The 140,260-nt window shown below is 54.3% G+C and overlaps 2 protein-coding genes and 1 non-coding gene across 17 annotated transcripts; 2 read left to right on the top strand and 1 right to left on the bottom strand.

Annotated features, from left to right (window-relative positions):
• The first annotated feature begins 71,864 nt into the window (after nt 1-71,864).
• On the top strand, nt 71,865-108,488 carry LOC138923428 (leucine carboxyl methyltransferase 1-like). Of its 4 annotated transcripts, none has more exons than XR_011437004.1 (7): nt 71,865-72,212; nt 88,691-88,782; nt 90,690-90,811; nt 91,453-95,570; nt 97,317-97,378; nt 99,082-99,210; nt 100,037-100,206. XR_011437004.1 is itself a non-coding variant. In XM_070262186.1 (7 exons), exons 1-6 carry the CDS (start codon nt 72,103-72,105, stop codon nt 99,087-99,089), a joined length of 471 nt encoding a protein of 156 aa, XP_070118287.1. In that variant the 5' UTR covers nt 71,869-72,102; the 3' UTR covers nt 99,090-99,210; nt 108,354-108,488. The 4 variants fall into 4 exon arrangements, 3 of the variants coding, with proteins under 3 accessions (XP_070118287.1, XP_070118285.1, XP_070118286.1); XM_070262186.1 differs by lacking the exon at nt 100,037-100,206 and adding an exon at nt 108,354-108,488 and having other exon boundaries at nt 71,869-72,212; nt 95,494-95,570; XM_070262185.1 differs by having other exon boundaries at nt 71,870-72,212; nt 95,494-95,570.
• Nucleotides 87,899-129,792, bottom strand: LOC100147053 (heparan sulfate glucosamine 3-O-sulfotransferase 4-like). 12 transcript variants are annotated; one of them, XR_011437006.1, is made up of 8 exons: nt 129,498-129,792; nt 128,362-128,621; nt 119,018-119,173; nt 117,646-117,766; nt 112,416-112,465; nt 110,017-110,140; nt 89,193-89,607; nt 87,899-88,092 (listed from the first exon to the last, which is right to left on the bottom strand). XR_011437006.1 is itself a non-coding variant. In XM_070262187.1 (8 exons), exon 5 carries the CDS (start codon nt 109,612-109,614, stop codon nt 109,144-109,146), a length of 471 nt encoding a protein of 156 aa, XP_070118288.1. In that variant the 5' UTR covers nt 109,615-110,140; nt 112,416-112,465; nt 117,646-117,766; nt 119,018-119,173; nt 125,608-126,799; the 3' UTR covers nt 87,899-88,092; nt 89,193-89,607; nt 102,534-102,586; nt 109,096-109,143. The 12 variants fall into 12 exon arrangements, 4 of the variants coding, with proteins under 4 accessions (XP_070118288.1, XP_070118289.1, XP_070118291.1 ...); XR_011437007.1 differs by lacking the exon at nt 129,498-129,792 and adding an exon at nt 128,730-128,970 and having other exon boundaries at nt 128,362-128,624; XR_011437009.1 differs by lacking the exon at nt 129,498-129,792 and adding an exon at nt 128,730-128,970 and having other exon boundaries at nt 87,899-88,097.
• Nucleotides 119,772-126,801, top strand: LOC102149687 (uncharacterized). The gene is made up of 4 exons (XR_011437013.1): nt 119,772-120,642; nt 121,392-121,437; nt 122,034-122,094; nt 122,385-126,801. It is a non-coding gene; the product is annotated as an uncharacterized protein (transcript).
• Nucleotides 129,793-140,260: the final 10,468 nt, after the last annotated feature.

Raw genomic sequence — 140,260 nt, 5'->3', positions numbered from 1 at the left:
CCGAGGCGCCGGGCGAGTCTGCGAAAGGGCCGCCAGCAGAGGTGGAAGCCTTAAGGCGAGCCACGGAGGAAAAAGACGCAGCCATCAGAAGCCTCCAAGAGGAGACTCAGAGACTGTCCGAGGCGATGGCCGCCACCTCGGAACGGGAGAGAGAACGGCACGCACAGACGGATTCCGAAATTCAGCGGCTCAAGGAGAAACAGGAGGCTTTACAGAACACGCTGGAGGACAGAGAGCTCTTAATCGAGGCGCAGAGGGAGGAATTCCTTTCTCTGAGGGAAACCCTCACGACCCAAGCGAGCGAAAACGAACTGTTGAGGCAGGCGGTGACAAACCTGAAGGAGAGGATAGTCCATCTGGAAGCGGATGCGTGCCAAGTCAAACGGGAGAATGCAAAACTGCTGGAAAGGTCCAGGGAGAAGGACACCGAAAACCAAGCCTTACAAGAGACGAACAGGCGCCTCTCTACGATGCTGAGGGAGAAGGAATTCGAATGCGTCTCCGTGAAGAAGAAGGCTCTGGCTTTTGAGTGCCTCCTGAGAGATAAAGAAGAGGGCCGGGCTGGGGAAGTCAGCCAGCTTCTCAATGCAGTGACCTCCATGCAGGAAAAGAGCATTGTCTTTCAGCACGAGGGAGATGAGGCGGCGCTGGCGCTGAGACAGGAACGAGTGGAAAAGTGCGCCCTGCGGGAGGAGGTTCGCCTTTTGCGGGACAAGGGAGCGCGCTTAGGCCAGGAGCTGGGGAGGTCTCGGACGCAGGCTTCAGAATGCGAAGACTGGCATCTCCGGGCAGCGCGGCTGGCAGAAGACAGAGCGGCTCAACTCAGGAGGAAAGTCACGGCGCTAGAGGAGAGGCTCCTGTCCTCTTCCCACGCCATGCAGAAGGCGAGCCAGCGGGCCGCTGCCCGGGTCGGGTCCCTGCAGGAACAACTGACTGCGGTCACCCAGCAGAAAGAGGAGACTGCCCTCCAGCTGTCCGCCTCCCGGGAAGCAGAGAAGCAGCAGGCCGGAGCCCTGGCCAACCTGAAGGTGGTCCTGGCCGAATGGATGCAAAAGGCAGACGGCCTGGAAGGGAAGCTGAGGTCGCTGCAGGGACGGCTGGAGAGAGCGCAAGCCGCCTCGCGCCTGCAGGAGGAGCAGATCGGAGGACTGCAGCGACAAGACGAGGCCCGACGGGAAGTGCTGGAGGACGTCCAAAAGAAGTGGACCGACTTAGTGAGCACCCTGGAAGGAAAAGCAGACAAGGCCCTCCTGAGAAAGCTCTTCACGGACGCCTTGCAAAGCGCCAGACACGAACGCCGGGAAGCGTTCCGACGGATGGGAAGCGCCCTGGGTGTGGAAAGGGAGGACATGGAGCAGTTGCTGCAGGAAGAGCAGGGCGGCCTTACCGGATGGGTGACCGGGCGGCTCGGATCCCGCAGTGCCCCCGACACGCCTCCTCCTCGGAGACCCAACCAGCAATCCGAGCTCAAGAGTTCCTTCTCGGAGCTTTTCGTGAGCTTTCTAGAAGCTGAGTCTCAGGGAGCTTCTCCACCACGACAGCTCCCCGCTCAGCCCAGGAAGCGTCCCGGAGCACCCGCCAGGAAGACACTGGCTAAGAAGGTGCCAGCTCTTCTGAGAACCGCCCTCGCAGCCACCCCCAGAAGATCGGACGGGAATCCCTGCTCCCCAGCCGTGTCTCTCATCGACCCACCCGGCCCCGGAACCGGAGGGTCTGGGCACCTTCTCTTAGACGCCGTGACCGACGTCGTGCCCACCGGCACACCTTGGCTGCTGCCACCCGCCAAGAGTGCTGCCGGGCTGCTCCAAGGCCTGTCCAAGCCCTAGAGGCTCCCCAAGCCGCAGAGGAGACGACGACGGCGCTTTCAGGAAAGCCGGTCCCTCGCTGCGGGTTCCTTAGCACAAAGTGGCCTTGTGCTAAAGGTCACAGGTTTCTCTGCGGCTTCACTGGAGCTTTCAAAGAAATAGCTATGGTTCGCGCTTTCAACAGGGTGTCGCTGCAGGTAGCCACCCACCTTAAAGCGGACGGACGTCACTTCTCTGGAGAGCAGGCGCGGCACGGGTGGGATCGCAGGCTGTGGGCCAAGGACGCTTCCGATTCTGTTTGTCACGCTGTCACCGTCTGGGAGGAGCTGGGGGGCGTGGGGTGGGGGGTGGGGGCTGGGGCTGGGAGGTGGGGGGGTTGCGGGCGGGTGGGGGGTGGGGGTGTGGGAAGAGTGGGGGGGTGGGAAGGGTGGGGGTGGGGGGAGGGGGGCGTTTATGGAGCTTTCCCTCGGGGAGCGGGAACCTCACTTGCCTTAGTGCTGCAGCATCAGAAAGCGCGCGAGGGCGCCCACTCCCGGGACAGTAGGAAGAAAGGGGAAGGGCACCAACGTGCAGCGGGCATCCAAACTTCACGAGGAAAGCTTGCTTTCCCCCGGCTCGGTCCTCCTCCTCTTTCCACTGCCTGGGAAACCGCCCTCGGGTGCTCTGCGGCCTCTGGGACAGACAGGAAAACGCCTAAGCACGGGAGGATCTTATTCCCTGACTCGCTTTGGGTTGCAAAGCCAGTCACCAGACCTCAGAGATCTTTGCAAGGGTTTACGAACTGCATCTTGTTGTTTTCCAAAGCAGGGGTCTGTGGTCTGTGGTCCGGATGGACACCGACTGACTGAACCGGCGCCTCGCGATGGGCATGGAAGCCGCTTCCACCCCCAAGCCCATCAGAGGGCCGTGGGCAACCCCCGCCCCCACCCCGCCCCGTTTCCTCAACAGCCCCTCCAAATCATCTCCATCGCCTGCCTCAAGCGGGATCGTCCTCATACCGTTCGGTACCCGAAGAGATCAGAGGCCAGCTAGTCAAGAACTCTCCGTTTCCCGCACCACCCCCCACCCCCGTTTGAACGTCCCTCTATTTCTCTCCACCCACCCCTCCCCTTTCCCTTTGGTTTTCCAGGAAGAGGGATTCAGCTTGGCAGTTCCAGGGCCCTGGCTCCACGTGGGGTGCCCTGGGAACCGTCTGCTCAGCCTCCCCCAAAGATCTCGTTCCCTCAGTTTGCCAGCTGCTTTCTCTTCGGCCCGTCTCTTTCCTTAAGCCGCTGAGCACACACACCCAAGTCTCTCCCAGCATCCACACCTCTCCTTTCCGCTCCTCCACCACCGCCTTCTCTCTCTACCTTTCACGGCTAAGCTGCTGCCAAAAGACCTCGACTCCTCGTCAGCCATCCAGTCATCGCCTCGTCTCTCACCGGCTCCTCGAAAGACTCCCCAAATCTCGTCGCCGTCCCGTCCTAGCAAGAGGCCAGGGCACGCCCTTCGGTTCCTTCGCCTTCCTAAACTCTCTGTGGTGTCTGAGGAAGGCTGCCCACGCCTTCAGTCTCTGCAAGTTCTCTCCACCCTCTTTCTCTGGGGGATGGCCCCCTCCCCAGGTGCCCTTCCTAACCTCAGACCCCTCTGTCTCCCTTTCCTCTGCGGCTTCTCCTCCCGACCACTTCTCCAAGGGTTCTGTTCTCGAAGGCACGGTCTTCAGGGAACAGGAACCCCTCGGGTCTCAGAGCAAGCTCATGCGCTCTCCTACGATTCGACTCGCCCCCCGGACGCCCAGGGCTTCTGAGTGCGTACGACTGACGTCACCCTGCCCCTGACTCCACGCTGCTTTCTCTAACTGTCTGCTGGACGCACCTCTCGGGATGTCCAAAGGCTTCTCAAAACCGACACGTCCAAAAGGGAGCCCGGTATCCTCCAAAAAAACCCTCCCCCTCCTCTTACCTTCCTTTCATCACCTCAGAAAACCTCTGCCCATCTCATCCCCCCCCCCCCCGCCCCCGAGAGCGAGAGGCCTCAGGGCCACGCTTGAGCTCTCTGTCTCACCCAAAGGGAGCCGAGCGCCTTCCCGTCTTTGCCGTCCCCGCTGCTCTGCCGCATGCCTTCCTGTCTCTTGCACGCAACCAGCCCAGTAGACTCCTTACTGATCTTGCCGGCTGGCCTCCTGGCACACCGCACCCCCCCCCTCCCCGCTTGAACCCATCCTCCACACTGTTGGGAGGGTGACCCAAGAGGAAAACCCTGCCGTTACTGACACCACGGTGCCCGGCCCCCACAGGGGTGGACGTGGGCGAGAAAGTAACCAAAGTTTCTGAGGTTGTTTTGCAGAACAACAGGAAGACGGCAGATCAGAGAGCAGCTTGATGGCAGCCCCCCCGGACCCCGCCCGAGCGGACATCGTGCAGAGGCTTGGACCAGCTGAAATGACGGATCGCCCACTTTCCGCGTCACGGACAGAGATCCTCGGCGTGCAACGCGTCGAACCCCACTGACTTCGCCCTTGTGACCCACGAAGAAATACGAGTGACAGTCGCACCTGAGCAGAGGACTCTTCAAGCTTCACCCCCAGCGCTCTCCTGGTCCCACCCCTACCCCAACCCCAGATAAACGCCCCAACGTTTTGTTTTCCCTTTGAGGAGGCGGGTTTGAGTTTTACTCCCACCTCCTTGTCTGGCCGCCTCTTGATCATAAACCTCTTTCCTTGCTGCAACCCTGACTTCTCACTGATTGGCTTGGCTGCGAAATCGGGTACCCGGACCCGAGTTTGTGTGTGGTCCCATCGCTTCCCTGCTTGGAGGGAATCCAGGGTTCTCCACTGCCTGCAGGCCAAACTGGAGCAGAATCTCCAAGGCCTCGCCCCTGCAGCCTTCCTCCCTGCTCCTCACCCACACGCGGGCCACCCTCCCGCCACGTGCGACTCTCTGCAGACCCCAAACAGGTTCTGACTCAAAGGACTTCAAGCTCATCGAGCGAGCCTAATCCTAGCAGGGTAATCCCTTCGATCCAGTGCACACCGCAAGTGTTCGACCTGCCTCTTCTTGGCAGGACTCAGAGGAGAGAGCGGTTGGACGGGAGGACGGGAGGACGGGCGGAGGCGGAAGGGGTGGAAGTCCAAGGCTCAGGGAAAGGCAGCAAGCGGAGAGCAAGGAAAGGTGGATCACCTTTCCTGCACCGCCTGCTCCCCCCACCCATGCCGGCTCGCCGTCTTCCATCCTCAACCTCTTCCCCGCCCCGCTGCCTGGGGCATTTCACACTCAGCGCCCGCCGGAAGAGCACGGCAGCAGGACCAAAGCAACACGGAGAAGCAGCTGCTGCCAAAGCCAAAGGGAGGAAGAGGATCCGGAGAACCCTTTTTCCTTTCACTGGCGCCCGGCGCCTGCATCCTGCTCCCGATTCCAAATTTCACGCGGTCAACAACTGGCACCGCTCCTTCCTCCTCGCCCTGGGCTGGAGGCAGCACCGCCTCCCGCTTCCCTGAAGGCCCAAGGGAAACGCACGCACCGAGGGGATCCCACCGGCTGGAAGCCCCTTTACAGATTTCCGCTGTCTGCACTTGGACCTCAAGGGTCTGCGCGGCGCGCCCTGCCCCCACGACCACCCCACGTCACTCCTTGATCGCCCCCCCCCCCCGCCCCGCTGGAGCCCAAGGCTGAGAATCCGGTCCCAGCACCCGCCACCCCGCCGCGCCCCGCCCCGCGCCCCCCACCCCAGCGCCGCCGTCATCGCCTGTGCAAAGGCACGCGCCCCAGGGATGGGAGTGGTGGCCCCAGGCAGCCAGCACGGGCGCCAGGGTCGCCGGCAGGACAGGAGAAGGCGCAGGTCCCTGCTCCCGGGGGCGGGGCCCGGGCGGTGGAGACCCCGACGGGTGCACGGAGGGAGGCGGCCGACCGGGGCCCTCACCTGCCCATGCTCTGGTGGGCCCGCGGCCTCCCGCAGTGCGACGGCCACTACCTGGCGGCGGCGGCGGCGGCGGCGGCGGCTCCCCAGCCTGCGGGGCTCCTGGCGCGCGCATCGGGACGGCCTGGCGGCTGCTCCCGCGCGACACTGCCGAGCCGGCGGCGGCGGCGGCGGCGGCGGCGGCGGCGGCGCCGGGCTCCCAGGCCCGCGGAGCTCGGGGCAGGCTGACCGGGACTTTCTGGTCGCTGCGGCGGCGGGTCCCCAGGCCCGCGGGGCCAGCCGCGCCGCCCCCGCGCCCCGCGCCGGGGCAGGAGCGCACGGCAGGCCCAGGGGGCGGCGCGCAGCCGGGCCTCGGCCGCCGGCCCCGAGTCGGGCCCCGAGGACGACGTTCCGCCGGGCTCAGCGGGGCTGGGGGCCGCGCGCTCCACGAGCACCTCTGGGTCCTTTCCCCGCTCCACCGCCCGCTCGACGCATGGGGAAGACTCCCTTCCCCGACCACAGCCCGCCCCGCGCTGACAGAAGCGGGCGCACAGCATGCACGCGGTGTGCCACACCCCGCCTGTGGCGCCCGAGAGCCCCCAGGCTCCTCCCGGGGACCGCTTCTCCAGGCAGGGCCGCAGGAAGAGGGCGGCGAGGCGGCGGGGCCAGGACCCCGGCGACTGTGTGGGGGATGGCCACGGTCAGGGTGCTCAGGAGGGTCGTGCTTCCGCGCAGGGGGCCGACGTGTGTCCAAACACACTCGTCGGAACTCTGCCGGTGGAGGCGGGTCCCCACCTACCTTGGCCCTCCGAGTGTTCTCCAAGCCGGCTGGGAAGATCCCCGGCCGCGGGACAGGAGGGAGCGTGGGAGGCGCTTGGCGGCAGTCAGAGCCCTGGGGTCCTTTCTGCCCACACGCGCTGCCACGCGCACAGGTGGCGGTGGTGTGGGGATGGCGGCCTTCAGCGCGGCGTTCCTGGCGGGCGGCCCCAGGGGGCAGGAGGGCCGCCTGGCCCCCGGGGGCGGCACTGAAGCAGAGGGAGAGGGGGGCCCACCGCCGTGGTGGGAAGCCCTGGGGATGAGCGGAGGCCCACGGGGCTGGCGGTGGGGGGTGGAGGGGGGCGGAGCGGGGCACGCGTGTCAGGAGGTGGCCATGGGTGAGGGCCAGGCGGCAGGCCTCGCGGTTGCGGGCAGCCCCTCCCCTCCCCTCCGGGAGCCCCGAGCCCAACGGTTGGAGCCCGCGCCCTGCCCAGGCCCCGCCCAGGCCCCGCCCCAGCCCCGCCCAGGCCCCGCCCCCAGGCCGCCAGCCCGCCGTTGCCTAGCAGCGCCTGGCTGTGATTTGACTCTTAGCCTCGCGCAGCCGCCGGGGCCCTGACACTTGGCGGGGCTGTCCGACTGGGCTGGACGCTCTTCGCGGAGCGCACCAGGTCAGTGCTGTGACCCGCAGCCATGGCCTCCTGGTTTGGCCGCCTCGGCCTCGGCTCCGGCTTAGGCCATTCCCTGGGGCGAGTGGGCGGCAGCGTGGCTTCCCTCCCCGCACACCTCTCTGACTTCACCAGAGGTGTGCTGAGGAAGGGGACGCAAAAGCTGCCAGACTTACCCGACTCGGGGAGAACGGAGACGGAAGCCATTCGGGCGACCGGACCACCCGAGAAGGAGAGACCGGCAACTCCAGCTCGGAGAGACACCGCAACTCTGCGGGAAACCCTCGAGGAAGGAGACACGAGGCTCGCCTCCCTGCAAGAAGAAGGCAGTCACCTGAGGGAAGCACTGGAGCCACAGAGACAACGGGCTCGAGCCGCTCCAGTGGTTGACCCGAACACCCTCGACGCCGGGACACAACTAGAATCTGAGGGGTCTCAACTGAAAGGGATCGAAGGTCACCCGGAGGAGGAAACCCAGCATCCTCCAAGGACCACTGAAGAGCAAAAGCAGAGGAAGGCGCTGAAACTTGGGACCGAAAAGACGATCCCTCTGACCGAGCGGCTTGCTGAGCCGGACGAAGATGAGAGCGGGCCACGAACTCAGACGATCCAGCCGCAAGACTGGGAGAGCCAGGGCCTTCCCGCTCGCCTAGCTTCGGCTGCCTCCGTCCAGGATGCGGGGGGCCTCCAGCAGCAACTGCAAGCCTCTGCTTTGGAAAGGGAACGAGTGTTGGCCGTTTTCGACGAGAAGCTGAGGGAAAACAGCCACCTGAAAAGGGCGTATCACACAATGATGGACCTGCTGGTGGCCAAAGAAGCAGAGCTCGCGAAGCTGCGAGGCGAAAGTCAGACACGGCGCCCTCGATCTGACAGCGGCGGTGAGGACATGTTTCGAGAAGCGATCCGGCACTTATCACGCCTCGTCCGAGCCAAAGACATTGAAATCGGTGCCTTGAGCCAGAAATGTCAGACTTTACTGACCATCTGGCAAACGTCCGACGCCGGCCATGAGGCTCGGGGCGTGGACGCGAATCAGTTGGAGGAGCTTCTCCGGGAACGGGACACGTTGAAGCAGCGGGTCAACGTGCTGGAGGAGTGGCAGCGGCTGGTGCTCACCGAGGTGCACCATCTGCAGCGGGAGTCATCCCAACTTCAGAAAGAACTCCCACCACTCGAGGCACGGGCCTTAGTGGACAGCGAGGAGAAGTGTCGGCGACAGATGCACTCTGCCGCCCCGTTCCCGCGTCCTCGAGGGGATGCGACCCAACTCCGGCTCTTGGGGAAGAGACTGGCACAGATGCAGCTCGGCCTAGAGCAGCTCTGCAATGCCAAGGAGGTTCTCTTGGGTCCACCCGCCCTCACGTCACCACAGCCGCCCGCCGCATCGTCGCGGACTTGCGGGGCGGCCGGCTCTCAGGAGGCAATTAAGTCCGAGGCGCCGGGCGAGTCTGCGAAAGGGCCGCCAGCAGAGGTGGAAGCCTTAAGGCGAGCCACGGAGGAAAAAGACGCAGCCATCAGAAGCCTCCAAGAGGAGACTCAGAGACTGTCCGAGGCGATGGCCGCCACCTCGGAACGGGAGAGAGAACGGCACGCACAGACGGATTCCGAAATTCAGCGGCTCAAGGAGAAACAGGAGGCTTTACAGAACACGCTGGAGGACAGAGAGCTCTTAATCGAGGCGCAGAGGGAGGAATTCCTTTCTCTGAGGGAAACCCTCACGACCCAAGCGAGCGAAAACGAACTGTTGAGGCAGGCGGTGACAAACCTGAAGGAGAGGATAGTCCATCTGGAAGCGGATGCGTGCCAAGTCAAACGGGAGAATGCAAAACTGCTGGAAAGGTCCAGGGAGAAGGACACCGAAAACCAAGCCTTACAAGAGACGAACAGGCGCCTCTCTACGATGCTGAGGGAGAAGGAATTCGAATGCGTCTCCGTGAAGAAGAAGGCTCTGGCTTTTGAGTGCCTCCTGAGAGATAAAGAAGAGGGCCGGGCTGGGGAAGTCAGCCAGCTTCTCAATGCAGTGACCTCCATGCAGGAAAAGAGCATTGTCTTTCAGCACGAGGGAGATGAGGCGGCGCTGGCGCTGAGACAGGAACGAGTGGAAAAGTGCGCCCTGCGGGAGGAGGTTCGCCTTTTGCGGGACAAGGGAGCGCGCTTAGGCCAGGAGCTGGGGAGGTCTCGGACGCAGGCTTCAGAATGCGAAGACTGGCATCTCCGGGCAGCGCGGCTGGCAGAAGACAGAGCGGCTCAACTCAGGAGGAAAGTCACGGCGCTAGAGGAGAGGCTCCTGTCCTCTTCCCACGCCATGCAGAAGGCGAGCCAGCGGGCCGCTGCCCGGGTCGGGTCCCTGCAGGAACAACTGACTGCGGTCACCCAGCAGAAAGAGGAGACTGCCCTCCAGCTGTCCGCCTCCCGGGAAGCAGAGAAGCAGCAGGCCGGAGCCCTGGCCAACCTGAAGGTGGTCCTGGCCGAATGGATGCAAAAGGCAGACGGCCTGGAAGGGAAGCTGAGGTCGCTGCAGGGACGGCTGGAGAGAGCGCAAGCCGCCTCGCGCCTGCAGGAGGAGCAGATCGGAGGACTGCAGCGACAAGACGAGGCCCGACGGGAAGTGCTGGAGGACGTCCAAAAGAAGTGGACCGACTTAGTGAGCACCCTGGAAGGAAAAGCAGACAAGGCCCTCCTGAGAAAGCTCTTCACGGACGCCTTGCAAAGCGCCAGACACGAACGCCGGGAAGCGTTCCGACGGATGGGAAGCGCCCTGGGTGTGGAAAGGGAGGACATGGAGCAGTTGCTGCAGGAAGAGCAGGGCGGCCTTACCGGATGGGTGACCGGGCGGCTCGGATCCCGCAGTGCCCCCGACACGCCTCCTCCTCGGAGACCCAACCAGCAATCCGAGCTCAAGAGTTCCTTCTCGGAGCTTTTCGTGAGCTTTCTAGAAGCTGAGTCTCAGGGAGCTTCTCCACCACGACAGCTCCCCGCTCAGCCCAGGAAGCGTCCCGGAGCACCCGCCAGGAAGACACTGGCTAAGAAGGTGCCAGCTCTTCTGAGAACCGCCCTCGCAGCCACCCCCAGAAGATCGGACGGGAATCCCTGCTCCCCAGCCGTGTCTCTCATCGACCCACCCGGCCCCGGAACCGGAGGGTCTGGGCACCTTCTCTTAGACGCCGTGACCGACGTCGTGCCCACCGGCACACCTTGGCTGCTGCCACCCGCCAAGAGTGCTGCCGGGCTGCTCCAAGGCCTGTCCAAGCCCTAGAGGCTCCCCAAGCCGCAGAGGAGACGACGACGGCGCTTTCAGGAAAGCCGGTCCCTCGCTGCGGGTTCCTTAGCACAAAGTGGCCTTGTGCTAAAGGTCACAGGTTTCTCTGCGGCTTCACTGGAGCTTTCAAAGAAATAGCTATGGTTCGCGCTTTCAACAGGGTGTCGCTGCAGGTAGCCACCCACCTTAAAGCGGACGGACGTCACTTCTCTGGAGAGCAGGCGCGGCACGGGTGGGATCGCAGGCTGTGGGCCAAGGACGCTTCCGATTCTGTTTGTCACGCTGTCACCGTCTGGGAGGAGCTGGGGGGCGTGGGGTGGGGGGTGGGGGCTGGGGCTGGGAGGTGGGGGGGTTGCGGGCGGGTGGGGGGTGGGGGTGTGGGAAGAGTGGGGGGGTGGGAAGGGTGGGGGTGGGGGGAGGGGGGCGTTTATGGAGCTTTCCCTCGGGGAGCGGGAACCTCACTTGCCTTAGTGCTGCAGCATCAGAAAGCGCGCGAGGGCGCCCACTCCCGGGACAGTAGGAAGAAAGGGGAAGGGCACCAACGTGCAGCGGGCATCCAAACTTCACGAGGAAAGCTTGCTTTCCCCCGGCTCGGTCCTCCTCCTCTTTCCACTGCCTGGGAAACCGCCCTCGGGTGCTCTGCGGCCTCTGGGACAGACAGGAAAACGCCTAAGCACGGGAGGATCTTATTCCCTGACTCGCTTTGGGTTGCAAAGCCAGTCACCAGACCTCAGAGATCTTTGCAAGGGTTTACGAACTGCATCTTGTTGTTTTCCAAAGCAGGGGTCTGTGGTCTGTGGTCCGGATGGACACCGACTGACTGAACCGGCGCCTCGCGATGGGCATGGAAGCCGCTTCCACCCCCAAGCCCATCAGAGGGCCGTGGGCAACCCCCGCCCCCACCCCGCCCCGTTTCCTCAACAGCCCCTCCAAATCATCTCCATCGCCTGCCTCAAGCGGGATCGTCCTCATACCGTTCGGTACCCGAAGAGATCAGAGGCCAGCTAGTCAAGAACTCTCCGTTTCCCGCACCACCCCCCACCCCCGTTTGAACGTCCCTCTATTTCTCTCCACCCACCCCTCCCCTTTCCCTTTGGTTTTCCAGGAAGAGGGATTCAGCTTGGCAGTTCCAGGGCCCTGGCTCCACGTGGGGTGCCCTGGGAACCGTCTGCTCAGCCTCCCCCAAAGATCTCGTTCCCTCAGTTTGCCAGCTGCTTTCTCTTCGGCCCGTCTCTTTCCTTAAGCCGCTGAGCACACACACCCAAGTCTCTCCCAGCATCCACACCTCTCCTTTCCGCTCCTCCACCACCGCCTTCTCTCTCTACCTTTCACGGCTAAGCTGCTGCCAAAAGACCTCGACTCCTCGTCAGCCATCCAGTCATCGCCTCGTCTCTCACCGGCTCCTCGAAAGACTCCCCAAATCTCGTCGCCGTCCCGTCCTAGCAAGAGGCCAGGGCACGCCCTTCGGTTCCTTCGCCTTCCTAAACTCTCTGTGGTGTCTGAGGAAGGCTGCCCACGCCTTCAGTCTCTGCAAGTTCTCTCCACCCTCTTTCTCTGGGGGATGGCCCCCTCCCCAGGTGCCCTTCCTAACCTCAGACCCCTCTGTCTCCCTTTCCTCTGCGGCTTCTCCTCCCGACCACTTCTCCAAGGGTTCTGTTCTCGAAGGCACGGTCTTCAGGGAACAGGAACCCCTCGGGTCTCAGAGCAAGCTCATGCGCTCTCCTACGATTCGACTCGCCCCCCGGACGCCCAGGGCTTCTGAGTGCGTACGACTGACGTCACCCTGCCCCTGACTCCACGCTGCTTTCTCTAACTGTCTGCTGGACGCACCTCTCGGGATGTCCAAAGGCTTCTCAAAACCGACACGTCCAAAAGGGAGCCCGGTATCCTCCAAAAAAACCCTCCCCCTCCTCTTACCTTCCTTTCATCACCTCAGAAAACCTCTGCCCATCTCATCCCCCCCCCCCCGCCCCCGAGAGCGAGAGGCCTCAGGGCCACGCTTGAGCTCTCTGTCTCACCCAAAGGGAGCCGAGCGCCTTCCCGTCTTTGCCGTCCCCGCTGCTCTGCCGCATGCCTTCCTGTCTCTTGCACGCAACCAGCCCAGTAGACTCCTTACTGATCTTGCCGGCTGGCCTCCTGGCACACCGCACCCCCCCCCTCCCCGCTTGAACCCATCCTCCACACTGTTGGGAGGGTGACCCAAGAGGAAAACCCTGCCGTTACTGACACCACGGTGCCCGGCCCCCACAGGGGTGGACGTGGGCGAGAAAGTAACCAAAGTTTCTGAGGTTGTTTTGCAGAACAACAGGAAGACGGCAGATCAGAGAGCAGCTTGATGGCAGCCCCCCCGGACCCCGCCCGAGCGGACATCGTGCAGAGGCTTGGACCAGCTGAAATGACGGATCGCCCACTTTCCGCGTCACGGACAGAGATCCTCGGCGTGCAACGCGTCGAACCCCACTGACTTCGCCCTTGTGACCCACGAAGAAATACGAGTGACAGTCGCACCTGAGCAGAGGACTCTTCAAGCTTCACCCCCAGCGCTCTCCTGGTCCCACCCCTACCCCAACCCCAGATAAACGCCCCAACGTTTTGTTTTCCCTTTGAGGAGGCGGGTTTGAGTTTTACTCCCACCTCCTTGTCTGGCCGCCTCTTGATCATAAACCTCTTTCCTTGCTGCAACCCTGACTTCTCACTGATTGGCTTGGCTGCGAAATCGGGTACCCGGACCCGAGTTTGTGTGTGGTCCCATCGCTTCCCTGCTTGGAGGGAATCCAGGGTTCTCCACTGCCTGCAGGCCAAACTGGAGCAGAATCTCCAAGGCCTCGCCCCTGCAGCCTTCCTCCCTGCTCCTCACCCACACGCGGGCCACCCTCCCGCCACGTGCGACTCTCTGCAGACCCCAAACAGGTTCTGACTCAAAGGACTTCAAGCTCATCGAGCGAGCCTAATCCTAGCAGGGTAATCCCTTCGATCCAGTGCACACCGCAAGTGTTCGACCTGCCTCTTCTTGGCAGGACTCAGAGGAGAGAGCGGTTGGACGGGAGGACGGGAGGACGGGCGGAGGCGGAAGGGGTGGAAGTCCAAGGCTCAGGGAAAGGCAGCAAGCGGAGAGCAAGGAAAGGTGGATCACCTTTCCTGCACCGCCTGCTCCCCCCACCCATGCCGGCTCGCCGTCTTCCATCCTCAACCTCTTCCCCGCCCCGCTGCCTGGGGCATTTCACACTCAGCGCCCGCCGGAAGAGCACGGCAGCAGGACCAAAGCAACACGGAGAAGCAGCTGCTGCCAAAGCCAAAGGGAGGAAGAGGATCCGGAGAACCCTTTTTCCTTTCACTGGCGCCCGGCGCCTGCATCCTGCTCCCGATTCCAAATTTCACGCGGTCAACAACTGGCACCGCTCCTTCCTCCTCGCCCTGGGCTGGAGGCAGCACCGCCTCCCGCTTCCCTGAAGGCCCAAGGGAAACGCACGCACCGAGGGGATCCCACCGGCTGGAAGCCCCTTTACAGATTTCCGCTGTCTGCACTTGGACCTCAAGGGTCTGCGCGGCGCGCCCTGCCCCCACGACCACCCCACGTCACTCCTTGATCGCCCCCCCCCCCGCCCCGCTGGAGCCCAAGGCTGAGAATCCGGTCCCAGCACCCGCCACCCCGCCGCGCCCCGCCCCGCGCCCCCCACCCCAGCGCCGCCGTCATCGCCTGTGCAAAGGCACGCGCCCCAGGGATGGGAGTGGTGGCCCCAGGCAGCCAGCACGGGCGCCAGGGTCGCCGGCAGGACAGGAGAAGGCGCAGGTCCCTGCTCCCGGGGGCGGGGCCCGGGCGGTGGAGACCCCGACGGGTGCACGGAGGGAGGCGGCCGACCGGGGCCCTCACCTGCCCATGCTCTGGTGGGCCCGCGGCCTCCCGCAGTGCGACGGCCACTACCTGGCGGCGGCGGCGGCGGCGGCGGCGGCGGCTCCCCAGCCTGCGGGGCTCCTGGCGCGCGCATCGGGACGGCCTGGCGGCTGCTCCCGCGCGACACTGCCGAGCCGGCGGCGGCGGCGGCGGCGGCGGCGGCGGCGGCGGCGCCGGGCTCCCAGGCCCGCGGAGCTCGGGGCAGGCTGACCGGGACTTTCTGGTCGCTGCGGCGGCGGGTCCCCAGGCCCGCGGGGCCAGCCGCGCCGCCCCCGCGCCCCGCGCCGGGGCAGGAGCGCACGGCAGGCCCAGGGGGCGGCGCGCAGCCGGGCCTCGGCCGCCGGCCCCGAGTCGGGCCCCGAGGACGACGTTCCGCCGGGCTCAGCGGGGCTGGGGGCCGCGCGCTCCACGAGCACCTCTGGGTCCTTTCCCCGCTCCACCGCCCGCTCGACGCATGGGGAAGACTCCCTTCCCCGACCACAGCCCGCCCCGCGCTGACAGAAGCGGGCGCACAGCATGCACGCGGTGTGCCACACCCCGCCTGTGGCGCCCGAGAGCCCCCAGGCTCCTCCCGGGGACCGCTTCTCCAGGCAGGGCCGCAGGAAGAGGGCGGCGAGGCGGCGGGGCCAGGACCCCGGCGACTGTGTGGGGGATGGCCACGGTCAGGGTGCTCAGGAGGGTCGTGCTTCCGCGCAGGGGGCCGACGTGTGTCCAAACACACTCGTCGGAACTCTGCCGGTGGAGGCGGGTCCCCACCTACCTTGGCCCTCCGAGTGTTCTCCAAGCCGGCTGGGAAGATCCCCGGCCGCGGGACAGGAGGGAGCGTGGGAGGCGCTTGGCGGCAGTCAGAGCCCTGGGGTCCTTTCTGCCCACACGCGCTGCCACGCGCACAGGTGGCGGTGGTGTGGGGATGGCGGCCTTCAGCGCGGCGTTCCTGGCGGGCGGCCCCAGGGGGCAGGAGGGCCGCCTGGCCCCCGGGGGCGGCACTGAAGCAGAGGGAGAGGGGGGCCCACCGCCGTGGTGGGAAGCCCTGGGGATGAGCGGAGGCCCACGGGGCTGGCGGTGGGGGGTGGAGGGGGGCGGAGCGGGGCACGCGTGTCAGGAGGTGGCCATGGGTGAGGGCCAGGCGGCAGGCCTCGCGGTTGCGGGCAGCCCCTCCCCTCCCCTCCGGGAGCCCCGAGCCCAACGGTTGGAGCCCGCGCCCTGCCCAGGCCCCGCCCAGGCCCCGCCCCAGCCCCGCCCAGGCCCCGCCCCCAGGCCGCCAGCCCGCCGTTGCCTAGCAGCGCCTGGCTGTGATTTGACTCTTAGCCTCGCGCAGCCGCCGGGGCCCTGACACTTGGCGGGGCTGTCCGACTGGGCTGGACGCTCTTCGCGGAGCGCACCAGGTCAGTGCTGTGACCCGCAGCCATGGCCTCCTGGTTTGGCCGCCTCGGCCTCGGCTCCGGCTTAGGCCATTCCCTGGGGCGAGTGGGCGGCAGCGTGGCTTCCCTCCCCGCACACCTCTCTGACTTCACCAGAGGTGTGCTGAGGAAGGGGACGCAAAAGCTGCCAGACTTACCCGACTCGGGGAGAACGGAGACGGAAGCCATTCGGGCGACCGGACCACCCGAGAAGGAGAGACCGGCAACTCCAGCTCGGAGAGACACCGCAACTCTGCGGGAAACCCTCGAGGAAGGAGACACGAGGCTCGCCTCCCTGCAAGAAGAAGGCAGTCACCTGAGGGAAGCACTGGAGCCACAGAGACAACGGGCTCGAGCCGCTCCAGTGGTTGACCCGAACACCCTCGACGCCGGGACACAACTAGAATCTGAGGGGTCTCAACTGAAAGGGATCGAAGGTCACCCGGAGGAGGAAACCCAGCATCCTCCAAGGACCACTGAAGAGCAAAAGCAGAGGAAGGCGCTGAAACTTGGGACCGAAAAGACGATCCCTCTGACCGAGCGGCTTGCTGAGCCGGACGAAGATGAGAGCGGGCCACGAACTCAGACGATCCAGCCGCAAGACTGGGAGAGCCAGGGCCTTCCCGCTCGCCTAGCTTCGGCTGCCTCCGTCCAGGATGCGGGGGGCCTCCAGCAGCAACTGCAAGCCTCTGCTTTGGAAAGGGAACGAGTGTTGGCCGTTTTCGACGAGAAGCTGAGGGAAAACAGCCACCTGAAAAGGGCGTATCACACAATGATGGACCTGCTGGTGGCCAAAGAAGCAGAGCTCGCGAAGCTGCGAGGCGAAAGTCAGACACGGCGCCCTCGATCTGACAGCGGCGGTGAGGACATGTTTCGAGAAGCGATCCGGCACTTATCACGCCTCGTCCGAGCCAAAGACATTGAAATCGGTGCCTTGAGCCAGAAATGTCAGACTTTACTGACCATCTGGCAAACGTCCGACGCCGGCCATGAGGCTCGGGGCGTGGACGCGAATCAGTTGGAGGAGCTTCTCCGGGAACGGGACACGTTGAAGCAGCGGGTCAACGTGCTGGAGGAGTGGCAGCGGCTGGTGCTCACCGAGGTGCACCATCTGCAGCGGGAGTCATCCCAACTTCAGAAAGAACTCCCACCACTCGAGGCACGGGCCTTAGTGGACAGCGAGGAGAAGTGTCGGCGACAGATGCACTCTGCCGCCCCGTTCCCGCGTCCTCGAGGGGATGCGACCCAACTCCGGCTCTTGGGGAAGAGACTGGCACAGATGCAGCTCGGCCTAGAGCAGCTCTGCAATGCCAAGGAGGTTCTCTTGGGTCCACCCGCCCTCACGTCACCACAGCCGCCCGCCGCATCGTCGCGGACTTGCGGGGCGGCCGGCTCTCAGGAGGCAATTAAGTCCGAGGCGCCGGGCGAGTCTGCGAAAGGGCCGCCAGCAGAGGTGGAAGCCTTAAGGCGAGCCACGGAGGAAAAAGACGCAGCCATCAGAAGCCTCCAAGAGGAGACTCAGAGACTGTCCGAGGCGATGGCCGCCACCTCGGAACGGGAGAGAGAACGGCACGCACAGACGGATTCCGAAATTCAGCGGCTCAAGGAGAAACAGGAGGCTTTACAGAACACGCTGGAGGACAGAGAGCTCTTAATCGAGGCGCAGAGGGAGGAATTCCTTTCTCTGAGGGAAACCCTCACGACCCAAGCGAGCGAAAACGAACTGTTGAGGCAGGCGGTGACAAACCTGAAGGAGAGGATAGTCCATCTGGAAGCGGATGCGTGCCAAGTCAAACGGGAGAATGCAAAACTGCTGGAAAGGTCCAGGGAGAAGGACACCGAAAACCAAGCCTTACAAGAGACGAACAGGCGCCTCTCTACGATGCTGAGGGAGAAGGAATTCGAATGCGTCTCCGTGAAGAAGAAGGCTCTGGCTTTTGAGTGCCTCCTGAGAGATAAAGAAGAGGGCCGGGCTGGGGAAGTCAGCCAGCTTCTCAATGCAGTGACCTCCATGCAGGAAAAGAGCATTGTCTTTCAGCACGAGGGAGATGAGGCGGCGCTGGCGCTGAGACAGGAACGAGTGGAAAAGTGCGCCCTGCGGGAGGAGGTTCGCCTTTTGCGGGACAAGGGAGCGCGCTTAGGCCAGGAGCTGGGGAGGTCTCGGACGCAGGCTTCAGAATGCGAAGACTGGCATCTCCGGGCAGCGCGGCTGGCAGAAGACAGAGCGGCTCAACTCAGGAGGAAAGTCACGGCGCTAGAGGAGAGGCTCCTGTCCTCTTCCCACGCCATGCAGAAGGCGAGCCAGCGGGCCGCTGCCCGGGTCGGGTCCCTGCAGGAACAACTGACTGCGGTCACCCAGCAGAAAGAGGAGACTGCCCTCCAGCTGTCCGCCTCCCGGGAAGCAGAGAAGCAGCAGGCCGGAGCCCTGGCCAACCTGAAGGTGGTCCTGGCCGAATGGATGCAAAAGGCAGACGGCCTGGAAGGGAAGCTGAGGTCGCTGCAGGGACGGCTGGAGAGAGCGCAAGCCGCCTCGCGCCTGCAGGAGGAGCAGATCGGAGGACTGCAGCGACAAGACGAGGCCCGACGGGAAGTGCTGGAGGACGTCCAAAAGAAGTGGACCGACTTAGTGAGCACCCTGGAAGGAAAAGCAGACAAGGCCCTCCTGAGAAAGCTCTTCACGGACGCCTTGCAAAGCGCCAGACACGAACGCCGGGAAGCGTTCCGACGGATGGGAAGCGCCCTGGGTGTGGAAAGGGAGGACATGGAGCAGTTGCTGCAGGAAGAGCAGGGCGGCCTTACCGGATGGGTGACCGGGCGGCTCGGATCCCGCAGTGCCCCCGACACGCCTCCTCCTCGGAGACCCAACCAGCAATCCGAGCTCAAGAGTTCCTTCTCGGAGCTTTTCGTGAGCTTTCTAGAAGCTGAGTCTCAGGGAGCTTCTCCACCACGACAGCTCCCCGCTCAGCCCAGGAAGCGTCCCGGAGCACCCGCCAGGAAGACACTGGCTAAGAAGGTGCCAGCTCTTCTGAGAACCGCCCTCGCAGCCACCCCCAGAAGATCGGACGGGAATCCCTGCTCCCCAGCCGTGTCTCTCATCGACCCACCCGGCCCCGGAACCGGAGGGTCTGGGCACCTTCTCTTAGACGCCGTGACCGACGTCGTGCCCACCGGCACACCTTGGCTGCTGCCACCCGCCAAGAGTGCTGCCGGGCTGCTCCAAGGCCTGTCCAAGCCCTAGAGGCTCCCCAAGCCGCAGAGGAGACGACGACGGCGCTTTCAGGAAAGCCGGTCCCTCGCTGCGGGTTCCTTAGCATAAAGTGGCCTTGTGCTAAAGGTCACAGGTTTCTCTGCGGCTTCACTGGAGCTTTCAAAGAAATAGCTATGGTTCGCGCTTTCAACAGGGTGTCGCTGCAGGTAGCCACCCACCTTAAAGCGGACGGACGTCACTTCTCTGGAGAGCAGGCGCGGCACGGGTGAGATCGCAGGCTGTGGGCCAAGGACGCTTCCGATTCTGTTTGTCACGCTGTCACCGTCTGGGAGGAGCTGGGGGGCGTGGGGTGGGGGGTGGGGGCTGGGGCTGGGAGGTGGGGGGGTTGCGGGCGGGTGGGGGGTGGGGGTGTGGGAAGAGTGGGGGGGTGGGAAGGGTGGGGGTGGGGGGAGGGGGGCGTTTATGGAGCTTTCCCTCGGGGAGCGGGAACCTCACTTGCCTTAGTGCTGCAGCATCAGAAAGCGCGCGAGGGCGCCCACTCCCGGGACAGTAGGAAGAAAGGGGAAGGGCACCAACGTGCAGCGGGCATCCAAACTTCACGAGGAAAGCTTGCTTTCCCCCGGCTCGGTCCTCCTCCTCTTTCCACTGCCTGGGAAACCGCCCTCGGGTGCTCTGCGGCCTCTGGGACAGACAGGAAAACGCCTAAGCACGGGAGGATCTTATTCCCTGACTCGCTTTGGGTTGCAAAGCCAGTCACCAGACCTCAGAGATCTTTGCAAGGGTTTACGAACTGCATCTTGTTGTTTTCCAAAGCAGGGGTCTGTGGTCTGTGGTCCGGATGGACACCGACTGACTGAACCGGCGCCTCGCGATGGGCATGGAAGCCGCTTCCACCCCCAAGCCCATCAGAGGGCCGTGGGCAACCCCCGCCCCCACCCCGCCCCGTTTCCTCAACAGCCCCTCCAAATCATCTCCATCGCCTGCCTCAAGCGGGATCGTCCTCATACCGTTCGGTACCCGAAGAGATCAGAGGCCAGCTAGTCAAGAACTCTCCGTTTCCCGCACCACCCCCCACCCCCGTTTGAACGTCCCTCTATTTCTCTCCACCCACCCCTCCCCTTTCCCTTTGGTTTTCCAGGAAGAGGGATTCAGCTTGGCAGTTCCAGGGCCCTGGCTCCACGTGGGGTGCCCTGGGAACCGTCTGCTCAGCCTCCCCCAAAGATCTCGTTCCCTCAGTTTGCCAGCTGCTTTCTCTTCGGCCCGTCTCTTTCCTTAAGCCGCTGAGCACACACACCCAAGTCTCTCCCAGCATCCACACCTCTCCTTTCCGCTCCTCCACCACCGCCTTCTCTCTCTACCTTTCACGGCTAAGCTGCTGCCAAAAGACCTCGACTCCTCGTCAGCCATCCAGTCATCGCCTCGTCTCTCACCGGCTCCTCGAAAGACTCCCCAAATCTCGTCGCCGTCCCGTCCTAGCAAGAGGCCAGGGCACGCCCTTCGGTTCCTTCGCCTTCCTAAACTCTCTGTGGTGTCTGAGGAAGGCTGCCCACGCCTTCAGTCTCTGCAAGTTCTCTCCACCCTCTTTCTCTGGGGGATGGCCCCCTCCCCAGGTGCCCTTCCTAACCTCAGACCCCTCTGTCTCCCTTTCCTCTGCGGCTTCTCCTCCCGACCACTTCTCCAAGGGTTCTGTTCTCGAAGGCACGGTCTTCAGGGAACAGGAACCCCTCGGGTCTCAGAGCAAGCTCATGCGCTCTCCTACGATTCGACTCGCCCCCCGGACGCCCAGGGCTTCTGAGTGCGTACGACTGACGTCACCCTGCCCCTGACTCCACGCTGCTTTCTCTAACTGTCTGCTGGACGCACCTCTCGGGATGTCCAAAGGCTTCTCAAAACCGACACGTCCAAAAGGGAGCCCGGTATCCTCCAAAAAAACCCTCCCCCTCCTCTTACCTTCCTTTCATCACCTCAGAAAACCTCTGCCCATCTCATCCCCCCCCCCCGCCCCCGAGAGCGAGAGGCCTCAGGGCCACGCTTGAGCTCTCTGTCTCACCCAAAGGGAGCCGAGCGCCTTCCCGTCTTTGCCGTCCCCGCTGCTCTGCCGCATGCCTTCCTGTCTCTTGCACGCAACCAGCCCAGTAGACTCCTTACTGATCTTGCCGGCTGGCCTCCTGGCACACCGCACCCCCCCCCTCCCCGCTTGAACCCATCCTCCACACTGTTGGGAGGGTGACCCAAGAGGAAAACCCTGCCGTTACTGACACCACGGTGCCCGGCCCCCACAGGGGTGGACGTGGGCGAGAAAGTAACCAAAGTTTCTGAGGTTGTTTTGCAGAACAACAGGAAGACGGCAGATCAGAGAGCAGCTTGATGGCAGCCCCCCCGGACCCCGCCCGAGCGGACATCGTGCAGAGGCTTGGACCAGCTGAAATGACGGATCGCCCACTTTCCGCGTCACGGACAGAGATCCTCGGCGTGCAACGCGTCGAACCCCACTGACTTCGCCCTTGTGACCCACGAAGAAATACGAGTGACAGTCGCACCTGAGCAGAGGACTCTTCAAGCTTCACCCCCAGCGCTCTCCTGGTCCCACCCCTACCCCAACCCCAGATAAACGCCCCAACGTTTTGTTTTCCCTTTGAGGAGGCGGGTTTGAGTTTTACTCCCACCTCCTTGTCTGGCCGCCTCTTGATCATAAACCTCTTTCCTTGCTGCAACCCTGACTTCTCACTGATTGGCTTGGCTGCGAAATCGGGTACCCGGACCCGAGTTTGTGTGTGGTCCCATCGCTTCCCTGCTTGGAGGGAATCCAGGGTTCTCCACTGCCTGCAGGCCAAACTGGAGCAGAATCTCCAAGGCCTCGCCCCTGCAGCCTTCCTCCCTGCTCCTCACCCACACGCGGGCCACCCTCCCGCCACGTGCGACTCTCTGCAGACCCCAAACAGGTTCTGACTCAAAGGACTTCAAGCTCATCGAGCGAGCCTAATCCTAGCAGGGTAATCCCTTCGATCCAGTGCACACCGCAAGTGTTCGACCTGCCTCTTCTTGGCAGGACTCAGAGGAGAGAGCGGTTGGACGGGAGGACGGGAGGACGGGCGGAGGCGGAAGGGGTGGAAGTCCAAGGCTCAGGGAAAGGCAGCAAGCGGAGAGCAAGGAAAGGTGGATCACCTTTCCTGCACCGCCTGCTCCCCCCACCCATGCCGGCTCGCCGTCTTCCATCCTCAACCTCTTCCCCGCCCCGCTGCCTGGGGCATTTCACACTCAGCGCCCGCCGGAAGAGCACGGCAGCAGGACCAAAGCAACACGGAGAAGCAGCTGCTGCCAAAGCCAAAGGGAGGAAGAGGATCCGGAGAACCCTTTTTCCTTTCACTGGCGCCCGGCGCCTGCATCCTGCTCCCGATTCCAAATTTCACGCGGTCAACAACTGGCACCGCTCCTTCCTCCTCGCCCTGGGCTGGAGGCAGCACCGCCTCCCGCTTCCCTGAAGGCCCAAGGGAAACGCACGCACCGAGGGGATCCCACCGGCTGGAAGCCCCTTTACAGATTTCCGCTGTCTGCACTTGGACCTCAAGGGTCTGCGCGGCGCGCCCTGCCCCCACGACCACCCCACGTCACTCCTTAATCGCCCCCCCCCCGCCCCGCTGGAGCCCAAGGCTGAGAATCCGGTCCCAGCACCCGCCACCCCGCCGCGCCCCGCCCCGCGCCCCCCACCCCAGCGCCGCCGTCATCGCCTGTGCAAAGGCACGCGCCCCAGGGATGGGAGTGGTGGCCCCAGGCAGCCAGCACGGGCGCCAGGGTCGCCGGCAGGACAGGAGAAGGCGCAGGTCCCTGCTCCCGGGGGCGGGGCCCGGGCGGTGGAGACCCCGACGGGTGCACGGAGGGAGGCGGCCGACCGGGGCCCTCACCTGCCCATGCTCTGGTGGGCCCGCGGCCTCCCGCAGTGCGACGGCCACTACCTGGCGGCGGCGGCGGCGGCGGCGGCGGCGGCTCCCCAGCCTGCGGGGCTCCTGGCGCGCGCATCGGGACGGCCTGGCGGCTGCTCCCGCGCGACACTGCCGAGCCGGCGGCGGCGGCGGCGGCGGCGGCGGCGGCGGCGCCGGGCTCCCAGGCCCGCGGAGCTCGGGGCAGGCTGACCGGGACTTTCTGGTCGCTGCGGCGGCGGGTCCCCAGGCCCGCGGGGCCAGCCGCGCCGCCCCCGCGCCCCGCGCCGGGGCAGGAGCGCACGGCAGGCCCAGGGGGCGGCGCGCAGCCGGGCCTCGGCCGCCGGCCCCGAGTCGGGCCCCGAGGACGACGTTCCGCCGGGCTCAGCGGGGCTGGGGGCCGCGCGCTCCACGAGCACCTCTGGGTCCTTTCCCCGCTCCACCGCCCGCTCGACGCATGGGGAAGACTCCCTTCCCCGACCACAGCCCGCCCCGCGCTGACAGAAGCGGGCGCACAGCATGCACGCGGTGTGCCACACCCCGCCTGTGGCGCCCGAGAGCCCCCAGGCTCCTCCCGGGGACCGCTTCTCCAGGCAGGGCCGCAGGAAGAGGGCGGCGAGGCGGCGGGGCCAGGACCCCGGCGACTGTGTGGGGGATGGCCACGGTCAGGGTGCTCAGGAGGGTCGTGCTTCCGCGCAGGGGGCCGACGTGTGTCCAAACACACTCGTCGGAACTCTGCCGGTGGAGGCGGGTCCCCACCTACCTTGGCCCTCCGAGTGTTCTCCAAGCCGGCTGGGAAGATCCCCGGCCGCGGGACAGGAGGGAGCGTGGGAGGCGCTTGGCGGCAGTCAGAGCCCTGGGGTCCTTTCTGCCCACACGCGCTGCCACGCGCACAGGTGGCGGTGGTGTGGGGATGGCGGCCTTCAGCGCGGCGTTCCTGGCGGGCGGCCCCAGGGGGCAGGAGGGCCGCCTGGCCCCCGGGGGCGGCACTGAAGCAGAGGGAGAGGGGGGCCCACCGCCGTGGTGGGAAGCCCTGGGGATGAGCGGAGGCCCACGGGGCTGGCGGTGGGGGGTGGAGGGGGGCGGAGCGGGGCACGCGTGTCAGGAGGTGGCCATGGGTGAGGGCCAGGCGGCAGGCCTCGCGGTTGCGGGCAGCCCCTCCCCTCCCCTCCGGGAGCCCCGAGCCCAACGGTTGGAGCCCGCGCCCTGCCCAGGCCCCGCCCAGGCCCCGCCCCAGCCCCGCCCAGGCCCCGCCCCCAGGCCGCCAGCCCGCCGTTGCCTAGCAGCGCCTGGCTGTGATTTGACTCTTAGCCTCGCGCAGCCGCCGGGGCCCTGACACTTGGCGGGGCTGTCCGACTGGGCTGGACGCTCTTCGCGGAGCGCACCAGGTCAGTGCTGTGACCCGCAGCCATGGCCTCCTGGTTTGGCCGCCTCGGCCTCGGCTCCGGCTTAGGCCATTCCCTGGGGCGAGTGGGCGGCAGCGTGGCTTCCCTCCCCGCACACCTCTCTGACTTCACCAGAGGTGTGCTGAGGAAGGGGACGCAAAAGCTGCCAGACTTACCCGACTCGGGGAGAACGGAGACGGAAGCCATTCGGGCGACCGGACCACCCGAGAAGGAGAGACCGGCAACTCCAGCTCGGAGAGACACCGCAACTCTGCGGGAAACCCTCGAGGAAGGAGACACGAGGCTCGCCTCCCTGCAAGAAGAAGGCAGTCACCTGAGGGAAGCACTGGAGCCACAGAGACAACGGGCTCGAGCCGCTCCAGTGGTTGACCCGAACACCCTCGACGCCGGGACACAACTAGAATCTGAGGGGTCTCAACTGAAAGGGATCGAAGGTCACCCGGAGGAGGAAACCCAGCATCCTCCAAGGACCACTGAAGAGCAAAAGCAGAGGAAGGCGCTGAAACTTGGGACCGAAAAGACGATCCCTCTGACCGAGCGGCTTGCTGAGCCGGACGAAGATGAGAGCGGGCCACGAACTCAGACGATCCAGCCGCAAGACTGGGAGAGCCAGGGCCTTCCCGCTCGCCTAGCTTCGGCTGCCTCCGTCCAGGATGCGGGGGGCCTCCAGCAGCAACTGCAAGCCTCTGCTTTGGAAAGGGAACGAGTGTTGGCCGTTTTCGACGAGAAGCTGAGGGAAAACAGCCACCTGAAAAGGGCGTATCACACAATGATGGACCTGCTGGTGGCCAAAGAAGCAGAGCTCGCGAAGCTGCGAGGCGAAAGTCAGACACGGCGCCCTCGATCTGACAGCGGCGGTGAGGACATGTTTCGAGAAGCGATCCGGCACTTATCACGCCTCGTCCGAGCCAAAGACATTGAAATCGGTGCCTTGAGCCAGAAATGTCAGACTTTACTGACCATCTGGCAAACGTCCGACGCCGGCCATGAGGCTCGGGGCGTGGACGCGAATCAGTTGGAGGAGCTTCTCCGGGAACGGGACACGTTGAAGCAGCGGGTCAACGTGCTGGAGGAGTGGCAGCGGCTGGTGCTCACCGAGGTGCACCATCTGCAGCGGGAGTCATCCCAACTTCAGAAAGAACTCCCACCACTCGAGGCACGGGCCTTAGTGGACAGCGAGGAGAAGTGTCGGCGACAGATGCACTCTGCCGCCCCGTTCCCGCGTCCTCGAGGGGATGCGACCCAACTCCGGCTCTTGGGGAAGAGACTGGCACAGATGCAGCTCGGCCTAGAGCAGCTCTGCAATGCCAAGGAGGTTCTCTTGGGTCCACCCGCCCTCACGTCACCACAGCCGCCCGCCGCATCGTCGCGGACTTGCGGGGCGGCCGGCTCTCAGGAGGCAATTAAGTCCGAGGCGCCGGGCGAGTCTGCGAAAGGGCCGCCAGCAGAGGTGGAAGCCTTAAGGCGAGCCACGGAGGAAAAAGACGCAGCCATCAGAAGCCTCCAAGAGGAGACTCAGAGACTGTCCGAGGCGATGGCCGCCACCTCGGAACGGGAGAGAGAACGGCACGCACAGACGGATTCCGAAATTCAGCGGCTCAAGGAGAAACAGGAGGCTTTACAGAACACGCTGGAGGACAGAGAGCTCTTAATCGAGGCGCAGAGGGAGGAATTCCTTTCTCTGAGGGAAACCCTCACGACCCAAGCGAGCGAAAACGAACTGTTGAGGCAGGCGGTGACAAACCTGAAGGAGAGGATAGTCCATCTGGAAGCGGATGCGTGCCAAGTCAAACGGGAGAATGCAAAACTGCTGGAAAGGTCCAGGGAGAAGGACACCGAAAACCAAGCCTTACAAGAGACGAACAGGCGCCTCTCTACGATGCTGAGGGAGAAGGAATTCGAATGCGTCTCCGTGAAGAAGAAGGCTCTGGCTTTTGAGTGCCTCCTGAGAGATAAAGAAGAGGGCCGGGCTGGGGAAGTCAGCCAGCTTCTCAATGCAGTGACCTCCATGCAGGAAAAGAGCATTGTCTTTCAGCACGAGGGAGATGAGGCGGCGCTGGCGCTGAGACAGGAACGAGTGGAAAAGTGCGCCCTGCGGGAGGAGGTTCGCCTTTTGCGGGACAAGGGAGCGCGCTTAGGCCAGGAGCTGGGGAGGTCTCGGACGCAGGCTTCAGAATGCGAAGACTGGCATCTCCGGGCAGCGCGGCTGGCAGAAGACAGAGCGGCTCAACTCAGGAGGAAAGTCACGGCGCTAGAGGAGAGGCTCCTGTCCTCTTCCCACGCCATGCAGAAGGCGAGCCAGCGGGCCGCTGCCCGGGTCGGGTCCCTGCAGGAACAACTGACTGCGGTCACCCAGCAGAAAGAGGAGACTGCCCTCCAGCTGTCCGCCTCCCGGGAAGCAGAGAAGCAGCAGGCCGGAGCCCTGGCCAACCTGAAGGTGGTCCTGGCCGAATGGATGCAAAAGGCAGACGGCCTGGAAGGGAAGCTGAGGTCGCTGCAGGGACGGCTGGAGAGAGCGCAAGCCGCCTCGCGCCTGCAGGAGGAGCAGATCGGAGGACTGCAGCGACAAGACGAGGCCCGACGGGAAGTGCTGGAGGACGTCCAAAAGAAGTGGACCGACTTAGTGAGCACCCTGGAAGGAAAAGCAGACAAGGCCCTCCTGAGAAAGCTCTTCACGGACGCCTTGCAAAGCGCCAGACACGAACGCCGGGAAGCGTTCCGACGGATGGGAAGCGCCCTGGGTGTGGAAAGGGAGGACATGGAGCAGTTGCTGCAGGAAGAGCAGGGCGGCCTTACCGGATGGGTGACCGGGCGGCTCGGATCCCGCAGTGCCCCCGACACGCCTCCTCCTCGGAGACCCAACCAGCAATCCGAGCTCAAGAGTTCCTTCTCGGAGCTTTTCGTGAGCTTTCTAGAAGCTGAGTCTCAGGGAGCTTCTCCACCACGACAGCTCCCCGCTCAGCCCAGGAAGCGTCCCGGAGCACCCGCCAGGAAGACACTGGCTAAGAAGGTGCCAGCTCTTCTGAGAACCGCCCTCGCAGCCACCCCCAGAAGATCGGACGGGAATCCCTGCTCCCCAGCCGTGTCTCTCATCGACCCACCCGGCCCCGGAACCGGAGGGTCTGGGCACCTTCTCTTAGACGCCGTGACCGACGTCGTGCCCACCGGCACACCTTGGCTGCTGCCACCCGCCAAGAGTGCTGCCGGGCTGCTCCAAGGCCTGTCCAAGCCCTAGAGGCTCCCCAAGCCGCAGAGGAGACGACGACGGCGCTTTCAGGAAAGCCGGTCCCTCGCTGCGGGTTCCTTAGCACAAAGTGGCCTTGTGCTAAAGGTCACAGGTTTCTCTGCGGCTTCACTGGAGCTTTCAAAGAAATAGCTATGGTTCGCGCTTTCAACAGGGTGTCGCTGCAGGTAGCCACCCACCTTAAAGCGGACGGACGTCACTTCTCTGGAGAGCAGGCGCGGCACGGGTGGGATCGCAGGCTGTGGGCCAAGGACGCTTCCGATTCTGTTTGTCACGCTGTCACCGTCTGGGAGGAGCTGGGGGGCGTGGGGTGGGGGGTGGGGGCTGGGGCTGGGAGGTGGGGGGGTTGCGGGCGGGTGGGGGGTGGGGGTGTGGGAAGAGTGGGGGGGTGGGAAGGGTGGGGGTGGGGGGAGGGGGGCGTTTATGGAGCTTTCCCTCGGGGAGCGGGAACCTCACTTGCCTTAGTGCTGCAGCATCAGAAAGCGCGCGAGGGCGCCCACTCCCGGGACAGTAGGAAGAAAGGGGAAGGGCACCAACGTGCAGCGGGCATCCAAACTTCACGAGGAAAGCTTGCTTTCCCCCGGCTCGGTCCTCCTCCTCTTTCCACTGCCTGGGAAACCGCCCTCGGGTGCTCTGCGGCCTCTGGGACAGACAGGAAAACGCCTAAGCACGGGAGGATCTTATTCCCTGACTCGCTTTGGGTTGCAAAGCCAGTCACCAGACCTCAGAGATCTTTGCAAGGGTTTACGAACTGCATCTTGTTGTTTTCCAAAGCAGGGGTCTGTGGTCTGTGGTCCGGATGGACACCGACTGACTGAACCGGCGCCTCGCGATGGGCATGGAAGCCGCTTCCACCCCCAAGCCCATCAGAGGGCCGTGGGCAACCCCCGCCCCCACCCCGCCCCGTTTCCTCAACAGCCCCTCCAAATCATCTCCATCGCCTGCCTCAAGCGGGATCGTCCTCATACCGTTCGGTACCCGAAGAGATCAGAGGCCAGCTAGTCAAGAACTCTCCGTTTCCCGCACCACCCCCCACCCCCGTTTGAACGTCCCTCTATTTCTCTCCACCCACCCCTCCCCTTTCCCTTTGGTTTTCCAGGAAGAGGGATTCAGCTTGGCAGTTCCAGGGCCCTGGCTCCACGTGGGGTGCCCTGGGAACCGTCTGCTCAGCCTCCCCCAAAGATCTCGTTCCCTCAGTTTGCCAGCTGCTTTCTCTTCGGCCCGTCTCTTTCCTTAAGCCGCTGAGCACACACACCCAAGTCTCTCCCAGCATCCACACCTCTCCTTTCCGCTCCTCCACCACCGCCTTCTCTCTCTACCTTTCACGGCTAAGCTGCTGCCAAAAGACCTCGACTCCTCGTCAGCCATCCAGTCATCGCCTCGTCTCTCACCGGCTCCTCGAAAGACTCCCCAAATCTCGTCGCCGTCCCGTCCTAGCAAGAGGCCAGGGCACGCCCTTCGGTTCCTTCGCCTTCCTAAACTCTCTGTGGTGTCTGAGGAAGGCTGCCCACGCCTTCAGTCTCTGCAAGTTCTCTCCACCCTCTTTCTCTGGGGGATGGCCCCCTCCCCAGGTGCCCTTCCTAACCTCAGACCCCTCTGTCTCCCTTTCCTCTGCGGCTTCTCCTCCCGACCACTTCTCCAAGGGTTCTGTTCTCGAAGGCACGGTCTTCAGGGAACAGGAACCCCTCGGGTCTCAGAGCAAGCTCATGCGCTCTCCTACGATTCGACTCGCCCCCCGGACGCCCAGGGCTTCTGAGTGCGTACGACTGACGTCACCCTGCCCCTGACTCCACGCTGCTTTCTCTAACTGTCTGCTGGACGCACCTCTCGGGATGTCCAAAGGCTTCTCAAAACCGACACGTCCAAAAGGGAGCCCGGTATCCTCCAAAAAAACCCTCCCCCTCCTCTTACCTTCCTTTCATCACCTCAGAAAACCTCTGCCCATCTCATCCCCCCCCCCGCCCCCGAGAGCGAGAGGCCTCAGGGCCACGCTTGAGCTCTCTGTCTCACCCAAAGGGAGCCGAGCGCCTTCCCGTCTTTGCCGTCCCCGCTGCTCTGCCGCATGCCTTCCTGTCTCTTGCACGCAACCAGCCCAGTAGACTCCTTACTGATCTTGCCGGCTGGCCTCCTGGCACACCGCACCCCCCCCCTCCCCGCTTGAACCCATCCTCCACACTGTTGGGAGGGTGACCCAAGAGGAAAACCCTGCCGTTACTGACACCACGGTGCCCGGCCCCCACAGGGGTGGACGTGGGCGAGAAAGTAACCAAAGTTTCTGAGGTTGTTTTGCAGAACAACAGGAAGACGGCAGATCAGAGAGCAGCTTGATGGCAGCCCCCCCGGACCCCGCCCGAGCGGACATCGTGCAGAGGCTTGGACCAGCTGAAATGACGGATCGCCCACTTTCCGCGTCACGGACAGAGATCCTCGGCGTGCAACGCGTCGAACCCCACTGACTTCGCCCTTGTGACCCACGAAGAAATACGAGTGACAGTCGCACCTGAGCAGAGGACTCTTCAAGCTTCACCCCCAGCGCTCTCCTGGTCCCACCCCTACCCCAACCCCAGATAAACGCCCCAACGTTTTGTTTTCCCTTTGAGGAGGCGGGTTTGAGTTTTACTCCCACCTCCTTGTCTGGCCGCCTCTTGATCATAAACCTCTTTCCTTGCTGCAACCCTGACTTCTCACTGATTGGCTTGGCTGCGAAATCGGGTACCCGGACCCGAGTTTGTGTGTGGTCCCATCGCTTCCCTGCTTGGAGGGAATCCAGGGTTCTCCACTGCCTGCAGGCCAAACTGGAGCAGAATCTCCAAGGCCTCGCCCCTGCAGCCTTCCTCCCTGCTCCTCACCCACACGCGGGCCACCCTCCCGCCACGTGCGACTCTCTGCAGACCCCAAACAGGTTCTGACTCAAAGGACTTCAAGCTCATCGAGCGAGCCTAATCCTAGCAGGGTAATCCCTTCGATCCAGTGCACACCGCAAGTGTTCGACCTGCCTCTTCTTGGCAGGACTCAGAGGAGAGAGCGGTTGGACGGGAGGACGGGAGGACGGGCGGAGGCGGAAGGGGTGGAAGTCCAAGGCTCAGGGAAAGGCAGCAAGCGGAGAGCAAGGAAAGGTGGATCACCTTTCCTGCACCGCCTGCTCCCCCCACCCATGCCGGCTCGCCGTCTTCCATCCTCAACCTCTTCCCCGCCCCGCTGCCTGGGGCATTTCACACTCAGCGCCCGCCGGAAGAGCACGGCAGCAGGACCAAAGCAACACGGAGAAGCAGCTGCTGCCAAAGCCAAAGGGAGGAAGAGGATCCGGAGAACCCTTTTTCCTTTCACTGGCGCCCGGCGCCTGCATCCTGCTCCCGATTCCAAATTTCACGCGGTCAACAACTGGCACCGCTCCTTCCTCCTCGCCCTGGGCTGGAGGCAGCACCGCCTCCCGCTTCCCTGAAGGCCCAAGGGAAACGCACGCACCGAGGGGATCCCACCGGCTGGAAGCCCCTTTACAGATTTCCGCTGTCTGCACTTGGACCTCAAGGGTCTGCGCGGCGCGCCCTGCCCCCACGACCACCCCACGTCACTCCTTAATCGCCCCCCCCCGCCCCGCTGGAGCCCAAGGCTGAGAATCCGGTCCCAGCACCCGCCACCCCGCCGCGCCCCGCCCCGCGCCCCCCACCCCAGCGCCGCCGTCATCGCCTGTGCAAAGGCACGCGCCCCAGGGATGGGAGTGGTGGCCCCAGGCAGCCAGCACGGGCGCCAGGGTCGCCGGCAGGACAGGAGAAGGCGCAGGTCCCTGCTCCCGGGGGCGGGGCCCGGGCGGTGGAGACCCCGACGGGTGCACGGAGGGAGGCGGCCGACCGGGGCCCTCACCTGCCCATGCTCTGGTGGGCCCGCGGCCTCCCGCAGTGCGACGGCCACTACCTGGCGGCGGCGGCGGCGGCGGCGGCGGCGGCTCCCCAGCCTGCGGGGCTCCTGGCGCGCGCATCGGGACGGCCTGGCGGCTGCTCCCGCACGACACTGCCGAGCCGGCGGCGGCGGCGGCGGCGGCGGCGGCGGCGGCGCCGGGCTCCCAGGCCCGCGGAGCTCGGGGCAGGCTGACCGGGACTTTCTGGTCGCTGCGGCGGCGGGTCCCCAGGCCCGCGGGGCCAGCCGCGCCGCCCCCGCGCCCCGCGCCGGGGCAGGAGCGCACGGCAGGCCCAGGGGGCGGCGCGCAGCCGGGCCTCGGCCGCCGGCCCCGAGTCGGGCCCCGAGGACGACGTTCCGCCGGGCTCAGCGGGGCTGGGGGCCGCGCGCTCCACGAGCACCTCTGGGTCCTTTCCCCGCTCCACCGCCCGCTCGACGCATGGGGAAGACTCCCTTCCCCGACCACAGCCCGCCCCGCGCTGACAGAAGCGGGCGCACAGCATGCACGCGGTGTGCCACACCCCGCCTGTGGCGCCCGAGAGCCCCCAGGCTCCTCCCGGGGACCGCTTCTCCAGGCAGGGCCGCAGGAAGAGGGCGGCGAGGCGGCGGGGCCAGGACCCCGGCGACTGTGTGGGGGATGGCCACGGTCAGGGTGCTCAGGAGGGTCGTGCTTCCGCGCAGGGGGCCGACGTGTGTCCAAACACACTCGTCGGAACTCTGCCGGTGGAGGCGGGTCCCCACCTACCTTGGCCCTCCGAGTGTTCTCCAAGCCGGCTGGGAAGATCCCCGGCCGCGGGGCAGGAGGGAGCGTGGGAGGCGCTTGGCGGCAGTCAGAGCCCTGGGGTCCTTTCTGCCCACACGCGCTGCCACGCGCACAGGTGGCGGTGGTGTGGGGATGGCGGCCTTCAGCGCGGCGTTCCTGGCGGGCGGCCCCAGGGGGCAGGAGGGCCGCCTGGCCCCCGGGGGCGGCACTGAAGCAGAGGGAGAGGGGGGCCCACCGCCGTGGTGGGAAGCCCTGGGGATGAGCGGAGGCCCACGGGGCTGGCGGTGGGGGGTGGAGGGGGGCGGAGCGGGGCACGCGTGTCAGGAGGTGGCCATGGGTGAGGGCCAGGCGGCAGGCCTCGCGGTTGCGGGCAGCCCCTCCCCTCCCCTCCGGGAGCCCCGAGCCCAACGGTTGGAGCCCGCGCCCTGCCCAGGCCCCGCCCAGGCCCCGCCCCAGCCCCGCCCAGGCCCCGCCCCCAGGCCGCCAGCCCGCCGTTGCCTAGCAGCGCCTGGCTGTGATTTGACTCTTAGCCTCGCGCAGCCGCCGGGGCCCTGACACTTGGCGGGGCTGTCCGACTGGGCTGGACGCTCTTCGCGGAGCGCACCAGGTCAGTGCTGTGACCCGCAGCCATGGCCTCCTGGTTTGGCCGCCTCGGCCTCGGCTCCGGCTTAGGCCATTCCCTGGGGCGAGTGGGCGGCAGCGTGGCTTCCCTCCCCGCACACCTCTCTGACTTCACCAGAGGTGTGCTGAGGAAGGGGACGCAAAAGCTGCCAGACTTACCCGACTCGGGGAGAACGGAGACGGAAGCCATTCGGGCGACCGGACCACCCGAGAAGGAGAGACCGGCAACTCCAGCTCGGAGAGACACCGCAACTCTGCGGGAAACCCTCGAGGAAGGAGACACGAGGCTCGCCTCCCTGCAAGAAGAAGGCAGTCACCTGAGGGAAGCACTGGAGCCACAGAGACAACGGGCTCGAGCCGCTCCAGTGGTTGACCCGAACACCCTCGACGCCGGGACACAACTAGAATCTGAGGGGTCTCAACTGAAAGGGATCGAAGGTCACCCGGAGGAGGAAACCCAGCATCCTCCAAGGACCACTGAAGAGCAAAAGCAGAGGAAGGCGCTGAAACTTGGGACCGAAAAGACGATCCCTCTGACCGAGCGGCTTGCTGAGCCGGACGAAGATGAGAGCGGGCCACGAACTCAGACGATCCAGCCGCAAGACTGGGAGAGCCAGGGCCTTCCCGCTCGCCTAGCTTCGGCTGCCTCCGTCCAGGATGCGGGGGGCCTCCAGCAGCAACTGCAAGCCTCTGCTTTGGAAAGGGAACGAGTGTTGGCCGTTTTCGACGAGAAGCTGAGGGAAAACAGCCACCTGAAAAGGGCGTATCACACAATGATGGACCTGCTGGTGGCCAAAGAAGCAGAGCTCGCGAAGCTGCGAGGCGAAAGTCAGACACGGCGCCCTCGATCTGACAGCGGCGGTGAGGACATGTTTCGAGAAGCGATCCGGCACTTATCACGCCTCGTCCGAGCCAAAGACATTGAAATCGGTGCCTTGAGCCAGAAATGTCAGACTTTACTGACCATCTGGCAAACGTCCGACGCCGGCCATGAGGCTCGGGGCGTGGACGCGAATCAGTTGGAGGAGCTTCTCCGGGAACGGGACACGTTGAAGCAGCGGGTCAACGTGCTGGAGGAGTGGCAGCGGCTGGTGCTCACCGAGGTGCACCATCTGCAGCGGGAGTCATCCCAACTTCAGAAAGAACTCCCACCACTCGAGGCACGGGCCTTAGTGGACAGCGAGGAGAAGTGTCGGCGACAGATGCACTCTGCCGCCCCGTTCCCGCGTCCTCGAGGGGATGCGACCCAACTCCGGCTCTTGGGGAAGAGACTGGCACAGATGCAGCTCGGCCTAGAGCAGCTCTGCAATGCCAAGGAGGTTCTCTTGGGTCCACCCGCCCTCACGTCACCACAGCCGCCCGCCGCATCGTCGCGGACTTGCGGGGCGGCCGGCTCTCAGGAGGCAATTAAGTCCGAGGCGCCGGGCGAGTCTGCGAAAGGGCCGCCAGCAGAGGTGGAAGCCTTAAGGCGAGCCACGGAGGAAAAAGACGCAGCCATCAGAAGCCTCCAAGAGGAGACTCAGAGACTGTCCGAGGCGATGGCCGCCACCTCGGAACGGGAGAGAGAACGGCACGCACAGACGGATTCCGAAATTCAGCGGCTCAAGGAGAAACAGGAGGCTTTACAGAACACGCTGGAGGACAGAGAGCTCTTAATCGAGGCGCAGAGGGAGGAATTCCTTTCTCTGAGGGAAACCCTCACGACCCAAGCGAGCGAAAACGAACTGTTGAGGCAGGCGGTGACAAACCTGAAGGAGAGGATAGTCCATCTGGAAGCGGATGCGTGCCAAGTCAAACGGGAGAATGCAAAACTGCTGGAAAGGTCCAGGGAGAAGGACACCGAAAACCAAGCCTTACAAGAGACGAACAGGCGCCTCTCTACGATGCTGAGGGAGAAGGAATTCGAATGCGTCTCCGTGAAGAAGAAGGCTCTGGCTTTTGAGTGCCTCCTGAGAGATAAAGAAGAGGGCCGGGCTGGGGAAGTCAGCCAGCTTCTCAATGCAGTGACCTCCATGCAGGAAAAGAGCATTGTCTTTCAGCACGAGGGAGATGAGGCGGCGCTGGCGCTGAGACAGGAACGAGTGGAAAAGTGCGCCCTGCGGGAGGAGGTTCGCCTTTTGCGGGACAAGGGAGCGCGCTTAGGCCAGGAGCTGGGGAGGTCTCGGACGCAGGCTTCAGAATGCGAAGACTGGCATCTCCGGGCAGCGCGGCTGGCAGAAGACAGAGCGGCTCAACTCAGGAGGAAAGTCACGGCGCTAGAGGAGAGGCTCCTGTCCTCTTCCCACGCCATGCAGAAGGCGAGCCAGCGGGCCGCTGCCCGGGTCGGGTCCCTGCAGGAACAACTGACTGCGGTCACCCAGCAGAAAGAGGAGACTGCCCTCCAGCTGTCCGCCTCCCGGGAAGCAGAGAAGCAGCAGGCCGGAGCCCTGGCCAACCTGAAGGTGGTCCTGGCCGAATGGATGCAAAAGGCAGACGGCCTGGAAGGGAAGCTGAGGTCGCTGCAGGGACGGCTGGAGAGAGCGCAAGCCGCCTCGCGCCTGCAGGAGGAGCAGATCGGAGGACTGCAGCGACAAGACGAGGCCCGACGGGAAGTGCTGGAGGACGTCCAAAAGAAGTGGACCGACTTAGTGAGCACCCTGGAAGGAAAAGCAGACAAGGCCCTCCTGAGAAAGCTCTTCACGGACGCCTTGCAAAGCGCCAGACACGAACGCCGGGAAGCGTTCCGACGGATGGGAAGCGCCCTGGGTGTGGAAAGGGAGGACATGGAGCAGTTGCTGCAGGAAGAGCAGGGCGGCCTTACCGGATGGGTGACCGGGCGGCTCGGATCCCGCAGTGCCCCCGACACGCCTCCTCCTCGGAGACCCAACCAGCAATCCGAGCTCAAGAGTTCCTTCTCGGAGCTTTTCGTGAGCTTTCTAGAAGCTGAGTCTCAGGGAGCTTCTCCACCACGACAGCTCCCCGCTCAGCCCAGGAAGCGTCCCGGAGCACCCGCCAGGAAGACACTGGCTAAGAAGGTGCCAGCTCTTCTGAGAACCGCCCTCGCAGCCACCCCCAGAAGATCGGACGGGAATCCCTGCTCCCCAGCCGTGTCTCTCATCGACCCACCCGGCCCCGGAACCGGAGGGTCTGGGCACCTTCTCTTAGACGCCGTGACCGACGTCGTGCCCACCGGCACACCTTGGCTGCTGCCACCCGCCAAGAGTGCTGCCGGGCTGCTCCAAGGCCTGTCCAAGCCCTAGAGGCTCCCCAAGCCGCAGAGGAGACGACGACGGCGCTTTCAGGAAAGCCGGTCCCTCGCTGCGGGTTCCTTAGCACAAAGTGGCCTTGTGCTAAAGGTCACAGGTTTCTCTGCGGCTTCACTGGAGCTTTCAAAGAAATAGCTATGGTTCGCGCTTTCAACAGGGTGTCGCTGCAGGTAGCCACCCACCTTAAAGCGGACGGACGTCACTTCTCTGGAGAGCAGGCGCGGCACGGGTGGGATCGCAGGCTGTGGGCCAAGGACGCTTCCGATTCTGTTTGTCACGCTGTCACCGTCTGGGAGGAGCTGGGGGGCGTGGGGTGGGGGGTGGGGGCTGGGGCTGGGAGGTGGGGGGGTTGCGGGCGGGTGGGGGGTGGGGGTGTGGGAAGAGTGGGGGGGTGGGAAGGGTGGGGGTGGGGGGAGGGGGGCGTTTATGGAGCTTTCCCTCGGGGAGCGGGAACCTCACTTGCCTTAGTGCTGCAGCATCAGAAAGCGCGCGAGGGCGCCCACTCCCGGGACAGTAGGAAGAAAGGGGAAGGGCACCAACGTGCAGCGGGCATCCAAACTTCACGAGGAAAGCTTGCTTTCCCCCGGCTCGGTCCTCCTCCTCTTTCCACTGCCTGGGAAACCGCCCTCGGGTGCTCTGCGGCCTCTGGGACAGACAGGAAAACGCCTAAGCACGGGAGGATCTTATTCCCTGACTCGCTTTGGGTTGCAAAGCCAGTCACCAGACCTCAGAGATCTTTGCAAGGGTTTACGAACTGCATCTTGTTGTTTTCCAAAGCAGGGGTCTGTGGTCTGTGGTCCGGATGGACACCGACTGACTGAACCGGCGCCTCGCGATGGGCATGGAAGCCGCTTCCACCCCCAAGCCCATCAGAGGGCCGTGGGCAACCCCCGCCCCCACCCCGCCCCGTTTCCTCAACAGCCCCTCCAAATCATCTCCATCGCCTGCCTCAAGCGGGATCGTCCTCATACCGTTCGGTACCCGAAGAGATCAGAGGCCAGCTAGTCAAGAACTCTCCGTTTCCCGCACCACCCCCCACCCCCGTTTGAACGTCCCTCTATTTCTCTCCACCCACCCCTCCCCTTTCCCTTTGGTTTTCCAGGAAGAGGGATTCAGCTTGGCAGTTCCAGGGCCCTGGCTCCACGTGGGGTGCCCTGGGAACCGTCTGCTCAGCCTCCCCCAAAGATCTCGTTCCCTCAGTTTGCCAGCTGCTTTCTCTTCGGCCCGTCTCTTTCCTTAAGCCGCTGAGCACACACACCCAAGTCTCTCCCAGCATCCACACCTCTCCTTTCCGCTCCTCCACCACCGCCTTCTCTCTCTACCTTTCACGGCTAAGCTGCTGCCAAAAGACCTCGACTCCTCGTCAGCCATCCAGTCATCGCCTCGTCTCTCACCGGCTCCTCGAAAGACTCCCCAAATCTCGTCGCCGTCCCGTCCTAGCAAGAGGCCAGGGCACGCCCTTCGGTTCCTTCGCCTTCCTAAACTCTCTGTGGTGTCTGAGGAAGGCTGCCCACGCCTTCAGTCTCTGCAAGTTCTCTCCACCCTCTTTCTCTGGGGGATGGCCCCCTCCCCAGGTGCCCTTCCTAACCTCAGACCCCTCTGTCTCCCTTTCCTCTGCGGCTTCTCCTCCCGACCACTTCTCCAAGGGTTCTGTTCTCGAAGGCACGGTCTTCAGGGAACAGGAACCCCTCGGGTCTCAGAGCAAGCTCATGCGCTCTCCTACGATTCGACTCGCCCCCCGGACGCCCAGGGCTTCTGAGTGCGTACGACTGACGTCACCCTGCCCCTGACTCCACGCTGCTTTCTCTAACTGTCTGCTGGACGCACCTCTCGGGATGTCCAAAGGCTTCTCAAAACCGACACGTCCAAAAGGGAGCCCGGTATCCTCCAAAAAAACCCTCCCCCTCCTCTTACCTTCCTTTCATCACCTCAGAAAACCTCTGCCCATCTCATCCCCCCCCCCCCGCCCCCGAGAGCGAGAGGCCTCAGGGCCACGCTTGAGCTCTCTGTCTCACCCAAAGGGAGCCGAGCGCCTTCCCGTCTTTGCCGTCCCCGCTGCTCTGCCGCATGCCTTCCTGTCTCTTGCACGCAACCAGCCCAGTAGACTCCTTACTGATCTTGCCGGCTGGCCTCCTGGCACACCGCACCCCCCCCCTCCCCGCTTGAACCCATCCTCCACACTGTTGGGAGGGTGACCCAAGAGGAAAACCCTGCCGTTACTGACACCACGGTGCCCGGCCCCCACAGGGGTGGACGTGGGCGAGAAAGTAACCAAAGTTTCTGAGGTTGTTTTGCAGAACAACAGGAAGACGGCAGATCAGAGAGCAGCTTGATGGCAGCCCCCCCGGACCCCGCCCGAGCGGACATCGTGCAGAGGCTTGGACCAGCTGAAATGACGGATCGCCCACTTTCCGCGTCACGGACAGAGATCCTCGGCGTGCAACGCGTCGAACCCCACTGACTTCGCCCTTGTGACCCACGAAGAAATACGAGTGACAGTCGCACCTGAGCAGAGGACTCTTCAAGCTTCACCCCCAGCGCTCTCCTGGTCCCACCCCTACCCCAACCCCAGATAAACGCCCCAACGTTTTGTTTTCCCTTTGAGGAGGCGGGTTTGAGTTTTACTCCCACCTCCTTGTCTGGCCGCCTCTTGATCATAAACCTCTTTCCTTGCTGCAACCCTGACTTCTCACTGATTGGCTTGGCTGCGAAATCGGGTACCCGGACCCGAGTTTGTGTGTGGTCCCATCGCTTCCCTGCTTGGAGGGAATCCAGGGTTCTCCACTGCCTGCAGGCCAAACTGGAGCAGAATCTCCAAGGCCTCGCCCCTGCAGCCTTCCTCCCTGCTCCTCACCCACACGCGGGCCACCCTCCCGCCACGTGCGACTCTCTGCAGACCCCAAACAGGTTCTGACTCAAAGGACTTCAAGCTCATCGAGCGAGCCTAATCCTAGCAGGGTAATCCCTTCGATCCAGTGCACACCGCAAGTGTTCGACCTGCCTCTTCTTGGCAGGACTCAGAGGAGAGAGCGGTTGGACGGGAGGACGGGAGGACGGGCGGAGGCGGAAGGGGTGGAAGTCCAAGGCTCAGGGAAAGGCAGCAAGCGGAGAGCAAGGAAAGGTGGATCACCTTTCCTGCACCGCCTGCTCCCCCCACCCATGCCGGCTCGCCGTCTTCCATCCTCAACCTCTTCCCCGCCCCGCTGCCTGGGGCATTTCACACTCAGCGCCCGCCGGAAGAGCACGGCAGCAGGACCAAAGCAACACGGAGAAGCAGCTGCTGCCAAAGCCAAAGGGAGGAAGAGGATCCGGAGAACCCTTTTTCCTTTCACTGGCGCCCGGCGCCTGCATCCTGCTCCCGATTCCAAATTTCACGCGGTCAACAACTGGCACCGCTCCTTCCTCCTCGCCCTGGGCTGGAGGCAGCACCGCCTCCCGCTTCCCTGAAGGCCCAAGGGAAACGCACGCACCGAGGGGATCCCACCGGCTGGAAGCCCCTTTACAGATTTCCGCTGTCTGCACTTGGACCTCAAGGGTCTGCGCGGCGCGCCCTGCCCCCACGACCACCCCACGTCACTCCTTAATCGCCCCCCCCCGCCCCGCTGGAGCCCAAGGCTGAGAATCCGGTCCCAGCACCCGCCACCCCGCCGCGCCCCGCCCCGCGCCCCCCACCCCAGCGCCGCCGTCATCGCCTGTGCAAAGGCACGCGCCCCAGGGATGGGAGTGGTGGCCCCAGGCAGCCAGCACGGGCGCCAGGGTCGCCGGCAGGACAGGAGAAGGCGCAGGTCCCTGCTCCCGGGGGCGGGGCCCGGGCGGTGGAGACCCCGACGGGTGCACGGAGGGAGGCGGCCGACCGGGGCCCTCACCTGCCCATGCTCTGGTGGGCCCGCGGCCTCCCGCAGTGCGACGGCCACTACCTGGCGGCGGCGGCGGCGGCGGCGGCGGCGGCTCCCCAGCCTGCGGGGCTCCTGGCGCGCGCATCGGGACGGCCTGGCGGCTGCTCCCGCACGACACTGCCGAGCCGGCGGCGGCGGCGGCGGCGGCGGCGCCGGGCTCCCAGGCCCGCGGAGCTCGGGGCAGGCTGACCGGGACTTTCTGGTCGCTGCGGCGGCGGGTCCCCAGGCCCGCGGGGCCAGCCGCGCCGCCCCCGCGCCCCGCGCCGGGGCAGGAGCGCACGGCAGGCCCAGGGGGCGGCGCGCAGCCGGGCCTCGGCCGCCGGCCCCGAGTCGGGCCCCGAGGACGACGTTCCGCCGGGCTCAGCGGGGCTGGGGGCCGCGCGCTCCACGAGCACCTCTGGGTCCTTTCCCCGCTCCACCGCCCGCTCGACGCATGGGGAAGACTCCCTTCCCCGACCACAGCCCGCCCCGCGCTGACAGAAGCGGGCGCACAGCATGCACGCGGTGTGCCACACCCCGCCTGTGGCGCCCGAGAGCCCCCAGGCTCCTCCCGGGGACCGCTTCTCCAGGCAGGGCCGCAGGAAGAGGGCGGCGAGGCGGCGGGGCCAGGACCCCGGCGACTGTGTGGGGGATGGCCACGGTCAGGGTGCTCAGGAGGGTCGTGCTTCCGCGCAGGGGGCCGACGTGTGTCCAAACACACTCGTCGGAACTCTGCCGGTGGAGGCGGGTCCCCACCTACCTTGGCCCTCCGAGTGTTCTCCAAGCCGGCTGGGAAGATCCCCGGCCGCGGGACAGGAGGGAGCGTGGGAGGCGCTTGGCGGCAGTCAGAGCCCTGGGGTCCTTTCTGCCCACACGCGCTGCCACGCGCACAGGTGGCGGTGGTGTGGGGATGGCGGCCTTCAGCGCGGCGTTCCTGGCGGGCGGCCCCAGGGGGCAGGAGGGCCGCCTGGCCCCCGGGGGCGGCACTGAAGCAGAGGGAGAGGGGGGCCCACCGCCGTGGTGGGAAGCCCTGGGGATGAGCGGAGGCCCACGGGGCTGGCGGTGGGGGGTGGAGGGGGGCGGAGCGGGGCACGCGTGTCAGGAGGTGGCCATGGGTGAGGGCCAGGCGGCAGGCCTCGCGGTTGCGGGCAGCCCCTCCCCTCCCCTCCGGGAGCCCCGAGCCCAACGGTTGGAGCCCGCGCCCTGCCCAGGCCCCGCCCAGGCCCCGCCCCAGCCCCGCCCAGGCCCCGCCCCCAGGCCGCCAGCCCGCCGTTGCCTAGCAGCGCCTGGCTGTGATTTGACTCTTAGCCTCGCGCAGCCGCCGGGGCCCTGACACTTGGCGGGGCTGTCCGACTGGGCTGGACGCTCTTCGCGGAGCGCACCAGGTCAGTGCTGTGACCCGCAGCCATGGCCTCCTGGTTTGGCCGCCTCGGCCTCGGCTCCGGCTTAGGCCATTCCCTGGGGCGAGTGGGCGGCAGCGTGGCTTCCCTCCCCGCACACCTCTCTGACTTCACCAGAGGTGTGCTGAGGAAGGGGACGCAAAAGCTGCCAGACTTACCCGACTCGGGGAGAACGGAGACGGAAGCCATTCGGGCGACCGGACCACCCGAGAAGGAGAGACCGGCAACTCCAGCTCGGAGAGACACCGCAACTCTGCGGGAAACCCTCGAGGAAGGAGACACGAGGCTCGCCTCCCTGCAAGAAGAAGGCAGTCACCTGAGGGAAGCACTGGAGCCACAGAGACAACGGGCTCGAGCCGCTCCAGTGGTTGACCCGAACACCCTCGACGCCGGGACACAACTAGAATCTGAGGGGTCTCAACTGAAAGGGATCGAAGGTCACCCGGAGGAGGAAACCCAGCATCCTCCAAGGACCACTGAAGAGCAAAAGCAGAGGAAGGCGCTGAAACTTGGGACCGAAAAGACGATCCCTCTGACCGAGCGGCTTGCTGAGCCGGACGAAGATGAGAGCGGGCCACGAACTCAGACGATCCAGCCGCAAGACTGGGAGAGCCAGGGCCTTCCCGCTCGCCTAGCTTCGGCTGCCTCCGTCCAGGATGCGGGGGGCCTCCAGCAGCAACTGCAAGCCTCTGCTTTGGAAAGGGAACGAGTGTTGGCCGTTTTCGACGAGAAGCTGAGGGAAAACAGCCACCTGAAAAGGGCGTATCACACAATGATGGACCTGCTGGTGGCCAAAGAAGCAGAGCTCGCGAAGCTGCGAGGCGAAAGTCAGACACGGCGCCCTCGATCTGACAGCGGCGGTGAGGACATGTTTCGAGAAGCGATCCGGCACTTATCACGCCTCGTCCGAGCCAAAGACATTGAAATCGGTGCCTTGAGCCAGAAATGTCAGACTTTACTGACCATCTGGCAAACGTCCGACGCCGGCCATGAGGCTCGGGGCGTGGACGCGAATCAGTTGGAGGAGCTTCTCCGGGAACGGGACACGTTGAAGCAGCGGGTCAACGTGCTGGAGGAGTGGCAGCGGCTGGTGCTCACCGAGGTGCACCATCTGCAGCGGGAGTCATCCCAACTTCAGAAAGAACTCCCACCACTCGAGGCACGGGCCTTAGTGGACAGCGAGGAGAAGTGTCGGCGACAGATGCACTCTGCCGCCCCGTTCCCGCGTCCTCGAGGGGATGCGACCCAACTCCGGCTCTTGGGGAAGAGACTGGCACAGATGCAGCTCGGCCTAGAGCAGCTCTGCAATGCCAAGGAGGTTCTCTTGGGTCCACCCGCCCTCACGTCACCACAGCCGCCCGCCGCATCGTCGCGGACTTGCGGGGCGGCCGGCTCTCAGGAGGCAATTAAGTCCGAGGCGCCGGGCGAGTCTGCGAAAGGGCCGCCAGCAGAGGTGGAAGCCTTAAGGCGAGCCACGGAGGAAAAAGACGCAGCCATCAGAAGCCTCCAAGAGGAGACTCAGAGACTGTCCGAGGCGATGGCCGCCACCTCGGAACGGGAGAGAGAACGGCACGCACAGACGGATTCCGAAATTCAGCGGCTCAAGGAGAAACAGGAGGCTTTACAGAACACGCTGGAGGACAGAGAGCTCTTAATCGAGGCGCAGAGGGAGGAATTCCTTTCTCTGAGGGAAACCCTCACGACCCAAGCGAGCGAAAACGAACTGTTGAGGCAGGCGGTGACAAACCTGAAGGAGAGGATAGTCCATCTGGAAGCGGATGCGTGCCAAGTCAAACGGGAGAATGCAAAACTGCTGGAAAGGTCCAGGGAGAAGGACACCGAAAACCAAGCCTTACAAGAGACGAACAGGCGCCTCTCTACGATGCTGAGGGAGAAGGAATTCGAATGCGTCTCCGTGAAGAAGAAGGCTCTGGCTTTTGAGTGCCTCCTGAGAGATAAAGAAGAGGGCCGGGCTGGGGAAGTCAGCCAGCTTCTCAATGCAGTGACCTCCATGCAGGAAAAGAGCATTGTCTTTCAGCACGAGGGAGATGAGGCGGCGCTGGCGCTGAGACAGGAACGAGTGGAAAAGTGCGCCCTGCGGGAGGAGGTTCGCCTTTTGCGGGACAAGGGAGCGCGCTTAGGCCAGGAGCTGGGGAGGTCTCGGACGCAGGCTTCAGAATGCGAAGACTGGCATCTCCGGGCAGCGCGGCTGGCAGAAGACAGAGCGGCTCAACTCAGGAGGAAAGTCACGGCGCTAGAGGAGAGGCTCCTGTCCTCTTCCCACGCCATGCAGAAGGCGAGCCAGCGGGCCGCTGCCCGGGTCGGGTCCCTGCAGGAACAACTGACTGCGGTCACCCAGCAGAAAGAGGAGACTGCCCTCCAGCTGTCCGCCTCCCGGGAAGCAGAGAAGCAGCAGGCCGGAGCCCTGGCCAACCTGAAGGTGGTCCTGGCCGAATGGATGCAAAAGGCAGACGGCCTGGAAGGGAAGCTGAGGTCGCTGCAGGGACGGCTGGAGAGAGCGCAAGCCGCCTCGCGCCTGCAGGAGGAGCAGATCGGAGGACTGCAGCGACAAGACGAGGCCCGACGGGAAGTGCTGGAGGACGTCCAAAAGAAGTGGACCGACTTAGTGAGCACCCTGGAAGGAAAAGCAGACAAGGCCCTCCTGAGAAAGCTCTTCACGGACGCCTTGCAAAGCGCCAGACACGAACGCCGGGAAGCGTTCCGACGGATGGGAAGCGCCCTGGGTGTGGAAAGGGAGGACATGGAGCAGTTGCTGCAGGAAGAGCAGGGCGGCCTTACCGGATGGGTGACCGGGCGGCTCGGATCCCGCAGTGCCCCCGACACGCCTCCTCCTCGGAGACCCAACCAGCAATCCGAGCTCAAGAGTTCCTTCTCGGAGCTTTTCGTGAGCTTTCTAGAAGCTGAGTCTCAGGGAGCTTCTCCACCACGACAGCTCCCCGCTCAGCCCAGGAAGCGTCCCGGAGCACCCGCCAGGAAGACACTGGCTAAGAAGGTGCCAGCTCTTCTGAGAACCGCCCTCGCAGCCACCCCCAGAAGATCGGACGGGAATCCCTGCTCCCCAGCCGTGTCTCTCATCGACCCACCCGGCCCCGGAACCGGAGGGTCTGGGCACCTTCTCTTAGACGCCGTGACCGACGTCGTGCCCACCGGCACACCTTGGCTGCTGCCACCCGCCAAGAGTGCTGCCGGGCTGCTCCAAGGCCTGTCCAAGCCCTAGAGGCTCCCCAAGCCGCAGAGGAGACGACGACGGCGCTTTCAGGAAAGCCGGTCCCTCGCTGCGGGTTCCTTAGCACAAAGTGGCCTTGTGCTAAAGGTCACAGGTTTCTCTGCGGCTTCACTGGAGCTTTCAAAGAAATAGCTATGGTTCGCGCTTTCAACAGGGTGTCGCTGCAGGTAGCCACCCACCTTAAAGCGGACGGACGTCACTTCTCTGGAGAGCAGGCGCGGCACGGGTGGGATCGCAGGCTGTGGGCCAAGGACGCTTCCGATTCTGTTTGTCACGCTGTCACCGTCTGGGAGGAGCTGGGGGGCGTGGGGTGGGGGGTGGGGGCTGGGGCTGGGAGGTGGGGGGGTTGCGGGCGGGTGGGGGGTGGGGGTGTGGGAAGAGTGGGGGGGTGGGAAGGGTGGGGGTGGGGGGAGGGGGGCGTTTATGGAGCTTTCCCTCGGGGAGCGGGAACCTCACTTGCCTTAGTGCTGCAGCATCAGAAAGCGCGCGAGGGCGCCCACTCCCGGGACAGTAGGAAGAAAGGGGAAGGGCACCAACGTGCAGCGGGCATCCAAACTTCACGAGGAAAGCTTGCTTTCCCCCGGCTCGGTCCTCCTCCTCTTTCCACTGCCTGGGAAACCGCCCTCGGGTGCTCTGCGGCCTCTGGGACAGACAGGAAAACGCCTAAGCACGGGAGGATCTTATTCCCTGACTCGCTTTGGGTTGCAAAGCCAGTCACCAGACCTCAGAGATCTTTGCAAGGGTTTACGAACTGCATCTTGTTGTTTTCCAAAGCAGGGGTCTGTGGTCTGTGGTCCGGATGGACACCGACTGACTGAACCGGCGCCTCGCGATGGGCATGGAAGCCGCTTCCACCCCCAAGCCCATCAGAGGGCCGTGGGCAACCCCCGCCCCCACCCCGCCCCGTTTCCTCAACAGCCCCTCCAAATCATCTCCATCGCCTGCCTCAAGCGGGATCGTCCTCATACCGTTCGGTACCCGAAGAGATCAGAGGCCAGCTAGTCAAGAACTCTCCGTTTCCCGCACCACCCCCCACCCCCGTTTGAACGTCCCTCTATTTCTCTCCACCCACCCCTCCCCTTTCCCTTTGGTTTTCCAGGAAGAGGGATTCAGCTTGGCAGTTCCAGGGCCCTGGCTCCACGTGGGGTGCCCTGGGAACCGTCTGCTCAGCCTCCCCCAAAGATCTCGTTCCCTCAGTTTGCCAGCTGCTTTCTCTTCGGCCCGTCTCTTTCCTTAAGCCGCTGAGCACACACACCCAAGTCTCTCCCAGCATCCACACCTCTCCTTTCCGCTCCTCCACCACCGCCTTCTCTCTCTACCTTTCACGGCTAAGCTGCTGCCAAAAGACCTCGACTCCTCGTCAGCCATCCAGTCATCGCCTCGTCTCTCACCGGCTCCTCGAAAGACTCCCCAAATCTCGTCGCCGTCCCGTCCTAGCAAGAGGCCAGGGCACGCCCTTCGGTTCCTTCGCCTTCCTAAACTCTCTGTGGTGTCTGAGGAAGGCTGCCCACGCCTTCAGTCTCTGCAAGTTCTCTCCACCCTCTTTCTCTGGGGGATGGCCCCCTCCCCAGGTGCCCTTCCTAACCTCAGACCCCTCTGTCTCCCTTTCCTCTGCGGCTTCTCCTCCCGACCACTTCTCCAAGGGTTCTGTTCTCGAAGGCACGGTCTTCAGGGAACAGGAACCCCTCGGGTCTCAGAGCAAGCTCATGCGCTCTCCTACGATTCGACTCGCCCCCCGGACGCCCAGGGCTTCTGAGTGCGTACGACTGACGTCACCCTGCCCCTGACTCCACGCTGCTTTCTCTAACTGTCTGCTGGACGCACCTCTCGGGATGTCCAAAGGCTTCTCAAAACCGACACGTCCAAAAGGGAGCCCGGTATCCTCCAAAAAAACCCTCCCCCTCCTCTTACCTTCCTTTCATCACCTCAGAAAACCTCTGCCCATCTCATCCCCCCCCCCCCGCCCCCGAGAGCGAGAGGCCTCAGGGCCACGCTTGAGCTCTCTGTCTCACCCAAAGGGAGCCGAGCGCCTTCCCGTCTTTGCCGTCCCCGCTGCTCTGCCGCATGCCTTCCTGTCTCTTGCACGCAACCAGCCCAGTAGACTCCTTACTGATCTTGCCGGCTGGCCTCCTGGCACACCGCACCCCCCCCCTCCCCGCTTGAACCCATCCTCCACACTGTTGGGAGGGTGACCCAAGAGGAAAACCCTGCCGTTACTGACACCACGGTGCCCGGCCCCCACAGGGGTGGACGTGGGCGAGAAAGTAACCAAAGTTTCTGAGGTTGTTTTGCAGAACAACAGGAAGACGGCAGATCAGAGAGCAGCTTGATGGCAGCCCCCCCGGACCCCGCCCGAGCGGACATCGTGCAGAGGCTTGGACCAGCTGAAATGACGGATCGCCCACTTTCCGCGTCACGGACAGAGATCCTCGGCGTGCAACGCGTCGAACCCCACTGACTTCGCCCTTGTGACCCACGAAGAAATACGAGTGACAGTCGCACCTGAGCAGAGGACTCTTCAAGCTTCACCCCCAGCGCTCTCCTGGTCCCACCCCTACCCCAACCCCAGATAAACGCCCCAACGTTTTGTTTTCCCTTTGAGGAGGCGGGTTTGAGTTTTACTCCCACCTCCTTGTCTGGCCGCCTCTTGATCATAAACCTCTTTCCTTGCTGCAACCCTGACTTCTCACTGATTGGCTTGGCTGCGAAATCGGGTACCCGGACCCGAGTTTGTGTGTGGTCCCATCGCTTCCCTGCTTGGAGGGAATCCAGGGTTCTCCACTGCCTGCAGGCCAAACTGGAGCAGAATCTCCAAGGCCTCGCCCCTGCAGCCTTCCTCCCTGCTCCTCACCCACACGCGGGCCACCCTCCCGCCACGTGCGACTCTCTGCAGACCCCAAACAGGTTCTGACTCAAAGGACTTCAAGCTCATCGAGCGAGCCTAATCCTAGCAGGGTAATCCCTTCGATCCAGTGCACACCGCAAGTGTTCGACCTGCCTCTTCTTGGCAGGACTCAGAGGAGAGAGCGGTTGGACGGGAGGACGGGAGGACGGGCGGAGGCGGAAGGGGTGGAAGTCCAAGGCTCAGGGAAAGGCAGCAAGCGGAGAGCAAGGAAAGGTGGATCACCTTTCCTGCACCGCCTGCTCCCCCCACCCATGCCGGCTCGCCGTCTTCCATCCTCAACCTCTTCCCCGCCCCGCTGCCTGGGGCATTTCACACTCAGCGCCCGCCGGAAGAGCACGGCAGCAGGACCAAAGCAACACGGAGAAGCAGCTGCTGCCAAAGCCAAAGGGAGGAAGAGGATCCGGAGAACCCTTTTTCCTTTCACTGGCGCCCGGCGCCTGCATCCTGCTCCCGATTCCAAATTTCACGCGGTCAACAACTGGCACCGCTCCTTCCTCCTCGCCCTGGGCTGGAGGCAGCACCGCCTCCCGCTTCCCTGAAGGCCCAAGGGAAACGCACGCACCGAGGGGATCCCACCGGCTGGAAGCCCCTTTACAGATTTCCGCTGTCTGCACTTGGACCTCAAGGGTCTGCGCGGCGCGCCCTGCCCCCACGACCACCCCACGTCACTCCTTGATCGCCCCCCCCCCCGCCCCGCTGGAGCCCAAGGCTGAGAATCCGGTCCCAGCACCCGCCACCCCGCCGCGCCCCGCCCCGCGCCCCCCACCCCAGCGCCGCCGTCATCGCCTGTGCAAAGGCACGCGCCCCAGGGATGGGAGTGGTGGCCCCAGGCAGCCAGCACGGGCGCCAGGGTCGCCGGCAGGACAGGAGAAGGCGCAGGTCCCTGCTCCCGGGGGCGGGGCCCGGGCGGTGGAGACCCCGACGGGTGCACGGAGGGAGGCGGCCGACCGGGGCCCTCACCTGCCCATGCTCTGGTGGGCCCGCGGCCTCCCGCAGTGCGACGGCCACTACCTGGCGGCGGCGGCGGCGGCGGCGGCGGCGGCTCCCCAGCCTGCGGGGCTCCTGGCGCGCGCATCGGGACGGCCTGGCGGCTGCTCCCGCACGACACTGCCGAGCCGGCGGCGGCGGCGGCGGCGGCGGCGCCGGGCTCCCAGGCCCGCGGAGCTCGGGGCAGGCTGACCGGGACTTTCTGGTCGCTGCGGCGGCGGGTCCCCAGGCCCGCGGGGCCAGCCGCGCCGCCCCCGCGCCCCGCGCCGGGGCAGGAGCGCACGGCAGGCCCAGGGGGCGGCGCGCAGCCGGGCCTCGGCCGCCGGCCCCGAGTCGGGCCCCGAGGACGACGTTCCGCCGGGCTCAGCGGGGCTGGGGGCCGCGCGCTCCACGAGCACCTCTGGGTCCTTTCCCCGCTCCACCGCCCGCTCGACGCATGGGGAAGACTCCCTTCCCCGACCACAGCCCGCCCCGCGCTGACAGAAGCGGGCGCACAGCATGCACGCGGTGTGCCACACCCCGCCTGTGGCGCCCGAGAGCCCCCAGGCTCCTCCCGGGGACCGCTTCTCCAGGCAGGGCCGCAGGAAGAGGGCGGCGAGGCGGCGGGGCCAGGACCCCGGCGACTGTGTGGGGGATGGCCACGGTCAGGGTGCTCAGGAGGGTCGTGCTTCCGCGCAGGGGGCCGACGTGTGTCCAAACACACTCGTCGGAACTCTGCCGGTGGAGGCGGGTCCCCACCTACCTTGGCCCTCCGAGTGTTCTCCAAGCCGGCTGGGAAGATCCCCGGCCGCGGGACAGGAGGGAGCGTGGGAGGCGCTTGGCGGCAGTCAGAGCCCTGGGGTCCTTTCTGCCCACACGCGCTGCCACGCGCACAGGTGGCGGTGGTGTGGGGATGGCGGCCTTCAGCGCGGCGTTCCTGGCGGGCGGCCCCAGGGGGCAGGAGGGCCGCCTGGCCCCCGGGGGCGGCACTGAAGCAGAGGGAGAGGGGGGCCCACCGCCGTGGTGGGAAGCCCTGGGGATGAGCGGAGGCCCACGGGGCTGGCGGTGGGGGGTGGAGGGGGGCGGAGCGGGGCACGCGTGTCAGGAGGTGGCCATGGGTGAGGGCCAGGCGGCAGGCCTCGCGGTTGCGGGCAGCCCCTCCCCTCCCCTCCGGGAGCCCCGAGCCCAACGGTTGGAGCCCGCGCCCTGCCCAGGCCCCGCCCAGGCCCCGCCCCAGCCCCGCCCAGGCCCCGCCCCCAGGCCGCCAGCCCGCCGTTGCCTAGCAGCGCCTGGCTGTGATTTGACTCTTAGCCTCGCGCAGCCGCCGGGGCCCTGACACTTGGCGGGGCTGTCCGACTGGGCTGGACGCTCTTCGCGGAGCGCACCAGGTCAGTGCTGTGACCCGCAGCCATGGCCTCCTGGTTTGGCCGCCTCGGCCTCGGCTCCGGCTTAGGCCATTCCCTGGGGCGAGTGGGCGGCAGCGTGGCTTCCCTCCCCGCACACCTCTCTGACTTCACCAGAGGTGTGCTGAGGAAGGGGACGCAAAAGCTGCCAGACTTACCCGACTCGGGGAGAACGGAGACGGAAGCCATTCGGGCGACCGGACCACCCGAGAAGGAGAGACCGGCAACTCCAGCTCGGAGAGACACCGCAACTCTGCGGGAAACCCTCGAGGAAGGAGACACGAGGCTCGCCTCCCTGCAAGAAGAAGGCAGTCACCTGAGGGAAGCACTGGAGCCACAGAGACAACGGGCTCGAGCCGCTCCAGTGGTTGACCCGAACACCCTCGACGCCGGGACACAACTAGAATCTGAGGGGTCTCAACTGAAAGGGATCGAAGGTCACCCGGAGGAGGAAACCCAGCATCCTCCAAGGACCACTGAAGAGCAAAAGCAGAGGAAGGCGCTGAAACTTGGGACCGAAAAGACGATCCCTCTGACCGAGCGGCTTGCTGAGCCGGACGAAGATGAGAGCGGGCCACGAACTCAGACGATCCAGCCGCAAGACTGGGAGAGCCAGGGCCTTCCCGCTCGCCTAGCTTCGGCTGCCTCCGTCCAGGATGCGGGGGGCCTCCAGCAGCAACTGCAAGCCTCTGCTTTGGAAAGGGAACGAGTGTTGGCCGTTTTCGACGAGAAGCTGAGGGAAAACAGCCACCTGAAAAGGGCGTATCACACAATGATGGACCTGCTGGTGGCCAAAGAAGCAGAGCTCGCGAAGCTGCGAGGCGAAAGTCAGACACGGCGCCCTCGATCTGACAGCGGCGGTGAGGACATGTTTCGAGAAGCGATCCGGCACTTATCACGCCTCGTCCGAGCCAAAGACATTGAAATCGGTGCCTTGAGCCAGAAATGTCAGACTTTACTGACCATCTGGCAAACGTCCGACGCCGGCCATGAGGCTCGGGGCGTGGACGCGAATCAGTTGGAGGAGCTTCTCCGGGAACGGGACACGTTGAAGCAGCGGGTCAACGTGCTGGAGGAGTGGCAGCGGCTGGTGCTCACCGAGGTGCACCATCTGCAGCGGGAGTCATCCCAACTTCAGAAAGAACTCCCACCACTCGAGGCACGGGCCTTAGTGGACAGCGAGGAGAAGTGTCGGCGACAGATGCACTCTGCCGCCCCGTTCCCGCGTCCTCGAGGGGATGCGACCCAACTCCGGCTCTTGGGGAAGAGACTGGCACAGATGCAGCTCGGCCTAGAGCAGCTCTGCAATGCCAAGGAGGTTCTCTTGGGTCCACCCGCCCTCACGTCACCACAGCCGCCCGCCGCATCGTCGCGGACTTGCGGGGCGGCCGGCTCTCAGGAGGCAATTAAGTCCGAGGCGCCGGGCGAGTCTGCGAAAGGGCCGCCAGCAGAGGTGGAAGCCTTAAGGCGAGCCACGGAGGAAAAAGACGCAGCCATCAGAAGCCTCCAAGAGGAGACTCAGAGACTGTCCGAGGCGATGGCCGCCACCTCGGAACGGGAGAGAGAACGGCACGCACAGACGGATTCCGAAATTCAGCGGCTCAAGGAGAAACAGGAGGCTTTACAGAACACGCTGGAGGACAGAGAGCTCTTAATCGAGGCGCAGAGGGAGGAATTCCTTTCTCTGAGGGAAACCCTCACGACCCAAGCGAGCGAAAACGAACTGTTGAGGCAGGCGGTGACAAACCTGAAGGAGAGGATAGTCCATCTGGAAGCGGATGCGTGCCAAGTCAAACGGGAGAATGCAAAACTGCTGGAAAGGTCCAGGGAGAAGGACACCGAAAACCAAGCCTTACAAGAGACGAACAGGCGCCTCTCTACGATGCTGAGGGAGAAGGAATTCGAATGCGTCTCCGTGAAGAAGAAGGCTCTGGCTTTTGAGTGCCTCCTGAGAGATAAAGAAGAGGGCCGGGCTGGGGAAGTCAGCCAGCTTCTCAATGCAGTGACCTCCATGCAGGAAAAGAGCATTGTCTTTCAGCACGAGGGAGATGAGGCGGCGCTGGCGCTGAGACAGGAACGAGTGGAAAAGTGCGCCCTGCGGGAGGAGGTTCGCCTTTTGCGGGACAAGGGAGCGCGCTTAGGCCAGGAGCTGGGGAGGTCTCGGACGCAGGCTTCAGAATGCGAAGACTGGCATCTCCGGGCAGCGCGGCTGGCAGAAGACAGAGCGGCTCAACTCAGGAGGAAAGTCACGGCGCTAGAGGAGAGGCTCCTGTCCTCTTCCCACGCCATGCAGAAGGCGAGCCAGCGGGCCGCTGCCCGGGTCGGGTCCCTGCAGGAACAACTGACTGCGGTCACCCAGCAGAAAGAGGAGACTGCCCTCCAGCTGTCCGCCTCCCGGGAAGCAGAGAAGCAGCAGGCCGGAGCCCTGGCCAACCTGAAGGTGGTCCTGGCCGAATGGATGCAAAAGGCAGACGGCCTGGAAGGGAAGCTGAGGTCGCTGCAGGGACGGCTGGAGAGAGCGCAAGCCGCCTCGCGCCTGCAGGAGGAGCAGATCGGAGGACTGCAGCGACAAGACGAGGCCCGACGGGAAGTGCTGGAGGACGTCCAAAAGAAGTGGACCGACTTAGTGAGCACCCTGGAAGGAAAAGCAGACAAGGCCCTCCTGAGAAAGCTCTTCACGGACGCCTTGCAAAGCGCCAGACACGAACGCCGGGAAGCGTTCCGACGGATGGGAAGCGCCCTGGGTGTGGAAAGGGAGGACATGGAGCAGTTGCTGCAGGAAGAGCAGGGCGGCCTTACCGGATGGGTGACCGGGCGGCTCGGATCCCGCAGTGCCCCCGACACGCCTCCTCCTCGGAGACCCAACCAGCAATCCGAGCTCAAGAGTTCCTTCTCGGAGCTTTTCGTGAGCTTTCTAGAAGCTGAGTCTCAGGGAGCTTCTCCACCACGACAGCTCCCCGCTCAGCCCAGGAAGCGTCCCGGAGCACCCGCCAGGAAGACACTGGCTAAGAAGGTGCCAGCTCTTCTGAGAACCGCCCTCGCAGCCACCCCCAGAAGATCGGACGGGAATCCCTGCTCCCCAGCCGTGTCTCTCATCGACCCACCCGGCCCCGGAACCGGAGGGTCTGGGCACCTTCTCTTAGACGCCGTGACCGACGTCGTGCCCACCGGCACACCTTGGCTGCTGCCACCCGCCAAGAGTGCTGCCGGGCTGCTCCAAGGCCTGTCCAAGCCCTAGAGGCTCCCCAAGCCGCAGAGGAGACGACGACGGCGCTTTCAGGAAAGCCGGTCCCTCGCTGCGGGTTCCTTAGCACAAAGTGGCCTTGTGCTAAAGGTCACAGGTTTCTCTGCGGCTTCACTGGAGCTTTCAAAGAAATAGCTATGGTTCGCGCTTTCAACAGGGTGTCGCTGCAGGTAGCCACCCACCTTAAAGCGGACGGACGTCACTTCTCTGGAGAGCAGGCGCGGCACGGGTGGGATCGCAGGCTGTGGGCCAAGGACGCTTCCGATTCTGTTTGTCACGCTGTCACCGTCTGGGAGGAGCTGGGGGGCGTGGGGTGGGGGGTGGGGGCTGGGGCTGGGAGGTGGGGGGGTTGCGGGCGGGTGGGGGGTGGGGGTGTGGGAAGAGTGGGGGGGTGGGAAGGGTGGGGGTGGGGGGAGGGGGGCGTTTATGGAGCTTTCCCTCGGGGAGCGGGAACCTCACTTGCCTTAGTGCTGCAGCATCAGAAAGCGCGCGAGGGCGCCCACTCCCGGGACAGTAGGAAGAAAGGGGAAGGGCACCAACGTGCAGCGGGCATCCAAACTTCACGAGGAAAGCTTGCTTTCCCCCGGCTCGGTCCTCCTCCTCTTTCCACTGCCTGGGAAACCGCCCTCGGGTGCTCTGCGGCCTCTGGGACAGACAGGAAAACGCCTAAGCACGGGAGGATCTTATTCCCTGACTCGCTTTGGGTTGCAAAGCCAGTCACCAGACCTCAGAGATCTTTGCAAGGGTTTACGAACTGCATCTTGTTGTTTTCCAAAGCAGGGGTCTGTGGTCTGTGGTCCGGATGGACACCGACTGACTGAACCGGCGCCTCGCGATGGGCATGGAAGCCGCTTCCACCCCCAAGCCCATCAGAGGGCCGTGGGCAACCCCCGCCCCCACCCCGCCCCGTTTCCTCAACAGCCCCTCCAAATCATCTCCATCGCCTGCCTCAAGCGGGATCGTCCTCATACCGTTCGGTACCCGAAGAGATCAGAGGCCAGCTAGTCAAGAACTCTCCGTTTCCCGCACCACCCCCCACCCCCGTTTGAACGTCCCTCTATTTCTCTCCACCCACCCCTCCCCTTTCCCTTTGGTTTTCCAGGAAGAGGGATTCAGCTTGGCAGTTCCAGGGCCCTGGCTCCACGTGGGGTGCCCTGGGAACCGTCTGCTCAGCCTCCCCCAAAGATCTCGTTCCCTCAGTTTGCCAGCTGCTTTCTCTTCGGCCCGTCTCTTTCCTTAAGCCGCTGAGCACACACACCCAAGTCTCTCCCAGCATCCACACCTCTCCTTTCCGCTCCTCCACCACCGCCTTCTCTCTCTACCTTTCACGGCTAAGCTGCTGCCAAAAGACCTCGACTCCTCGTCAGCCATCCAGTCATCGCCTCGTCTCTCACCGGCTCCTCGAAAGACTCCCCAAATCTCGTCGCCGTCCCGTCCTAGCAAGAGGCCAGGGCACGCCCTTCGGTTCCTTCGCCTTCCTAAACTCTCTGTGGTGTCTGAGGAAGGCTGCCCACGCCTTCAGTCTCTGCAAGTTCTCTCCACCCTCTTTCTCTGGGGGATGGCCCCCTCCCCAGGTGCCCTTCCTAACCTCAGACCCCTCTGTCTCCCTTTCCTCTGCGGCTTCTCCTCCCGACCACTTCTCCAAGGGTTCTGTTCTCGAAGGCACGGTCTTCAGGGAACAGGAACCCCTCGGGTCTCAGAGCAAGCTCATGCGCTCTCCTACGATTCGACTCGCCCCCCGGACGCCCAGGGCTTCTGAGTGCGTACGACTGACGTCACCCTGCCCCTGACTCCACGCTGCTTTCTCTAACTGTCTGCTGGACGCACCTCTCGGGATGTCCAAAGGCTTCTCAAAACCGACACGTCCAAAAGGGAGCCCGGTATCCTCCAAAAAAACCCTCCCCCTCCTCTTACCTTCCTTTCATCACCTCAGAAAACCTCTGCCCATCTCATCCCCCCCCCCCGCCCCCGAGAGCGAGAGGCCTCAGGGCCACGCTTGAGCTCTCTGTCTCACCCAAAGGGAGCCGAGCGCCTTCCCGTCTTTGCCGTCCCCGCTGCTCTGCCGCATGCCTTCCTGTCTCTTGCACGCAACCAGCCCAGTAGACTCCTTACTGATCTTGCCGGCTGGCCTCCTGGCACACCGCACCCCCCCCCTCCCCGCTTGAACCCATCCTCCACACTGTTGGGAGGGTGACCCAAGAGGAAAACCCTGCCGTTACTGACACCACGGTGCCCGGCCCCCACAGGGGTGGACGTGGGCGAGAAAGTAACCAAAGTTTCTGAGGTTGTTTTGCAGAACAACAGGAAGACGGCAGATCAGAGAGCAGCTTGATGGCAGCCCCCCCGGACCCCGCCCGAGCGGACATCGTGCAGAGGCTTGGACCAGCTGAAATGACGGATCGCCCACTTTCCGCGTCACGGACAGAGATCCTCGGCGTGCAACGCGTCGAACCCCACTGACTTCGCCCTTGTGACCCACGAAGAAATACGAGTGACAGTCGCACCTGAGCAGAGGACTCTTCAAGCTTCACCCCCAGCGCTCTCCTGGTCCCACCCCTACCCCAACCCCAGATAAACGCCCCAACGTTTTGTTTTCCCTTTGAGGAGGCGGGTTTGAGTTTTACTCCCACCTCCTTGTCTGGCCGCCTCTTGATCATAAACCTCTTTCCTTGCTGCAACCCTGACTTCTCACTGATTGGCTTGGCTGCGAAATCGGGTACCCGGACCCGAGTTTGTGTGTGGTCCCATCGCTTCCCTGCTTGGAGGGAATCCAGGGTTCTCCACTGCCTGCAGGCCAAACTGGAGCAGAATCTCCAAGGCCTCGCCCCTGCAGCCTTCCTCCCTGCTCCTCACCCACACGCGGGCCACCCTCCCGCCACGTGCGACTCTCTGCAGACCCCAAACAGGTTCTGACTCAAAGGACTTCAAGCTCATCGAGCGAGCCTAATCCTAGCAGGGTAATCCCTTCGATCCAGTGCACACCGCAAGTGTTCGACCTGCCTCTTCTTGGCAGGACTCAGAGGAGAGAGCGGTTGGACGGGAGGACGGGAGGACGGGCGGAGGCGGAAGGGGTGGAAGTCCAAGGCTCAGGGAAAGGCAGCAAGCGGAGAGCAAGGAAAGGTGGATCACCTTTCCTGCACCGCCTGCTCCCCCCACCCATGCCGGCTCGCCGTCTTCCATCCTCAACCTCTTCCCCGCCCCGCTGCCTGGGGCATTTCACACTCAGCGCCCGCCGGAAGAGCACGGCAGCAGGACCAAAGCAACACGGAGAAGCAGCTGCTGCCAAAGCCAAAGGGAGGAAGAGGATCCGGAGAACCCTTTTTCCTTTCACTGGCGCCCGGCGCCTGCATCCTGCTCCCGATTCCAAATTTCACGCGGTCAACAACTGGCACCGCTCCTTCCTCCTCGCCCTGGGCTGGAGGCAGCACCGCCTCCCGCTTCCCTGAAGGCCCAAGGGAAACGCACGCACCGAGGGGATCCCACCGGCTGGAAGCCCCTTTACAGATTTCCGCTGTCTGCACTTGGACCTCAAGGGTCTGCGCGGCGCGCCCTGCCCCCACGACCACCCCACGTCACTCCTTGATCGCCCCCCCCCCCGCCCCGCTGGAGCCCAAGGCTGAGAATCCGGTCCCAGCACCCGCCACCCCGCCGCGCCCCGCCCCGCGCCCCCCACCCCAGCGCCGCCGTCATCGCCTGTGCAAAGGCACGCGCCCCAGGGATGGGAGTGGTGGCCCCAGGCAGCCAGCACGGGCGCCAGGGTCGCCGGCAGGACAGGAGAAGGCGCAGGTCCCTGCTCCCGGGGGCGGGGCCCGGGCGGTGGAGACCCCGACGGGTGCACGGAGGGAGGCGGCCGACCGGGGCCCTCACCTGCCCATGCTCTGGTGGGCCCGCGGCCTCCCGCAGTGCGACGGCCACTACCTGGCGGCGGCGGCGGCGGCGGCGGCGGCTCCCCAGCCTGCGGGGCTCCTGGCGCGCGCATCGGGACGGCCTGGCGGCTGCTCCCGCGCGACACTGCCGAGCCGGCGGCGGCGGCGGCGGCGGCGGCGGCGGCGGCGCCGGGCTCCCAGGCCCGCGGAGCTCGGGGCAGGCTGACCGGGACTTTCTGGTCGCTGCGGCGGCGGGTCCCCAGGCCCGCGGGGCCAGCCGCGCCGCCCCCGCGCCCCGCGCCGGGGCAGGAGCGCACGGCAGGCCCAGGGGGCGGCGCGCAGCCGGGCCTCGGCCGCCGGCCCCGAGTCGGGCCCCGAGGACGACGTTCCGCCGGGCTCAGCGGGGCTGGGGGCCGCGCGCTCCACGAGCACCTCTGGGTCCTTTCCCCGCTCCACCGCCCGCTCGACGCATGGGGAAGACTCCCTTCCCCGACCACAGCCCGCCCCGCGCTGACAGAAGCGGGCGCACAGCATGCACGCGGTGTGCCACACCCCGCCTGTGGCGCCCGAGAGCCCCCAGGCTCCTCCCGGGGACCGCTTCTCCAGGCAGGGCCGCAGGAAGAGGGCGGCGAGGCGGCGGGGCCAGGACCCCGGCGACTGTGTGGGGGATGGCCACGGTCAGGGTGCTCAGGAGGGTCGTGCTTCCGCGCAGGGGGCCGACGTGTGTCCAAACACACTCGTCGGAACTCTGCCGGTGGAGGCGGGTCCCCACCTACCTTGGCCCTCCGAGTGTTCTCCAAGCCGGCTGGGAAGATCCCCGGCCGCGGGACAGGAGGGAGCGTGGGAGGCGCTTGGCGGCAGTCAGAGCCCTGGGGTCCTTTCTGCCCACACGCGCTGCCACGCGCACAGGTGGCGGTGGTGTGGGGATGGCGGCCTTCAGCGCGGCGTTCCTGGCGGGCGGCCCCAGGGGGCAGGAGGGCCGCCTGGCCCCCGGGGGCGGCACTGAAGCAGAGGGAGAGGGGGGCCCACCGCCGTGGTGGGAAGCCCTGGGGATGAGCGGAGGCCCACGGGGCTGGCGGTGGGGGGTGGAGGGGGGCGGAGCGGGGCACGCGTGTCAGGAGGTGGCCATGGGTGAGGGCCAGGCGGCAGGCCTCGCGGTTGCGGGCAGCCCCTCCCCTCCCCTCCGGGAGCCCCGAGCCCAACGGTTGGAGCCCGCGCCCTGCCCAGGCCCCGCCCAGGCCCCGCCCCAGCCCCGCCCAGGCCCCGCCCCCAGGCCGCCAGCCCGCCGTTGCCTAGCAGCGCCTGGCTGTGATTTGACTCTTAGCCTCGCGCAGCCGCCGGGGCCCTGACACTTGGCGGGGCTGTCCGACTGGGCTGGACGCTCTTCGCGGAGCGCACCAGGTCAGTGCTGTGACCCGCAGCCATGGCCTCCTGGTTTGGCCGCCTCGGCCTCGGCTCCGGCTTAGGCCATTCCCTGGGGCGAGTGGGCGGCAGCGTGGCTTCCCTCCCCGCACACCTCTCTGACTTCACCAGAGGTGTGCTGAGGAAGGGGACGCAAAAGCTGCCAGACTTACCCGACTCGGGGAGAACGGAGACGGAAGCCATTCGGGCGACCGGACCACCCGAGAAGGAGAGACCGGCAACTCCAGCTCGGAGAGACACCGCAACTCTGCGGGAAACCCTCGAGGAAGGAGACACGAGGCTCGCCTCCCTGCAAGAAGAAGGCAGTCACCTGAGGGAAGCACTGGAGCCACAGAGACAACGGGCTCGAGCCGCTCCAGTGGTTGACCCGAACACCCTCGACGCCGGGACACAACTAGAATCTGAGGGGTCTCAACTGAAAGGGATCGAAGGTCACCCGGAGGAGGAAACCCAGCATCCTCCAAGGACCACTGAAGAGCAAAAGCAGAGGAAGGCGCTGAAACTTGGGACCGAAAAGACGATCCCTCTGACCGAGCGGCTTGCTGAGCCGGACGAAGATGAGAGCGGGCCACGAACTCAGACGATCCAGCCGCAAGACTGGGAGAGCCAGGGCCTTCCCGCTCGCCTAGCTTCGGCTGCCTCCGTCCAGGATGCGGGGGGCCTCCAGCAGCAACTGCAAGCCTCTGCTTTGGAAAGGGAACGAGTGTTGGCCGTTTTCGACGAGAAGCTGAGGGAAAACAGCCACCTGAAAAGGGCGTATCACACAATGATGGACCTGCTGGTGGCCAAAGAAGCAGAGCTCGCGAAGCTGCGAGGCGAAAGTCAGACACGGCGCCCTCGATCTGACAGCGGCGGTGAGGACATGTTTCGAGAAGCGATCCGGCACTTATCACGCCTCGTCCGAGCCAAAGACATTGAAATCGGTGCCTTGAGCCAGAAATGTCAGACTTTACTGACCATCTGGCAAACGTCCGACGCCGGCCATGAGGCTCGGGGCGTGGACGCGAATCAGTTGGAGGAGCTTCTCCGGGAACGGGACACGTTGAAGCAGCGGGTCAACGTGCTGGAGGAGTGGCAGCGGCTGGTGCTCACCGAGGTGCACCATCTGCAGCGGGAGTCATCCCAACTTCAGAAAGAACTCCCACCACTCGAGGCACGGGCCTTAGTGGACAGCGAGGAGAAGTGTCGGCGACAGATGCACTCTGCCGCCCCGTTCCCGCGTCCTCGAGGGGATGCGACCCAACTCCGGCTCTTGGGGAAGAGACTGGCACAGATGCAGCTCGGCCTAGAGCAGCTCTGCAATGCCAAGGAGGTTCTCTTGGGTCCACCCGCCCTCACGTCACCACAGCCGCCCGCCGCATCGTCGCGGACTTGCGGGGCGGCCGGCTCTCAGGAGGCAATTAAGTCCGAGGCGCCGGGCGAGTCTGCGAAAGGGCCGCCAGCAGAGGTGGAAGCCTTAAGGCGAGCCACGGAGGAAAAAGACGCAGCCATCAGAAGCCTCCAAGAGGAGACTCAGAGACTGTCCGAGGCGATGGCCGCCACCTCGGAACGGGAGAGAGAACGGCACGCACAGACGGATTCCGAAATTCAGCGGCTCAAGGAGAAACAGGAGGCTTTACAGAACACGCTGGAGGACAGAGAGCTCTTAATCGAGGCGCAGAGGGAGGAATTCCTTTCTCTGAGGGAAACCCTCACGACCCAAGCGAGCGAAAACGAACTGTTGAGGCAGGCGGTGACAAACCTGAAGGAGAGGATAGTCCATCTGGAAGCGGATGCGTGCCAAGTCAAACGGGAGAATGCAAAACTGCTGGAAAGGTCCAGGGAGAAGGACACCGAAAACCAAGCCTTACAAGAGACGAACAGGCGCCTCTCTACGATGCTGAGGGAGAAGGAATTCGAATGCGTCTCCGTGAAGAAGAAGGCTCTGGCTTTTGAGTGCCTCCTGAGAGATAAAGAAGAGGGCCGGGCTGGGGAAGTCAGCCAGCTTCTCAATGCAGTGACCTCCATGCAGGAAAAGAGCATTGTCTTTCAGCACGAGGGAGATGAGGCGGCGCTGGCGCTGAGACAGGAACGAGTGGAAAAGTGCGCCCTGCGGGAGGAGGTTCGCCTTTTGCGGGACAAGGGAGCGCGCTTAGGCCAGGAGCTGGGGAGGTCTCGGACGCAGGCTTCAGAATGCGAAGACTGGCATCTCCGGGCAGCGCGGCTGGCAGAAGACAGAGCGGCTCAACTCAGGAGGAAAGTCACGGCGCTAGAGGAGAGGCTCCTGTCCTCTTCCCACGCCATGCAGAAGGCGAGCCAGCGGGCCGCTGCCCGGGTCGGGTCCCTGCAGGAACAACTGACTGCGGTCACCCAGCAGAAAGAGGAGACTGCCCTCCAGCTGTCCGCCTCCCGGGAAGCAGAGAAGCAGCAGGCCGGAGCCCTGGCCAACCTGAAGGTGGTCCTGGCCGAATGGATGCAAAAGGCAGACGGCCTGGAAGGGAAGCTGAGGTCGCTGCAGGGACGGCTGGAGAGAGCGCAAGCCGCCTCGCGCCTGCAGGAGGAGCAGATCGGAGGACTGCAGCGACAAGACGAGGCCCGACGGGAAGTGCTGGAGGACGTCCAAAAGAAGTGGACCGACTTAGTGAGCACCCTGGAAGGAAAAGCAGACAAGGCCCTCCTGAGAAAGCTCTTCACGGACGCCTTGCAAAGCGCCAGACACGAACGCCGGGAAGCGTTCCGACGGATGGGAAGCGCCCTGGGTGTGGAAAGGGAGGACATGGAGCAGTTGCTGCAGGAAGAGCAGGGCGGCCTTACCGGATGGGTGACCGGGCGGCTCGGATCCCGCAGTGCCCCCGACACGCCTCCTCCTCGGAGACCCAACCAGCAATCCGAGCTCAAGAGTTCCTTCTCGGAGCTTTTCGTGAGCTTTCTAGAAGCTGAGTCTCAGGGAGCTTCTCCACCACGACAGCTCCCCGCTCAGCCCAGGAAGCGTCCCGGAGCACCCGCCAGGAAGACACTGGCTAAGAAGGTGCCAGCTCTTCTGAGAACCGCCCTCGCAGCCACCCCCAGAAGATCGGACGGGAATCCCTGCTCCCCAGCCGTGTCTCTCATCGACCCACCCGGCCCCGGAACCGGAGGGTCTGGGCACCTTCTCTTAGACGCCGTGACCGACGTCGTGCCCACCGGCACACCTTGGCTGCTGCCACCCGCCAAGAGTGCTGCCGGGCTGCTCCAAGGCCTGTCCAAGCCCTAGAGGCTCCCCAAGCCGCAGAGGAGACGACGACGGCGCTTTCAGGAAAGCCGGTCCCTCGCTGCGGGTTCCTTAGCACAAAGTGGCCTTGTGCTAAAGGTCACAGGTTTCTCTGCGGCTTCACTGGAGCTTTCAAAGAAATAGCTATGGTTCGCGCTTTCAACAGGGTGTCGCTGCAGGTAGCCACCCACCTTAAAGCGGACGGACGTCACTTCTCTGGAGAGCAGGCGCGGCACGGGTGGGATCGCAGGCTGTGGGCCAAGGACGCTTCCGATTCTGTTTGTCACGCTGTCACCGTCTGGGAGGAGCTGGGGGGCGTGGGGTGGGGGGTGGGGGCTGGGGCTGGGAGGTGGGGGGGTTGCGGGCGGGTGGGGGGTGGGGGTGTGGGAAGAGTGGGGGGGTGGGAAGGGTGGGGGTGGGGGGAGGGGGGCGTTTATGGAGCTTTCCCTCGGGGAGCGGGAACCTCACTTGCCTTAGTGCTGCAGCATCAGAAAGCGCGCGAGGGCGCCCACTCCCGGGACAGTAGGAAGAAAGGGGAAGGGCACCAACGTGCAGCGGGCATCCAAACTTCACGAGGAAAGCTTGCTTTCCCCCGGCTCGGTCCTCCTCCTCTTTCCACTGCCTGGGAAACCGCCCTCGGGTGCTCTGCGGCCTCTGGGACAGACAGGAAAACGCCTAAGCACGGGAGGATCTTATTCCCTGACTCGCTTTGGGTTGCAAAGCCAGTCACCAGACCTCAGAGATCTTTGCAAGGGTTTACGAACTGCATCTTGTTGTTTTCCAAAGCAGGGGTCTGTGGTCTGTGGTCCGGATGGACACCGACTGACTGAACCGGCGCCTCGCGATGGGCATGGAAGCCGCTTCCACCCCCAAGCCCATCAGAGGGCCGTGGGCAACCCCCGCCCCCACCCCGCCCCGTTTCCTCAACAGCCCCTCCAAATCATCTCCATCGCCTGCCTCAAGCGGGATCGTCCTCATACCGTTCGGTACCCGAAGAGATCAGAGGCCAGCTAGTCAAGAACTCTCCGTTTCCCGCACCACCCCCCACCCCCGTTTGAACGTCCCTCTATTTCTCTCCACCCACCCCTCCCCTTTCCCTTTGGTTTTCCAGGAAGAGGGATTCAGCTTGGCAGTTCCAGGGCCCTGGCTCCACGTGGGGTGCCCTGGGAACCGTCTGCTCAGCCTCCCCCAAAGATCTCGTTCCCTCAGTTTGCCAGCTGCTTTCTCTTCGGCCCGTCTCTTTCCTTAAGCCGCTGAGCACACACACCCAAGTCTCTCCCAGCATCCACACCTCTCCTTTCCGCTCCTCCACCACCGCCTTCTCTCTCTACCTTTCACGGCTAAGCTGCTGCCAAAAGACCTCGACTCCTCGTCAGCCATCCAGTCATCGCCTCGTCTCTCACCGGCTCCTCGAAAGACTCCCCAAATCTCGTCGCCGTCCCGTCCTAGCAAGAGGCCAGGGCACGCCCTTCGGTTCCTTCGCCTTCCTAAACTCTCTGTGGTGTCTGAGGAAGGCTGCCCACGCCTTCAGTCTCTGCAAGTTCTCTCCACCCTCTTTCTCTGGGGGATGGCCCCCTCCCCAGGTGCCCTTCCTAACCTCAGACCCCTCTGTCTCCCTTTCCTCTGCGGCTTCTCCTCCCGACCACTTCTCCAAGGGTTCTGTTCTCGAAGGCACGGTCTTCAGGGAACAGGAACCCCTCGGGTCTCAGAGCAAGCTCATGCGCTCTCCTACGATTCGACTCGCCCCCCGGACGCCCAGGGCTTCTGAGTGCGTACGACTGACGTCACCCTGCCCCTGACTCCACGCTGCTTTCTCTAACTGTCTGCTGGACGCACCTCTCGGGATGTCCAAAGGCTTCTCAAAACCGACACGTCCAAAAGGGAGCCCGGTATCCTCCAAAAAAACCCTCCCCCTCCTCTTACCTTCCTTTCATCACCTCAGAAAACCTCTGCCCATCTCATCCCCCCCCCCCCCCCCCGGAGAGCGAGAGGCCTCAGGGCCACGCTTGAGCTCTCTGTCTCACCCAAAGGGAGCCGAGCGCCTTCCCGTCTTTGCCGTCCCCGCTGCTCTGCCGCATGCCTTCCTGTCTCTTGCACGCAACCAGCCCAGTAGACTCCTTACTGATCTTGCCGGCTGGCCTTCTGGCACACCGCACCCCCCCCCCTCCCCGCTTGAACCCATCGTCCACACTGTTGGGAGGGTGACCCAAGAGGAAAACCCTGCCGTTACTGACACCCCGGTGCCCGGCCCCCACAGGGGTGGACGTGGCCAAGGAAGTAACCAAGGGTTCTGAGGATGATTTGCAGAACAACTGGAAGACTGTTGAGCAGAGAGCAGCTTGATGGCAGCCCCCTGGCCCCCGCCTGACTGGACATCGTGCAGAGGCTTGGACCAGCTGAAATGACGGATCGCCCACTTTCTGCGTCTCGGACAGAGATCCACGTCATGCAACACGTCGAACCCCACTAACTTCGCACTTGTGACCCACGAAGAAACACAAACGACAGTCGCACCTGAGCAGAGGACTCTTCAAGCTTCACCTGCAGCGCTCTCCTGGTCCCCACCCCTACCCGAAACCGAAACCGCAGCTAAAAACCCCAGCATTTTTCCTTTGAGTTTTGCGTAGCTACTCTCACCTCCTTGTCTGGCTGCCTCTTGTTCATAAACCTCTTTCCTTGCTATAATCCTAACGTTTCACTGATTGGCTTTGCTGCAAAATCGGGTAAACAAACCTGAATTTGTGTTTGGTTTCATCGCTTCCCTGCTTGAAATAATTCAGGGTTCCTCATTTCCTGGAAGCTGAACTTTAGCTGAATCATCAAGACCTCGCCTCTGCAGCTTTCCTCCCTGCTCCTCACCCACATACAGGCCACCCTCCTGCCACGTGCGATTTTCTGTAAACCCCAAACAGGTTCTGACTCAAATGACTTCAGGACCATCTGCCTTATCACAACAGAGCCCTTGCTTCAAGAAACTACACACCAGAAGTGTTTAATTTTCCTTCTCTTCACTTAGATGCTGCAACTCTCACCCCCTCTCAGGTGATGGCATGTCTGAATGCTTAACAGATGAGCTCAACAACAGTTTATTTGTCAAGTAATCTCCCATCCCAGGGGAATACACTGCACTCCATGCAGAGCCAAACAGGGAGAGCTCTTTGGAAGAGAGTAAATATGTATGGCTATGGGAGCACACTTTTCAGTGACAAGAGGGTGGTTGTGACCCTTGGTTCCTGCAGGAAGGTATGATTGCCTTCTTTGAGTAATTACACAGGCTGATAGTAAACTGGAGCCTACTACTTGTGGAGCAACTGTGCCTGGTCCCTGTGATAAAGGGGTCTTTTTGGTGAGGGGACCTTAACTGTGGGAGCAGAGAGGGTAGGGAACTTGCAAGTAGGCCATTTAAGGCCCTCTGATTTGACCGGAAGTCAAGGCCACACTTAATACTGAATCTTCGTTTCAGGCCTCATACCAGAATTGATTCTTTGATGCCTTGACATCAATTACACCTTGGTGATGACTGAGACTTTTAGGGAGGAAGACAAATGCTTCCCTGGAAGCACAATTGGCCAGAAAGGAGAAGTGGTCATCAGCAAACTCAAGTATATGAACTCTCATTGACATTCACTCGGTTGATCCTAAGGGAATCCCCAGGTACTAAGCGACCTGGGGAAGGGGTAACATCCTCCAGCATTATGGCATCTGGCAATGGAGTGGGGACAGGGGAGAGCACCCTTGCCAGCAGGTAGGACATGCCATGTGGCCCAGGTTTGGCTCCATCCTGTAGCAAAGAGGCCTTGCTAACTCCTGAACTTGTGGGGTACTGCTTCCATGACCCAAGGAATAGTGGGCAGCTGGGTATGGAGGCTCAAGGTCTGGGAGAATCCCGAAGATCCCAGTGCATGACCAGTGATTGCTGCTCTACTATAGTATAATGCAGGGCCAAGGAGGGCAGTTTCTTGCATCAGAAGCCCAGAGACAGTGTATGCACATCGTGGGTGGTCCAGAGGCTCCAGGAAGCGTAAGAGGAGGTCGCTGAAGCCTCTTCACTGAAGGAGTCTCTGAGGCTCTGACAGGAGTGCCTGGTGATTTTAATTTGGACAGTTTGCAGAGCCTTTTGTTGGAGCAGACCCCCGCTGAAGGTGGGCTAATTTATTTGTAACAGCATAAATAGGCTTAAATAAAATTTGCACACAAGGGTTATGTTGCCTCCAGAACCAAAAAACTACTAAAAGATTGTGGACTTGTATGTCCATTACAAGTGTGTCAAACAAATGTCCTCGAAGGAGGAGGTCATAAAAGTTGCTTCATACCTGTACTCCTGTGGAAAGGGGGATTCAGTGAGGATCCTGTCTGCAAAGACTGCCTGTGAGAGCAGAATGGCTTAGGTACTTGTGGGTAACAAGGTAAAAACATGTCCTCTCAGAGGTGATGGCAAACTGTGGCTGAGAGGATGTTCAAACAGGCTCTGAACAGAATGTATTAACCAAATATAAAATAGCAAAATATTCAGCCTTGTGTAAATGAAGTGGGATCCCAGGTGTTTTAAGGGTACCCAAGATTTGTTTCCACTAGGTACAGTCTAACACAAAGATACAGAAATAGCTGTCATGAAGAAAGAAGTTTTCTGTCCTCACAGATCTTGATCAACAGAAGGCAGGGCACACCGTGGAGGGCCACACAGGGCAGCGCCAGGGTCAGTCAGGAGGCAGAAGGAGCAAGGGGATAACGTGGGCAAGAGCCTTTCTTGTGGATTCCACAGGAAGCGAGGAGCAAGGTGATGAAAACAGGTGTTAGATTGGCTAGTTTGACTCATTTCAGTGGGCTCAGGGCTCAGTGGTGTCCCTGGTTGTCTGGTCCCTGTCCCTGAGGTGATGAGGGCAGAAGAGTGGCCCAGAGTGGAAGAGCCTCATAGAGGAGGGGGTTGGGGTGTTGACTCTAGATGATTACCTATGAAAGGAGCGCACTGAGGAGTCATCTGCTATCTCTAGCAACTAGTTAGCCCTGGCAGAGACAGTCCCTCCAAGGTGACCAAGGCCTCAGATGTCAAAGCATTTAGTACAGAAAGTGGAAAACGTGGTTACTACACTAAGTATAACTGTAATTTGAGCCCTGGTGTAAAGCCTTGAAGGTTTGCCAACTGGTGCATTTTAGCAGATGTTAAAGTTAGTTCAGAACCAGTGTTGTAGAGGCAAAAGGCCAGTCAGTGCCATTTATCTTTTCACCATATAAATTATTTTAGTAAATTTTCAATTTCTAAGTGGGCCAAATTGTGAGCCTTTCTGGAATTCGTTCTTTTGTGTGATTGCTTCCTCCAGATGTATCCAGCTTTCTCTCCTTCATTTATCTTTTGATTGGTCTGATGGTCAAGGATGCACTTGAGGCTGGGGAGTGTCTTTCTGCCCTGCTCTTGTTTATCATTTTTCCCTCCAGAGAGGCTCAGGTCGGGAGCATCAGGGTTAGGGCCACTCTCACAGCAATGGTTGTATTTAAGTCAGGTTTGAATTAACACCTTCACTGTGCCACAGGGGTGCTGTGCGTTATTTTCCTCATAACCCTGAGGATCAGGGTTTTGTGCCACCCAGGCTTAGGCAGCAGGGTGCATGGAGGAGCACAGTCCCCCCCACCATCCAGACGTTGAGGGGTGGAAGCCATCTTCTGCTGCAGCTCTACCTTCTCCCCCCTGGGGACTGATTCCCTCCCCCTCACCTTCTCTCTGTCCATATTCTCTCAGGACATTTTTGCCTGGAGAGTCACAGTGTTTGTGTTTCTCCATCCAATGACATGTGGGCAGACCTTCTGAGTGGTTATGGAGAAAGAGAACCAGGTGTTGGACCTCATAGATGAGTATCCTTTTCCTCCAGGGAATGCCAGTCAATCTCCCCAGTACTGAAGTCCACATCGGGGAGGTCATTTTGTCTATGGCCAAGGTGGGGACCTCAAGCCTCTTGATGACAAGATTAGTCCTTTGGCATGCTGGTCAGGAACAACACTAAGCAAAGCCCAAGTGTGCTGGTTAGGGGTTTTGCATTGGGAGAGAAGTTGAATATGAAGTGCTCCCCTACACACACTTTTGTCTTTTGTCATCAGTGCCTGGGCCATGAGCTGCCATACATGTGCACCTCGAAACCCTTATGGGTCTGGAGAGCCCCTGACAGCAGCAAGATGAGCAGCAGCACAGGAGATGGGTGAGCTCACTGCCTTTGCCTGAACAGCACTGACTCAGGAGGGAACCAGGAGTCCTTCTGAAATCTTCCTGGGCTTGTGGCCTCCTTCCTTTTCTCGAGCTAAAGAGGGGGTCATCCCCAGGACTGTATGGGGGGTGTACTTTCCCAAACAGTGTCTCTGTGACTGCCCCAAGCAGCCACTGATGGTAATCTGGCTAGACACAGTGACCAAGGAGCACCAGCCCAACATTCAGGAAGTGGAACTCAAGCACCCACCAGTTAGGAGGTTGTGTTGTCACTGGCCTCAGGTGCGAGCCTGGGAGACTGCCTGCCAGATACAGGCCACACCTGATGGCACCTCAGTCCAGTATACAGTAAATTAAGAATATGTTTTGCCTTGTGGGCAAGAATGAGACATTTGGGTGGGAAGAGATGGCAGCATCCACTTGAGAGAACAGAACACAAGCTAAAGCTCAAGCTGGCCGGCAATCGGCCCTCACACCCGAGATGGTAACTCCTGCCAATGACCCAGTTAGTTAGAAGAGGAATAGTTAGTGAAAGCTGTCTGGGTCTCCTCAGGTGAGGTTGGGTCATCTTGTTTATGATGCTGTTTTAGTCACCTCCTCTTTACTCCATTGGTGAGAGAGAGATTCCCATCCAAGACTCATGGGGATGTCTGAACACAGAACACAGGACACTCGGCAACAAACAGACAGGATGAGCAGGAGTTTGTTAGTTTATCATGTATACTCACAGCCTGGGGAGGAGGACAACACACACCATGCAGGGCCACATGGGGATCGCACTTGGGGGCTGACTGAACAAGCAGAGGTTTGGGTAGTAACAGGACTCTGTGGTAACAAGAGGGTGAGGTGAGCCCTGGTTCCCACAGGAGGGTGTGATGGGCTTGTTGGAATAATTCCATGATAGGGAACTGAAGCCTGAGGTCGGGAACAAGCAGGCACTGTGTCTGGTCCCTGTGATGAGAAGGGTTGTTTGGCCAGGGGACCTTACGTGTGGGAGAAGAGGGCGAAGAGGAGTGGGGAATTGCAGTTAGGCCATTTGAGGTCCCCTAGATTTACCGGATATCAAGACAGTTCATAATATTGCATCTTAATATCATGCCTTATACCACAAGTAGTTATTAAAAAAGTAATTCTTCCTAGAAGTAACAATAGAGTTCACCAATGTCATAGGAAGGAGATAAACACACAAAAGTCAGTTGTATTTCTGTGTCCGAGCAATGAATATGTGGACAGTAAAGTTAAAAATACACTTAGGATCACTAATAAAGAAAATACTTAGATGTAAATCTAACAAAACATGTCCAGGACTTGTATGCTGAAAACTACACAACACTGGGAAAAGAAATCAAAGATCTAAATCAGTGGAGAGACAGATCATGTTCATGATTGGAAGACTAAAGGCAGTAAAGATGTCAATTCTCCCCACATTGATATAGAGATCTAACGCAATAAAAAAAACCAGTAAGATTTTTTTGTAGCTATAGACAAAATAATTCTAAAATTTACATGGAAAGACAAAGGAACTAAAATAGCTAAAACAGTTTTGCAAAAGATGACTAAGTGGGAGCCATCAGTCTACCTGGTTTCACAACTTTTATACAGCTACAGTAACCAAGACTGTGTAGTATTTGCAGAGGGATAGACACATAGATGAATGAAACAGAACAGAGAACCCAGAAATAGTCCCAACAAATACGCCCGACTGATTTTTGACAAAGTTGCAATAGTAACTCAATGGAAGAAAGATAACCTTTCTAACAGACTACAGCTGTTTAAGGCTTGTTGGGGAAATCAGGCCAAAGATGGAACCACAAAGAAGGAAGATAATGATTTGAATGAGGTGCTAGGATGTGATGATGGGAAGGGAGGGATAATCTGTGCCCAGCTCAGGAGTAAAGTTGCAATTGCCAGGTGACAGTTTATTTCATCTTTCTGAATTCTCCTGTTTCTGACAGACGAGCTCCATAGGCTCTGGTAATTTTCCCATCAGTTAACACACTCTAAACTCAGGTCACCCCTAGCTACGCATACACTGCCTCAGACTCCATTAGCCTTCCCATTAGCATCATTCTCAGGCTATATAAGGTGGCAAGAGGACTCTCAGTAGGTTCAAATTTACCTCCTCCCAGGTTCAAGTCTGGCAGGAAAGAGAGTACTTCCAGACTTAGTAACTTTTATTCAATTCCTGGGATTCATTCTGATTGGACCAACCTGGCGAAGCTCTGCACACACAAAAGCACATACATACCCTGGAAGTATATCTGGGGTGCTTTGTATGTGCTTGACAGGCCTTGGTAAGGTCTGCCCTCAGTGCAAGGCATGGAGCCTCACCTGATCCAGGTAGACCGAAAGGAGAGTTTAGTTCTTCAGAATAAACTCTAGCTCTTGTAATAGAAGCATGAAATCCTGGACAGGCAATGCAACAAATGTCCTCTCTAGCCTCTCCGGGAGAAGTTCCATGGTTAATACACAGATTTTCTCTCCAAATATTAATGTTCATGTGGATTGTAAACTCCAGTCACTCTTTTTTTGACTTTGTCAGAGGATGCAAATTAGGTGGCACTGAACTTTCTCAGGCTGGGACACTGTTCTCGGCTACCCCAGAGCAGTCACATATTTGCAGACATCATGCAGCCCGAGATGGCTAAGCTTGCCACTTCCAGATGCCTCTGCTAAGTTGTAAAGTTCCAGCCCCTTGATCAGGAGCTTAAATGGAATGAGCTGGCCCTGTCTGCAGGAAGCCTTTGGGGTGGCCCCTCACCGAAAAACTGACCAAAATCTCTGAATCACCGGTTTTTCTGACTCTAAGTCTTGGCAAAGAACACAAGCATTCTTTGCTCATCAATCAATAGAGGTATATCAATGCATCTGCCTCCACTTTCTTCCAGTCACCCTCAGCCTCACCATCCAGAGCTATGGGATCCACACCTTCTACTACGTGTTGTGACACTTACTACCCACTAATACCCATGGACTGTGTACACTGTCAAGCTGGAAGACTGTGATTGTTCAGTGGTTTGCAATACCCTCTAGGCTGAGAATGAGTCAAGGAGAGTGGTGGATTTCATCTTATCACGACTCCCCCTGGCTAAACTCCCTAACCTCTGCCTTCCCCACTGTCATTTCTACTTTGGGTATCAGTGAGCTCTTGTTTCTCCATTGAATAGCTTTTAATATCTGATCTTGACCCAAGATATGTGTATTGGGTTTTGCTGTTATTGTTTGTTTGTTTTGCTTGTGTGTGTGTGTGTGTGTGTGATCCAAGGTTGTTAAAGTTTGAGTACATCTATTCTCTGGTACCCAACAGATAATGAAATGAAATATACAAGCATACATCTTTTTTTATTTACTTATAAAATGTTTCATAATAAACACAGTATAAAATATATGTTGTGAACATCTTGAATATGCATAATAATGAAACAAACATGTGAACGCACCCCAACTAGAGAAGTCGTTGAGTCGTCTCTGTACTCCTTCCCCATTCCCATCTTTGTCTTCCAGTGTCCTACCATCCTCTCTTACTAAAGGTCACAAATATCCTGATTCCTGTTTTTCCCTTCATTACTTTACCTTCCTGTATAGTATTTTACCACATATGTGCATTTCTCTAAACAATATTAGTTTTGCTTGGTTTGAACTTTACAAAAACGTTATATTTCCTTCTTTCACTGAATAGTATGTTGCTGAAATTCAGCCACTGATGCTTGTAACTGGGAGCTCTGGTTTATTTTCGGCGCTACATAGTTTTCCATTGTATTACTTTTCCACACATTCCTTCCTTCACAAAAAAGGCGATTACGCGTGGGAAGCACGTTGCACAGTACCTGGCGCAGATTGGGCGCTCCATAAATATTTGTTACATTATTGAATGAGATTGAGTCCCGACTGACTGTAATGCTGACATTTGTTTCCCCAGGCTGGATTCTCTGCCCTTCGCCCTAGTCCCGAGTATCCTGCCAGCTCTTCCGCCCTGAGTTAATTGCAGTTGTAAAATTTCGTACCAGCAACAAGAAACCCGGCGGCCTGCCTACGCACCTAAGACTACAATTCCCTGAAAGCACTTCGGTGATCTTGCGTCCATTTAAGTTTACGTTCCTTCCGGGTGAACTTCCGGGTTACGTGGGCGGGGCCGAAAGAGTTCTCCAATGAGCTCGCCTGCGGACGGAGCGGGGCGGGGAAATGGTCCGGTGAGCGTCTAGGCGGCGGCGGCGGCAGCGCCGACGAGGGGACAGCTGCGGGGCCGTCGTGGTGGGAGGCGTCTCTGAGCCGCGCCAGCCTAGCCGAGCCGGGTGGAGTCCGGCCGCTCACCCCTGCTTTCTCCCGGACTCGTTCGTTCCCCCGGCGTCCGTGGACGCCGCTCCGTGTCCCCGGTGGGCACAGCAGCCCGGGCCCTCCACGCCCATGGCCACTAGCCTGAGGAGGCCCTCCTTCAGCTCCGGCTCTTCCTCCTCGCCCGACGCAGACGACGAGGGCGTGCGCAGCACCTGCGAAGATGCTTCTATTTGCAAGAGGTGCCTGGGGGCTGGGGCCTGGGGGCGTGGAGCTGGGGGCTGGTGGGAGGCGAGCCTGTATCTGAGGAACAGGCTTGTGCGCCAAGAGGTGCCCGTCAGGTCGCGGGACAGCTGTGCGGCGCGGAGAGCGAGGGGGGTCTCTTCGTGCGCGTCACACGTTCATGGAACGGGCGGTGTGTGCCGGGCACGGGGCCAGCCTGGGGATGCGGTGCCCGGGAGTGGCACGCTGAAGCGGCACCCGTGGTCTTGGCTTCTTGGAACCAAGTCTTGCTGGAAAGACAGAGGTGAACTGGATAATAATAACGTTGGTTTCGATGGGTTCTGAGGAGTGCAGGTCTCCCTCTTTCAGAGGATACATTCCACTGGGGTTGTCATCATCCCCATTGTGCACCTGAAGCTCAGGTCAGTTCAGGGGAAAATGGCCTGTCTAGACCACATAATATTTGTGTGCAGAGCCCAAAGCTTTCCAGAGCCCTTGAGTGTGTGCACAAGAGCCTACCTGTTAGGGGGCTGTGTGGGGAGCATTGTGAGCACAGGTATGTATCCTGCACTTGAAAGCATGAAAAAGAAAGCATGAGGCTCAAGGGTACTCCCTCCATTCCTTCCTTCCACAGAAATTATTGAGAGTTCACTCTGTGCCAGGCCCTTCCTTTCTACTGGTTGGTTGGTGGGTATTCAGTGATCAGGACACATGATGAGCAAGACTGACGTGGTGTATGACGTAGTGGACCTCACAGCCTGGTTGGAAAGGATAGACAGGGAGCAAATAAGTACATAAAGTAGATAATTACAATTTTGTGTTGAGTGCTGGGAAATACAGCATTTACCATTAGAGTTCGTATTTTAGACGACGATGTTTAAGGTTAGAACTAAAATAAATAAATAGTGCAGGAGAGCATTCAGAGAGAGCAAGAAAGGAGAGGAACTGAAAGAATGCCCTGGAAGCTGGGCCCGCATAGGGACTATAGGGTGGGGAAAACAAAGGCTGGCACTTTTTGTACGTTCTTGGAGACTAAGCAAAGTGCTTCAGAACATGACTCTGGAGCCAGACTGTGTCAGACGGACCCTAGCTCTGCCGCTTAGGAGCTGTGTGAACTTGGGCGAGTTACTAAACCGTTCTGTGTCTCGCTTCCCTGATCTGTAAAATGGGGTGATCATAATCGGTACTTCATAGGTGAGTGTAAAGATTGAATGTATTTCGTTATTAATAAAGTACTTAGAGCAGTGTCTGGCATTTAGTAGTTGTTAGTAGTGGTTGATTAAATGAATGGATAAATACGTACATAGGTGTTAAAGGCTTGGAGACCGTTAGTGGTGAAATGTGTGGACTTAAATGGATTATACCCAACTTTATTTCTTCTCCAGCTTGCAGTTGCTACTGATCACATCTGTAGCACTGTTGAATTGGAAATAGTATCTCTCGTATCTACTGCTATTTGCAAAGAAAATCTGAAGTGCCGTCAGAATTATCAAAGGGAAATAAAATAGTTTTCAGTAGCACATTAGGGTTAGGCTTATTTGATATTGATTGGTTTTATTGGTTTTTTTAATATCTGTTGGTAACATTTTTTGCAAACTTATTTAAAAGTAAACTAGCTATAAAATAGTTCAGACACAAAGAAATGTACAGAGAAATAGTTTAACTAGAGTATGTTTTTCCTTGACTCTCTGTTGGATGGTTCTTATAAGTTCAGCTCTTCTCTGCCTCAGTTTCCAATGCCCTCTGTGTCTGCAGATGTCTAAACATGTAGGGGAAGTTTGGGTTTGGAACTGCGGGGAATCTAAGGCAGTAGTTCCCAACTCACACTGCACATCACTGTTGTCTGTGGGGCTTTTTAAAAGAGCACAGATGCTCAGGGCCTGCGCTGGACCCACTGACTCAGAATCTTCTGGGATAGGTCCTAACTGAAAAGACCACACACGTTCGTCATCCGGAGGTTTTTTGCATGGGGTTTTCCCTCATCTGAAAAAACATGCAAAGAAATTGTGAGAATCTATAATATAATGTTTTAAGATCTTTTGCAAGACTCAGTGTCTTTCAGGTTCTGTGATACTGTGATCTGCATTTTTACTGTAATGTATTAAAACTTTAAATCTTGTGAAAAAGTCATGTCATTAAATAAGGATTCCTTGTGTGAATCATGGGCAAATTACCCACTTTCTGCCTCAGTCTCCTCACCTTTAAAGTGGGGATGATAGTGGTAACCTACCTTTTGGATGTGAGGGTTAAGTGAGATAATCGATGCAAAGCAGGTAGCGCAGGATCTGGCACAAAGTCAAGGCTTCCATAAGTTATTATTATATTAGTTTTGATTTTCCTCCAGTCTGAATATTATTTGGTTGAAGTTACTGAATATGTTGTAGCTGTGGGTCAGGCTGGTGTCTGCCGCCGTGAGTTAAGCCATAAAAATCCCTAAAGTAACTTTAAAAAAGCCTGTCAGTCTCTCGAGGCTCCTACACTTCCGTTACTTCTGTTTTTGCTTGCTCCCTCCTTTGGAACAGAGCCCGTCTGGGGATCCTAATGAGGGCATCTGTCTCATGGGTTGTTGTGAGGATTAAATGTGGAGTGCTCGGCACACAATAGGTGTCATCAGACCATCACCATCATTGTTGTCATGATGGCCTCGTGCTATCACTCCTACAATCTGATAGTTAGGACTCGTCAGATTGGATATACTAGGTTTATACCTAATAATTCCATTTGTTTCAGCAGCTATCTGTCAAGCACTTACCATGATAGCTAACTCTCCCCACTCCCCATTCTCTCTCCTTATCTTCCCTGTCATGCTGTGCCCCTAGTCAGTTCTCTACTCTTTTGTTTACCCATGATCCCCCCAAACCCTCCCAGTGTCCTCTGAAATTACCACTCCATAATCACCAGCCACCTCTATTTCCTCAGCCTCTCCTTAGTCCTTCCCTCCCTCTCTTTGCCTTGACCCTGGCCCTTCCCTAGGAATATCCTTTTCTTGAGGCCCTGTCAAGTGGTGCTTCTGTTTTCTCATACACTGCAGATCTCAGGATTAGCAGGTTGGAGATTTGTGTCTTCTCTGCTCTTTGTCCCCTGCCCCATTTCTTTGAGATCCATGGTCCTCAGCTGGAGCACCCTCTCTTCCTCCTCATTACTCTTTTCTGCCTGATTACTCCCCTATTTCATTGAAGATTTGGGTGCCTGGCCCACAGCCTTCCTCTCTGCCTCAATTCTTGCCATTATCCTAGTTCACATCAGTGTGCATGTGGAGGACCCAGTGTACACCCAGGGCACTCATTTTCTTCAAAGCCTCATCTGCAGTGCTGACCTCTTCTCATCCACCTGTCGCCATTCCCACCATGATAGCCTGGATTTCTGTTCTGAGGCCCTCAGCATCTTTTTCCATAGGACCTCCATGGTATTTTTTATCCTTTAGACGCTTCCTCTAGGCTCTTACCTCTCAGTTGAGCTCGGGGTTCATAATGTATCGTTCCGGAATTCTCTTGGCAATGCCTCCTCTCCCTTGCCCTTCAGTCCCAGTAAACCCAAAACCAAACTACCCATTTTTTGTCTTGAGTACTGGTGATAGGACTCACAGAGCAGGGCAGCTGGGTACTATTTCAAATTTATGTCACCCACCTCACCTGTGCCCTCACAGAGCCTGACAATTCTAGTATGATTCTCTTGTCAAGTCACTCTCCCATGCTCCAGAATATTTAATTCAGACGTTTTCCACAAACTTCTGATTTACTCCCCCAACCCTTCATTCTCAAGATAATATGGGTGATGTTTTGAGCATGCTTAACATAGAAAATAGAAGCCTTCAGATTGGAACTCCATTCACTTCCTACAAGAAACTTAACCAACCTATCCTACTGTTAGAGTTGCCATGTCCTCCAGCACAGACCACCAGAAACACATCAGTAGGTAAACCAGTTGGGTTTAATTACTCTTTGTAATGAGGGAGGCCTCACATCATAGGGAACTCTGGGGCCTATCAGGATGAGGGCGTTAGAAAGAACTTACAGGATTTGGGCTTTGGGTGGATAGTTTGGGGAGGGTTCAAGGAAGCAGGGATTTGCTCTGGACTGGGTGCTGACAGGAGGCAGGGACGATTCTGTGATCGTGTAGCTCAATCAATCAATTCTAGAAGGAATTGTGACTAGAGTGAGACAAACGCTATAATTCATAAAGAAGCCACAGTTGCTCGCTTCAGCCAGGAGAGAGGGATGTTTGGTATTTTCTGGATGGCATGACGGCCTTCTATTTGTCTGTTTAGGCAAAATGATGAAGTGGTCTTGTTTTGTCTCACATCATCGCTGTTGCAGCATGACCTTGTGCTGGTGTCTGTGAGAAGTTTATGTCCAATAGGTAAACAGCATGGTTTGTGTGAGCACGAGGCCAGCTTCTAACAACAGGAAAGCCTGGCTCATGGTGAAGTGGGGTCAGCAAGCCGAAGAGTCAAAAGAAAGATTTCTTGGACTCTCAAGGTCTGGCAGTAGTGCTCTTTTATTTAGATAATAGTGTGGAATAACATGGGGACAGGACCCATGGGCAGTCAGAGCTGCTGCTGCTGCTGCACGCATGGGTTGAGAGTAGGGCTAAATTTAAGCCATAGGTATGTGAGTTATCTCTTTACAAGAGAAAGGAAAGAATATGTAAAAAAAGTTGTTAAAGTGGTATCAGTGCTGGTGGGGTCTGGTTATTGGGTGGTCTTATAACTTTTAGATAAGAATCAAACAGGATTAAGTAAATGGCAGAAGCCACCACCTTAAATATTATCTTCAGCTAAAGACAAAGGAGGATGTTGGTGGTGGTGGGTAACCATGAGGTTACCAGACAAGTGCAATAAACAAGACTTAAGTCCTTGCCTCCCCATTAAAAGTTTCCAGAGATAGGGTCATCTCCCTTCCTCCTGGTGCAGAGAGGGAGACACTCCCCACAGATGGAGACTTCCTTCACAAATACAAATGTCTCTCATCAAAGGGCAAGCAAATTCCACTCCTCAGAGCTTCCTCATCTGCAGTTTTTAAAAGTAACCAGCCTAAAATAATCCTCATCAATGGTACCGGGCTAGCTCCTGGATGTCAGCACTGCTTTTCTTCTTTTCACAGTGGAGGAAGTGAGTCTTAAAAAGATAGGTGTTTGTCAGGCAGGAGAAAACAACATGACCTAAACAGCAATGCAGATTCATGCAGAGGATTATTTGCAGAGGATTATCTGCAGATTATGCAGAGTATTAGGAGAAGTGGACTTTCAGTAGGGGTGTGGGTGGCCAGAGAACTCCAGAGAGGTTGTCGGAGAATGAAATGTAGAAGTCCCAAGGTGAATAGAAGGTCCTGAGGGGTTTTAAGTGGAAGAACTGACATGATCTGGTGTGTGTTGTAGAAAAATCCCCAGCAGCCGTGCAGGAGATGCGGTGGTGACAAAGAGAAGGTCTGTGCTCTTTTCCTTCCCCACTCCCGTAGCCCTTGCTCGCGTCTGCTCGTTCACCCGGTCTATTGCACCACGTCCTTGTTGTCGGACCTGCTTTGGTCTAACCCCCTCCTCCAACCCAGTGTTTATGCTGTGGCCAGGGTGATTTTGGGGAATCACAAATCTTGTCCTATCACTTTGTCACTTAAAACCTTTGGATGTCCCATCAACCAGAAGGTAAAAACCTACACGACGTTGCATGACACTACACCCTTCATGATCTGATCATGCCCTGGATACCCACCGCTGACTGGAAAACTCCATTTGGAGGTCTCAGAATGATCTCAAACTCATTATTTCCAAAACTGTCTTCAAGATCATCTTCATGTGCTCTCCTCCTCGTCACCTCCCCAAACCCAGTGAATGGGCTGTTCATTCAGTTCCCAAGTGCAAAAGGTAGGAGTCAGCTTGGAACTGCCCTTTCACTTACCCCGATGCGATCAGTCCCCCAGACCTGTTGATTATGTGTGCTGAACATTTCTGGAACCAACTCTTTTTCTCCACCTCTGCTGCTTCTATCTCACTGCAAGCTGAGGTCACCTGTGGTCTGAGCTATGGCACTAGTCCGCTAACTGAGGACCCTAGGTCACTCTTCCCTCCCCCAAATCCATATCTCCCACTGAAGCCAGAGGTTTGTAAAGGGCATATGTAATCCCTCATTTAATGACTTCTTGTGGCTGTGGGAAAAAGACCAAGGATTCCTACGTGTTCTCCACAGCCCTGCCTGCTCCGTCGTACTTCTCCAGCCTCACTTCACATCACTCCGTGCTTCCCTTTGGGGTCTCCTTTGTTCTTCAGATATGCCCTGTTCCTGCCTTCTGTGGGGCCTTTCAGCACGCTGCTCCCTCTGCCCACAAGGCTTTCTCCCAGCCTTCCTGTCTCAGTAGTTCTACATCATCTCTCAGATGGAGGCATCCATTCAACACTCTTTATTGAGTGCCTGCTCAGTTTCTGGAGACACTGTTCTAGTGCAGTTACAGTAGTGAACAAAACTGGAGCTCTTATGGTGCATTTTTTTTCCAGGGGGCAAACAGAAAGGAAGCCAAAATACCTGGCATGTCAGGTGGAGGTAGATGTAGTGGGAGTGTTGGAAGGAGTTGTCACTGGAGATGGGATGGCCAGGGAAGGCCCTGCTGACAAGGCCAATGCTGGGGAAAGACTTGTGGGGGGTGAGGAGTGAGCCCTGTGGATATCTGGGGAAACAGTGTCCAGGTAGACAGAACAGAGAGCAGAGAGGCCCTGAGGCAGGAGCTGGCCTCCCCTGTTCTAGGAGCCACAGGCCAGCATGAGTGAGAGGGAGAAGAGTAGCAGATGGAATCTGGGAGGCCGTGGGGACAGATGCTGCAGGCTCTTGTAAGGCCCTAACTTGTGCTCTGAGATGGGAGCCACTGGAGGATTTTGAACTGAAGAAGGTGACGTGACTTGAATTTCCACAGGATCGCTTCAGCTTCTCTGTGGAGAACAGACCGTAGAGGACAAGGATAGAACAGGGAGATGAGTTAGTGGTACTGGAATATCCCAAGTCAGAGATGCTCGTGGCTTGGATCAGGATGGTAGTGGAGCAAGTGCTGAGAGTCGGTCAGATTCTGGGTCCACTTTGAAGGTAGATTGAGCTGATGGAATGCATTGACAGACTGGATGTCGGGGGAGACTCAAGTGTCAATGATGACTGCAAGGTTTTTGGTTTCTCTCAGATGAGGAACCCTCAAGGAGGCCTCTCTGATGCCCGCAGTCAAGATCTTGCCCCTGTTATATGTCCTCATGACACTCTCTGCATCGCCTTTGTGGTCATCAGCCCAGTTGTAATTCAGACATAGTGTTTCATGTTTTTCTCTCTGACTAGAGTAAATGTGGTACAGAGCAAGGACCATGTCTGCCTTAATGCCGTGTGCATTGTAGACGCATAATAATTTGTCAGATGGCTGAAGTGAAGAGGAACTCAGTGTAGATGGTCAAGATTACCTTTCCTGATGAGGTCTTAAAATTCTGGTTTTCTGTTTTACTGGTTTTCAGTTATCTGTATGTTTTAGAAACCAGTCCAGGGGCTGTAAATCTGAAATTCCATTGTGAATATTACAGAGTTTAATTTGATTTTCCAATGGAATCGGAAAATGCCCCTCTTGACATGCAGGCAGGCCACAGTGTCACCTCTCAGGAAAGGCGGCCTTTTCCTGGGGGCCTCGGCCTTTCCAGCACACTAATCATATCTTCACAGCTGTGCCCCAGAGAGCAGGGCTGAAATTTTCATCAGAAATATTTTGACGACAGTGGCTGCTGCTTTCCTCCCTGGAGATGATATGTCACTTTAGAACTAGAACATTCTATTGAGGATAAATTAGCTGCCAAAGTTGCCCATCAAGAAAGTCAAATAAATTGTGGATTTTTTCCCATTTTTTAAAAAGAGGAATTAAATTTTGGAAAATATCTGTGAAAGATAATGATCTTAGATCTAGAATATTAGCATCACATCATTTTTTTCTCTTAAAAACTTTTTTTAATTAATTACAAAAGTGAATACTTTTTCCCCCTCAGTAGCATAATATGAACCTATTGTATGTAGTTTCACACAGATCCACTTCATTCTTTTTAATGGCTGCACAGTATTCGTAGTGTGGTTGTAATTTACTTGACTGCTCTTCTGTTGGATTTTTGCACGTGGCTTGAGTTTTCCTATGAGATGGATTTCAGGGGAGAAGTTTCTGTAAAATGGTTCTTGAAAGAGGTTATGTTAGTTTTCATTCCCATCTGTAGTGAATAAGATGCTAATCACCGAATATTCTTAGTTTCTTAAATTGTTTATCAACTGGCAGCTGGAAAATAATACTTCTTTTTAATTTGTATTACTATAATCACTAGTGAGGCAGAATTTTTAATCTGCTCACTATGATTGATATTTTCTATGTGAGCCCTCTCTCCATATCATTTTCCTAGTGGGCTGTTGTCTTTTACTTGTTTGGTTATTTGTGTTTTTATTATTGATTTGTAAGAACTTTTTATGTCAGGGATAGTAATCTGTTGCCTCTGTATTTGTTGCAGTATTTTCTCTCAAACTCATGCTTGTCTTTCAGTTTAGCTTGTATTGTCCATTTCATAATACAGAAATTGTGAATCTTTACGGTGCAGAATCTGACAACTTAACTTTATGGCTTGTGGATTTCAGGTAATGCTTTGAAAGACCATATTCTCAATCATTCTAACATTTTCTTGTAGCACTTTTATGTTTTTGACTTTTATGCTTAGATCATTCATCTATCTTTATTATTTTATATATTATAAAGTAGCAGTCTAACTTAATTTTATCTCAAATTATTAGCCAGTTGTCCCTACACCATCTATTGAATGGTCTCTATTTTCCCATTGATTTGAAACATCACTTGGATTATATACTAAATTCTTATATATATTTTAACACAGCAATACATTTGTCATTCTTGAGTTCCAGTTGATATTGCTTTTTTTTCATTTTGATGCCTGAAAACTTTGACTCACAAAGTTACTTAGCTGTGAATTGATTCGGAGCTCCCATAGCTTGTTTCACAGGGTAAGAATAGGTTTGTACCAGGGAATATCAGAATTTTTTAGTCTGTTTGAGCAGCTGTGCTCCAGGAAGAAAGAAAAGGAAGGGGTACTAACAAAAGACGTGTCTGAGTCTGTCCCTTTTCATCAGGAAAGCAATAGCTTTACGGGAAACCCTACCCTGTAGGCTTCTATGTACTTCTCCTTAGCCAGAACTAGGACATGTGGCCCCACCCCTGGCTGCAGGAATGCGTGGGGAGGTGAGAATTTCTACTTGGGTAGATTGACACCTCAAACAAAATTGGGGTCCTCTTCGTAAGGAGAAAGGGGTGAGTGGATATTGAAAAGGGAACTTGGAGGGTCAACTACATTTCTCATCTTATCTTTTTCCCCCCCCCAAATTTCCCCAGGTATTCTTAAGAGAAATTGGGGGGTGGGAGGTGGGGGGGCGGGGAAGAAGAGGGAGGTGGAGGGAGGGGGAGAGAGGAAGATAATTTATATAATAAAAAGCTCAAGTTGTCAGTGTTCAGTTTGATGAGTGCTGACAACTGTATATATCTGTTACCACCACCTGAAACAAGATATAAAATATTTCTGAAACTCCAGAAATTTCCCCTGTATCTCTTTCTGGTTAGTCTTCCAACCTCCACTTAACAGTCCTTTTCTGATTTCGGCCACGATTGATTAGATTCGCCTATTCTTGAATGTCATGTCAGTGGAATCATATGATATGTATTCTTTCTGTGTCTTCTTTCACTCAACGTGTTCTTTGAGATTCGTCCATGTTGTGTGCACTGTCAAAGATCAACAAAGCCAGATAGTAGTTAAAGTGGTAAGGACAGATTTTAATCACTAATAACTACTGCAATAAAGAAAAGACTCCAGTGTGAACTAAACCCAACTTTGATTTGTCCAGAGGGCATTTTAAAGGGAGAATGAGGGAGTAAGGAGAATAATGAGTAGAGTCAGAGAAGAGAAAAATTACGCAAAGTGGGAAAGAGGGATCGGTCCATGTGAAACCATCTGAAATTGCTAACTGGAAGACTGGGGCCCTATCTTTAAGTGTTGGTTGGAACAAACAGTAAATGCTTTTGCCAGCGTTGAGTTTTCTTAGGCGGGCACTTCAAGGGGGACTAGCGTCATCCTAGGGGTGTGGCTTTGAGCTGTTAGAAGCTATCTTAGTGTTTGTTCAAGTCTTTATAGAATAAACCAAGTTTGAGGCCTGTCGAGAAGAGGGCTCAGGGGAGCCTGGCTAGAGTTTGGTCAGGGAGAGAACCTTTGTCAGTGTAAAGTAGTTTGCTCCTTTTTATGTTGTGTGAATATACTCTGATTAGTTCATCCATTCACCTGATTATGGACGAGTTGTATCCAGTTTTTGGCCATTGTGAATAGCCTGCAATGGACATTTTATATGTCTTTCATTTCTCTTGGATAAATGTCTAGGAGTGGAATTGCTTAGTCAGAAGGTGGGTATGTATTTTAATTGCCAGACTAATTTCCAAAGTGGTTTATCAGTTTACACCAGCAATATATCAAAACTGCCATTGCTTCATATCCTTGTTAACATTCGGTATTGTCAGTGTGTGTGAAATAGCATTTCATTATGGTTTTAAATTGCATTTCCCTGGCAACTAACGATGTTAAACATCTTTCTATGTGCCTGTTGGCCATTACTGTATCTTCTTTTGTGAACTGTCTTTCCAAAACTGCGCATTTTTGATGATGTATACATGCACACGTGTATATACGTGTATGTGTTTTATTGTACGTGTGTATGTATATACAAACAGGTACACAAACACACTCACAAACAGATACACATGACGTAACCAACTGAAGTGTTGGAAGAGGGGTCTAGATCAGGTGGGTAAGTAGGTTTGAAAAGCAGCAGAATGAAGTTCTCTGCAAGGTTGCACATCTTGAGGAAATTACCTTAACATCTGTCTGTAAAGCAGTGCCTTCCTTGTAGGCTTGTTAGGAGGGTTATGTGTTCCTATGTGTTAAGCGTTTAGAATAATGCTTGGCGCCTAGTGAGCACTCATGAGTGTTGATTAGAAGTAAAATGAACCAACCCAGCCTTGATCCTCATCAGCCAGCAAGCAGAGAGGGCACCTTCTCGTGCCCTGAACCCTCTGATGAAGGGATGCCTATGGGAGGCTTTTTCACACCTTTGCCATGAAATTCCCATTGTGGCAGTTGACACCCACGCAGATGGGACAGAGTCAGTAAATCTTTCTTGGATGAATAGATAGAGGTTGGGCCAGGTCAGTGTTTCCCACGGGAGGAATGTGAGATGGTTTCAGGCGGTACACAGACTGGTATTTTAAATTTAAATAATTAGGTATTTATTACAGAATGCGTTAGGTCTGATATGCTACCAGATATCTTCTTCTGAGTATTAAAAAAAAGGTAGTTGATTTCAAGACATATTAAATTGAACATGTGGTATGTGAATGACATGAAAATTTTTAGAGTAGTAGTGGATTGAATGAAATTGAGAAAATCTTTGAGGTCTGTCTAAATCTGAGATATTTGATTCTTTGCATCTGGGTTTCAAACATGAAATTAGGACATACAAGTAGAAGGGATGTTCTCTGGGTTTTGGGAACAGAGGACTAATGGGAATGGACAGCAAACAAGATGCACAGGATCGTGGTATGGAGATAAGTAGTATTAGATTTTTGGTATCTACTTTGGACAGTCTTTATGTATATGTATATGTTCATTCTAACAAAATTGGGAACATCCTGTATATGTAATTTTGTATTCTGCTTTGTTCGCCTGATGCGGTAATTCCAGGTTCAGTATTCTTGTACAAAAATCTTTGTGTCCATTCTTGTTTCCTTAGGATAAGATCCCAGAAGTGGGGTTGTTCTGTCATTGTGTACACATGCTTTTCTGGCTTTCCGTACCTGTTGCCACGGTGCCTTGGACGTGCCTGTGCCAGTTGATTGTTCTGGCGGCGGTGTTGAGTCCCATCCTCCTCAGCCCTCTCCAGCGCCAGCTTCTGTTAAAAAATAGTTCTGTTGCCAATTTGATAGGAGAAGTACTGCTCTCTGCTTTTGCTTTCATTGTGCTTTTTAAAAAATTATTGATGGAGCTGATATGTGTGTTCATTGATCAGTTGGATTTCTTTTGTGAATTGTTCTTTTTTTTGTCTTTTGTCCTTTTTTTCCTTCTTGGATATTAGGGGTTTTTTCTTACTAATTTACTAGTCCTTTATACTGAAAGGATGTTAATACTTTGTGGTGTGTCACAGATATTTTTCCTAGTTTAATATTTGCCTTTTATGTTTGTTACTGTTTTCTTCTTGTGAAGCAATGCTGTGTTTGATTGATTCTGTGACACATGTGTTCTTGCCTTTTAACTTTTTTGAAATCAGATGTGATTTATTCTTGATGTGTCCTGCAGTCACTGTCAGGTTGTGTTAGATTTGTCATTACCTGTGCAAGTGGACATGGTCGTTATTCCTGGTGGCAGGGCTGGACCTCTGCAACCACAGCCCCTGGATGCTTTTGTCCCCATACCATTTAAAGGCCATTTGAAGAAGGAGCACAGATCCTGATTGCTGTTTGAAAACCATCCATTGATACCTTCTGATGGGATCAAGAAAAGGTATCAAAACTTACAGAGTGAGGGGCAGCAGCTTGGAAGAAAATCTCAGAGAAAGATGATGATGGTCTTTTAAGAAATGCGGCGTCACCAACACCCTCGATGGTATGAAGGTCGCTATTGTGCGGAAACTCACAGATATCCTGAAAGTGAAAACTTAATCAACTTATTTCCCTCATCTTTTTCTTTTTGTGTGTGTACAAGAGAGAGAGATGATGGTAATCTGTTTAAAGAAGTCTAAAAGAGCTTTTTCAATAACCACAAAATTAAAATTCTAAGCGATAAGAAAAACTAATCGGCAGTGTATTTTCTTTCTTTTTTCAGTCTTACAATTGATTGCATCTTAGATATAATGAGATATGGCATGTGGTTGTTAGTGTACAAATTTTAAAAACATAGATACATTTAAAAAAACCCAGAAATCTCAGAGATAATCATTAACATTTTGATACCAATTAGTCCTCCACTACTTCTGTATTTACAGACATACACATATGAAACTGGCAACCAGTTAGCCATTGATGATTAAGTAGCTAGGAACTAATATTCTTTTTCCTTTTTGCAATTACTGATTATGGCTTTTAGCAGTTTATCCTACCCATTGTTAACTGTGCTGTTTAGGCAGTATGCTATCTGACTCCCTCTAGGTTCCTATAGATAACATCTCCCTGGAGCCTGGGTCACCATGGTAATGGGTGTTTAAACTGTTTTTCAGGAATTAGAACCCCTTTGTCCACTCCAGGCCAGTTGAGACCACCAACTCATCAGCTGGACCCACGCAGATATCTGATAGGCAACCTTTTGATGTCAGGAGGCTAAAAACTCCATCCACACATCATGTTCACACTGCCATTTTGTGAGCATGTGTCCTCTAAAGAGGCATGAAGTCTGACTATGCATGCACACATCATCAATTACTTCACCTCTCCTCGCCTCCAGTCACTTATCTCCACATTTCAGACCACCTTGCCCCCCTATCCCATAAATATCCTTGAGTTCCTATTTTCGGGGAAGTGGATTTGAGACTCATGCTCTCGCTTCCTCACGTGGCTGTCTTGTGATTAAACTCTCTCTCTCTGCTGCAATCTCGTCATCTCTGTATTTGGCTTTCCAGGTGGCAGGCAAAAGTGAGCCTGGCACGGTAACACACGTATTTGTGGCACATACGCTACATGTATTTTTGGTCTTACCTTTTTCTCTGAAAAGCGTATCTTGACCATCTTGCCATGTCCAGTTCTTTTAGTTTATGTTTTCAAGATTGGTTAGTATTTCATTGCGTGGATGCACTGTGATTTGCTCAGCTAATCGCCACTTGATGGCCTGTAAGTCCTGAAACATGCTCATTCACCTCAGAACTCCCATGAGCAGTGCCCAGCAGCACTCTCTTCCTTACTCTTTCCCACAGTGTGTTGTAAATCTTTTTATCTTGGCCAATCTCATAGGCAAATCAGTGAGGTCCTTTTTCCTCGAGACAGGGGAACCACTGTCAGTCATCTTGATTTGAAGATCAGAAAGAAACACGTGTTAGAAACACCAGGAAGCAGGAATTGTGGGAGCTAGGATCAGATGTACTTGTGTTCCGTCCTGTTGCATCTCCCCACCTTTTGTGCTGCGCATCACTGACCACGTCCAGTGTGCTGTTGAGATCAGTCCCAGGCTCCTGCCAGGCCCTCTGTGACCTCAGCTGGCTTCTCTCTCTAGAGTCCTCTCTGGTTTCTCCTGTTTTCTACTGTTCTCCAGCCCCCATGCCTACTTTCTGATACTAGAACGCTCCCAGTCCATTCCCACCCCGCAGCGTTTCTATCTGCTGTTCCTCCCGTCTGGAATGCCTTTTGCACAGCTGACTTTGTCCAATTCCCTAGGACTCAACTCAGCATCCCCTTTTCAGAGAGGCCTTCCCTTTCACCTTCTCTAAAGTAGGTCCCTCTATCCTCCATACTGTTGAATCCTTCATTTGTTATAATCTCTTATTTATGTTTGTCTCTGTCCCTTCTCTGTCTTGTCACCACTGTATCCCCAATGCCTCGCACTTAGCAGACACTCAATAAATGTTGCTTGACTGAATCAATAGTATTTAATTGACTGATAATACAGAACTGAGAGGAATAGAAACTGCTCCTTGTTATCCAAGAGGCAATAATAAGTCTAGGAAGGAGCGCTTAGAGGGAGGCAAATTGACCAGCTTTTCAGCAGTTGCTTAGCAGTGGAGTGAGTGCCTTCTTTGTGGGGAGTAGTCAAGCAGTGGCTTAATACTGTTGAAAGCATTCTTGCGCTGGATATTGGAGTTGACTAGATCATTTCTAAGTCTGCTTCCTACCCTTAACCTGTTTGGTTTGTGTTCTCATCACTGCTCTACCACTCCTGCCTCAACTGCAGGTATGGCTTTTACCGCCAGATGGCACCAGAGGATTCCTTTGAAATCAGTGTTCATCACATGGCCACCAACAGTGAGAAAACACATTTCATTGCACTTAGACCCCCAACACGTGCTTGAAACAAAAGCTTCACAAAACAGTCTTAACCCTTACTATGTGTAATGCATGCTTATATTTTCCGTTTTACTTTGTTTTTTTAAATGCAGACTTGCATAGTATTCAACTGATTTCATATTAAAACAGCTCACTGTTTGAAAAGCACTCTTTTAGATAACTGAGCAGGTTTACTCTGTAAAACTTGTGGGTCTGCTGTTTTCCTTGGACATCTGGGCTTATAGCAAATTGTGTCCTTTAGTGAGTCTTTGTGTGTTTCTGTGCTGAGTTGTTGCATCGAGTAGCTGAACATGTGCTTCCTTAGGAGTGTCTATGGATGTACAAATATGGATGGAGAGACTGTGGGGGACATGTTTGTAGGGAAGTCAGCACCTGTTGCAGTCAAGGCAGCAGCAAGCCTTGTGAGTAGATAGAAAGAAAAGATATAGTATCTGCTTCTGGGGCCTCAGAATCCAGCTGGGTGAGATCCCATACACACACACACACACACACACACACGCGAGCGCACGCGCACACACCCATATCTTAATTTTCAGCTTACTTATCAAGCAACATGGAGATGGGTGTATTATTTGGGATATCACTTAGGATGCTACAGCCTGCAAGTAACAGAAGCCGGGCTCAAGTTGACTCAAATGGTGAAGACGTTTATTATCTCACAAACTATCCGTTGAGAGGTAGAGCAGGCTCCAGGTCCACAGGGGTGTGGCGTGGCATTGCCTTAGGGATCCAGGTTCCTTCCATGACTTCTCAGTTGTCCCGATGCTGGTTCCACTCATGGTTGCCAGAAGACTTCCAGTGGTAATCTGGGCTTCAGCTCCTAGGCTTGGAACACTAAAACCTTAATTCCTTGTAATGTACACTGAGAGAGAGTTTAGGCTACCATAGCATTTGCCAGGTTGTAGCTGTTTTGTTTACTTTCCCCTGGTTTCTCCACTATGACCTCCTTAAGGGACGTGAAATGACTGGCACTTAGCACAGAGTTGGGAGAAGTACTTAGGGAGTTAGTAATGATGTTTGCCAGATACTTCTGGGTCTCCCTTCTCTGGACCCAGAACTTTTGGTTGAGTGGAGTTATGTGACTAGATCTGGCCAGGGAGCTTGCTAAGTAAGTAAATAGTTGTAAGTGATCTGTGTGAAGTATGAGGGGAGGTTATTTGCTGTTTAGGCTTCTGAGAAAGGAATTAGCGACATGAGGAAAGAGAGAGGTAAGAAATGACCACTATGGGAAACGTGATGGGCATGTATATGAATAAAAAATGGATGGATGAGTGTGTTTAAATTTGTAGAGGAGCACTCTATGTGCATTGATTGGCCTTTTGAGGGAGATAATTTTCCTCTGGATCCTTGACCTGGCTCCTGGGAACTTGGCCTGAACCTGTTCTCTACTCATCTGCCTCCTTTTTCATCCCTTTCAGGTTTGCAGTAAGCATTGGCTACTGGCATGACCCTTACCTCCAGCATTTTGTGAGACTGTCTAAAGAGAGGAAGGCCCCTGAGATTAACAGAGGCAAGTGACCATCCCCCTCCCAGGATCTCCTCATCAGCCGAGAGGCCTGAGGTTTTAGGGACTCATTCTTAGAGAGTTCCGGTGTGCACTCTCTCCACTAGTCTACGGAGTGCTAATTTCCCAACATCCTCACCAACACAGTGTATTATGGAACTGTTTAATCTGTTAATCTGATACTTGAAAAATGCTATAGTAATTTTATTTTATATTCCTCCTATTTACGGGTAAGATTGAAGATCATTTTCATATGTTTAAAAGCCATTCATATATCTTTTACTGTGAATGGTCTATTTTGCTGCCGTATTAAAGTGTTAGTAACAGTATTAGGCTCTGCAAATAATTTCCATCAAAGAAGTCACAGAATTTGAGACAGGAGTGTGGCGTAGCCTCAGCCAGGCTGAGAAACTGACCAGGTAATTCCTGTGTGTGCTGGAAATCTTGGCCCTAAGGATGGATCCTGAGGTAGGTTCTTTCAGAAATACAAAGAAATTTTGAAGTGGAGGTTCCTGAGAATAAGGACACGGTATTTCCTTTGAGCTGAGGGTGAATCCAGGCATCCGTAAGATTGGGCGAGGCCTGGCAAAGAGGCCTTAAGCCTCCCTCCTGTGCTCTTGAGGCACATTTCCTTCGGAATGCTGCAGAGGGACGCACCATGGCGCCTGACTCTGTGCTTCGGGCAGCATGTCAGCCCTCCTTCCTTCCTTCTTCCTCTGCCTGGGTTTGCCTCTGTACTGGGGACCTGCAGCCCAATAGGAGAGTGCTTCCCAAACAGTGTGTGGTGAGGATCTCTTTTCCCCAATATCCAATCCATTGTGGATGACATTTCTGTAAAATACAATAAAAATGATTTACTAGCAAAATAAAATGAATAAGACATGCAAAATACAAGCCCAAATTATTTATTAGTAGATTCAACAGGCATAAGATTCCTGTGTCAAATTGCAATAAAACTTTTTTTTTTTTAAAGATTGGCACCTTGCGCTAACATGTGTTGCCAGTCTTCTTTTTTTTTTTTCTTCTCCCCAAAGCCCCCCGGTACCTAGTTGTATATTCTAGTTGTGCCTCTGGTTGTGCTACGTGGGATGCCACCTGAGCATGGCCTGACGAGTGGTGCCATGTCCACACCCAGGATCCAAACCGGTGAAACCCTGGGCCGCCAAAGCAGAGCATGCGAACTTAACCACTCAGCCACAGGGCCAGCCCCACAATAAAAGTTTCTAAATGCCACTCTCAAATTTTGTTCTTAAAATAGTCACACTTAGAGCAGCCAGCCTTACAACACAGACAGACTTTATCTTCCTTTGTTCTTCTTTATTTCTCATCTCCTTTGCCCAGCTCCCCACCCCAGAGCTTAACAAGTCAATTTGTTAGACAAGCATTCCTCCCCCAATCTGTGATGCCATGTTACAGACACCGAGGCTCTAACCTATACAGGGTGGAGATGACAGGAACACAATAAGAAGTGTGGCTTTCTTTGCTTCGACACTCATCCATCCAATATCCTGACCTAAAAATATTATTTTCCATGTGACCTTGCAATTTCGAGTTTTACCACAGAACTAAGTAGCTTTTACTATAGCTATGAAAAGGCACACTTCCTAGAGGAACATTTAGATCAGATGTTTTCATGTAAAATACTTGTCTTTCATAAGTAAAATTATAGTGCATTTTATTTTTCTTAGGATAGTTAATTCTGCCATTAAATAGATTGTACTTACTTTGGTTCAAACGGCTGAAAAAAAAAAGAAGAGAATTTAAAATTTGCTATTTCTCCTATAAAGTCACGGATAATCCGCTGACCCCGAGGAAGGGCAGAAGTGCTCTGTTTGGCTCTCCTGCTGCAGAGAGCTTTGCAGGGATTATTTCTCATCGCTGAGTGACAGCTTGTTTCTGTCTCTCTCTGTTAGGATATTTTGCTCGTGTCCATGGCATCAGGCAGCTTATAAAGGCATTTCTACAGAAGACAGAATGTCAGTGCCAAATTATAAACCTGGGGGCTGGGATGGATACCGCCTTCTGGACATTAAAGGTAAGTTAATACCCCCCCTCTTTTTTCCCCAGTTGTTTAAATTTGATTTTGTGAAGATTTTCACCATATTCAAAACTTTTAAAACTATATTAAAAGGGATGCAGTGACAGCCTGTCTCCCACCATTGTCCCCACCTGCTTGCACAGCCCCCCCACAACCCCCATCAGCCCCATACTTTATCTCACCGGGGCCCTGGTGAAGGATATGTGGGTTGTTTCTCATCTTTTGCTGTTACAAACAGGGTTATAAAAAAAATCTTTGTATATATTTCCCCCTGCATGTGTGGAAATATATCAGGAGAGAAAATTCTGCCAGTGGAACTGCTGAGACAAAGAGAACATGCCTTTGTAATTTTGATAATAACTAAGATTTTATTGTCAGCATAGCAGCGTTTAGGTAAAATTTCTCTGGGCGATGATAATATGATACAAAGCCCTTTTGTAGCCAATCTGTGATTTGATCCCTTACCTGCTCTGTTAGGATTCAAGAGCAGGTGTAATTGCATTCACAGGACAGGAAATTTGGGTCTCATTACTGGCAGAAGCAGGACTAAAGCACTGGGCTTTGACTCCTGGGGTGGAATTTTGCCTTCAAACCTTTGCCCTACGAAGATTCCACTGATCGTATTTTCTTTTTTGTAGGTTTGTACAGATTTTTTTAGGGTCTTCTATCAGGTCAGTCATGTGGCAGTAATGGGTATGTGCATTTCCCCAGATTTCTCCAGATGTACACCAAGATAAATTAGAGTGTGAGGGCATAACCCGACCTGCATATCTGTTTTGTCCCTAATCAGCTCACCTGATAAGATGGCCTTTAGTCATCAGAGCTCCCAGCCTTTCTCTTAACTCAAGCGAGAAGTCGGTGGCATCAACATGGTCTTAGTATTAAAGGTTTGCCTCTGCATTCTTCATTTAGGATAAGATAACTAACATTTATGAGGTGCTTTTACATACATGGCCTCACGAATTAACATGAGATCTCTGTGAGAGGGGAGAGCTTTACACAGATGGGGAAAGTGGGGCTACGAGAGCTTGTGTCTTTCCCTAAATTGGATATCTGGTGGCACTGGAATGTGGAACAAACATTGGAGCCCAGCTCATCGAACTCCAGACTCCTTCCCCTTTCCTCTACACACAGCCCTGTGGGTGTTCCAGGGGTTCTTTTCTGTAGGTTGATTGTGCCTGTGTAACACGGGGACCATGGTGTAGCAGAAGGAACTGGAAGAGAATGCAGCGTAAGCGAATGTGCAGTGTCAGTGTTCACAGGGGCCGCTGGAGAAATCCCTCCTTTGGGCCTGACACCTTTTTGACTGGTCCCATGGTTTGGTTTTTTCCCCGTCTTGCAAGTGAGTTGATAATTAATAAATGTGAGATTTTTATTTCTGAGCAAGGTACACAGAGGCTTACGTGCTCCTTCCAAGGAAAAGGCTGTCTGTCAGTAGTGAGGAAGGAGAGTAGCACAGGGTCTGAAAGTCTTTTGTGGAAGTTTTTTGTTTTGTTTGATAATCATATTGGTCTGAAGGGATTTTTTAAAATCTAAAGTTCCTCCTTTTTTGAAAAACAATTATTATGTTTGCTCTTTTGGAGCCGAGGTTGCATGGGCCAAATCCAGCCTGCCACCTATTTTTAGAAATCAAGTTTTATGGGATGCAGCCACTCCCATTTATTTCCATATTCTCTGTGGCTGCTTTAGCACTGTGACCGCGGAGTTCAGCAGTTATGACAGACCGTCTGGCCTTCACAGGCTAAAATACTTATTTCTGACTCTTTACAGAAAATTTGCTAATCCCTGTTTTAGAAATATATGTGCTCCTATAAAAGAGTGAGGAAAATCTTGTCTGTTGGTCTTGTTGTCTCATGCACCTCCCACCTTGGATGGTCCCCTGGCTGCCCCAGCAGAGGCTTAGCTGTGAGTCAAGGCTTTCTGCTGTCACTACTATATGAGTTTGGTCTGTATGATCTCAGGGGCCCAGGACTGGAGGGTTGAAGACTCCCATCTTCGGGCAGCGGGCAAGAATAGGGCAAGGGAGAGCCGGTATTGTCACAAACAAAGAATAAGGAGTGAGTGAAACTCTTAAGGGGCCTCAGTTGTTTGGTGTCTCTTGAATTCTGTTTCTACAAACTGAAAGGTCAAGTACATAGGGGAAGGATTGTCAATTTTGCTGGCCTGTGAAACAGTCGGCCATGTTGGATCTGCTTTGAGACTAAGTGGTACCCTTCCTCCTGGCTGCTCCTGGCTGCCCTCTGGTACTTATAGTCAGTCTTGGGTGTCTCCCCTGCCTCCTTGAGACGTGTGAGCTACTTGGGAGTGGAGTGTCAGAAGGGCCTAGAGAATCACAGACTAAAAAGTGAAAGTATCACTTCCCACAGCCATTTTGCCCTTTTCTGAAAGCCGAGAAAGAGGATGTCTGTTTCTTAAAAGCTCCAGGTGTGCCTTTTGGAAGCTTCCCTTCCACAGTGCCCTCTTATTCAGAATCCTTGGGAGGATCAAGTGAGCTACTGCAGGGAAAGCTCTTTACAAAGTCAGAAGACCCATTTGAGTTGTAGGACTCTATGCTATCTGTCATTCATTTGCTTTTAATTGCTCTCTTTGTCTTCTGGAATTTTAGACTATCTTTAACTTTCCATACCCTGCGAGTAAAAGTTCTTGAAAGGTCTCGTAGAATTTCCTAGAGAAAGTCAGGAAACCCCTTAATGGGTTTCACTCACTCCTTATTCTTTATGACAATACCGGCTGGCTCTCCCTTGCCCGCTGCTGGAACATGGGAGTCTTCAACGCTCCAGTCCTGGGCCCCTGAGGTCATACAGATCAAGTTCATGTAGCAGTGGCAGCAGAAGGCCTTGACTCGCAGCTAAGCCTCTGCTGGTGCAGCCAGGGGACCACACCAGGTGGGAGGTGCGATTTCCACACATCCTCTAAACACGTCCTCCACGGATCTTCAAATAGATTACATAGCCCTACTCTGCTGATAGGCCGGAGCTCCTCTGATGTCAGGAAACTGTCTTGTTTATTCCTCCCCCCACCCTCCGCCACTGCCCCCCTCGTACCTTCCTTTCCTTCCTCTCTTCTCTCTCTCTTTCTCTTGCCCCATCCTTCCCTCTCTCCCTCCCTCCCTCTCTTCCTTCCTCCTCCCCCACCCCTCCAGATCCCCTAGGACTTTAACTGAGGACTAGTGTCTGCATAGGGTGGGGGAGCTGGATCTCACATTTCTGACACTTGCCCTTAGGGGTCACCTTCCTACTAGGAAATGCTTGCTCATGATTTCCATTCCCATCATGCTGTCCCATCAGGGGGTCTGCTGCCCCTCCATACTGCTCTCCATCTCTTACTACTGTCTATATAAATGGTTCTCTCTCCTGCCCAGTTGCTCAGGGCAGAAACAAGGGTGCCATCCTTATTCCTCCTTTTTCTTTATTCCACCCTCTATTGACACCACCACCAGGTTCTGGATATCAGCAACTTTCTTTTTAAATAAGTAGTTCTGCATTTCTGGAATATAAGCACAGATGGGAGCAGGGATGTTAAAAGAGTACTAGGCCAGAAGGTGGGCAGGTGGGCCAGGTTGTGGAGCACCCAGCATCTTAGCTCAATCTTAGAGGTGGGAAGAGCTGCTGCAGGCAACATGAAGTGTGTCGTTGAAAGAGATCACAAAGGGATGTTGTTAGAGTCTGTGCAGTTGGGGACAGAGCGGAAGAGGAGAGGATGCATTCTAGGATAGTCAGCAGGCAGGGCTGAGTGACTGATCAAACAGGGTGGAGATGGAGAGAATTCTAGGATGACCAGTGAGTGACTGTGGGGAGGAGGGGATAGTACCAGCCCAGCTAGGGAAAGCAGAAGGGGAAGCAGGGCCGTGTGTGTGTCTCTATGTGTGAGGTGTTCACAGTTTTTTTTTTTTACTGCAGCTCACAGTAAAAAATAAATGTATATCCCAATCTAGCACCCACATCTATGTACTGATGTCTGTAAATAATAAGGGCACACACATCGTGCTTACTAGGTGCAGGCCCTGTTCTCTCACTCCTGTATTTCCTCATTAATCCTCACAACCCCACGAGGTGGCGTCATTTTCTCTACTTTTCAAATGAGGAAGCCTTGGCTCAGGGAGTTTAGTGACTTTCCCAAGGCCTCAGAGTGAACAAGTGGTGGAGCTGGGATTTGAACCCTGTCCACCCGGGCTGCAGAGTCCCTGTCCTTTACCACCCCAGTATACTCCACTGTCAGAGAAAAAAATAAATATATTACAAAATAGTACTTACCCTCACCTCATGTGATGCTTTCTGATATTTGCTATTTTATTTCATTTCATCCAAAAGATTCTTGTCCATACCCACTACACTGATTTCCTGACTCTCTCTAATTGGTCTCAAGCTGCTTACTGTTACATCCTACGTCCAGAGTGCCTCCTGCTCCTCCCCACTCCATCCCAGTGGACGCGTCCCCAGTTCTGGCTGCCCATTACTTCTTGCCTAGGTGACCACAGTAACCTCCTAATTTTTTGCGCCATCTGTTCCTCATACTGAGACCAAAGTAATTTAGAAAATGCATTTCTGACCATATCATCCCCTGATTTAAAATCCTTAAATACCCCATTGCTCCTCGGGCCTTGGTACTTGGTCTGTGAGGATGATCAGTGAATATATGACTGAATAAATAATTATAAAGATAACTGTGTTTTTTCTCAGGATGAGGGTCTTCTCCCAAGGAAATATTTTGAAGTTGACTTTCCGGTGATAGTCGCGAGAAAGCTACACAGCATCAAGTAAGTGTGGCTTTGGCCAGAAGAGAGAGCCTGGTAGAATTCAGAACCAGCCTTCAGTAGACAGCAGGTCTGAGTGCCAGAGACCTCATTTTAGGGCCCTGCTCTCCTCACTTGCTTTCTTGCCCCGAGACCCTCATTCCAGTGTGTCTTGCAGTCTGCAAAATGAAAAATACCCTCCCTTGTGACTCTTCTCTCCATTCATGTAACTTCTCTGAACACTTAAAAAGTGACCTATCATAGTTTAGTAATCTGAATTAAAATTCACATAATGTGTATTTTGTTTACTTCTTTATCCCAGGGCACAGAAAGGTACCTGGTCCAGAAAAGATATGTAGTAAATATTTTTTGAATGAATGAATGAATGGGAAACTGAACTTAATCATTTATTATATATATGTGGGGGCCATTCTGAGTCGAGGTTTCAAGGAGTTAGCAAAGTTGTAGATGATGAGTTTGCTCATCTTTGCCGAGAGCTTTCCGTGTTAAATGCTTCACTTGGATTGTCTCATTCAATCCTCAGACCAGACTCATGAATTAGTGCTATTATTAGCCCCTTCTTACAGATGAGGAAACTGAGGCTCAAGGAAGTTAAGTTAATTTGCCTAAAGTCACCTGGCTAGGAAGGGGTGGAGCTGAGCTTTAAACCCTGACTTCAAGCCCAAGGTCAAGGTTTCTCAGTACAGTCGTGTGTCCCCTAACAGTAACAGGGATGCGTTCTGAGAAATGCATTGCTAGGTGATTTCAGTGTCGTGTGAACGTCGTGGATTACACTTACACAGTCCCAGATGGTGTAGCCTACTATACATCTGGGCTATATGGTGCTAATATTGAAGGACCACTAGCACGTATGTGGTCTGTGGTTGACTGAAACGTCATTATGTGGTGTGTGACTTAGTTTTAACCTGTACTCTCTCCTTTTAAAATTATTTAAATAAAATTCTAATTCTTATATTTAAACAACATTTTAATAAACGCAAAAGTTTCTACCTGTCCTTTAGAGATGTCTAATCCTCACAAACTGGAAATGTTTTTTCTTTTCTAGTTTATCCTAGGAAAATAAGTTTTTTACCCTTTCCAAATATAAAATTGCATTTTACATTAAATAGGCTTTTTGGATGATATATGGCAATTCTGATGCTCTGGGAACTGCAAAGTACTACTAAGCTTGTTAAAACTCTGAGTGAAGTAAGAGTAAGTAGGCTCTAAATCAAGGCCAGACACGGTTTCCTGGGGTGAAAAACGCAGTGGCGTTTGTGTATGGTTATTGGTATAATGAATTTGGCTCTCGGATTTCTGATTTTTTACATATTCTTCATTGAGGGAGTTATCACATAAATGTTACTGAACTTTAGGTCTGAGTGAAAGTCAATTTTTGTTATCTGTGAGAAACAATAGCTATCTTAAAAATTTTGTTTGAGAAGAGGCAAGAAACTTGGGATGACCTGAAAAACGCTGGAACATTTGGAAAATGCGTGCTAGCCTATCTGTAGCTATTTCTAAGTATTTCATGATCAGTTTGCAATTTGACATCAAATTCTGAGTGTAATGCTTAGCTGACCTAACCCGAGAGCTGTATCTGCTGGATTTTTGCTGTACGTGGTCAAATGTAATTAAACAGAAGGCCTTCTGTAGTGGCCCTTGCTTTGAACAGTAGCAGTATACAAGTCCCATCTCTGTAGTGGGCCTCTGCATTTTTAGAGTAAATGAGCTGCTTGACTTAGCCTTCTCTCTCCCATCTTCCCATAGATTCAAGTCTCTCCTATCAAAAACCAATTTAGACTTACATTCAGAGGAGACACTTCAAATGGGTAAGTATCCTTGACCTAAGTGATACAGTACGGACTATGTAACTGTTTTGGCTTTCCCCCCTTTCCTTCTTAAAGATGGTCTGTATCTGTGGGCATGTGTGTGCATACACGATGTCATACAGCATGTGCTTCTGCTGATACATTTAGACTTTTATTGCAGTTATCATGGAGGAATTTAGAACAATTGCTCGTATGACTCTTCTTAAATGTCCACAGGTCCCCAATCTTAAATCTTTTTAAAAAAATTTAAATTAGCTGCCAGCATTTCAAAAACAGGAGATTTTCCATGAGAATCTTGATTTCCAGCTTTCCTTGGAAAAGTTACATCTGGCAACATTAGACCCGAACTCCTACGTGGCAATAATTGAGCAGCGGCCGCCTCGTTGGGAGGGGTCGTGCATTCTCCACTTCTGTCCTCACCCCTCCCCGTTGTCTTATACTTTACCTACTTCCCTCACTTCTGTTACCTCCTCAGCCCCTGCAGTCAACTTTTCCCCTCAAGTTTTAATTATGAGTGTTTCCAACAACACTTCCTCATTTCTAAGCCTTTCAACTTATGGTAAACCTCTTCCAGAATCTGCCATCATTTTCAGTCTTTGTCTGACAGAGAGAAGATCAATGGGGTTATTAATAATTCAGATCAGGGCTGGCCCGGTGGCGCAGGGGTTAAGTGCGCATATTCTCGGCGGCCCGGGGTTCGCCGGTTCCGATCCCGGGTGCGGATGTGGCACCTCTTGGCAAGCCATGCTGTGGTAGGCGTCCCACGTATAAAGTAGAGGAAGATGGACACGGATGTTAGCTCAGGGCCAATCTTCCTCAGCAAAAAGAGGAGCATTGGCAGTAGTTAGCTCAGGGCTAATCTTCCTCAAAAAAAAAAAAAAATCAGGTCAGAAAACATGCTTAGAGAGGATGGTCTTCTCGGATGGTCAACACAATAACATCAGGAACATCACAGCTCGATAAGCTGCCTTTTACACACAGCCACAGTGCTTCAGTCCTTCTTTCCTTCTGCTAATCACATTCACAATTAAGTTTGTACAGAAAACATCTCCCCCATCCTTGGTTTCCCTCATACAGTTGGAAGTAGAACCTATTCAGGCTTTGCCGTTTGCTGGCCTCTTTGCTTTTCCACACTTTTGCTATCATTTTCTACATATTTGGTTAATATTTGTGTCAGAATGGTTATCTGTAACAAAAGATCTAATACTTTGAGTTCCTTTGGATGAAATAATGTAGAAATATATGAAATAGACAGTAAAGACCCTCCATAATCTCACCCACCCCCAGAAGATAACCACTATTCAGTGTGTTCTCCTACAGATGAGCAGTATACCCAGAGACAGGTAAATAGATGCACACTTAAATGCAACCCAGGGCCTGGCACAAAAGAGGTTCAGTACTCCTTTTTTGAATGAATGTATATACACGTCGAATAAATATATGTTGTAGTTCACTGTGTATTTGTTGAATTATAGATTACATGGAACTTTAATTAACAGTGAATAATTTATACATACTGTTTTGCAACTTGCTTTTTTTCATACCCAGTAAATCATGGCTGTCTTTTCATGTCGGCCTGTAGGAATCTACTTCATTATTTCTAATGGCTTTATAGTACTCCTTTGCGTGGAAATTCCATTTAATCTCTTTCCTACTGATAGTCATTTAGATTGCTGTCTTTTTCATGTTTTTGTATTAAACAGGATTGTAGGAAACGTATGTATATGTGCATATCTGCAGGAACTGTTTGCTCAAAGAATTGGCCATTATGAATTTTAGCTACTGCCCAACTGTTCTTCAAGACCTCTTTATGAATTCCTACTTTCACAAAGGTGGGTCAAGATTCTCTTTCCCTACACCCTCACTTACACTGGGTATTGTTATTTTCTAAAATTTCTACCAATCTGATAGGCTGAAATGATGTCCTATTATTTTAAAGCTTTCTATCACTTTGAAGGCTAGTGAGGTGGCTGGAGTATCTTTCCTTAGTTTTATTGGCCTGTCTGGCCCCATGCCCAGTTGGGTGAGCGGTGTGGGATAGGCTGCAGACAGACCAAAGAAAAGACCTGGAGATGGCAAACAACACATAGGGGTTTATTAGGAGTTACTTACAGGGAATGTCCAGTGGTGGCCGGCTAGATGGAAGTGTGCACCTGCTACCTCAGGTCGGGAGGGGGTTGCTTCTATAGGAAGGGGCACAAAGGCTATATGCTTGCCAAGAGGAGCTGTCCCTGTTACGGCCAGCATTCCCAGGAACAGTAGTTCATGTGGAGGGGCTCTGTGTTTCTTTAAGACATGATGGTCTTTGAGTGAGATAAAGTAAGATCCAGGCTGGCCAGGCTTGGGATCCTTACAAATTTCAGCAGCTGGGCGTCCTGTCCAGATGGTTGGCATCCTGCCCAGGACGACACATGGCTCTTAAAGGGCACTCAGGGTAGTGCCCCTACATGGCTGTTGGGATGACTTTGTAAATTTCCTTTTTTATTTCCTTTGCCCTTTTTTTCCCAGTTGAATTGCTTCCTTTTCTTTTCAATTTATAGGAACCCTTTATGACATAAAGATATGTTCTTTGATGAAGGTCCCTTGTCAACCTTTCTATTGCAGATGTTTTCGTTAATCTTTTATTTGATTTTGTAACTCTGTGTGTGTCTTTTGTAGGCAAATCCGCCCGCCGTACAAACTATTGGGACTTCCTGGCTGATTGTGGTGTGGATGTTGTAAGTACTAATTTGCTGTGTGCTTCCCCGCTCCTTCTTCTGTTCCTCTTTATCCCCGCTCCTTGTTCTCTTTCCCTTTATCAATAAACTCTGATTGCTCAAACAACCAAATAGCCTTGGCGGTACCTATCATTCCTCACCCTTTGCGGCTGCGGACAACAGCAACCCTAACTAGTGAGTGTTAAGGAAAAAAAAAATCAAGCGCCTGCTTTTAATTCATGGCAAATGGGCTGAAAAGCTGATTTAGTGAATTATAATTTTAGATTGAAATTCCCAAGGCAGTTATAGAGGAGCTTGTCAAACCACAGAAACCAATGGAATCAAGAGATGACTTGAACAGGGCAGTGGTTCAATCCGTTTCAGAGATACCATCCATTATGCAAACCCAAAACCTTGAAAACTTTCTAACGTACAACCCTAGCAATCTCTCATTCACCTAAAGTCTCAAGGCCCCTCTCCTGACTCAATTTAAAATGAAAAATGCCTGGTATGACTTACAAATGTAAAAATAATTAAATCATGTTATGATGTCTGGGGAACACCAGTGAAATTGGCCAAATCTCATCATAGTTTGATTTCAAACATAGTTTGATCTCAAATGGGAGTTTGGCAGGGTCTTCTAGAACAGTCCTACCTTCTCAAATGCCTTCAGCTCTGCAGAAAAATGGAAGGCAAAGCATGCCCTCGGCATTCTAAATGCCTCAGTCCCTCTCCAGGGCAGGCGGCCTCCATTCCTACTGTGGGCTCAAGAAAACATCAGCAGGAAAGCCTGCAGAGCCTGCCCCCTTCCATACCCCGTCCCCTTAGTGGAGAAGGCTGGCTGCAGGTACCCCAGGAAATCAGACTCTTCTCCTCCTTTGGCTCAAGTTACAGTAGACCAAATTCTGGAATCTGGTTTGCATTATTCTCTGGAGAGCTACTTAAGAGCTGCTTAAGGGCTTGAAATCCCTCATTCAGACATAATCTTGAAATAAAAGATGATATCCTAATGAAAAATGCATTACAGCTTTCTCTGTTGGGCCTTCCATACTGATAGGCAGGATAGAAGGAAGGAACTAAGAAAAATGAAGAAGAAAAGCAAAGGAAAATTAGACAAAGGGGAGAGAAGAGGAGGAAGAAATTTATGTCACATACTCTGCGTGGGGGCACTTTAAATGCCATTTCAGTTCATCCTCACATAATCCCTTGCAAATCAGTCATATTGAGCCCATTCTGCAGATGAAGAAATTGAGGCTTGGTGATATTAAGTAACTTGTCCAGGGTCACACAAAGAGGATGCAGTGGATTCTGACTCAGAGATACAAAAACAGGCACCAAACAATGTTGCCTCTAACTGCTCTCTTCCTTCCTCTGAAGGGTCTAACAGAGGTTTTTTCTAGAACCATAGTATTATAGTGGGTGCATGGACCCTATGGAGACAATGTAACCTCATGAAATAAGAAACAGATTTAAAAAAACGAAAGAAAGAAACAGATTAATATAAGTAACCTGGCATCAAATAAAACTATCTCGCAAAGCAAAACCAGAGCCAGTTTTTCTAACTCTCATGTCATACTCAGTCCACCTGACCAGAATCTGTTTTATAAGTAGTTTATATGGATCAAATATGGGACTCCTAATTCATGAGTGAACAGCTGAGAATTTTCCTGCCTTCAAGAAAATGTTCATTGGGAAGAAATGAGATAGTTATTTGTGAATTGTCTTTTTCTGCCTCAATGCTTCTGTTTCTATCGGGCTCCTTTTGTTGGGGTTGCAATATATCTGGGAGTATTTCCCCCACGCTGTTGCAAAATCTGTAAGAGGGGAAAAAAACTAAAATAAAATAGCACATGGAAGCCATAATTCTGACAACTACAAAGGGTACGGGTGTGCCAATTACTTTCTGAAATGAGTTTAAGCCAGAGTCACAGACTGGTGGCCGGCTGGCTGTATCCAGCCCACAGGTGGGTTTTGTTTGTCCGCAGTCCTGGCCCACACCACGCTTTGAAGAAATTTCGATCTGTTGCCAACATTAAGAACCAGACAATTTCACGTCTAAACCTGGCTTTGCAGTTTCTCTTACTAAGTGGAAGATCTGATAACCCTGACGCCACATTTGCACGTGGAAAAGAGTAGCTGGAACGGAGCAGTGGCTGCCGGTTTAGGCAGAGAATGTGCGTCCCAGTTTCTCCCCACCTGGTCTATTTCATTCATTTATATAATCGCTGTGGGCCCAGAAGGCATCTGAGTTGCTGACCCTTTGTTTAAGACATTAAGAAGATGTAGATTGCAAAGCAAATCATTATTAGACTTTTCCCAAAAATATTCCCAATAAGAGACTCTTCAGTCAGTAGTATGATAGCAGTGATAGAAGGTAAAGCATATGAGACCAAAATGATTTGAGAAATGGAAAAACCCAGTAGTTGGGTCCATTTGGTTTTCTGCTCTAGGATACTCACTTTTTGTTTAGAAAATACGTTCACTTTTACTTCATTTACTCCTTCCAAAAATCCTGCAAGTAAGAAATTACTCTCAGATCAACAACCTGAAACCGAGTGACCTTAAATAGGTTATCCAGCCAGGATCATCCAACTATTAAGTTGCAAAACCAGGTTATGAACCCAGTTTTAGCCAGCTCCAAACACTGTGCTTTTGTAAACCCATGAGACTTGTTTCCACCTCAGGGCCTTTGTACCTGCTGTTCCCTCTACTGGAAACCTCTCCACCTAGATCTTCACATGGCAGGATCTTACTCTTTCATTTCATTTACATCACCTCCACAGAGAGGTTTCCCCTAACCATTTCACTTAAAATAATATCTGTGCATGCACACACCCCCCCCCCCCCAATTACTCTCTAGACTCCTGCTTCTCAAAGTGAGGTTCAGGGATCAGCAGCATCAGCATCAACTGGGAAGTTAGAAATGCAGAGTCTGAGGCCCCTCCCCAGTCCTGCTGAATCAGAATCTGCATGTTAACAACACTGCAGGTGATCCATGTGCATTTCACGTTTAAAAAGCACTGCTCTACAGGAGCCCTGCCCAATGGAAATGCAATGGGAGTCACAAGTGTCATTTTAAGTTTTCTATAGCCACATTAAAACGGTTAAAAGAAAGACTCGTTTGTTTGCTGTCTCCTCTACCACCCTACTAAAAGATGCCATTTCCACAAGAACAGGTCCTCCCTCTGTCTTGTTCTCCACTTTATCCTCAGTACCTAAAACAGTACTGGGCACCTGGTAAACGTTATTGAATGTTTGAAGAATGAAAGAAGGAAAAGACATTCTAGTACTTTCTGTGCGGCAGCGTGGTACAGGGAAAGAAACCAGCACTCTGAAATTGGACAGATGTGGTCAACTCAACCAATGACCAGCCGAGCAAACTTGAGCAAGTGGTTCACCCTCCAGGAGCCACCTGTAAACCAGGATTGTTGCTGTTTAACTCACAGCCTCATCATGACACCCCGATGTGATAACATATCTATAAAGCAACCACCACCACAATCACAAGGGTTCAAGAAATGCCAGTGCCTCTCCTCTGTCTTCTTTCATTCTTTCCAGATACCATGTGTGAATAATGCTGGGGACCACTTTCCTCTGGGAGGCATGAGCATGACTATTGAAGCTGTTACCAGCGCACTGGGTTCTTGTTGTCCCCCAGGATAGAAATCAAGAGAGACAACAAATGGGAGTAGAAAAGTAAAAGTTTATTAGTTTGTGCACAAGGGAGGCACAAGGGAGCCAGCCACCGGCCCCTTTCCTTTCCACACCGGCCCCCTACTTCTGTAGGGATGTTTGTCATGTTATGTTATCTTGATAACCCTTGGGAAGAGGCCATGAGGGCGAGGCCTGGTCACCTCTTTCCCTTAGTTGTCTATCTCATTCATCCCCTCCTCTGTTGTCACCAAGTCAAGGTTAAATTCCAGCTGGACCTGAGCAGAACCTGAAACTTCTGAAAAATCAAAATCTTGAAAAACTTTCTATCAGGGACTTAACTCTCAACCCTGGCGTTGGGAGCCCCAGCTCCCAGCTTTCTCCAAGCCTTTGGCTCTTGCCTCCCTGGCTTGCCTCGTGCTGGTTCAGGGACTAAGTGCCCAGGTTGAATGGGACTTGACTAAATCTTATAAGTATACTGACACGTGCAGTTGGGCTCTGCACCCTTCTCCAGGCCCACTGTCAGTTTGACACTGGCTTTACCATCATGGGGGACAACCCAAGCATCCCCGGAGACTCACCACTTGGGTGAAACACTTTCAATTGGATGAGTTATGCCTCAGAAACTCCATCTTGGAGAATACTTGAGTGGTTTCTCTGTGCCTTTGTGATGTAGTTGGACAGGTAGATCAACCTATAATGTCATTTGAGGTACAACCCAATTTCTCAGAAATCAAGAGCAACTGTCCTTAAAAAAATCCTTGCAAGACTGGGAATGCAGCTCTAGAGACAGTTCAGGTTCCACCCATTTCAGTTACCTCAAAGAGCTTGCCAACCCTCCAGGGAATATCTAGCCCATCATTAATTCCTAGGACTGAGGAAAAAAGTAAAAAAGGAAGGAAAGAAAAATGGCCATAAGAGCAGCTTAGCCAAAAATCTAGCATCTTGAGTGTCTTCTCCACAAAACATTAGTAAAAGGCCTAAAACAAAACTTGGATTCATAGCCAGGGAGCTTTGTATTACTGTACCTGATTCATAGCTGTAATTTTAAAACAATAGCTGTGGAGTTTTTCTTTGTCTCTATGTGTGCTATATGTGTAATATTTTATCTCCAGATGGTATAATTTCTAAAGAACTATATGCAGCTGGTTTAAAGTAAGCACTTACATAAATTATTTCTAGATGGAATAGAAACCACCCAAATGTCTTTCAAGTTAACATGATATGAAATAATCTTTGGTAAAGAGAAGCTTAGTTAAGTTTGTTGGTTTGATTAAAGTAAGCATGTCCTTAAAGTTATCAACATTGGATATGATGCAGACAGGCAGCCTAGGTTTACTAGTCAAATAAGCCCATGTTATCCTTGTTCCAAATTTGTTAGCAAAGTAATAAGTGAAAATGATGGCTAATTTTGTCTAATGTCTCATGAAGTTTTGCAGGCAACCTAAATAATTATTGGGAACAAGTAAACTAAATAGACACGAAAAAGATAAGAGTGTTCGGTGAAATTTTTAACAATTATGTGTTATGGCATGTGTATTTAAAATCACTTCCAAAATATTTCTGCTAACTTGAAACTTTGAAGTTTTGCCAGGTGAAATTAAATGATAAAAAACTCTTTAGATATCTGGGTAATTTTCAAATACAGTAACCTATTGAAACATTGTCACTAAACACGTCTAAGTTTATCTACTTTTGGCTTCTTATTACAGAGAAACTAAAATATGCTTAGATATTGTATTCTTTTAAAGATTGTACTATGAAATAACATGTTTTTAGAAATTATAAAAAGCGCTTAGAATGCTAATATAAAAGATAGTACATAATTGCTTACTTTTTAGTTTTCACTAAGGTCTGTAAGGGTTCAAAATTCTACTAAAAATTAATAAGGAAAACATCTTTGTATTCAACAAAAGCCAGGTGTATGCTTCAGTAAAGAAGGTAAACAATGGAAATATTTTTGTTTTGTTCAGAAAGATAAATTTGGGGCCGGCCTGGTGGCGCAGTGGTTAAGTTCGCACATTCCTCTTTGGCGGCCCAATGAAGACAACTTGAAACCATGGAGGGTGACTTCCCATTGCCCTGGAGCTGAGTGGTTTCCAAAGCAAAGCGGTCGTGGTTACTGTACAGTCTGTCAACCACGAGGGAGGCCACAGCTCGAGTCGTCTCTGTCACTTTGATGAGTTCTGCCGTGGCAGCCAGCTGGCCTGCCACAAGGTCTCATCCCTTAGATCAGTTTAAGTTTTCTGCCCAGTCACTGTGTATCAGCTCATACTGAAAGATGTGTTGTGGCTTTACCCTTTTACTTGGGGGAGGTGGGTGAAGGGAGGAAGGAGTGGAGGGTTCAGCCTACTCCCACTTATTAATCATTGGCCTGTGTCCATCCACCAAGTGAGGCTTGCTTCTCCGTAGCTTTAACACACACATCCTAATCCATCAGTCTATCCTGCCCTGAAAACCAAATGCACATGGTCTCATCTCAGATGTGTTTTTAAATCACATTAGATTGATGGCATGAGAGAAAGCAAAACCTAGATTTAAACATAACTGGAGTGACACCAGAAATAAATCTGCTAGGGCTGCCTAGTTGGATATGAGGAAACCCAAAGCCAGCTGCGCTGGGAGCAGCCCTAATTTCTTCTTGCTCTCCCTCTTGCTGAAAACACAGCAACCAGAAACACTTGCAGAATTAGTAGGCTATTGGGAAGCACACCAAAAACAAAAAGAAATACAAAAACAAATAAATGGGGGGAAAATTAAAGTCTTTAATTAACCTGTGGATCTCTAACTACTCAAACAGTAGAGTAAGATTTCAGGCAGAATACCTGGTAGAACCATTTAAGTACAGATGTCACCATTTAAAAGACGGAGTTGTACCAGGGAACCAAGAGGTGTCTTTTACTGGTTTGAATCAATGCCACTGTTTCCTTTTCTACAACAGAGTGAGGTTGTCATCCCCTCTTCCTACATGGGAGAAAGAGAGGAGAGACAGAGCTAATGAAAATCCCACAAATGTCCTCAAAACACTGCTGTCCCTTGTAAGGCTGGAGAGCTATCCAAGGCCAGTCCCAGCACACTCAGCAACTGTGGGTCCAAGGGGTTTCTGGGAGTCTTCTCAACAGACAGGTTTGGGTGGCTAATGATTCCCTCTATGTTGGAGAGATTCTCCTCCAGCACTTCCAATCGGCACCACTGAGCATCATAACGGTCTCGCATGGGTGAGTTTCTGGAGTAGCAGATCGAGGACACAGAGATACCATGTGGTCCTCTGAAGTGAGGATCAAGGGAATCTAGCTCTATCCATGTGTCTTCAGCGTAACAGTTATACGGCGGCTACCAAATATTGACACCATGCCCCAAATATCACAAGTGATGGCTGAGAGAACCATAAAGCTGGAATGACATCTTCAGTAACCATGTCATGACAGCGAGGCCGGTTCATACCTTCTTTTCCCAACAGCAGTATTTAAGAACATGAGAAAATCTGGCATCTTCTATCCTTTCATTCAGAAAATTCTCCAGACCCTACGATGGGACCTCCTGACACGCATTCCACCATGCACCCTACATCAACTTCAAGTCACCTGAATCAAACACCCCATCTCTATTTCCAGCTGCCACAAAGCAACACAACACATGTTGGAAAGGTCTGATCTTCAGGCCTTCCTCTCCCCCAAAGGGCATCTGACACTTCTCACAAGATACACAGCTTTGAAATTAGAACTGGAAAAGAGCACAGTTACCCTCAGAGGGCTGAAGGAACCCCATAGCAGAAATCAGAACATTCCTACAACCAAACATTAAACAACCGAAACCTTCCCAAACATCTCCTCCTTTCTCTGGTTTGCTGTTGTTGCATTAATCCTCCTAACACCTTTTGTAATTCTAATCGCAAACTGGAAGCCATGACTTGCAATGTTATAAATACTGATTTTCCAGTTCAAGTAGGCATTGACTGGCTTCTGTTTTGATAGGAAGGGGCTGTTTGAGGCCTCCTAAAATGTTGCAATTAGTTAGTTCTCGCTGTTGAAACAGACAAGATATTGACAGACACGTTTACTGTTTCCATTTAACCGGCTGGAATGTTTATGCCTAAATGTACTTCTCTCAAGCTTTGAAAGCATAAGGCGTATTTTTTAAAGTGGAAGAAATCAATCAATACATATTATATATTCATATATAATATATATTACATAATACACACATATAGTAATATATATTATTATATAATACACACTATATATTTCTGAAGTTAGGTTATTTCTAAAACTCTTGCAGGCTGTAATTTAAACTTAGAAAGCACATCTCTTCAACAGCAAGGCACCTTGTCAGGAAAACAATCCTTATTTTACCTATTGGCCTTGTGAAGATGATAATATCACTTTAGCTGACAAAACCTGTGTTTGGCTGACAACTCCAATTAATTACTGAGATGCAACAGAGATGGGACCAGCCATCCAGATGTTTTCCAGAAAGAGATAAAAGGTGGGGGGGGAGCAAAGGATGTTTGCCTTTGGGGCATCTGCTCCAGTGTTTTTTAAATGTTATGGCTGGCAAGAAAGCCGGATTACTAATTTATTTTACCTGCACTTAACTTTCTACTCTCGTCTCCTTTCCCTCATCGCTAGGAGACTGTGGAAGAGAAGGGAGATGAACATCTGTTGCGAAGGAGGCGCCGGTTAGAAAGGGCAGGGGTGCAGGATGTAAAAACTCTTAGGGCACCGACTGTCGTGCAGACCTTGATGCTCCTGATGCAAAATCAACCCAGGGTTCCTGCAGCCACCTGGGGATAGAAAGTCCTGGAGATGGGGAACATCCTCAGTCTTTTCTACCAAGCCAAAACTCACCAGCGTCATCTTTTTAACCATTCCCTGTTCATTTTGCTCTAACCTGAAAATACTAAAGTCGGATTCCAGACACGCAAATACATTTGAGGGCGATTTTGAGAGATTCCAGGAGAACTCAAAGCCCTTCAGTCAATCTAGCTATCCTGCTTCATGCCTTAGCGTCCCCAAAGCAGCAGAGCAGAGCCCTACAAGAGCCTGGGCTGGGAAACACCCCGCGGGCACCTGGGCTGGGGATTACCAGGCATGGAGCTAGGCAGCTTCAGAAAGCACCTCCCTGGGTGAGGGGACTGAGGCAGGCAGGGCAGTGTGACACCAGCTCCCCTAGCCCTGAAATACAGCGATCCCTGGCCAGCCTCCAGCCCTCTCCGCGCTCCCCCGAGCAGCCCCGCCAGGGTCCGCAGAGGCCTCTTGGGGCGAAGGGCTCTCGGAGAGGTGCCTGGATGTCGAAGGGCGTGGGAAGCCGCAGCTTTCCCTCTGGGTCTTCCCCACGCATCTATCCCCTGCGCCGAGCCCAGAGTCCTACCTGTACCACTCTAGCCCCTTTTCGTAGTTCCTGTCGAAGAAGCGCGGCTCAATGCCCACCGCCCACACCTCCGGGTGGACTCGGATCGCCTCCAGCCGCGCGGGTGCCTCCTTTCTTGACCCCAATGATGAGGGCCTGTGGCAGCTTCTTCTCCCCATAGTTGGGGGTGCTGAGGGCGCCAACCCTCTCGCTGCTCCCATTGACCGCTCTCCGGCCTGCGAGCTCGTCGTGGGTGGTGCTGGACTCCTGCGCTACCCTCTCCAGCAGCGCGCTCTGCGCCGTGATCATCTCGACAGGGGCCACCGGGATCCGGAGCCAGGTGTCCCGAGCGCCCCCGCTGCCGCTCGCCAGCCCCCAGCCGTCGGCCACGGGGGCAGGGGGCTGCTTGGAGGGCTCCGGGGGCTCCCCGCGGCTCGCGTTGTCCGGCGGCGGCGCGGACGGCTGCGAGGGGGTGCCGAGGCGCACGGGGGGCGGTAGTAGAGAGGGTGGCGGCGGGCTGGGCGGCTCCTGCAGCACCATGGGGAACTGCAGGGTGCCCGAGCCGCCCAGGAGGCTGTAGCACAGGTAGGTGACAGACAGGGACAAGGCGCAGAGAAAAAGCAGCTTGCGCGCCAGGCGGCGGCGGCGCGGCCAGAGGTGGAGGCGGAGGAGGTGCGGGCCACGGGGTCATCGCGGCCCCGGGCTCGCGGCGGCAGACCCCGGCGCTGCCCGGACATGGTTTCAGCCGCCGCCAGCGCCCCCGCCCGCCCAGGCTGCATGAAGCGACGCCACTGCACCCCCGGCCCTGGCCGCTGTCTCGCTGCGCCGGGGAAGAGCCCGGCTGCATGATCCCCCTCCCCACTCTTCCCGCGCAGTCCGGGTGACCCCCCACCACCTCCCTCAGCCTCCGGCAAGGGGACCGAGGGGGACGCGCGGACCCACCGGCTGCACCTGCTCCGTCTGCAGCGCCCCCGCTTCCCCGGCTCCGACGCGGCTCCTGCTTCAGCCTCTGCCGCCGCCGCCGCGCCCTGTTGCAGCCCCGAGTTCCTTCTCCGCTGCTAACTTTCTGCGGGGAGAGAGAGGCGCGGAGGGGAGGCGGAGGGGAGGCGGAGGGGCCCGGGCGCGCGGTCCGCGCCGCCGAGGGAAGGGGGAGTGCGCCTCGCGTGCGCCTGCGGAGGGGGACGCGGAACAGAGGCGTGCGCTACGCCTGGGGCACCCGGCAAAGCGGAGATCGTACCCCCTCCCCCGCCCACCCCCCGCCCCTCACCACATTCATGCTGGAGAGGTTCCCCGCCCAACCCCGCGTGCTTCCCCTCCCCTGGGAGCCTGGGACGCCAATTTCTCCTTCTCTCTCCAGATACTTTCAGGGACTTAGAGCCCGACGCCTGCCTCCAGTGCCGCCCAACAGGAAGCTTGGGGCCACAAGGTGGTGAGCTCTCGCTTCCCCTTTTCTCATGGGACTCCAGGCAAACTCGGTCCATCCGTGACCCGCCCTTCTCCCTCCCTGGACATCGTCCTGCCTTTGACCCAGGAGGAATTTCTTGTCCGTACCAGGTTTCCCATCCCAACTTCCATCTTTCCAGCCTCCCCATCTTAGCTTGAAGCTCCTGATTGGTGGAGCTTCGACACAAACCCCCAGATTTCCTTGCCCTAGAGCTTTTGCCTCTGTCCCGCCACTGGTTGACTGTGCTTTCTGCTCCAAAAAGAGAGGCTGTCTCCTCCTCGACACCCTGAACCACAGATGCACATGCGCCCCTTGGGGGCCATTGCCGCTAAAGGAGTTCAGATTTCCCTGGACCAAAATAGACTGAGACTATCATCGCTCTGAACACCTTATAAGCAGAGAGAAGCTGTGTTGCTGTGTCTGTGCATCGCTTCATTGAATTAAAAAGTATCTTCTTTGCAGAGAGATTTCCGTCCCTCACCTCCCTCTCCTGGGGGGAATGGTGAACATCAGAAGGCTTTGGAACATTCAAAACTAGACTTTGCTTCCTGTTTCCTTTTGCTCAGGGAGGTGGAGGAAACGCGAGGCTGGAATGGCAGGAAAAGGCAGAGCTATCAACTGAGGCACTCCAGCGGACTCTGCTTCCTGGGGGCAGGGGCTGGCCCTGCACGCACCTGGCGCCAGTCTTTCCCAGAGGCTGGCTCCAGTGAGTCCTGTTTACCCTGCTAGCCACAGCTGGGTGCCTGGAGGGTCTGCTTTCGCCTACAGGGCTGATGTGCTTGGCATCTCCGGTTTTGTTTGATCACATAACAGGAACAACGGTTGAAAGAAAATGTATATAATGTCTAAATATTAACTAGATACCTAGTGCCAAAGAGAGAAAAAAATGCTACTCCAATAACATGAACACAGACTTTTCCCTGAGTGAACAGAAGCTCACGGCTGCTCTCAGCTGGACGTGAGCTTCCTTCACTGCAGCTTCAGCTCAGATAAAGATTATTCCTTTAGAATATATTTTTTATGGTACACCGGAGACCTCTGAAATGCAGAGTCTGGTGTCCTGTAAATCATTTCGTGGAACTAGGGTTGCTTTTTCAAGCTCCACGCGACTGCACTCCTGTAATGTTAATGGGAAGGGACCAACTGGAGCTGGGAGCAGCACAGCTTGCCCATCCCTCCTTCGGCTCCAAGCCCAGCTCTGGGTGGTCGCCCAGGAGGGCCCGGTTGCAGCAAATATTGTCACTGCCGTGGTCCATCTCCCTTTCAAAGCTCAGGTGCCAGGATGCCCAGCACGTGGTCCAGGGGCCTCCCTACAGTCCCTGCCCGGCTCCCAGACTTCTCTGTGCCCGCTCTCGGCAATCCAAATGAACCTGCTCTGTAGCTAGTTTTGCTAAACATGTGCTTTCAAATTTGGAAAGGTTTTGATAAAATGGTACTAACATTTAACCTAGAGGTGGCAAACTGGTAACAAATTAAGAGCTGAATGTGGCCAGCACAGTGATATTTAGAAGTTTAAACTGGTTGCCATGTTTTAAAATTGAGGACTTTCCCAAAAAATTTGGCTATGAGGTTTCTGCTGAAATAGTGGATCCAGCAACTTTGGGCCCCTCAGCCAGAACTGAAAGACCCCCCTGACATGGAGCATGTGCCCTGTTCTTCATGGTGCCCCCCCCCCCGCCCCAGAGTGCCCTCATACATTTATGTTACTTGCCTGTATGCTGCTAATGAGGACACTTCCCAGTGTCCCTTCTCCCTCTTGTCCACAGACAGTCCTACTTAAATAAGAGACTCTTGAAAGAACGGAACCCCATTGGTGAAATGTTAGGCCCCACAACTGATGGGGAAGAGGTGATTTTGGGGGAGAGGAGCTTTGTAGATTTCTCACTTGGGCACTTACCTGTTTTGTTCTCCATCCAGGTTTTTTCTGGGAGCAAGTTCTTGAGAAACCTATAATGAAAAGTACGAGCTATCTACATAGGGAGAACTCAGACTTCGTTCAGCAATTCCCTGCACGTCTGGAGACTGGATAGAATACTTTTTTCTTTTTCCATTGCCAACACCCATGCCCATTCAGGCCTAGGTGAGTTTTTACAATGCTCCTCCAACTGGTCTCCAAGCCTCCAGCGTGCCTCATTTCTCTTCATCGTAGAGGAGAATAGCAGATCAATGTTTCTGAGGCATGGCTCCACCAGTGCCCTCTCTGGTGCAGAAACCTTCCTCTCACTGCCTACCTGATAGACTCCAACTCTCTTCATTAGCACTCAAGGGCCCCTCCACCTTTCATGTATCCCACAGTCCTGCCAAACCGAACAGTACCCATTACCCAAAAACACACATTGCATTCTTCTCTTTCACCTCTGCCTGATCAGATGATGGACTTGAAACAAAGCCATCATTTGCTAGTTAAGTGACTTTTGCACAGGTCATTTCACCTCCCTGACCCTCAGTTTCTGCATATGTAAGTGATGAATAGTAAGATTCACCTCATATTGTTCTTATAAAGCATTAAAATTGACTTAGAGAGCATATGCAAAAACAGCTGGCTCCCTGCCTGACATGCTGCAGTCACCAATAATTATTTGGATCTAAATATTGGCTCATGCCATGCCCTGCTTCTTTTCCTATTAAAACCTTATCCTTCAAAAATCGGTGTGTACCCTTTCTTGAAAACCAGCCCAAGGTGTAAACTGAAGTTCACTTTCCTAAGCCACTCAGTGACATTTATAACGCAAAGTCTAATGCGTTAGATCGTTTTTTTTTTAAGCAAAAGAAGCTAACTCTGGCTAACTTCAGTTTTCTTATTAAAGAAATTGACTAGAAGGATTTATGGTAACTCACATAACTGAAGGGAATTTTTGAAAAAATCAACAAACAAAAAGCAAAAATAAGCTTTGGAAGGCACAATAGAGCACAGTGTATAGTTATTATTACTGCCGTTCACCAGATATTGTCGGCTCTTCTCTGGCACACAGAAGGGATGTATCTTCTTGGCCCCTTAAAGTCAAATGTGACTTTGTGAGCCTTTGGCAAATGAAACTTGAGCAAAAATGAGGCTGTCTCTTCCAGACAAACCTTGGCAAACAGTAGGAGTGTGTTTTTCCTGCCTGGCAGTTGTGCAAGAAGTTGGATCGAGCATCTTTTAGCTGCCATCTACTTAATCCTCCAGACTGAGCAAGGATAATACAGAGCCAGCTCCTGATGACATGGAGCATGTTCGAGAAATAAACCTTGGTTATTTTTAGCTGAGACGTAGGAGTTTGTTGTGAATACAGCACAACATGGACTATCTGACTGATGAAAACATATGTAGGGGAGGAAGACATTTCCTCTTCCCAAATTTGGGTTCGTCTGGCTGGAGAACGAATTAAATTCACATGAGACAGAATAGCAAGAGAAAATTAAACAAAGCTTTATGAGGAACCGTGGCCCGGTGCCTTTCTTCCTGAAGGAAGAAAGGGCACCAAAGAAGTGGGGTGCACATAGTGGTTATATACCGCCAAACAGGGTGTTTCACATGTGATTGAAATGTCCCTCCCACAATAGTCACAAGATTGCCCTGTCACACTTGATGGACACAGCAGGTAGTGGGTCTGCTATCTCAGTGGGCATAGCAGGACTCAAGTCGATTGTCTGGAGCTGGGCGGTCACAGGTGAGCACAGCAATCAGTTCCTAGCCTAAGGAAAAATGCTTAATCCTTAAGAAATGCCAACGTTGGGAGGGGGAGGAAAGTCAGTTACAGGAGGTTACCAGACTTGCACAATAAAATGCAGATTTAAGTCCTTGCCTTTGGTATTGATTAAGAGTTTTTAGAGGGAAGGTCATCTCCTTTCTTCTTCCTGGTACAGAGAGGGAGGCAAATTTTACAGATAGAGATTTACCTTACAAATGTAAATGTGCCCTAACAAAGGGCAAGTTCCATTCCTCCTTCCCTGTCCCAGTTTATCAAAAGCAATCAGCCTCAAATAATCCTGATGCCAAAGAGACATATCTTGGGGTGGCCATTTCCAGGTCCCCACACATACATATTACCAACTTCCTGTGCTGTTGACTGAAATGATGCGGGGTCGGTGAGCCGAGGAGTCGAAAGAAAGATTTCTTAGACTCTCAAGATCTGGCAGTAGTGCTCTTTTATTTAGAGAATAGTATAGAATAGCATGGGGACAGGACCCATGGGCAGGCAGAGCTGGTGCGTGGGGACAAGACTCACCGGCAGTCAGAGCTCCTGCTGCTGCCCCTAGTTGAGGGTTAGGGCTAAATTTAAGGCATAGGTATATGATTCATCTCTTTACAAGACAAAGGAAAGAACATGAAAAAAAGTTAAAATGGTATCAGTGCAGGTGGGATCTGATCATTGGGTGATCCCATGACTTTTAGACAAGAATCAAACCGGATTGAGTAAATGGCAGAAGTCACCGCTTGAATTTTATCCTCGGCTAAAGACAAAGGAGGATTTGTGGGAGGGGGAGGGGTGGGGGTCAGTTACTTGAGGTTGCCAGACAGTAACCAACTTAAGTTCTTGCCTCTGGCATTGATTAAGAGCTTCTAGAGATAAGACCATCCCCCCTTCTTCCTGGCACAGAGAGGGAGGCATCTTCACAGATAGAGGTTTCCCTTAGAAATGTAAATGTTTCCCAACAAAGGGGCAAACAAATTCCATTCCTTGGAGCCCGAATCTCATCTGTAGTTTTAAAACTAACCAGCCTAAAAATCCTCATCGTAAGCCATTTTAAAATTAAGCAGCCTAAAAATCCTCATCAAAAATGACTTCAGTGAGCCAATATTAGAATTCCTTTTCACAAAGGTGGATAAGTGACAGATTAGAAGTCTACACTGTCCCAGGAGTGTAGACAGATACCATGCTTATATATAGCAAAAATATTTCCTCATTTTGTCCTTTACCTGTCAATAAAAAAGTATATCTATAGAAATCTGGAGGTAAAGCTCCAGACAAAACCAACATGGTGACAAGGAGGAACATTACATACTTGTAAAAGGAGCGACAGATGAGAAAATAATAATAATGGCTGGGAACTTATAGAACCTTGCATTGAAAGGGATCTCATATGGAACTCAGGAAATATTTATAGCTGAAAGCACTACATGACAAAATCTGGTGGATGGAATTAAACAATACTTAGAAGAAAGATACCTTCAACATACGTATCTAAAAAGAAAAATTAGAAACCAATGAGCTACTTGTTCAAGAAGCTAGACAAAGAGCAAGACAGTAAAGTCAGGAAGAAAGGAAATGAGAAAGAGAAATGCCAAACCTTTGTTTCTATTTATTTGCTCTTTATTTATTGCTATGGACTGAATTCTCTCTCCCCGCCATTCATATATGGAAGCCCTGACCCCCCTAGTGACCATGTCCAGACACGAGGTCTTTAGGAAGTAATTATGGTGAAAATGAAGTCATAATGGTGGAACCTAAATCAGATAGGACTGTGGCCTCATCAGAAGTGGAAGAGATCGCTCTTTCTGTTTCTTCACACGCATACACACACCCCACCATCTGAGGACTCAGTGAGAAGGGGACCTTATGCAAGCTGAGGAGAGAGCCCTCGCCAGAACCTGACCATGCTGGCATCCTGCTCTCAGGCTTCCAGCCCCCAGAATGGTGAGAAAATAAATTTCTGTTGTTTAAGTCACCCACGCTATGGCATTTTGTTATAGGAACCCAAGCTAAGATGCTTATCTTTCACAGTTTGTTCCTAGGTTCTGGTACCAATTCCAATGTGTGTGGGGTTGGGGGTCGGGGGAGTCCCCCCACCAACAAGCAATTCTTGGGACACCAGCTGGGTGTCCTACAATTCAACTCGATTCTGACACTATGTACCCAGAGACAGCATCACACCCCACAGGTTAAGGGTTCAGTCCCCCAAGACTGCCCCCACTGCAGGTGCCAATAGCAAGTCTGGGTTGTCGCCTACGCTTCTGAGCAACTGGCTGTCAGTAAGAGGTTCCCAAGACTCTCTGCTCCGGTTCGACGAATTTGCTAGGGCGGCTCACAGAACTCAGAGAAACCTCTTACTTACTAGATTACCTGTTTATTAGAAAAGGATATGACTCGGGAATAACTCGATGGAACAGACGCATAGGGCAAGACATGGGGAAAGGGCACTGAGCTTCCACGCCCTCTCCAGGTAACCACTCTCCCAGAACCTCCACATGGTCACCAACCAGGACACTCTTGGAAATCTGTCCTTTTGGGTTTTTATGCATAAGCCGTTTATTTATTCTCTTACCCTCAGCTGCTGTTTTTCCTTCCCCATTTATAGCCCAAAGCCAATCAAAGAAGGACATGTGCAGTGTGATGCTGTTCCTGTACATTTTTTAAGTGCATAACAATGTAAGAATTTGTTAACGGAGACATACACATGTATGTCTTGACTATGCATAAAAATGTAATCTTTTGTTAATGGAGCCATGCACATGGATATTCTTGGAATCATAAAGAATGTAATTAATTTTAGGATATTGATACCTACGATGAGGGAGGGAGGAGAACGGGATGGAAATGTGAATTTTAGGTGTGACGGCAACATTTTGCTTCTTAAAAACAGAGATATCGTTGTGGGCTGAATCATGTCCCTGAAAATTCATATGTTGAAGTCCTAACTCCAGGACCTCAAAATAGGGCTGTATTTGGAGAGAGGGCCTGTAAAGAGGTAATTAAGGTCAACTGAGGTCACATGGGTAGGCTCCAATCCAATGTGACTGATAGTCACGTAAGAAGAGAAGATTAGAACTCAGACACACACAGAGGGAAGACCGTGTGAGGACACAGGGAGAAGCGGCCGGGGAGAGAGGCCTCAGAAGAGACTAAACCGGCCAACGCCTTGATCTTGAACTTCGGCCTCCAGAACCGTGAGAAAATAGATTTCTATTGTTTAAGCCACCCTACGTGTGGCATTTTGTCATGGCAGCCCCAGCAAATGAATGCAACATCGGAAGCAAATAGGGTAGAATTTAACGTCTGTTCTTTCTGGGTATTGGGGCCGGAGATAGAGGTCATACTATGTACTCTTCTGCATATTTGAAATATTTCCATAATAGTTAAGAAAATAACAAGCAGATCCCGAAAAAGAATAACCAGAGAGTAGAAATTTATGTGTGATTGCCTTACAGGCCAAGGTGGGTTTCGCGTTGGGCAGGTGGTTCTCTTCCACAGGGTGTGTCAGTCACCCATGAATTCCCGTCTCTTGGCTCTGCCATTCCTGACGCCTGTATCATTGTCTGCAACCAATCTGCACAAGGAGAAAGAAGGAACACGGAGAAGACACACCTGCTTTCAAAAGTTCCAACCTGGAAATGGCACACACCACTTCCACTCCCGTTGCATTGGCTGAAACATAGTCACACGCCACACCTCACTGCAAGTTGCTGGGTGACTGCCTTCCTGGGCACCCAGGACAAGGATGTGGACAAACAGCCAGTAGTCCCACCCACAATGTCATCAGGTTGACCCTGGTCTTCATGCTGCTGCTCAGTCCACAGCGTGTCTGCCAGGCCTATGGTTAGGGTTTAGATATTTTACAAAGGCGCGGGGTTGGGGGTCATGGTTTGGGACTTCAAAGAGGAGGAAGCCAATTCACAGGGAGACAGAAAACCAAATGTTTGCTGGGCCATCTCTAAACAAATGAGAGAGAACTTGTGTAAAATGGGCCCGGCTAGGTACCTTCTTCTCTACCACATCTAGAGTTCCCTACGTTGACAGCTCCTTCCTGGAACAGGCCTTCTGTCTTAAATTCTTTGAGGCAGTTAGGGGCGAGGCCAAAGTTTCTTTTATATATAAATTTTATGTGTATATATGTAATTTATAGAACTAAATAAATGAATTTAAATATAGATACAATGGATTATATATTCTATTATATATCAATATTAATATATTATATATATAGATAGATAGATAATCTCCTTGGTTCTCCAGAGAACCCTGACGAATACAGGAGGAGTTAATATTCTTTCATCTATGGCACTTACATTTAATCATTTGAAATTCTTAGTTATGACATTGTTATGGCTTGCAAGGAAGTGTCCTTTTCAGTGTTTCATTTAGAGGCCTCAAGATACCAATTTTAAAAAGTTTCCCATTTTATTTGTTTGGTTTGATAGGCTTTTTCAAATTGAGTGCACAGATAAACCAATTTAGGAATTTCAAAGGAGCCCCATTTAGGCCAGTGAAGCTTTAAATCACCCTGAGTAATCTGAGCCCAGTGGGACAAAAATCTACATGTAGAAGGTCTGTATTCTTTAAAGACAAAACCAGCAGGAGTCCCAGAGTGGGGCTGTTCTTTGGTGGTCCTCTTAGAAAATGGATTTCTCATTTGTATGAACTTACCAAAGGATCAAAGGCCCAAAAAAGGAGTGAAAGAAACAGAAGTTTCTAACAAAGCTGACAATGGAAGGATGGCCAGAACCAGTATCAAAGGACGCCTACATAAAGAGTCTGGACCTCTACCAAAAATGGGAGGTCCAGGCCCAGGAGGACTTACCACCAGGAACCAGAGCCACCAGGAGGAGACGACAGAGCACAAAAGATTCTTCGCAGGCACCTTGCTTGTCTCTGTGAAGTGGCACCGGAATTGAAGGTCAGTAGCTAGGGATCCCACTTCTGTCACCATGTAAAGTCAGCAAATAAGAGGCATAAACTGCAAAAGAACCAAAAAGTTTATTTGGGGGTCTCAAGAATTGCAATTCAGGAGATGTAGATTCGAGTAGAAGCTCAAATGTGCTCCTAGGAAGACAAAGGAGGCAGGGGTAGATAAAAGGAAAGGACACAGGCTTACAAAGGTCTACAGTGAACAGTTAATGACTGGTTCTGGCATGGGGTGAGCTGACTTGCCAGAACATAGTTGGTCCTAGGCAGACTGCCCCTTCTTGGAATGAGGAAACACTTCAAGATGTGACCTCTGCTGTCAGGTAAAGCTCAAAAGTCCAGTTAACATCTGGTGGTGGATGTGGTGTACAAGCATAAGCCCCACTTCCTTAATGGCCTCCCAGCTCCATTTTAGAAGCCTTGAAAATGGTACTCCATTTTGTCATTGTCATCCACCACAGTCACGCACCATGTAACAATATTAACGATGTTTCGGTCACTAATGGACCACATATATGACAGTGGTCACATACGGGTAGCACCACATAGCCTGGGTGTGTAGTAGGCTCTACCACTTAGGTTTGTGTAAGTACACTGTTTGATGTTCACACAACAGTGAAAGTGCCTAATGATGCATTTCTCAAAACATGTCCCTTTCATTAAGTGAGGTATGCCCGTACTGATTTTAGTCTTGTGAATGTTGAATAATGAATTATTCATTTCAATTATTTGAGTCAGCCCCACTGGCTGAAGACGGTAAAGGCTGACTGAAGCAAAAAACTAAAATTTGTTATTCAACATTCACAAAACCAAATGAGTAAAGAACTTTAAGTTCTATATCAGGGTTCATGTAAGGCAAAAACATTCTAAAGGAAAGATGGATTTGAGGACATATATGATTCTGAGTGTAAATGTCTGGGTACTAGCAAAAATTCCAGGGAGCATTTCAGACTTCGAGGCAGTGGAATTGGTGAAACCAAAGTCAAGCTCTCCAAACAGTAAAGGGGGCCCGGGTAATATCTGGAGTACAGGTGGAACAGGCAGAAAATTCCATTAATGTAATTGTATGATATGATGAACGGACAGAGTTGGAAAATAGGATGGCAGGGTAGGGCAGAGGGACCTGGAGGGCCCAGGATGGATGGAGAGATCAGCTGGGCTGGTGGGGGGAAGGGGCCATGGGCACACCCTCTGCATGTCCCCTCCCCCACCCTCTGAAACCCTTTGTGACTCTTCAGTGCTCTGTGATGCAGGCCTGGGATTACAGGCAAGTGCGGACACTCTCAGAGCTCAGTTGCCTCAGGCAGCCTTGCGATTCAGAAAATGGAGTTCAGTCAATGGAATGTTCTCTCATTTCTGAATAGCCATATGGAGTTGTTTTTGAGCATCTGCTCAACATTCTTAGATAGTGACCACAACCTCACCATCGTGTGTGGGTTGTGGTTGCTTCTTCTGTTCCTGTGCTTCCTGGTGGGGATTCCATCTTTACCAACCTTCTGGAAAACCAAAATCTACCAAAAGGTAAGGATCCCTGGGCAAGCCACCAACAGGGATTTTTTATTGTTGTTTCCATTTCTAGTCCCACATTTTTAAATGAGTTGGTCCAGAGAGACTCCTAAGATGGCAAGTCTGAATAGAGGATAGAACATCATCCTTCTAGGGGAATAGGCCAGGCAGGACTAGGGGTTCAGCTGGGACTGTTTCCCATTTAAAACTCACAGACCATCTGGGTGTGGTGGAGGATTGCTGGATAAAATCCCATCAGTGATTTCACGGCCCTGCATTAGGTTATTTAGAGAGTTTGGGATCTGTGTAGGAGAACACTGTTCCCAACACTGGATCATGAGTCACATTCCCATGTCGGGCGTCATTCGACCAAACCGTCCTTTGTATTGGGCAGATCAGGAGAGCAGGGCTGAGCCTCTGAGCAGACACTGGAGTGTGAGCTCTGTCCCAGGATACAGGGTCCTATCTGAGGAGGCACAGATGTGACTGTGGGCCTCAGAGTCTATGCCCTCCTTGAGCAGAGGACTTCTGACTGAGAAGATCAAGTGTGGACTCTAGCCAAAAATCCTCCTTCGAGGTTTTCAAAGAAGGAAAGACTGAAAGTATCTTATCACCTTTAAAAATTAATAAAAGGAAGGAACGCAAAATTATACGAATTAAAATAGAGAGTCATATTATTCTTGGATAACAAATATCTGACTTTCCTAAACAGAGAAGTGAGACCAATGAGTCCCAGCCCTTCATTCTTTTCTTTTTGTTCTCAGTATCAGGGCAGAGCCAAGAGGAGAAGAAAAGGTGGAACACCAAGTGGTAAGGTTCTACCTATCCCACCTGAGCTCTCCAAGGGTGACCCTTCCTGTCCTTTCCATGAGGTCCCAGGTCCATGGTCTCTGAGGATGTCAGTCACTAGATACAGTCCCTCTCAGAAAACAGAGCCCTCAGAGGAGAGGCTCATGGGAAAGCAGTCAGAACCTGAAACATTTCTCAGATTCCTGCTCTGCCCAGCTCTGGGCATGAAGCAGTGATGGACCTGGGCAATGGGCGTTTCCCACTTAAGTGGCCGTATGAGATGTCAAGAGTCAGAACTTCTGTCTCCTGACCTTGTGAAAGTACTTTGACTTCCTGGATGATCAGATTCTTCCTTGAAGTAACCAGTGACCTATGTTCCTCACATGGTGGTTTTGAGCCTCACATGGGATGACATACATATATGAATGAAAGCCCTTTGTGAATGATACAGCAACATACATACGTGAGCTTTATTATTATCATTAACCGTGCGATCTTGAATCCTAATTCTTGGAGCTCTCCAAGTCCAATCTACCAAGGGTACCATAAAGGACATTCTACTCTGCCTCCTAAAAGATCTCTTTGCTTCTGTCTTCATCACTTTCCTGGTTTCCCAGGTGGGAGAGCTTGCCAGAGCGAAGCAGAGGAGGCAAGGAAGGTGCTTTCTCTGCTGCAAAGGTGACTAAACACAATCCTTCTTTCCTGTATCCCGCTTCTTAGCAGGGTCTAAGAATTTCTAGGGCCTCAGTGAAACGTGAGATTGATAAGGGAGGGAAAATCCTCAGATTTTGAAATCCAGATTGTGAAAGTCTTGGGGAGAAGGAAACAACATAGATTGTGAGCTCAAGGAAGTGGGGGGATGTGAAAGGACAGTATGCAATGGGTGCCCCTACCTCTGTCAGACCTGCCAGGGCCCCATATATTTGTTCTGGTCCTGGCTGCAGCTATGTATATCCTGTCTCCTTCAGTCCCCGGGGCCAGCATCGCGATACCATCTGCTTTCGTCAACTGCTATGTCCAGACCCCTCCTGTGAGGTGTGTAATAGCACAACCGTGGAGGTCAATCAGCTGCTGTTCCTGGAGGACCTGGAAGATGATACTGCCTCTGTGTCCTCTATGGCTTCCACAGCTTCTGGGACTGAGTCATCATTCACTCTGTCCTCTGCCTTCTCAGAAGTCCCTCCAGGAGACCTAACACCATCCCCTCCACCTGACCCTTCCCCACCGCACCCCTCTGTTCTCTCACCTAACCCAATGACACCCTTAGCTGACTTTCTTTCACCCTCAGCACCGGCTCACTCTATGCCACCAGAGCCTTTTCCTCCCTTGGAGTCCAAACTCCCAGGAGACCATTCCCCACCCCAACCCCTTGACCTTCCCCCTCTCCCACCACATGACACCCAGGCAACGGATCCTTTTCTCCAACCAGAGGCCACTGTCTCCGAATACGATCTTCTCTCTTGACCACACCCTTTCCCAAGATATTAACCCCTTACCAAATTTGTCCCAGATAATGAATCCCAATGACTCACTGGCTTGTCATCACGCAGCACCAAGCCTGTCTGTGTCACCACCGACAGACCACCCTTTAACTGTTACTCAATCTAAATCGGTTTCCATCTTATTGAAGTCTGCTCCAGAGAACTCATCTCCAGATAGCCCTGGTGGGTTCTCCACTTATGTCCCAACAGTCAGAGGCACTGACCATTCAAGTCTGTCAATTTCAGAATTCTCTTGTTGTCAGGCTCCTGCCAAGAACATGTTCCTCCCCACATTATCACACTCTGATTTTCAACGAGAGCAAGTTTCCCTCCATCTACCGGAGACCTGTCTCTGGGGAGACTCTGCTACCAATCACATGGAGGCCAGCAGCCTTTCTTTCCTTGGCCTTAACGGCCAGGCATTCTTGGCAAGACAAATAAAAAAGAGAATGGATTTCCAGATTTTAGAGAAGATAGAAAAGGAGGAAGGACGATTTTCAAAACAAATGTGCTCAGAAAACCAACGGATGTCTTCAGGGAATTCACTGCAGCCACTTGACGTACAAGACACCACAGACCCCAAAACTGGCTGGGACATCACAGGCAAACCAGAGCAGCTGAGCATTCGTCAACAGCTACTGTATGTCAAGACTTTGGGAGAAAACTTGCAGCAGAAATATACCCAGCTCTTTTGGGGTCTTCCCTCTCTGCACAGTGAGTCCCTGGTGGCCACTCTCCTGGTTTCTAGTAGTAGTGCCCCACTAGGGTCGCATTTTGTCTTATTCAATGGAATCTGTAATGCTTCTGCAGTCAAGATGTGGGATCAAGAATCTCCACCACTTCCCCATTCTCACCCTCCTCCCTTCCCCGATGTACATCCGCAACCCTTCTCTCAGACCAACTCCCAATCCCAGCCCCCACCTTTCACTCAGGTCCAGCCCCATGCCCACCTTCAACCCCCACTCTCAATCCTACCATCTTCTTCTCCATCCAAGATTAGGGACCATGGAGTGTCTTTCCATAGATCCCAGATTGAGTCAGACTCTCATATCTCAACTGAAAATCAACACCTGAAATGGCACATGTTGCAGAAGCAACAAGAAAGTCTGTGGGGTTTAGTCCCTGCATTCCAAAAATCTCAAGAAGCCACTTGTCCTCAAGCTCTCACCCCTCCTTTGGTCAGCCAGTCCTCCCATGCCTATGTACCAGTCTCTGTCCTTCCTGGCCATTTTCATATCACCCGTGAACCCCAGGATAAAATGGAGCTCCACATTCCAAGGAGGCTATTCTCACACTGCTGCCTCCATGCCAGTAGGAATCTAGAGTCTCTGTGTAAATGCACAGAAACATCTCAACAAAAAGGCAGACATGCTCACTCACAGCTCCGTCAGCTTCAGGGCCAGAGTAGCAAGGATCGAGCAGAGACTGAATTGAGTTTCCCAGGAAGCTTCCATGAGACGATCTCAACAAAGTTTCAACTAAGGCAGGACATGAAGAGGAATCTTGGATATATCCTAGAGAAGAGCCCAGAAGATAGTCCTCCAAGGGTCTCAGAATGCTACTTACGAAAGAGTCTGAGGGCTGCCTCAGAGACAAAAAGTAGCTGTGTGTGTCACTCAAGGAATTACTCAGGGAATGAACTCTTAAATGTCTCAAGGAAGGACACAGACCAGGATGGAATGAAAACCATTCTTAGATTACATCTAAGCCAGAAGTTTTGGCAGATCACTGCGGGGAGGATCCCCCTCGGGGTGTGTCATTCATGGCTGGCTGAGGACAACCCATCCCCTCCTTCTGGGAGTTCCCAGAACAATATGGAAAACAGAAATTTGAGAAACATAACAGTAGGTGGGGTCCACCCCCAGATGACCACTCCAGAGCTTTCTTTTCTGGATCCCAACACCCGACAGGTGCTAGAAGCCCACATTATAAGGTTTCGCGTGAGTCAGAGGTGGGGCCTACCCCTCAAAGTCCTTGAATCCATAAAATCCTATAAGTTGAGAGAAGCCAAAACATGGCCTCTTCCCCAATTTGACTTTCTCTCCTCAGCCAACTATATTTCTGGGGTGGATTCCAAAAGCTGAGGTTTGCAGGCCCCTTGAGGGAAGCTCTAAAAGTTTTCAGGGAAATAAGGTGAAAACAACGAATTCAGTCCCCATCCTGGATCTTCCACTCCCTGCTACCTCATCTGTGGGCAACGAAGGATGGGGGCCCTAAAACCATCCCACTCTGATATCGACCAGGAGCTTGCCAAGGACATCCAGGCAATCGAGCATGGCAGACAGACTTCAGAGATCCTCACACACAGCTTTATAGACAAAGTGAGTCACAGTAAGACTGCACTAGACAATAACAGATGCAGCCGAGAGGTGTCCACAAGGCAAGCTGGGGCTGGACATGTGCCAAGGGATGAGAATGTGAGTTCCAGTGATAGAGAGGACATGATTCAGGGCCAAAAGATGGTGGAGAAGAATTGAAAACATTTTTCCACGTCCACCATGAACTTCAGGGAGATATTCAAGGCTGAGGAGCTGTGTGTTCTTACATCACAATCTCGTGACATCTTGACAACCAACAAGTTGGGAAGCTCCCAAATGGTAAATATCAATGTGAGCAAAGTAGAAACTACCCTGACCAGTGAATGTCCCTCACCAAAAATACCAGTTCCCCAAGATTCCAAACCATCAGACATTAAAAAACAGCTCCTTACCGAGTTGAAGTTTCAATTGAAGAGCAAGGAACATAGCCAGCCTAAAGGCTCTCCCGCTGACATATCCCTTACTTCAGATAGCTTGCCTTCTGACTCCTCACTGACTCAGTCCCAGAGCATCTCCAGTGGGGACATGGGAGCTTCCCAGGTGCTGCAAGTCCACTTGAAGGACAATGGGGATTGGCGGGAACCCTGGACCTCTAAGCATGTCTCATGGAAATGCCAGGATAGGAATTTCCCACCAGCTGCAAAGACAGTGAGACCTCTGGACTCCAGAGCAGGAGAATGTGGAAGCGAGGATTCAGGAGTTGGGATGTCTAAAGCCAGAAAGAAGAGCCACTCTATTGAGGACAGAGAATTAGAGGGCACTTCCCCGTATCTGTCACAGAATGAACAGTTTCCTCCTGAAAGTTACTTCAGAAAAATAATGAGGCAGTTTTTTCAGTGGATTAATTCCAAGAAAAAAATCACAGGGCAGGAAAGTCCCCAGCAAAAAGCCAAGTTCACGTCAACCTTTGCACCGCTCCGAGACCCAGCTCAAAGTGCAGCTCTCGTGAGCTGTGGGCCTCCTGAAGCTCATGAGCTCATGGCAGCCATCGGGAAGATCCTAGAGGAGAAACTGGCATGGAGATACGAACCTGAGGCTGCAGAGTTAAGTCAGCAGAAGGGGGAACTGCAGGCCCAGGTAGAGCCTGACGAGGGGCATCCCTCCAACTACGGGGCTCTCTCTGACCCACAGCCAGGGGAATGGGCAAGGACCACATCCTGCAGCCAGGATGCTGTCCCTCCTGACAAGAGTTTTCATACAAGGGTTAGACAGAAAAGAGACAGGATCAGACAGCCCTGGAAAGTTGTGGCCTTCAGGGACCAGCATTTATGCCAGAATCAACCCCCTTCCCCACCCTACAGGGAGTCTGTGCCCCACCCAAGACCCACCTGCATGCATGATGTATGCCACGTCCCTCCGGCCACCCTCACCTCTAATGAAAGCACTGTGTTCAGAGATCTGACTCTTCTATTCAAACAGGAAATGCTTCTCCAACACTTCCAGGGAGGAACAATGTCCCCAAAGAAATCATTCAGTCCTTGTTGAGAAAGCATTGCAGTTTTCACGAGAACACATTCTCTGATGAGAACCATGGTTAGCACAACCAAGGATACTGATCGTCCTCAATAAATGTTTCTGCTAAGAGAGAGTAGTGTTCTCTGTGTGGTGCTTTGGGGGAGTGGGTTTCGGTTTCCCAGCGCTTATGCTCAGGGAAAGGAAGGAGGGAAGTCAGCTCTGACTGATTTCCTCTTTTGGTTTCTGCAAGATGACCAGTTCCTTGTAGGGGGCCTGACAGTGGCTTTCTCAGTTTTATCTTGGGTCCTGTATTTGACCTTATTCAGATATCCTGTACTTAAAACACTTTACTTTTTCATAAAAAGTACAAAAAGTTTACTCTAAAAACTTCCGGGCCTTTTCAAAATGAGAAAAACCCTTCAAGTCCAGAACTTGGCTCAACTTGTCTTTCCATCTGCTCCCTCACTATCCTGAACTATACACAGCTGCAGGGTGGGATGCGTTCCTCTGGAAGGATACAGCCAGAATTTCCCCTTGTTGCCTCAGAAAGTTTTGGAATTGGAAGTGTGGGGGTGTTTAGGCCCTGAGGTGAGTGGCAGGGGGAAATGTTGCTCTTGGATCTCTTGGTGAGGAATGAATTTCACCTGCTCGTAAGAGCCTTTCTCTCCCTCAGGAAGTCTGGGTGGTGGGCCGCGTCCCCAGGCCTCAGCTGACCCTAACGAAAATGGGGAGCAGTCCACCCTTCCCCTTCCTCTACCCTTCCTGGAGCAGAAGGGAGGAGAGAACTTGCAGCTCTGAAAAGGACCAGAGATAGGAATATTTTCCTGAAAACGGTAACTTACCTTCATTTAGAAGAAGTTGCTGATTCCTGAGTATCTCACAGGTGAGCAGTCAGTGCAGGTGTGTGTATGGGTGGGTTTTACGATTGTGGACACTGGCGTGGCCAGGGCAGGGTCCAGGAACTGGGTGGGTCCCGCCGAAGAATCTGTTATATGTGGGGTGCTAATCTGTCTGGAAGGCACATTCTGAGCTCAACAATGAGGTCTCCCTGCATGTGAGGACACCTCAAGGAATGGGAAGAGCCGCTCCCGAGGGAAACTGCCTCAGGATGCCCAGCTTGGTAGAATTATTGCAAGACCAAGAGATCACCTGGCTATCATTTGTAGGAATGGTCATCGGGCAGCCACCCAGAATTTGGGGCAAAAGGAGACAACAAGTAGGGAAAAAGGAATGGTGGAGTGAGTGGAAAAGGAAGGAAAAAATGAGGAGGGGAAGAATGACCTTATCATCACTCCTCATGATCCCTGAGGGTCACTTCGAGCTCAAAATGTCCCTTCCAGACAGATTAACACCCCACATCCTGGCCATCCACTCCACCCAGCACTACCTTATCTAGGCCTCACCTCCTGGAGACTAATCAGGGCTGGGGGAGCACAATGATACCACTGCAGCTAAGAGAACTTGGGATAGTCTTCAAGATTGAAGACAGTATCTCCAGGAATGTTGTCAAGGAGGTTGTCCTCTCATTTGGTGCCTGCCTTCCCAGCCATGCTACATCTTACACCAAGGTTACAGTAATTTAGGGGTGTGTTAGTTACTATATAACAAATACCCCAAAAGTTAGTGGCTTAAAAAACCAAGTATTTATTAATTCATGGTTTCTGTTGGTGAGGAATGTAGGCAAGGCCTACCTGGGTTCTCTGCTCCAAGGTCTCTCACAAGGCTGCAATTAAGGTGTCAGCTGGGGCTGGGGTCTCATCTGAAGGCTTGACTGGGGAAATACACACTTCTTCGCTCACTTCTATAGTTGCTGGCTGGATGCAGTTCCTCAAGGCCTGTTGGACTGAGCGCCTCAATTCCTGGATGGCTGTTGGCTGGAGGCAACCTTCAGTTCCTTGTCATGTAGGCCTCTCCAACATGGCAGCTTGCTTCATCAAAGCCAGGAGAGAGTCTGCTAGCAAGACACAAGTCACAATTTTGTAAACTAATGAGGGAAATGATATCCCATCACCTTTCCCTTATTCTATTGGTCAGAAGCAAATCACGAGGTCCAGCTTACACTCAAGGGGAGCAGTTTATACAAGGGTGTGACTAGCAAAAGAAGGGATCTTTGGAACCTTCTTAGAACTCTTCCTAACACAAGGGTTTCTTCTTGGACATCCCACTGAGTTCACTGAAGCAAAAGTGACCAAAGGGACCAAGTGGATCCTTGTGCTCATCCATATCCACGTCATCAAAGTTAAAGCTGTTTAATGGCTAAGCGGAGTAACGTCTGGTAAGAAAAACATCAAAGAGATTGGACCATCCAAAGAAGCAGGGAAAGGTGGCATGGAGGTAAAGGCGGTGTGGGGTCATCATGAATGGTAAAGTGAAAGGAGCCCTTAGAACCACCTGCCTCACCACTGCCAGTATTCAGACTTAGAGGGGAGGAAAAATTAGGAGCAAGACGGCTCATCCTCACTGCGCCACTGTATCTCCACTCTGCTCTAGCTCCCCGACTATAGGCCTAAGGAAGCAACCTTCAGTTCCCATAGAGATAGCCAGGCTTACAGAGGAAGCAAACCCTACAGCTTGCAAGGTTTAACTTCTGCTCTTATTGATATATTTAATAAAGCACATCCATCATTTCAAATTTGCTTCTCACAGCTTGAACATCAGAGAGAATGAATCACACAATCGATGGCAAAGCCAGTACTAGGGAATTCAGCATGTTGCTCCCATTCTGGGATGTTTTGCATGAACCCATTGCCAAAGAGCTTCTAACCAAGGGAGAGGTGGTGGCTCAAAAGGGCTGACTTACTGGCTGGGGTCACAAAACAAGTCATACCTGGTGCCCAGATATTTGCTTCTATTCAGAGAAACACTGGATGAGGCAACGAGACAGAATTTGCACACTCAGCACATCTAGGCAGTGAACTGTCCAAATGAGGTGACAGTACCACCCAGGAGTGATCCCACACTCTTGTTCTGCTTCTAGTACTGTTTTCCTTTTTCCCAGATTCCAGTTCCTATGGGAAAGCAGGACTCTTACCAAAAGAAGGAAAACGTATTAGCTGAACAGTGACTGGAGAGATGAGGATGAATTTCTCTAGAAACAGATTTCATGGGCTTGCTGCTTATACCCAGAGATCAGTGCTGTGCAGCTTGGGGGGTGTGGGGGCTGTGGGGGTCTCATTTACATGATATTCTGTGGCACCTGAAGAATTTTCAGTGACATAGAATGTGATGGGAATGGGTTACCTGAATTTTTATACCCTCAAGCCCACACTCCAAACCTAATGTCAGGGCAAATAAAATGCATGAATTGACTGATACCTTGATGTGGCTTGGGTATGGGAACCCCAGATCCCAGCTTCAGGCACTGTGAATTTCTCTGGTACCAGGAGCTGCCTAAGGGAATCATCTTTCTTGAGGCAGCCTTCACATGGATTAACACTCAGAACTGTGCCCTAATCTGCAGCCACAATGAAGGGGCCCAGGCTATGAGAAGGGGCTCTTCTCTCTCTCTCTCTCTTTTTTTTTTAAAGATTGGCACCTGAGCCAACAACTGTTGCCAATCTTCTTCTTCTTTTTTTCTCTTTTTTCTCCCCAAATCCCCTCAGTACATAGTTGTATATTTCAGTTGTGGGTCCCTCTAGTTGTGGCATGTGGGACGCCACCTCAACGTGGCCTGATGAGCGGTGCCATGTCCACACCCAGGATCCGAACCAGTGAAACCCTGGGCCTCCAATGCGGAGTGTGCGAACTTAACCTCTTGGCCACGGGGCCGGCCCCGGGGCTCCTCTTGAGGCCTTTCCTCTGGAACTTCCATTGGCCCTGGATCAGAGCCTAAATTAGGCTATTTTCCTGGGGTCACAAGGACACGTTTGGTCTTCCTTAGGGAGGCCAAGTGGAAGCTCAGAGATTTGTGGAGGCTGCCTCCCTATCTCTCTCAGGAGACTCGGCATCTGTTCCTTCCTTCTATGGGGGCCAGGAGGTAGAGAAGGAACTGAGTATTATGCAAGTTTAGCAATGCTTCACTGTGGGAGAGGGTTGGGCTGACAAGAGTAGGTAATTTTCCTTTGCAGGGATTCCTGCCCAGCTTGAGGCAACCTTCATTTGAAGCAGGATAATGCTGTTTCTACCCTCCACCTGAGGGGACTCCAGAAGGAATAAAAGTTACCTTTCCTCATTTGTCTTACAGGAAGTTCTGGGCTTCTGGGTTCAGGAGCTATTAATGGCTTTCATGTTTCCTGAACCCAAGCAGAAGTTGTGAGATACCTGTTGTACAGTCCTGCCCAGACCCTCATGTGGGAGGAGACTTTAGCTGGCTGCTCCAACGAGAGAGGAGATGGGGGTTGACACAAGTGCTGGGGTGAGAGAAGGAGAGTTGCCTAAAGGTAGCAGTGGCTCCAAGACCCTGAGAATCAGGATGTAGAGACGAGTCCCTTAGGTGGACGGGTTCTGTGTGGCAGTCCTCTAGGAGACAGCACAATGTTTTAAGGGATGAAGCGATGATGCTGAGATGACTAATCATCAAGCCCCATCATCTTGAGAGCTGTCACAAGACATGGCATTGCTCACACTTAGCACAGAGGCTGTGCAGCCACTGGCCTTTCAATGGGCCTGAAGGGCTTGGGCAATGAAAATCCCAGGGGCAACCAAGATGGACTCAAGATCACAGGCTCTTACCTACATATTTGATGGTGAATACTTAACTAAATAGGCAAAAAGCTCCCATTAATGACTACTATTGTATATCTTCCTACCCTTTAAAATGGGGTCTTTGAGCCAGATTTAATTTAATTTAGAAAAATTAAGTACTGCTTATTGTACTTGAATGTTGTGAAATAAATTTATGCTTTTTATGTATATTATCCCATTTAAACTTTACAATGCTTTGAAGTAGGTTTCTTTACCCTCTTTTATAGAAGGGCACGACCTGAAGGACAGAGAAGGTAATATATATTCACAGTGCTAGCACAGAAGAGGGAGCCAGGGATGGAGAGCCCCCTTACGCTGTGAGGGATTCTTTGGATGTAAATGATGGCAAGTACAATTCAATTGACTTTAAAAACAGGATCTGTTGACCCAGGCACCTGAAAAAGCTCTGGGAGTAAGGCTGCCCTCAGGCAGGAGGATTCATATTGGGGCTCAGCTGATGTCATCAAGTTTCAGTTTCTATCCATTTCTCTGCTCTAGATTCTGGACTGGCTACCTTGTAAGTCTGTCTGGCAAGTTCGTAGGTACATCTTCCAAACTAAAAGCGAAGCTAAAAATGGGTTGTTTCTCCCACTAGTCCCTTCAAAAGTCCCACTGTGCCTTATTGTCTCCAGTTGGGTCACATGCCCATCCCTGACCAATCACTGTTGCCAAAAGCATGGACCAATCTTTTTGGTCAAGCCTGACTTCAATGCCCTCCTTTAAAGTAAGAGCGTTAGTGATAAACAACTCCACTTGACATGGACTGAAACTGACAACGGGGTTAGATCCCCAGAGGGCAAAAGAAGGACTATTTTTAGAAGGTGAGTGAATGCTGAGTGTCAAAATAAAAACAAAAACAAAACGGATGTCTACTTCAGCCCTCTCTCTCACCACCCCATTTCTGCCTTCTTGTCCAGAGTCATGCCATGGACTGAAGGTTAGAGTTAGAGGAAATGCCAATTCTGTGGAGGACAGGAAAGGAACTCAAAGTGGAAGGAATCAATCAGAGGCCCCAACATCCATGCGGATAGACCATCCAATGATCTGATCTCTCACTGTCTGCTCCTTCTCATCTTAGAGTCCTTTACCTTCATTCCAGTTCAGTTATGGCCATATCCTAGAACTTAACACCAGCAACAATTGTGTGTTCTGAAAAAATACAGTCTGACATTCCACCCTTTATCCACTCAGCTTATGCCCTCAGCATGCTAATTCCTCAACCTATTCAGGAACTACAAGGCACTCTAAACTTAGGCAAGCGAGTTGACTGAGAAAACAATCACAGAAGCTCCCCCGAGACAGGGCCTCTGTTTGTTGCCTCCACTGGGTGTCCCAAGTGCTTGGAAGAGTGTCTGGCACATGGTAACACAGGAGGAATGACTGGATTCTGAGGCAGTGGTGGAGCTGAGCAACAGATGTAGAACAGAAGTTTATGGGGCACAAACACACTTGTGTGATTTTATCCAAGAGGAAGCAGGCCCTTATTTGAAGGCAGTTCTAAAACAGGCAGAGTTGGATTTTGCTAGACAGGACGAATGAAAAAGGGGGTAGGCTGTTTAGAGAAGAGCACTATATTTAGGTTTAGGATTAAGTGATGCCCCATGAAGTTAGGGAAACAGAGAAGTCATCCGATTGGAACTTTTCTTCATAAAAACTTTTTTACTTTGACGTAGTCCCGTTTGTTCATTTTGTGTTTTGTTTCCATTGCCCAGTCAGACACGGTGCTTGAAAATAGGCTGCTAAGACTGATGTCAAAGAGCATACTGCCTATGTTTTCTTGTAGAAGTTGCATGGTTTCAGGTCTGACGTTCAAGTTGTTGTGGTTGTTTGGTTGGTTGGTGGTTTTGCTTGGGTGTACGTGTGATCTAAGGTTCTTCAAGTCGAAGTCTGTGCGTTCCCTGGTAGCCAATAGGAAGTGAAATACACAAGCATACTTCTTTTATTTATTTAGAAAATATTTTACCGTAAGTGCAGTACCAAATGCGTTGTGAACATCTTCAGTACGCACAATTGTGAAACAAACACAAGTGAGCAGAGCCCAACTTGAGAAATCATTGAGGTGTTTCTGTACTCCTTCCCCATGCCCGTTCTCTGTCGACCAGTGTCCTACCCTCCCCGCTTGCTCAAGGTGACAGATCCTTATTGCTGTTTTTTCCCCCTCATTCCTTTCCTTTTCTGTGTAGTATTTTTCCTCCATGGATGTATGTTTCTCTAAACGACATTATTATTGCTTGGTTTGAACTTTACCAGAATGTCCTGTTTCTTTCTTTCACTGAATATTCTGTTCCTGAAATTCAGCCGCTGATGCTTGTAACCGGTAGCTCTAGTCCATTTTCACCGCTCCCTAGTTTTCCGCACATTCCCTGCTTCACAACAAAGGCGAGCAGGTGTGCCAAGCCCACAGCACAGTTCCCGCCGTGAGTCAGCGCTCAGTCAACATTTGTTGAATGGAACTGAGCCCGGACTGACGGTTAACAGCGACACTTGGTTCCCCAGGCTGCATTCTCTGTCCTTCGCGCCAGGGCCAAGGATCCTGCCATGTCTCCCGCCCCCAGTGAGCTGCAGTTCTCAAAGTTCTGGGTCAGCCATAAGAATAACCGCGGCCTCTCGAGGAACCCGAGGAGGCTGCAATTCCCCGAGAGCATAGCAGGGACCCTGCGTCCCTGTCAGCTCACCTTCCCGCTCCGCGAAGGTCCAAAGCAGCGTGTGGGCGGGGCCCCAGGAGTTCTTCCAGGAGGGTGTCCCTGTCGCTGTCCGCAGTCCAGCGCCGGAGGGGGGGCGGGGCAGCGGCCGGGGAGCGTGTGGGCGGCGGCGCGCGCGGGGAGCGCGCGCGGCTGCTGGGCCGCCGTCCGGGGAGGCGTCGGCGAGCCGCGCCTGCCTGCCCAGAGCCGAGCCCGGCGGAGTCCGGCCGCGCTCTGCTGCTCTCTCCCGGGCCGGGCTCGTCCGTTCCCCCGGCGTCCCTGAACGCCGCTCCGTGTCCCCGCTGGGCACAGCAGCCCGGGGCCTCCACAGCCACGGCCGCTAGCCTGAGGAGGCCCTCCTTCAGCTCCCGCTCTTCCTGCTCGCCGGACACGGACGACCAGGGCGCCTGCGAAGATGATTCCATCTGGGAGAGGCACCTGGGGGCGTGGGCCTGGGGGCTGGTGGGAGGCGAGCGTGTGCCTGAGGAATAGGCTTGTGCGCCCAGAGGTGCCCGTCAGGTCGCGGGACAGCTGTGCGGCGCGGGGAGCGAGGGGGTCTCTTCGTGCGCTTCACGCGTTCATGGAACGGGCGGTGTGTGCCGGGCACGGGGCCAGCCTGGGGATGCGGGGCCCGGGAGTCGGGCGCTGAAGCGGCACCCGTGGTCTTGGCTTCTTGGAAGGACAGACGCGAAGTAGATAAGGATACTGGTCTGGATGCGTTCTGAGGAGGGCAGGTCTCCCTCTTTTAGAGGCTACGTTCCGTTGGGGTTTTCATGAAGCCTGTTGTGCCCCTGAAGCTCAGGCCGGTCCAGGGGAAGTGGCCTGTCGAGGGCCACATAATACTCGTGTGCAGAGCCAGTGCTTTCCAAAGCCCTTGACTGTGCAGAAGTCTACCTGTTAGGGGTGCAGTGGGGGCTGTCCGGGGAGCATTGTGAGCACAGGTATGTGTCCCACACTTGAAAGTCTGGCAAAGAAAGCATGAGGCTCGAGGGTGCTCCGTTCGTTCCCTCCTTCCACAGAAAGTCTGGAGAGTTGGCTTTGGGACTTTGGGACTTCCTTTCCTCTGGTCGGTGCGTGTTCAGTGGTCTGGACACTTGGTGGGCAAGACTGACAGGGTGTTTGACGTACTGGACCTAGCAGCCTAGTTGGAAAGGACAGACAGGCAGCAACTAATTACCTAGGAGATACGTAAAAGCAATTTTGTGTTGAGTGCTGAGAAATACAGCATTTACTGTTAGACTTTGTGACTTAGGCAGTGATGTTTAAGCTGAGAGCAGATGCCTAAAGGAAAAGGAGGACTTGTGTGGGTGAGTGTTGGGACAGGGCAAGGGAGGAGTATGGCCTGTCAGAGGAGCTGAAAGAATGCCCTGGAGACTGGGGCCGCGTAGGGACTGTAGGCTGGGGAAAATAAAACTTTTCGATTAAGGCTGGCGCTTTCTATAGGTTTTTGGGGACTAAGCGTGGTGATTCAGACGTGGACTCTGGAGCCAGACTCTGTCAAATGGGTCCTAGCTCTGCCACCTACGGGCTGTGTAAACTTGGGCAAGTTACTGTACCATTCTGTGTGTCAGTTTCCTGATCTGTAAAACGGGGATGATTATAATACACACTCCATAGGTGAGGGTAAAGGTGAGAGGATATTTCATCTCCGTAAAGTACTTAGAGCAGTGTCTGGCCTTTAGTAGGCATTAGTAGTGGGTGATTAAATAAATGGATAAATGCATACGTAAGTATTCAAGGCTTGGAGGCTGTCCCTGGTGAAACGTGTGAACTGGAATGGATTACACCCAACTTTGTTTCCTTTCCAGCTTGCAGTTGCTACTGACCGCATCTGTAGCACTGTGGAATTAGAAATAATCTCCCTCGACTTGGCTGCTCTTGGTAAAACAATCTAATGCTGTCCAAATTATCCCAGGGAAATAAAAGCCTTTTCAGTAGCATAGATCACTTGACTTTTACACCCAAAGTCCTGGACATTATTTTTGTCTCCAGTTTATATGAGGACACTGAGACTTAGATGGATGAAAGGACTTTGCCAAGGTCACCCGGTTAGTAAAGTGTAGAATCAGTGTTAGAACCTGACTTTATATCCTCATCTCTGTGCCATAGGTGCTAAACAGGTTATTTTAATTAACGTGATCAGGCACAGCGTACCCTGAACTCTCTTATAAGTTCTTGGTCCCTTAGAAAAGGAATCTGCTGCTGTCCTTAAGGAGCCTATAAGATCTCTGGGGTAATAGAATACATTCTTTGTAATAGACAATTATGAAAGGGTGAGTCTGCAGGGCTAAAATGTTGAACAATGTGTGTGCATTAAGAGTCTTTTAGTTGCAAGTGGTAGAAACTCAACTCAAAATGGCTTCAGGAGAAAAGAATACATGTATTGGAACACTTAACTGATTCAGATATGGCTGGATCAAGGAGTTCAAATAATGCCATTGGGCATATGTCTCCTTTTGTTTTATTCTTGATTCTTAACCAGTCTCTCCTCAGTAAGGGAAAAGATGGGCACAGGCATCTCCAGGGTCTACACCCTACCAGCTTGTCCACCCCAGAATAAAAATTGTGTCTATTTCCCAACATAGTTTTAACAAACATCCTGAGGTACGGTAGTTGGCCCAGGTTGGGTGGTATCTCATTCTTGGAGCCTGGGGTTGGAGTTGAGCTTCAGATAAATCACCTGGACTGATAATTTGGATGTGCTGGCTCCCTCAAAAGAAAATTGGAGGTTACTTCCAGAGGAGTGATTAATGACATAGGCAGGCAATAAAACAAAAAACGTACTTTCACTACAGATAGAATATTTGGAGTTTCAGATTAACCCGTTTGTCCCGGTGTGATCCCTGTTGGCTTCCTGGAGGAAGTAGATTTTCCCTTTGGCCTTGATAAACATGGAGGGTATTGTGGTGAGGAGAGAAACAGGAAAGGTATTTCAGGCAGGGAGCCCCTTCTTTGCAAAGACTGAGATGTGGGAAGATGTGTGCAGGGGCACTGAGGAGAGGGTTTGCCCTCAGAGAAAGGTTAGGGCTAGTGTCTCTTGATTAGGTCCCTGCTGTGTGCCCACAAGTGATCGAGCTCCTCGAATGGCTATGGATAGTCGAGAGTCATCGCACAGTCTCTGGAGGCGGATGCTTGAGTTTCATCGTCATTTTCAAGCTGTGTGATGTTGGGCAAAATCTTCACGTTCCAGGGCTCAGTCTCCTGTTCTGAAAAATGGGAGTAATAGTACCACCTCGCTGTAAGAATTAAAGCCAGTGGGGGCCGGCCCGGTGGCACGGCGGTTAAGTGCGCACCTTCTGCTTCTTGGTGGCCCGGGCTTCGCCAGTTCGGATGCCGGGTGCGGACATGGCACAGCTTGGCAAGCCATGCTGTGGTAGGCGTCCAATGTATAAAGTAGAGGAAGCTGGGCAAAGATATTAGCTCAGGGCCAGGCTTCCTCAGCAAAAAAGAGGAGGATTGGAAGCAGTTAGCTCAGGGCTAATCTTCCTCAAAAAAAAAAAAAAAGAAAGAAAAAGAAAAAGAATTAAAGCCAGTGATGCCCAGAGAGTGCTTAGCATTGTGTCTGTCACATTAATATTCGATAAACGTATTATTTTTATTTCCCTCAGTGACATGAGGTTAGTTTGACTCCCCCCTTTCAGATGAAGGTAAGTAACACGTGTAATGTGCTCTGAATCCAGAGACATGGCCCTCCTCTTATCAGAAAGCTCTTTGTTGGGGGGAAAGACAATTAGATAGCTAAGGCAGGGCTGAATCATGTGGAGTCTTACCTCGTCCTAACAGAGCTGTGCTCCCACCATTCCAAATCCATGTCAATGTGGGGTTTTGAGTCAGAAACACCTGCCTTTAGGTCCCACTTCTACCCTGTACTGGTTTTGTGACTCATGAGCTACTCTCACGGTGCACATTTGAGGATAAGTGACATCTTTCGATATCACACAGTTAAGAAGATTCAAAGCCCAGATTTGAATGTTGGTCTTCTGATTCCAGACAGGGGAAATCACAATCTAGGATGTTCAACTCTAGGAATCTCTAGAAATTCAAGGGCTAAAATGACACGGTAGCATCCTCCTCCATCCATAAAAGCCCTTAGGAATTCAAGTAGCTCTTGGGGAAACCAAGGCCCCTCCTTGTCTCTCCACACCCCTTGGCCTCGTTCAGTCTCTGGGCCAACAGCTGAGCGCCCACCACATGTGGACACTGTAGGAGGTAGGAGGCCGCCTGTTGTTCAACACATGACCCAGGACCCTCTGGCCTTCCTGGGGTCAAACGCAGCTTTTCCTGCCCATGGCATCCATCTTAGGGTTGCTCTTGATTGCAGGATGTGGTGTCAGAAGTCTACTCAGTCATTCACACACATTAACCCACTCATCTGGATTATATAGCTCTGCCATTTTGAAAGCTCTCTCATATATGTATTTTCGTACCATTCTCCTGGGAACAGCAATACCTACCATCTATTGGATATTTACTGTGTGAGTCTGGCTCTCTGCTCAAGTCCTGATGTATGTAGACCCACCAGGTTGTTTAAATGTCACCTTCTCAGTATGACCTTCTTGACCACTCTATTTAAAATTGCCTGCATCCTCCACCGCCCATTAGCATCCCTAGTCTCCTTCTTTCAGTTAATTTTTCTCAGTAACAGTTACCTCTCCCTAACGTGGCATCCAACGTAATTATTCATTTCCTAGTGTCTGTCTTCTCCCACTGGGATGTAAGTTCCACACAAGCAGTTGTTTCTGTTTTGATTACTTCCGTGTGCCCAGAACCAAGCCTGGAAACTGGCATTATGGATGAATGAATAAATGAGCTTAATATTCACAATATCTCTGGGAGGTCAGTTGTATTATTACCCCACTTTACAGATGATGAGGCTGAAGGTTAGGGGGAGTGCTTTGTTTTCATTTTCGTTTTTAGTTAATTTGCCCCCAATGTCACAAAACAGGAGAGACTAGAAGAGAGACCCACAGCCAGGGTCTCTGGTTCCCAGTCCCCTGCTGTCTGAGCAGCCACATGGAGGGAAACAAGTCAATTCAGCGGCAGTCCTGTTTCAGTCAGCACTGCTGTTTATGCTTGCAGTGTCCATAAAAATGTTATTTTAGTCCTGACACTGATGCTTATGAATAAAATTTAGTCCTCATTCAAAAGCACATTAGCTGAAGCCATTTGGCGTCCTGTTACAGCGTTAATTTTTATGGAGAAGACTACACTGGCGAGGAGTACCTCTTCCACCTTCAAACAGAACAAGCGCCTCGAAGGCCAGGCCTGGTGACGCTCCCTCTGATCATAAGGCATTCCAGCATGTTGCTGCCACTTTACTTATGGGACCCGGGATGTAATTTTCAGATGCTGGTTTGTTTTGCCGCCGCATTACATCTCGGGCTTGGCAATTACATTTCATTAACAGGGAAACATAAGCCATAAATCATTGATCAGAAACAGGCTGTTAATCGGTCTAGTTAAAGCTGCTGCCGGCTGGTAGGGCGTGGACTACAAATTGATGGATGCCTGGGCTCAGAACTTGCCCAGGTAGCCCATTAAAGCAATACTGCTAATAATTTTCACTAATATTTATTGAGCTAGATTCCTACATGCCTGTAAGTGCTTTATCCTCACAGCAACCCTAAAAGGACTATTCCCATATTACAGATGAGGAAATTGAATTCCAAAATGGTTAAATAATTGGCGGCAGTTCACACAACTTGCACGAGGCAGGGTTTGGACTCTGAAGCTGGTGCTCTTAGTACATTCCTCCTTCCTGAACTTCACCATTGGAGGGGGAAAGGGGACCACATTTGAGGCCACTGACCAAATGTCTGACTTGCACACTGCTCCCCGTGGCGGCCCCTTTCTGGGGAACAGACCTAAGGCAACGACGAGGAGGTTTTGGGAGAAACGTAGAATTTGCAAGACTGAATTTTAATCTGTGCCTCCAAACAGCTGAAGTTGACCAGCACAGCCAGGCTGTAGGCTAATTCATCTGACTTCGTCTCCACGCCTGTCGTCTGCGAGCAGAGTGGTGGCAGCTAGGCCCGTTCACATCCTATTAACCTTGTCTGTTGGAATGACACCTGGCTGTGCTGAAGGCTTGGTTCCTGTAATTAGGAATGTAAACAACTGCAGTTTCCTCCCATCAGCACTGGCTCTGTGCCTGCCTCCAGGTCTCCCAGCCCCAGGCTGTGCCTCTTGAAACAGGTGCCCTCCCCAAGCTGAGGCCCCGTGGAAC

This window comes from Equus caballus, chromosome 3 (assembly GCF_041296265.1).
Source record: "Equus caballus isolate H_3958 breed thoroughbred chromosome 3, TB-T2T, whole genome shotgun sequence".
NCBI classification, from domain to species: Eukaryota; Metazoa; Chordata; class Mammalia; order Perissodactyla; family Equidae; genus Equus; species Equus caballus.
The sequence above is the reverse complement of the archived record's forward strand: the minus strand, read 5'-3'. Positions and strand labels throughout refer to the sequence as shown.

What these genes read in the sequence shown, in the direction of transcription:
- LOC138923428 (XM_070262184.1), top strand. Translation starts at nt 72,103, where the DNA reads ATGGCCACTAGCCTGAGGAGGCCCTCCTTCAGCTCCGGCTCTTCCTCC. An exon ending in GATGCTTCTATTTGCAAGAG is followed by an intron (nt 72,213 to 88,690) that starts GTGCCTGGGGGC and finishes CATCCCTTTCAG; the next exon opens with GTTTGCAGTAAGCATTGGCT. An exon ending in GGCCCCTGAGATTAACAGAG is followed by an intron (nt 88,783 to 90,689) that starts GCAAGTGACCAT and finishes TCTCTCTGTTAG; the next exon opens with GATATTTTGCTCGTGTCCAT.
- LOC100147053 (XM_070262187.1), bottom strand. Translation starts at nt 109,614, where the DNA reads ATGGTGCTGCAGGAGCCGCCCAGCCCGCCGCCACCCTCTCTACTACCG.